The sequence below is a fragment of the Anopheles coustani genome, chromosome 3 (genome assembly GCF_943734705.1).
Source record: "Anopheles coustani chromosome 3, idAnoCousDA_361_x.2, whole genome shotgun sequence".
Classification (NCBI taxonomy): Eukaryota; Metazoa; Arthropoda; class Insecta; order Diptera; family Culicidae; genus Anopheles; species Anopheles coustani.
Genome location: NC_071288.1, coordinates 77,310,748 through 77,451,403, shown reverse-complemented (window position 1 = coordinate 77,451,403; position 140,656 = coordinate 77,310,748). Strand labels below are relative to the sequence as shown.

The window sequence follows — 140,656 nt, the reverse complement described above, 5'->3', positions numbered from 1 at the left end:
AATCCTTTCCTTCCTTCGAAGCGAATCTTCCGATTGCACCCAATTACGTTTGATTTACAGCTCACCGTTTTCTTTCACTTTCCGGTGCGCAATTATACACCGTCGGCAGCAAATCGCCGAAATCGAAAGCAATTTATTATCGGACATACACGCCCAGGGACTCACGCCGTGCCCGGGAGACGTGCAACCGTCGCCACCGGCGTTCGTTTATCGTTTATATCGTTCGTGTTGCTTAATCTTCCCGGTTAATTCCCCAGCAGCATCTTCCAGACGTAGCAAACGAGTGTTGTGTTGTGTCGTGCTAGGCCAGGCCTCGAGTTTCGTGTGTACGTGCGTCGGCTTGCGGTCCGGTTGCAGTGCAGCGTGCCGCGGAGAAGTGCAAGTGCAGTGTCGATGAGGTGCCGCCAGCTCAATTTGCGCCGCACGGTAGCATTGGGCTGAGGAGAGGACCAAGACGAACGAAACGCCAGAGCCAACCACCGCCAAGGGTTTGCATCGAGAACCTAACCCCCCCGCAGGGCTCAGCATCCGCCGGCTGTCGTAAGCTTTGAGACGAAGCGTGTTGAAAAGAACAAGAAAAAGCGAGGGGTGAAGTAAGGCGAAACACTCCGACGAGAGCGACGATCAACATGGGCGCACGGTACGTGCTGTTCGCGGTGTTGCTGGTGCCGCTGGCGGTGCTGATCGGGGGCGCATACGGTGGCTCCTGCCGGGAGGCCACACTATGTTGCAATGGGCGCGACTCGTCGTGCGTCGTGCAGAAGGCCCCGCTGAACGCGATCATCGAGGACCTGAACGATAAGCCGTGCTACTGTGATCACGCCTGCCTGAAGCTGGGCGACTGCTGCGACGACTTCAAGTCCCACTGCGGAGGTAAGTGTGTTGGGCGATTATCCGATTTACCCTGTTTTATGGTGCCGTTTACGGCGTGACGGAAATATCCCCCGCGGATGGCCCGATTGCTAGGTGATAGATGCTCACGGTCCAAACGATACCGATTAGTCGTCTGAACGTTGCGTTAGCGGGTGTGAACAGGTTTTACACACATTTGAAAGGTCGTTCCACTACAAATTACAATGTATTATGTAAAAGCGAGATAACATTTTTCCTTTTGATGCTTCGCGTTTTTCCCTTCGTTTTTGTTTCAATTGATTGATGTTTATTGTACTACTTTGTTCATTACATAAAATTTTGATAAATTTAAATTCATCTTAAATATTTGGGTTCATAATTGTTTAAAGCTTTTGAGATAAAGAAATTGAAATTAAATATAAATTTTCTGATGATTATATGCAGAGGTTATTCTTCTTCTTCTTCTTCGTCGAGGATTTACACCAGTAGGGCTATTGAATCCAGCTTCCTGGGCGTTCGCAAGCTAATCTGGTGACATAGACCTCTATTAATGTTAAAGGACCGGCTGCTAAGGCCATATATATGCAGAGGTTCTATAAGGAAATATTGTTATCATAACGTAACATTTCTTTTTGGTGGTTTATTCGATTTTTAGTTTTGATTCGCATTAAAAATTGATTTTGTATCGAAATTAAATTGTTTGCTTTTCGATATGTTTGGGCCTCATTTAATGGAACCATTAGAATATTTAAAAGAGATTCAATACGGACATTAGAAAACTCTTCTACAACTAAATTAATTGTGGGCAATTTAGTTGCGGTTTTGTAAAGCCAACTTGATTCGAAATCAAATAATTTTACACTAGAATTAATTTGGAATCTTGCTCGAATGCGTTTGAGTTGTCTTTTTGACCGCCCTTTTAACACACAATAATGAAAAGGAGCATCAAAACTTCAAAGGCCCTAAAAGATAGTCAACAAATATACTAAAAATAATAAATATACTTCAAAAATACCATGTATTAAAGCATTCTTCGGGTGGTCAACTTGGTTCACAGAGTCGAACAGAGAAATCCCATATTTTCGTTTTTGGTTTAAATTTTATGTAGGTTTAAATTGTAAGAAAAGCCTTGTTTTTTCATTTTCAGCCGTTTTTGAGATATTAGAATCGAAAATTGTGTTGCGATGTTTGGATTCTAGTGTTAAATTTGTCACTTTCACGAGCAATTTTTTTACATTCTGAATGGATAAATGGAATGGATAGGTAAATTATAACAAAACTCTTATGTTTGAAAAGTGTCGTACTACTTATAGCGCAACACTATATAAAGATTTGAACCTGTCACAAATGCCGTTGGGCTGTTGTTTAACTTGGCAGAACAATCATCTAAATTGTCTGAATAATTTCCTTTGAAGTGTCATAAGAACATTTTTAATAAAATAATTGTACTGTAGTTAAAATAAATCTGGTATTTAAGCTCACCTTCACTTAAATGAGCGTGTTATTTATTAACCCGATTAAAACACTGGAAGAAAGGAACTGCAGTTAATACGTCGGTCCATTAAAACAAAACAAATGAAGAGCGTTTGGGTTTCATCAATCACACTAATGCCACGATTAATCAACGAGTGCATTCGCCGCTTTCTTCGAAACTGCATCCCAGGGACCCATCCCTTCCAGCTGTAACAGCATCGCACACATTCCTCGGGTCCTTAAATTTCCACACGATCCCCATTTCCCATCGGACTGCCCGGTGTCAAGCAAATATAAATTACCCACCGTGGCATTAGATCTCTGCGCCAAAATGATAAATAAACGCATCGAGCAGAAAATGGGCGGTGGCGAGCGCGAACTTAACGGAGCGTACGACGGGCGAATCGATCGATTTGTCCGCTTTCCATTAATCCATTCCCATCGACCCTTCCCGACCACGGTTGAGTGGAAAAAGTAATTGGAAAGTTGGAGAGCAGGGCAGCTTAAAATTACTTTTGCAAAACATTGGGCACTGGAAAAGGATTAGATGCGTGGAATCGTTTTTCTTCCCCGGTCCAAAAAGCGATCAACCCTTCTTCACGTTTCGCATGAATACCATTTCCGGGGGGATTTTTTGGCGGGCAGATTTGTTTAGTATGGTTTCTTCTTTCTATTTTCATACATTCTTCCATCGTCCACCCACGTTTCCCAAGTTTCCCATCATCGAACAGTGGGTGTTTCTGTGGTGTGGAGTTTCTGAGGGGGAGAAAAGGCAATGATTGCATAATTAATTGCCACGTTGAGCTATGAATCACGCGGGGTTCGGCTACCGCAACGGGACCATCATAAATCAAGCACTCAGCGGAGCGATATACGCGCGGGAAACCATCAGGTCTGCCGCCTCGAGCGACTCCTCTGCTGCTGCAACGTGGTGCAGCATATTATTTTTAGTGCCCATTTTCCGATCCATCAGGGCGTCCAGCACAGAACGGCCCGAAGGGTTTTGGAATCGTTTTTCCACTACGTTTCTCGACCGGTTGCGTGTACGATGCGCTCAGGTCGCAATGTGTGTGTTTTTACGACAGAGCAAATTTAGGCAACTTTTCGATATTTTCCCCCCGGTTTTTAAATGCCATATAGCGCCCTTCAGAATGACACAAAGCATCCATGCTAATGAACGGGCGGATTGTAGCAATTGGGAAATCTATGCACATCCGGCACGATAGTCAATCATTGGTCTTTGGTAGTGGTACTCATGGATGGTGATTGTGAACTATTTTCGTAGGAGCCTTTTTGTCAAAACATTTGATATTCATTAGAATAAAAGTGCTGTAGAGTAATAGTTAAAAGTATCTCAAAAAACGGCTTTGCCATTCATGTGAATACCGAAAAAACCCCTCTGATTTAAATGGTTCGCTCTGTCTGCAATGAATGTGTATGTGCATTCATCTAGGAAAAAAATTGCCTAACAGAGAACCCACGTTCATATGCATATATTGGCCGTCCTACATTATCCCCCATTATTTATGGAAATGTTCACCGTCCCAGGGCACAATTTATTTGCATCTAAAACATCCCGTCATACCTTCACGCCTCCTCGGGACGAAGAGGGCGGGGAGGGGTCTTGCCGTTTCGGGATGCAGTTTCATCAAAACGACAGACGATGACCCGCAAATGGTGACATACAACCGATGGGGCTGGCAAAGTTTTGGGGCGGGTACTCGTGATTTTCCGGGCCGGTATGTCATAGTTTATGAATATGTTGATGCAAAGCCGCCCGAAAAACAAAATCGCACCCGGAGAGAAAGAGAAGGGGGGGGGGGGGGGGGGGAGATGGAATACAAATTCCGTATGAAACCAACGCGAGCAACTGAGAAATAAGGCAAAAGCAACTAACCCAAGCCGTAAAATAACCATTTCCGGTGCTTTCCTAACTAACTTCCCGTCGGATCCCGTCCGTTACCATCAGCATCACCAAACGTCACCGTCGTCATCTTGGGCACGAAATGAAAATTCAGCAAAAAAACAAAAAAAAAACACCGCCTGCGCTTTTCTCCGCAAAACTTTTACATCGCACCGCATCGCCAGGACCAAGACCTGCGAGCGAACGAAACCGAAAACCCTAGAATGCAAATGAAAATGGTAATGGCAAGCCCGGACGCCCAGGTGAAACAAAGGCCCCAACGCCCGCCTTAAGACCTCAGCAGCGATGTTGTCCTTCGGGTTCGACATTTCTACCCGAAAAGGGAACCAGCTAACCCTGCACTGGGGTGTTTTGTTTCCCCGTTGATTTCCCGACCCGTCGCCAAAAGAAAAACCGGACAACTTTTTTCGAGCCACCAGGCAGGAGGTGATGGAAAGGGTTGGAAAATATTCTATTAATGTTGACTTCGTTTTTCATTATGACCAAATTTTCCCCTAGTACCGAGCCATCGCACCGTGAGATTTTTCCGTCTCACTGTCTTCGGCCCAGCTGGTTCGTTGATTGGCGAGAGGAGAAACAACCGGAAGTTTCAATAGATCCAGTTGCTTCAACTGTCAAATTATACAGGCAGATGTTTACGTTTCTGATCCGGGGGGCTCAAGATATTTCAGGGCAGAAAAAGGTAGAGCTTATTTTATTTCGCTTTGCAACAGAAAAAGAGTGAACAACAAATTGTTTGTGTTAACGAGAGATCTTTAAAATGAATTTGGAAATATCGTTAGAACTAAGAAGAAGGATCAGAGAATGAACCAAATGTTCTCTACTTTTTGTTTTATTTTGGCCATATTCAGAACCTTTCTCAAACCACACAACAGAACTTTCTCAGGGTCCTGTACCGTGGAACTATTTTCCTTTTTATTAACAATCTCATTACGCAACCACTCTTTGTTGGCAAATTGGAACCGTCCGTCCATGGCGTACGAAGGACCAGTCTCTTTCATGGAAGTTGTTCCATTGTGCCACTGCGCTGCAAGACATCTGACTTCCGGGCTTTATGTGCGGTCAGTAAGCTACCGGGCGAGGGGACACAAAACTCATTGCATTAGGACGATTGAAAGAAAATGCAAATTTTCAATAATTCATCACAATGACGTACGGTGCACTGAATTCCTCCGCTCGAACTGCATCCCAGGAGGGTGGGCGGAGATGTACGTGCATGCAATGTTGAAGCCTGGGGCTTCCGTCACCCGAGGTACCTCCCGTCCTGCGATTTCTCTTTCATTCACACTGCTGTACACGTGAACGTCACAAGGTTCGGTACAAAGAAGAACGAGCTTCTTGGGATAAGCCCGGTTAACGAACAGTTGATGATTTGACGATGAGCACGTGGTAGATGACGGATGAGCTGCATTCGTGCGCCGGCCAGGAAGCTGACAATTTCCATCACAAGCTGCCGACATTTCCGCCCACCTCGTCCAATGGCGATGGAATGTCCAGCATGCTCGGTGTTTCCCCCTCGGGGCGGGTTCGTCCAACGAACAGCTGTATGACATGCATAATAATAATTCAATATTGTACTAATTCTACTTATGCAAGTCCTCCTCCTCCGGCACTTCACGACTTCGACGATATTCCTCTTCCAGCGGGATGAAGTGCTTTTCACTCGCCAAGTTCGAGAGCAAGCCAGCCGGAAGGACCCGCCGGGCAGGCTCGGAAAACAAATAATGGAACTTCCCGACCACCATCATCGATAGCAATTTGTTAGACAAACAGTTTAACTTGAACTTCATGATAATGAAGGTTGTTTTCAGTCCCGCCAGCCGGCTCGAACTTTATGGAACGAACGGCCTCCAGCGTGTGCCGTTCTTCAGTCCCCCAACGATTTAGAAACGCACAAATCCCCCCAAGTGCTACAACGGACAGTTGAACAATCGTCGCGAGAAAACGCTCCCTGCGCCACCGAACACCGATTTCCGGCCGGATGGAAATGTTTTACATCTAAATTACACTCTGTTCCGGCACGCTGTAAATAATTTACGTTTGGGCGAGAAGAAAAAGACACCGAAAATGCTACATCTCATCCGAAGCCAGTGGCGCATAGGTCAGACCTCGGGGATTTCGGATACAGCTGGGGTGGTGAAAATGTTAAAAACACAATTTCGCTAGTGCTAGGTTACGTACTTCTGCACGTGCCCTACCCAGGTTCTGGTACCGTCTGCCAAAATTACTTAAAATGTTAAAGTATTTTTGTTCGCTCAACTCTCGCAAACTCGCGGGCCAAGAACCGTTTGGCGTAAAGTTCACGCCAACCTGATTTGTAGTCTGCTCTGCTCGGTGGCTTCAATTTTTTCTCGTCGAAACCCTGACGCTAAGTCGCAAAACCCATAAGGCTTCGGGGCAGAACCGCCTAGGAACAGGCTAGGAACAGAAAAGATGCTGAAAGTGTGCGGAAAAACTCTTCAACAAAGCGAACCAAAACCGGCAAACCCGCCTGAACTCGTGGAGAAGCGGCTCATTTGCAATTCTCGTAAGTTGGTGGATTGCTTAATATGCGAATATTGGCTGCAGTCGGCTGCGCCTACGCGTGCCGGCGAACTTTTCTGTCTGGCTCGCTCAGCCAAGCTGGAGTCGATGAGCCGCGCCTGGGTTCGGCGAAGCGGGGAGTACACAGCATTAGAGGCCGCCCCTGGTTGCTCGTCGAGTTCCTCCGGCCATTGAATTATGCATGAGCGTATGGGATGGATGCGCCCTACGCGCGCATCTTGCCAACCGCAAAAGTTTTGAAACAATCCACGGATGAGGAAGATTGGCTGGCACTTAAAAGCAGCGGGCTTCACTTTGTCGAATACAGTTTATCTCATTTCGGGGTTTTGATCCTTTCAGCTCTATATTCTTCGCTCGAACAATACGTTTCTTGTTGTTCTTACTTCAACACAGACGAATAATGAACCGGATATATGCGATACATCCACGAGTTTTATTTCATTTAAGCTTCCTATCGATAACATGTACCAAAACGCTTTAAAGCACTCCAAAATTATCAAACTAATCTCTACCAAACTAAGTATCACGAAAATTAAAAGCTTAAAATCGTTCCCAGAAGAACCCTGCAGGAAATGCAACGGAATCCAGTACATTTACCCTCGAAGTTCTCCCTGCCATGTTTTAGCAACACACTTTTTATCCCTTTAATTAGTCCCATCGGACTGTCGGGAAACATGCCATTGCCCGGCACGTCCACGATGCAAAAAAAGAAAAAGAAAACTCTCGAATGGAGTGCAAAATGGTGTCCCGTGTTTTGTGTCACCCTTTTCCAATGGCACGCCTGCCCCGCAAAAGGATGCAGTACAATGTTGCTTCATCCGGAAATGTGTGTGTGTGTGTGTTTTTGTTTCTTGTCAACCGTTTTTTTTCTTCCCATGTTCGTTCAACTTTTACCAGAACTCGCCGTCAGAACGATGGTACATATATGCAATATTCATTTCAAGTACAGCGTATTCTGTCGGGATCAACGTCGAACGAGGTCAAAATGGGCCTGAAGAGCCGTAGGGCCATGGCATTATACATCTTTTTATATTTTTCTTCCCTCCACGCGGGTGCTCTGGTTCTACGTGTGTGCTAACGAATCGCGGGACTAACATCGTTAGGAGAATTATCATAACGAAGAGGAATGCTAAAGCGAGTGGCGTTGCACTAGCGTCGCTAAGAGCTTTAATTAATGAAAAGGATTTTAATAGAAATTTACGCGGTGTTTTGTTTTTTTAATACCAATGTAATTCCCTTTGGCGTTTAAATTGTTAAAACACAACACAAAAACCGCCATCTGGTTGTAAACTACAACGAACGAATTTGTTGCGTGCAAATAACTTTTAAAACATTTAAAACTTGTTGAACACCACAAACTAACAAAAAAAAATGGAAAGTTGAAGGTATTCCGTAAGCGTAGATTATCGTTTTTAATCTCACAGGCAAAAAAAAACAGAATCATCCTGTTTTCCACGATCAAAGTAAAATGTTTCATAATTTTCCACGTTCAGTTTTTATTCCCATCCTGGATTTCCTCGCAAGTTAAGAAACAGTGAAGCATTTGTTAATCGTTTGGACGAACTTGTTGGTTTCTTGTTTTAAAACATTCAGATATTCATAAATGATTTGTATATTAAAACAAACAAGCAACTGATGACGATCATTGGTTTCTTCAGTACAATACTCGATTTCAACCGAGACTTCAAAAAAGGCTTCAGTTTTTAATAGAATCTAGATGGCATAGACTTAGAAACGTAATAAGAATTATTGTTCTAATATAACCAAATAGACAGTGAAATTCCAGATCGATCCGCACGATGTTTCCATTCCAACATAAGATTCGATGTGCCTTACGTGGGACTGAAGTTTTCCCCCCCGGGACTACTGTCACACGCATGGCAAGATCCTATCACAATGAGGCATTGGTTTGATGTTGCCATAAGCCTTTGAGATGGTTTCTACCATCAGCGGTTTCCAATCGAATGCCACCGCGTACGAAGGCTTTCCGAACGTTTCCAACGTGCTCTACCATCAGAGAACATCAAAGCGTTCCTGCAAGCGAAGGAAATTGTGGTATCTCCGATAAAGGTTGAATTCCTGCAATCGTTATCTGATGGTTCGAGGCAAACGAGCACAATGGATTAAGGCGTCAGCCACATGGTATTAATTTACAACCATAATTTTCTAAGCCGCTTCGCTAGCAATTCCTGGGCGAATGATTGTACTACCACAGTATGGTCGCCTCACCCGTCAAACGTTGGCGATTACTGAGCCTGGTACTGGCCATGGCCTGGTTGGTGGAACAAGAATGAATTCTGTTTTGTAGTAAAGATTGAGTTTATGGTTTTCAGGTGTAAAGAAATGGGAACATTCCTTTTTAACACGGTGTTCCTATCGAAATTGAATCGTAAAGAGCCGCGTCTGACATGCCGCGAATCATTCGTGTCACGCCCGGCTCGAAACGCGACCGAACCACCTGTGCGTGACCACATGCCAAAACGTGACAGTACGGCTGGGGCGTAGACCCGGCCGGTAGACATTCCATCAGATAAAGTGTACCTTCAAACGAGCGTGTAATCTCGTGTCCATCCATCAGAAGACATCCCTTTGCGGGAAGGTTCCAGACAGCGCACCACGGTAAGCGTATTCAAGCGATGGCAGGATTTGTCCGGGCTTCAGTTTTGTAATTCGCAGCGGGTCAATCACCGATTCGCATGCAATGTTGGCGATGTCCCGATCCTCGCCCGGGCGGAGTGACGGCGGGGAATCTCCACGGTGCCATGCTAATCATAATAAAGTGACTAGCCCTTCGGGTGAATGTTTACGGCGAATAAAAGGTAATAATATTTCATGCCTCGTAAAGAAAGGTGCTGAAGCCCCGCATGGCCATAATCAACCTCATCGGCTTACACGGTGTTTGGTAAGTCGGGGTGCTGCGGACAATCCTCCAGAACTCCAAACCCAACGTCCACCCCCCATTCTGGTACCACCACGGTGTGATGCAGATTTTCCCTCGACCATTGGGAGTCACACGATGGACTCCGGGGAGCAATAGTCGGTGGAAGCGAATCGAGCCAGCTGCCATCAGAGAGATAGAGCTGCGTGCTTCGCGAGGCAGCTGTCATAAAAGTTTATATCTGTCATTTCCTGCACTCCACTGAGGTGTGGGCCTGCAGAAGCAATTGCTTTTTGCGAAAACACACACGCACACAACACACAACACACATAAAAATATGATGTCCATCGCATCGGGCATTGCTGGAAAAGATTTTCAATCCCCGGACAAGCTGCACCTTCCTGACGAAGAGCGTAGGATGAGCGTACTAAGTGTCGATTATTGTCCATCACAATCAGCAGTCGGGTCGGATTCTCGAGACTGAATGGACCAACGCGATGTACTGTACCTTTCAGACCGCTCGGGGCTTCCCGCCATTGGAAGACATTTGGAACCGAGAGCTAGTCCAGAAGCGGGCGAGAGTGTTATAGTGCAGCCACTTCCCCATTTCGATAAGTACGTAAATGGTAAAACAACTTCTGGCCCTAGTCCTAGCGCCCTGTACTGTTGTTCTTGGCCAACCTATTATGGGACGTGTTACAGCACACTCTTCCCAACCGCCAACCGGACTAGGAAGCGGCTGTTTACGTACCGGCATGTGGCGAGTAAACAATGGGGGGAAAAGCTTTTGCGCACACAAGCACCACTCGTCGTCGGTCCGGCTTCGGGATGTGCTTCGGAAAACCGTTTAGGGCTCGTGTGTGGTGGAGCAACGAGTGCGAGCTTCCGGAACCGGACCCGTACCCTCCAACAAGTAGTCGGACTCATCGACCCAACGAAGGGGACCCGGGGACTCCACGCATAAGTGAGCCAATTCTTCCTCGCTCGGGACAATGCTCTCACCACAAGACGTATCGGATATTACATAAATAATAAGGCCGGAAAACAATAGCCCTTGGGTTATTCGCCCTTGACAGTGCCCGACGGCGCAATAAGACCGACGAAGGAGATGCACTTGTGTCAAGCCACCCTCAACCACCCCGAAGGACGGTTCCCTTTCCGCCTGCCGGCAGTCAAATGTGTCGAAGCGGGCCCCGGTTCGTCGGAAGTCTCTCGGTGGCAGTGTTTTGCCATCGTGTTTGTCCTGTTTTGTTTCCATTTATAGCCACCCAAGGTATTGGGGCGCTTCCTGGCGCCTCCACCGGTGCTTTCGTAACTCAGCGTTCACGTCCCCTTGTAAGGGAACGCACCATAATAGGCAAACATCGCGGACGACCGGCGACGCCATTACATAAAGTCCTCGAAACAGGGGCCATCGGGTGCGGCGGTCGGGGCAAAGGAAAATTGCAGATTTTTATTGATCGATCCGACTCATAAAAGCCAATGGTGGAATGCTCTTCTTTTGCCTTGGGATGGTTTCGAATTGCGGATCAAATCACAAGTTATTGCCAACCTGCTGCCGTTTGCTGTTTGTGTCTGTCTGTGTCCCCGGGAGCAGTTGGAGTTGATTAATAAAATTGAATATAAATTGAAAAATGTTTTACCATCGCGGTCGTTGCGACCGTAATAACTCTGAACAAACAGTTTGTACGTTTATGTTCTACGCGGTGCCACCAGGATGAGGTAAGCTTTCTTTGCTCCAAATAGAGGTCTCTGTTTTGATGATATGTCCATTGGTAAACAGATGAAATGAATATAGAACCCAACTGTTTGCTTTAGCAAATTTAACCCCAACACACAGTGAAACAGTATTGCGAAACAAAAATGGTTCTACAACCACAAAACCACAGCGCTCTTTTTCCATATGTGAGATTATTCTACGTCGGTTGTGCCGGAAATGAGAAGCAACAATGCCGGAACGAATTTACCAAACCACCAACAGGACATTAAGAGTGAACCCATTCGTCGCAAACATTTTAAACCTTCCTTTTACAAGCTCGCAATCGCACCGTGGTGTATTGTCTTTTTTGTGTATGTGTTTTATATTTACGTCCACCTCATTATCAATTCATTCATGGTCATGTTCTCTTCCGGTTTTCCTTTTTCGTTTCCCCTTTTTCCAAATCTAGTGATCGACTGCATCGTGAGCGAATGGGGCCAGTGGAGCGAGTGCGACACGGCGTGCGGAAACGGGATGATGTCGCGCACCCGCATCATCGAGCAGAAACCGCAAAACGGTGGCAAACACTGTCCGTCGCTGGTGCAGAAGCGCGGTTGCCAGGGACTGAAATGCCACAATCATCACGATCGGAAAGCACTCCGTGGTAAGTACGGTGCCCTCTCCGTTCTCTTTCACATCGTCAAAATGTGGCTGCTGTGGCGGCGGGATGCGAAATTGAAATGACTTTCATACATTCACAGTGAATCCCGAAAGCGATGGTACACGCACAAGTTTTAATTTTGTCCAATAATTCTGACCACAAACTCGAATCCTAACCTTCAAAATTTCAAGAAACATTGAACGGACACATGAAAAATCTCCAAACTAATTAAAATAAATTCAAATTGGTCTATAACGTACGGAAACTGGGCAACATTTTAAAAGCAAAATTACTAAATTTGACTTTATAACAGAATTAGTAAGAAAAGATACAAAAACATAGTCGTTATGACTAAGAAGTACTAATGGTACGCGTGTATGGAGACGTTCATTCGGAAAAATTGAACAATTTGTAATTCACTCTTTATTGTATGCTTTTGATAATGACCACTCGCGATGATAGTTTAGCACAGAATGCCATTCTATCTAGACGAGCTGTCAAACGTCCGTGCTGCCAGGCCGTCCGGTGTGTGTGCTGTCAGTCAGTCCGTGCTGCCAGCTACGCCTGGGCTAACATTGCTGCCGTTGCATATATCTTCTTCTTCTTGGCGTAACGATATCTTGGTCATGCCTGGCCCATTAAGGGGCTTACGAGACTTGTTTCCCTGTTGTACGTGGATAGTCAGTCCTCTCGTACAGAGGAGGGTCCGGTCTCGGTTGGGATTCGAACCCACGCCGTCGAGGTGATGAGCCCGGCGCTCATGGGCCGATTTTCTAACCGACGCTACCGCTCGGCTGTCGCGGACCCCCGTTGCATATATAACATTCATTATTAATGAATGGTCATGTAACATTTTTAGCAATCCCTCGGTGACATTACCGGTCTACGAGAAAACTGATTAAACTTGTAAAAGTAAAGGGAAAGTAAAAAGAAACATTCTGGTTTTGTGGAATAAGCTAGAACACTTACAATATCAAGCTCGAGAAGAAACAATTGTTTAAAACGTCACGGGTCAAACGGTGGAACGTATACGGATGACTAAATGCTTACTTTTCCATTATTTGACGCTCGTAAACTTTTTCCTTGTCATACTTTACCTTGCACATAAAACTTCGACGGGGCTCCGACAATGATAGTTGTACTAACTTTTTCGAGAGTAGCTGTATGCTTTTCCATAGTAAATGAGAGCAGTGTCCTTTGTGTCTGATGAGTTCTATTGCTAACAACAGGCTATGGCTTACAGGCGACGTCAGCAAAGAAAAAACAACACTGGTTCGTTATGTACATTTTTGGCATGCCGAGACATACGTCACTGGAATGGAAATGTATTGCCCCCAAAACGAGACAAAATGGCAAACGTAGGGATGGCCGAAGCACGGCCTCGCTGGGATCAAAGGATCTCTTTTTTTCGTTTTGCGATCGGTTAGCATGATTTACGAACTATTGTGAAGCTCGGTGAACTTGTTTTTGTTTTCGTTTTACAATTCACTTGTGAGTTGCTAGAATTGGCTGCTTTCAACCTATATGGTACTCGCTTCCATTTCATGCGGATATTGTTTCCGAATGTGATCGTTTTTCAACAAGTTTTTTAACTCTTCGCTGAGTGTGCAAAGGGTCAAAGAAACTTTGACGATGACGTTTGCAAGCCCTTGACCGTTCTCTTACCCCATCGCTGCCCATTTTGAGCTTGTTACTTCCACAGGGCTTATTTTTGTGTTACCTTGTCACGTCAGGACGAAGTTCGGTGCTCGGACCGAGTCTCCGAAAGACTCGGCGTTTGTTGGCCAAATTTGAAATTGAACATTTTATCACGCATGACAATCAATAGCTGTCAGACTCGGTGCTCGATGTTACTCCCCATTTTGTTTTCGTGTGTGTGTGTTTTTATCCTCGCTTGCCCTGCTCGTCCTTCACAGCGGGACAAACCTGAGTATATTTTACAGCCCACATGCGTGCGTGCTGTTGGAATTGTGTTCATCTTCGTTCTCGTTTGTTTGTTTGTTTTTTACTCCGAGATGGCTCGGCACGGAAACTGCCAGGTTTCTCCTCTCGCTGTTGGTTGGCCCAATCCAATGATTGATGGCCACGGTCGGTGTCAAAGTTGTTCTGTAGTCGAATACAAGGGACTCCCGCCAGCCGTGTCTGTATATTGCACACGCCGTTCGGATTCGCGAAGCTCGTTTGTAACGGATCGGAATGTTCCGGGAAAGATCCGGGCAAACGTAAGCCCTTACGTGTTTTATTTCGTTTTTTTTTTTCGTCTACTCGTTTTGCTTTTCCCGTAACGCCATTGACGGGACACGAAGGTTCTGCGATGCCGTTGGATTTTGTAAGCCCTTTTTTCCATACGAGAGAATCTCCCCATCTCCCACCACCACAACATAACCACCACCAGCACCGTTTGGATCTCGGTTTTGGGTGAATTAAATTTATCCCACCCAAACAGATAAAACCGACGGACACCGCAGAACTCTGGCCCGGTTGGGCAGTGATTAAAAGCGTGAAGGCCCGATAGGGCGACGACAGCGATTTACATTTTAATAGACTTTCTCGGCGCTGTGTTTACCAGGATAATAAAGCTGTTTGATCAGCGCGATGAAGCTCCGGCACGTGCGCCACGGTCTGCAGCTTAATTCGAAGCCCGTTCAGCAAAGCGAACATTCACCAAATTCCTATCTCCAACATTCGGTGGACGTTGCATACGAGGATAAAGAGTGTAGGAAAATGGGCTTCTTTTTTATTGCATTTCCAGTTTCGTAAATCGTTTTATTATTAATGTTGAAACATCGTTTGATATAGTTTCTTTTGCACGAACTCGTTAGCTATCAGCAAGTGACTGTTTTATTCCTGTGAATTGAAGTGTTTTTAACGATTTAAAATGCATGTAAACGCCTATTAATATCAAGTTCGTAAAAAAATTGATTCACAAACCATCGATGTGAAATTCATATCAAACGTTAATTTGATAATATTTTCCAAATATCCACCAATTTGGTTTTCCAACCGTGAGTAATTAATTTCATTTATTTCTTGTAACTTGAATTGATTTAATTGATGAGAAATGGGTACGTTAACAACTTAATTGGTTTTACTTATCAATTTTCATTTTGTTTTTGCAATCCAATATGTTAGGATAAGCAAATGCAATATGAAATCTATAAAATTTATTTCGAACCATGATTTTCATTTCATTTTATTAAACAAGTTTTTAATCCCTTTGACACGTAAATCGTTGCTTCTATAAGTAAAAGTCTCAATTAGGGCTACCAAATAGTGAAAACTTACAACGGGATCAAACTCGTCCAGTGTTACGCAAGAGAATTAAGCAATTGTGTCAGTTCGCTTACAAATGAAAGGAACTCCTATCTTTAGTTAGTTTAGCAGTTTATCCTTTCTTATTTGTAACATGACAGCCTTCGTAGAGGTGCACCACTGGCGGAAGGGGTTTGTTGCATCAGTTCTCCTTCCGCCCGAGCCACTCACTAAGTCCATATATCCTTGCATACCTGCTGCAATTCCGCGTGCAACGCTGGGTGCATTAGATTAGTGTCCATATTTCAGCGGTGGTCCGCAGTGCACAACATTCGCGGTGTCGTGATTTCGAAGCACGAGGAAACACTATCAATCGGGCGGCAGAAACACTGCACCGTTCGGGACGGGAAAGCGGGCGATGCCTGCAGCTTACCGCAGCCTGATTTATTGGAGCAAAATCGGAAAGGATGCACCGGGCAGGCCTTTCAGCACATCGTCTCGGTCGGGCGGCGTTGCACCATTGCAAACCGGGTCAGTCGGGTTCGCTGGCTTCCCTGTGCACCTTCCAGAGCAGGACGAGCTACGTCCACTGGTCAGACCCAGTCTCCGTCGCGTCGGTTCGGTTGGCTAAAATAATCAAAAACTTTGCCTGAGTGGAGCTTGATTGCAAAGCTGCCACTTTCACGACGCGCTCAGCCCCGACACAAAAACGAGAACCGACCACCAACCACCAATAACTGACGTGAGGGAAACCTCCGAAAGGACGAGGGGAACCGGGACGGGATTAGATTTTCCATCCGCTTTTCCAGCCCGTTTGCTTACCCGTTCTCACGTTGCACGCGCTGATGGTATGTTTTCCCTCCGTTCTCTTCCATTCTCTTCCCCAGAAACTGCCCTCCTCCTGCCGGCCGCCCTCTCCAAGAGCCGCCACGAGAACGACACCAGCGACATCCGGCGAAATCTACGATTGCGCTACAAGAATGCATTCAAGCACAACCGAGGAAATGAGTAAGTAACACCGACCACCGAAGGGAACGGGCGGTCATGCGACAACGGGGCGGGATGCTGCTGGGTGCAGTGACTTATCGATTTGTAACCATTTGCGATACCCTCAGCTTCCGAGCGACGGGCGCATTCGATTACTGGCGTCCAGTTTTTCGCCTGCACTTGAACGCGGGACGATTAATGGAACGACGATTCTGCGAAGGACGTAGATTTCTCTCGAAAGCCACATTACAAACAAAGGCGCCAATTGGTTTGAAAGTGTCGTTCTAGATGAGCTTTACTAAGGCACATCGAATCTTTTCATGAAACAGTGCACAACACTTTGAAATTTAACTCTTCGTTTTCGTGGCTTTGTCTGGTTTGATCGTTTAGTGAAACAATTACATTTAGCAGCATTCTACTTCATCTTTGTTTTTTGTATGCTGTTTTTGTCTTTTCTCCTCTTCAAAATCGCCCATAACGATGAGTTAAACTGCACTTATCATAAAGAATCATATAATGTTTTATGAGTTTGAAATTTAAAGATCTCTATTTAAACTTTTTCACGATCTTTTGATGCTTTGGAAATTAATTTTATTTGCATTAAAATTATTCAATTGAAGAATTGCAGTCAGAGTTCCACAGACAAAATATTTAAAGCGGTTCGGCCGTCAGATTTACCTTGTTTTAAAATTTATATTTCAATTTTAGTTTTGAAAAATATTGTTCTAGAGAATATTTCAAAGATAAAAGCATTCATCGCTCATTTCAAAACATACACAGCCTTCATTGAGTGAGTCTTTGCACCAAAGACCGCTACCCTCATATGATAACTTTTGGTAAAATCTAAAGTACAATTGAAAAAGTTAAAAGAAACGGTTGGACTATCAGAAGTTCTTAGATACTACCGAGAAGTTATGTTCCAAATGAGAAAACTTTTATTGTTATATAACAACTCCAGAGATCGTGGGTGAACTTAAAAATCAAATTGGGTAAATCAAACTTCTAAGAGAGAAAATTCTTTTATTAGACATCCCCAATAAACTGATTGTTGCCTTTTTTTGACAATTAAGCTAAAGGATAATGGCATTGAAAAGAATCTGGATCTAATTTCCTCCAACCTTCGCCCTAGCAGCTCGTGATAGTCGTAGGCAAACAGAAGTAAAAATTAAGTTAACCTTCGAAAATGGGTTGGTTTCATTTTCGGAAGCTTTGCACCGACTCATCGCATTTGGAAGGTCGTCAATTCCTGCCCGTACGTGACCCTCCATGACCCCTTTTTCCTCCCAGCAAGTGCGTATGAGTCGGGTTTCCGGTAGCTGATCGGTAGAATCGAATCTCAAAGTGTGGTGGAGTCACTCCGAAACCGGGTCGGTACCTTATGCGTACACCGGTACCGTTCACCGGGTTGACACCTCGAGTTCGGCCAAGCAACAAGCATCGGAATCGACGCCGTCGTCGTTACGGTCTCGGTCACGTCCGACTCGGCACGTACTCGACATATTTGGGATCTCGGGTTTCAACCCCCGAGATGGCGGGAAAGAAGGTTTTCGATTACGTCGGCGAGTCTTTTCCCGTGTAGTTTGCCGTCAAGCGAATCCGGCGCTCGCTTGGCTGTGATATGATGCCACTTGTTGTGCGACCGTATTTTTTTTCTTCGCCGTATCTAACGGTGACTACCGTTTTCCCGGACGAGCTTCCAAAGCTCAGGAAGGTATGGAGTGTAATATTTTCGCTATCAGTAATCAACCAACGTGTGTGTGTGTGTGGCGGTGGAGCAAAGGTATTGAAATTTCATCTCCCCCTCCCCGGCAGGCTCGAGGGGATGGAGATCCAATTTTCGGGAAAACCGTAATCATCTATGTTGCCACGTCGGCCTACGAAGCTGGCTGTTCCTTTTACTGTCTGTATGTTTTCCTTTTTATCGTTCAAACCGCAGGTACTGCGTCGAGTTCGAGGTAATCAAGGCGACCAAGGCGTGCCATAAGGACAACACCTACCGCGGGCTGGCCGAGGGCGAGCGGGTGATCGTCCGCTGCGACCTGGAGGCCTTGCATGAGGACCGAAGCGCCGAGCCGCTCGCGAGCAACTCGATCCAGGACGAGGACGAACCGGAAACGCCCAAGTATCGCTGCCGGGGCGACGGCCTCACCGGGCGGAACACCCGCTTCACCACGCTCGCCATGCCCGCCTGCCGGGGCAAATGGATGCGCCTCTCGCTGGGCCAGCCGAAGAAGTGCCCCTCGAGCGATGCGCAGTTCATTTTCGTCTAAACGGCTCCAGCTTCCATTTCTTCCAATCTTTCATCGCTCCTTACACCCTCTCTCTCTCCCTCATCTGCACACAAATACCCTCACTCTCTCTCCCTCCATCGGGCGTCTTCCGGGGTTGAGCAGTACGGAGCTTCCGGGAGCTTCGGTCCAGATGACTCTTCAGCAGGCAAACGACTCCCGGGCATATCACCGCGACCGGCTGGAGCGAACCTGGCGCAGCGAAAACAAACGGCTAATGTAATTCTAGGCGTTAGTTATGGTTTACTTTTTCCGTCTCGAACATCCCTCCCAGGCCACGCTCGTCAACCCAACCCAACCCAACCCATCACCATCATCTTTCACTCCCACTTTTTCTTCATTAGTCATGTGTAAGGCGTATAGACGTAGCTAATGTATAACTAACAGACACACACACAAACACACACAATTAAGTAAACACCGCAATCTTCTCTACCAACCCGAACCCAAAACACCACAACCGGGCAGAGGTTAATGACACATTTAAAGAAAACCACAAGAAAAAAAGGGCTACCGAGTATCCTTAAGATTAACACTAACGAATAAAACAAGAAAAAAAAACACACACACACGTAAACACACGCAGATTATTAAAGTTAAGAAAACGAATTCAAACAACAAAAAAAAACGTAACGGGCGGGGGAAGAAGAAAAGCCGTTCGGGAACGGAAACGTGCCAGAGCGTTTTCCGATTGTTCACTTTTATTGTTTGCATTTGTTTTCTCTTGCGAATAGAGCCACTACAGTTTACTCTAATCTTGCGGGGGAGTTTTTCCTCGTTTTTGTTCATTTTGAGTTTTTAGTTTTGAGTTTTTGAAATTCTTCGTCCCGCCCACTCGATGGCGTTCGTTTCGACTAACTAAGAAGTCTTGTAAGAAACCGATCACACGGAACGGCCGGGGCCCGTAAGAGGAGTGGCACCGCCGGTATTGCCGCCGAGCAAGAGCATCTACTTAACTGTAAATAGTATTTTATTAGACTATTTTTATATGCCATTAAGCCGGTTAAATAAGAAACTGAAGTATTTATTAAAAATAGGGAAAAAAACGACAGACAACCGTGTTACATTTATTAGGGAACAAATGTAAAATCCGAAAGTTGGAACTTAAAAAGGTAAAAACCGTTTGGATAAAAAAGGTAAAAAGTGGAAGACGAGGTTCACGGACGGAGTTATGGTTTAAATATTCAAATCAACCATCACGGAGATGCCTTAACGGCCTCGTCGATTAGGTGTCTATGTTGGCCGTTACTACCAACTATCCGCACACGCCCGATTTGTGCCGTCGAACCATCTGTCAAAACTCGGAAACCGTTCGGGGCCATTTGCGAGCCCATTCAATTATGCCAACATGGAAAATGGCTTTCCGCTACGGCCACCCCATTACCTGGTGGTCTGACGAGATGGCCAAATGATTGAGACCGTTAGCGAGGTGCTTCGGATTGTGGGCGGCGGCGTCGGTGAATCCATTTCGGAACCTCGTCCCGCTTCTGACCGCCTTCCCTTCAGATGGAAGGAAAGGTGTGCCATTGATTTCTGGCTTCGGAGGTCGGAGAATTCCGGCCCGGTCTACGCCACATCCGACTCATGCATTTAGACGGCTCGATTATGCTAATTATGCGCCGCGCGTCAAAACGGCGGAAGAAACGGCGACGCAACAACATCGACATCGTATCATCGTACGTCACACCTGCGTCGGATAAGGAGCGGCCGGAGCGTTTTGCTCCCACGTCTTCCGGGCTCCCGGTGGCAGTTAATTTATGCCCCGTTCGAGATGAGTCGACCTACTTGACGACCGTTGGCTTTCCGATAGCGCCAAAGACCCATCAATAGTGCAGTGGGTTGACGGTTCGAAATCACGGGCTCGTCCTAATCCGGAGCCGTTCAATAGAATACGAAGGAGATGAGGTTGCCGAGCTGTATAAGTAGGTTCCTTTGCGACACTGTCCACCGTTGCGGATGTAAATTAGGGAAAGTCTTTGATCGAGCTCGGTCGAGAACGTGTTTTAACTAGTGAATTTTATCCTTCTAGAACGTCACAATATTTCCTGAGATGCTCTAAAATAAATTTAATTTGGAGACAAACTGTGCATGGAAAGCGTCAATGAGCTTTCTGAAGATTGTCATTAAGAAAACAAGTCGAGAATATTGCTCCATTTTCAATGACTGCAGCTTTCTTCCTTCAGTTACAATAAACCAATGGATTTTGTTTTCCATCTGCATGTTAGAGAGATCAAATCTTGGTAGGGGTTTTCCAGTCCGCAAAGGTATTACCCTTAAGGTTTTCTAGATTCTTCTTGATATCCTAAAATCCATGCTAAAAGAATAATATTTTGTATAAAATATCTACGTGATTTGCATTGAAAAATATTTCATAATTTGATATATAGCTCTCTATAGTCCATTTATACGAGATAATGTTTACACCATAATTTAAATGAGGATTGATGATTTCAGAAGACGATAATGTAAGTACGGAAGTCAACACCAGCATTTTAAGAAAGCATGTTCTTGCACGCTGTACAAAAAATTGTTCGGCCCACACTCAAAGGATATATTTAATAAGATGAAGACCCGTGCCTAACCTCGGTAATCAGAACTGGTTACATACGTTTCTGAAAGAAGGACTTGTGGTCAGCATATGCCTCGCGAAATGAACGTTGAGGTCTATTATAAACTTCACCCAACTACAGCAATCATTGACCTGTACTTGGAGGGAAATATATTAAAGCTGCATTTTAAAGACCTGTTGTGCGTTTCGAAAGCGTGTGGAGGCTCCAATGACAACAAATGATTCCTTGATAAATTGTTAGTATCGTTAAAGGCTATGAGAAATATCTCCCAGCGGAATAAACAAGAAATATCAAAAACATAATCGTAGAAAATTGCTTAAATCCTTACATCACTACATGGTGCAAACATGATCACGCATACGGTAGGTCAATCAAAACAAACAAATATACTTTTTTTATCATATTTTTAAATGAACTGAGGTGTTTTTCAACCAGTTTCCATTACTGAACGTAACAAAATAAAAATCAAATAAAGCTAAGGTTAACTGATGGAAAATCCATTGTTCATACAGTGTGTTTCAAAACGACAACAAATCCAAAAAAGCGCGTTTGTAACATTACCCTTAGCTATCGCTGCTAAAACCATGAATGTGGTGTGATAAAAACAGAAACGTGGATCAGATGATTTATAAAATACAATGCTTTAATTGATAAACCAGCTAAACACAATGAATGTGAGTGCTGATTAAAAATGGTAACCGAATCCCACGTCACTCTTTATATTTATTCGATAAAGTTCACTTTGAAACAAACTGTTGTAATATAAAACCTAGCTATGAAAAACAACTTATATGCTCCCGAACATAAATCCCTAGGAAAATAAACTTGCACCTGTACAGATTCAACTTGCTCATTTTTGTGTTCCCAAAACGGTTAAGTTTCACCTGTTGCTCGCACACACACCTTTAACAGCTTCCCTGGTCGGCGCTGCAATTGATTGTTTACCTCACAGTAGGACAAAGTTTCCCTATATAACACCACAAGAACCCAACATCGTCCCTCGGGTGTGGGTGTGTGTGTTTGAATGAGTGTTTATTTTGCAACAGGCATAATCGTTCAAGTTTCGCAAACGGCTGCGATCGTCTCCGCCGGTTCGTTCGGTGGCGTTTTTCCGGCCTCTGGCAGCCAAAGAAATGACCAACTCTTCCCCTGAAAAAGGGCGAGCAGAACAAGTTTGCAGTTTTGTCAAAATAGATCACTTGGGTAACGCCCGCCGACGGGTGGTGGGGGTCAGTGGGGAGTGAATTTGTTTTAGTGTTTAATTAACAAACTGCAGTGGGGCGAACTTTTCCTCCAGCCGGCGCAATGTTCCCTTCGAATGGGAAAAGTTTTCCGTTTCCAGATTTGCTGCCCGATGGGAGGGAAAGGAATCTTGCAGCGACACTTCACGGTGGTCGAACGGGAACTTCTTCGGCGCAGGGTGCATCTTCTCGGCGAGGTTCAAGTGACTGTGTCCTCCAACCCCGGGGAAGATAGAGCTTCCCGGAGTACTCTCTCTTTCTACCTCACTAGATGCCATTAAGTACACCGATGGGAATGAAATTAAAATATGAAATATACGCCCAATTCACCCCGGTAGCTCACCGCGCCACCGAAAACAACCCACCCCAACACGGGGCCAAGTTCGAGCACCTCATAATGTATGAGCCCACTCTGGGAACGCCGCGGCACGCCACGTTTCGCGTTCCGAGGCATCCATTCCTTTAAACTGGGCCTTGCGACCGGGAGAGGGTGATGCCTATTTGCTCTGCCCGGCTCAACATAACCATCTTTTATTTACGTTTTCACCAAAGCAAATATCCTCCGCAATGAAATTCCTTTCATCGGCGCTTCAGCCTCCCGTCCGTCCGCCCGCGTGCTCTTTACAATCGGAACCGGGAAGCTGCTCGTTCCGTGGGAAGTTCGAGCGGTAACGGGGGGAGAATTTACGGATGCCTCTGCCAACGATACACACCAGAAACTGCCCCTTTTCTTCCTCGCCGGTAGCTTTACTTCCCCCCCCCCCCCCTCCCCCCCCCCACTGGATGCTCATTTCAAAGGAAAGGCCTTCAGTTTTGCGCCACACACAACGCACACAAAGAAGGGGAGGCATGATTATTTCTCGTGTGATTTTTCCGCGGAAAAACCCGCCCGATTACAAAACGTCATGCGCACCGGTGGAGCAGTTTCCATTCTGGTGAAAAGCGCCAGCTACCGCGGTTTCGGAATTCATCATCGCGTCGGGAAACTCGGAGCGCGGATTTGCAGCGATTATGGCAGCATTATTGTATGCGTGTGTGTGTGTATGGCATTGTGCCGTATGAAGTGGTTCAGTTTTTGTTCACCATTCAAAGGAAGGGTCTAGTTACGTAAGGTTAACTGGTAAATGGTAAAAGTTAGCAAGAACTGACAATTAAAAATGAATAAATACTAGGTTGGTCAATAAGTTTTGAAAACGGAAATGAAAATACAGCTTTTTTGGAAGTTATCATTTTCATTGCTCAGTATAGTCTCCCAGAAAATGAATCCCTTTGGTACAACGATCTCCCAACTTTGTTATGCCATCACAGAAATAGTTTTTTGGCAGACCCGCAAAATACTTCACTAATTTGCTGAGTTTTGCGATGATCTTTTGAGCTGTGTGAGCAGGCGCCTTGTCTTGATGAAAATGATTTTTTTTGCAAATCTAGTATTTTTTCACGAACTATTTCATTTCGCTAAAAAGTTACACGATGGACACGACCGGTTCCGATTTGCTTTCGACTAGAATTTTTATGTCAAAGTGACGATTTGTTTAATTTTTGCTCTGTCTGTTTGCAACAGACTTTGTTCATTACTCTAAGTTGAACAGTACGCTAAATTTAAACATCAACATGATCAAAAAACTGCAAGACTCATTTGGTAGAACTGTGCGTTAACGTTAACGTAAAACGCCCTGCCGGAGTCTATTTTGACAGTAAAATCCGGGTTGTAAAAGTCCTCGTCTAATAAAGGTATTATACGGCTTAAACTCCAAACTCCATCGATGAATGGTTGCAAATGAAGGAGAATACTTCTTTAGTTCTTTCATCAACTTTTCATGGATTTCAGTTGCCGCTTTCCAAAGGTTAATTCCAAAACAAAGAATTTAATCACAGAACGATACTCAGGTTTTTCGATTATTGCACATGGCTCCAACACGTCAACTTCATAAAGCTTGTATACAAGAATGAATTGATGGATCGAAAAGACATTTGAAGCTAGTTTATATGAAAGATGAAATATTAAAATAGCATAGGAATTTTGGATTTTCTGCTGCTCCAAGGCTGTCGCTTTAAAAACTTTTTGACTAATCTAGTTTTATTCCTTAGAACAATTTTGAACTGATTTTTAAACACTAGACTTTTCACAAGTGGAAGGAACATTGTCACAAAAATTATACTCCAGAAAATGTGGAGTATTAAGCAGCTTTTCATTCATAAGAAAACAAAACGTGGTATTTTCTTCTTGGCACCAAAGGAGGTTGAGTAAATTAATTCCAGGAAATGCGAAAGATTAGAAGGCGAAGCCTCCCGTTGAGTCTGTTTTCCAAGAAAGAGAATGTCGCACAAAAATATCATTCGAATCACAGAGCGCACACTTGTTGGCGTGGGTTCATTTGCTTCTGTGTTCGTTTTGGGGGCGTTGATTTTCCTCCCTCGTTTTTCGAACCATCCAGAATCGCCAGACAAAGAAACGATCAAAATTCAATAGACGTTTGTTTTGGTGCCTTCCACGAGCGCCTCGTGGAGATGCCATTCCATGACCATCGGAATCCTATTAGCGGCCATCCAGTCGTTGCCGGGCGATACCTTTAAAGGATCGAATATTTCTTCCCAGGCCCGCTTTATTTATCAACACGTTCCATCTTTCACCCGGCTTGTCGAGCATTTTTCGTAGCAGACGGTCCGCCCGGATCCGTACTTTGTTTTTACTTTACACTTTCTTCCGTCGCTCGGTGTGAAAAATTATCTCCACTCACTCGCGTCACCCGGCCGCCCCGGGTCGGCACGGAGCGCGGTCGCTCTTTACGCTCCATCAAACTCCACTTACTTTCATCACCGACGGCCGGTTCGAGCGTCGACGCGTGCTATCGAATTTCATTTGATTTTATAGAACCGATACAAGGAAACGGCGGCGGGAAATGGGTCGGATAGCGGACGGTTTTTAAGCGGAAAACTCCTCCCCGAAAAACGCGACCACAAACGACCGGCGGATTCCTGCCGCAGGATGTTAATGTCGTCTGTAACTGGCATGTGAAGGTTTTACGGCCCCACCGCAGGGAAACCAAGCGAGCGGTGCGAATTTTGTTCTTCGTTTTAAAACCGCAAGCAACAACGTCGGCGGGACGTTGCGAATAAAAGTTTGTAATAAAAGTTACGAATGGCGCACCAAGACGCTGCCGGCGTCGAAGGAGTGTAGTACAAAGCAGAAACAAAACGAAAAGGAAAAACAACTTTCAACAAGACGAAAAAGCCAATAAATCTAAAATCAATTTAATACCACCACAATGCGCCACAGCGTTTGGCAGTTGAGCTGCCTTTTGCTTCCTCAATTTTGTTCTTTTTGTCACAACGGCCACGAATACGACACCCCGTATGGTCCAGAAAGCGGCTAAATATAAAAACCTTCGAAAATGGAAAAAATAAAAATTCGCATCCAGGGTACTTCATAAAGCAAAATCACTCGCAGTTAAAGGATCTTAAATTTTCTTTTCGAAGATATTACGGAAAGATGGGGCAATAAACACCTCCAATCAAGAACAATTTATTTCTTGCAGCCTACTGACTCAAATTACTTAGCGTTTTCACCAAAGACAATTAACAGACAGGTCGGGTCAAAGCTGTTTTTTGCTCCGCCATTGTTGTGACAGTTGGTTAAAAAAGTGTTTACAAAAATTTCCAGCATACTTGTGGGAGATCTCCGGTAAAATCTTCGCGAAATAGGTAGTTGGTAATTCTAGATCACAGTATCCATGGTCTTGCGGATAGAAACTGCTCTTCTGTGTGAAATCATGGGATATAGATCCTTTTGCTCGCTGTGATTGCCGAAATTAAGTGTGTTGGTCTGCCTTATACCCAGTCTTCCTCCAGAACATATTTCGAACGCCTCAACTCTTTCTTCTTTTGATGAAACATACCAAATTTGCAGGTTTAGCTCACTTTCTTCGCTGTTCGTGAGAAGTAAACAAAATTTTAACCCACTGTCAAAAATTTTCCCACGGTTTTCGGTTCGTTACATGGTATGCTGCGACCTGTCTGTTGATTGACTTTGGTTTTCACAGTTTAGTTCTACATCTAGATTAAAAAGTTGCAATTTAAATCAAAACTATTCTTAAAATTTGATAGCAGAGCAAAAATGATCATTTTCAACAACGAATAATATTCGTATCTGAGACAGTTGTAAGAACTCTTGTAGCTGACATTAAAATACGAGACATTGTAATAATGAGTAAATCAATAAGAAGCAAAATATGAAAAATTATGTTGATTTGGACGGTGCGCCATTTATCATGTTTTGAAAACAACTCGCATGGGAACAGGAGTAGTACTGAGGCCGTTTTATTTTTTAGTGACGAATGTCGCCCTTGAGGCGCAAAATCTCTTAAATAAATGAAAAATTAAAAATGAGACTGTTTTATATATCATCTCCTTTTCAGTAATATATCTTTTGGATACATTTTCACAAGTAGATTTGTGTCATAACTTATTGAGACATCAATCCACGAAATTCATGTTCTATCGACGACAAACGTCAGGGAACCAATTTCTTTAAATTGTTAAAGTCTGCACATGCTCCAGTCTCCGCTATATCTTGTTTGTCACGTCATGCGTTGAAAGATAGATGGCTGTTCTCTGGTAAAAAAAGGTAAGAAGATGGTGAATGCGTTGAAAGAAAACACAAAATGAGTCATATGATCTCAACAACTGTCATGTTTAATCTACCATGGAGTTCCAAGCAAATGGAATGGAAACGAATGGAAACTTATTTTTTAGTACAAGAAGAAATGTACAACTTATGAGAGATGGAGCGGGTTTTGGTGATTTTTGAGTTATTCATTAATAGTTGCTAATTGCGAGTGATGTTCTTACACCAATAAATAAATAAATAAATTTAAGGAATTCATGACTATACAATGATATTCACCACAAGAACACACAACGATTCGCATCTAATCAAGTGGAAGGCTGGACATATCCGCATAATTATTTGGTCAATAAATCTGAAGTGGAAAAGCATGTCAAGGATGCATCGCCAACCACCTTTTATCTACATCATCACTCGCACTCGTAGACGGAACAGCATCCGAGACATAAAAATGCATTTTTAATCCATGCTTCTTTCCCAGCCGAACCGTTTCCTTTAATTACAGACCATCGCTGGGTGGGTGTGTGAGCAATACTATAATTCCCGATAAGTCATAAAACGAAAAAGGAAACGTCTGTCTGAGTGCATCCAACCCGAGGTGCCCTCCTCTCGACCCACGCCGGGATAACCGAAATCTCGCTGCCATCAAACCAAGTGCGGCTCAGAGAATCGCAAGAGATCGTGTGAGAAAACGACGATTCCAAGGATGTTGCGACTTCATCGACAACTGTTTCTCAAATGCAGAAGGTAAAAGCAAGCGCAACGTAAAAAAACACAAGGAACGTTGCTGACTTCCTCACCGGAGGAAGATGCGCCGGGAACGATAAATTATTATTAAGAAAAACAGATTCCAACCTGCGGAATGGAGGAACCGACAACTGCCAAGGTTGTTTTTTCTTACCCTCTTTTGTCTTACATTCCGCACAACCTTCGGAAACCTGTCCGGCCCTCGTCATCGATCCGGCGGCTCCGGGGCAAGATTCTCTGACCGAAGGCAAAAAGGAACCACTCACAGCATCCGTGGTAAAACAAAACAAAATCGACCAGGAGGAACGCAAAAAAACAACCGACCACAGACACCCCCGTGGCTCGGGGAAGAGAATTTGTGTTCGTCGGAATGCCAGCGAAGTGGATTTGTTTGCTCGATTCGTGGAAAAATGTAAACGGCTTAGAGGGTGCACCAACAACGAAACGAGCAAGTAAAACATGAGCAGTGAAACATAAAAGCATCCCTTCATCCAGGTAAACCTCCCGAACAAGGGCTGCATCGTCCACTGACCACCTGATCGACCTCTGCTGCTGCCCGCGCAACAGCTTGCATTCGGTGGAAATCCGATCAATGCGTCCAGAAAACATGCACATGGCCTTGGGACGATTACCAGCAAAACCCAGATGAGCACTTTATTTTTTTATCTATCGACCGCTATTTAATTTCGTTAGCCTCCCGTACCATGTATCTGTAAATTAACATGAACCAATGGAAGACGATCGATTTTTAATACGCTTAAAAAAGAATTATATTTTAAACAGGTGACAAACAAATTGGAATTCAGCGGAGTACTTTCAACCCACGACGAATATTTCAGTTGTGGTTCATTCGCTTAACACTAGAATACATTGATTTGGAATTTTGCCCGAATGCTTTTTAGGGGTCATTTTGACCTTTATTTTTAAACGCTTTTTAAAGATCGATGAGAGTCGAAGTTTAATCCTTTTCAACTTTAATTTTTTCATAGTGTGTCATGTAAATTCCAAAAATAATGCGGCATAATGCTTGCATATTACGCCACCTTTAAAAAATATTTTCATATTTTTAAGATAACAAATGACGCCACAAATTGACCTTGAAGATGTGGATGTTAAAATTTTCTACAGTTTATTTTTTTGTCTTGTGCTTTTTGTTATTCCGTATACGAGCATTTTGGAGCGTTATACGGGATACGTTACTATGAGAATTGGCGTTGAAATTGAACGTTGAATTGTAATTGAAAAAATATGATTTTATTTTTGAAATGTTCATCAACATACTATCGCTCTAGCGCACACTTTTGTTCTGCATTTATTTTACCGATTTCGAATAAATAAAAGCTGAAAAAACTCAATTTTGACCGTTTTTGGTTTACTCTGTGGTAGCTTGAAAATGATAGAGAAATGCATCAAAAAACCAAAAACATCAAAAGACAGTCAACAAATATACTAAAAAGTAACAGTTTACGGATTTGAAAAACCTTCAAAAATAGTGAAGTTATAGCATTTTACAAACAGGGGTCAAAATTATCGCTTAAAAGCATTCAAGGGATAGTCAAGTTCGAGATATTAAAATCGAAAATTGTGTTGGGGTCAAAATGACCCCAATTTGGATTCTAGTGTTAAGTAGGGATGGGTAAATTTGACAAAAGACCGGATTCGCTTCCGAATGACTCCACCAGTTTCGGAAGCGGCTACGTAAGGCTAATCCGATGTTGGAGCCGTTCGGAGCCGTCGGAGCCATCCTTAGCCTTCCGGAGCCTTCCGGTGCCTTCCGGAGCCGCTGGTTTATAGATGCTCGGAAGCGGTTCCGGACGGTGGGTGCGGTTCCGGGAACCCACCACTAGTATTAAGGCGAAAAGTAGCACAACATGATGAAGAAAATTATGCACTTCACATGGCGCTGGTTCGGTCATTCGACGTCCGGCAGCATCCGGAAAAGCGCACTCGAATCACGTCAGCCTTCCGAACGCTCGAGGTAAAGCGCAAGTAATTCATAATGCGATGAGGCATTAGCATAATTAGAATTGAGTGCTGTTGAGGAGCTTTACGGCTCGTTCTTTCCGATGGCGCGGGAGAACCGATGGGTTGTAGTTTTGATTACAAATGATTTCCATTTTTCGCACGCGATGCTTTCCTTCTCCACATAAATCAGTGTATTCATAAGTTATTCATAGAAATTAAAATGCATTCTAACGAAGAACATGCAAACATTGAAATGATCGAGGTAAAAATGGATTTTGAAATGTGAGCACTGGAGGAAAAATTCGTTTAGACTAAAACACTTCTAAAAAATCCAATAAATAATAAATATTATGCCAGTTGGGTTTGCCCTTTTTCACTCGCTTTCCTCCGAATGTTACCATCGCTAATCCCGTGCAAAAGGGAAATTTCAAACTAGGCCTCCCATCAACTCACTTGTTTCGCGCAAAATGTGTCCTGGCGAAGAATCAACGTTTCGTATATACGACGGAAAAAAAATGTGCGGAAAAACAGTGCGATTTAAATGGTAAATTATTCACCCCCAGCTGACGAATGGCATCGCGCACGCGAAAGCATTCGACGATTCGCGTCCGGAAATCTTCAGCCTTTACTCCGCACGATGGACATCCGGTGCAGGACACCGCCACCGGTGATGACGCGTCCTGGACGAAGGCGGACATTTTTCCACACCGCCGGTGATAATTCTCCGGCTTTCGGAAAGCTCTAAGCTGGGTCCGGGTTCCGAAAAGCTCATTATTGATTCTACATTACCATCCCGGGAACGCCGTCCGCCTATTGGCACTGATTGAACATTATTCATGAGGCTTTCCTTTCGGTGCCAGGATCTTTGCTTCTTGCCCGTTTCGTGTCCGAGATTTTGGGGGGGCGGGGGGGGTGTCAAATCGAACGGCGACGAATAGAATTCATAATGCTCGGCCGAGGCCGTCCACCGTCGTGAGTCGTGATTAATTTTAAATTACAATATCTTAACGTTCCCCGGCAGTGATGCTTCCCATCACAGGGATCAGTGGGGAAAACGAAAATTTGAACATAAGTAGAATGAATAATGCTTCCAGCGGGGGTCGCTTCGGGGATGGGGCAATGTTTAGCGGAAGTATGCAAACTATGCAAACGTAGCGCGTGCGATGTAAGCCCCCTGATGTTTGCGATTGAGCAGGGCAAGGAATTTGCTTTCGAAATGTTTCCCCATGCGCAATCTCCTCCGCGAAATGAAAATTCCATTCAGTTTATTCTAGTACAGGCTGATAAACGTGGGAAAATTGTTGTCCGTCTGTTACGTAGGGCAAGTATTTGAGGAATCTCTTTGGACTTCGTTGTTTGTGGGCTGTGAAATGAATGAGTGTAACAAGGTAATCAAATTTATGATGGAAAAAAGAGAATGTATGCATTTCGGAATTACTAGGAATCTGCCAAAAAAAAACTGTGGTATAATTTCAGATTACTACCAAAACCCCTTGCGGGAAGAAATTTATCACGCTGCTAATGGCATGGAATATGCACTGGAAGCTTCTAACCATAATGAACCAAGCGAAAACCGTACGAAGAACCCCGAAGGACCGGTGGCCTAGAGGGCGGTTCGCAAATTACTTTATTACTGTACGACAATCCACCGCCCCGGACATCACGAATGCCTCTGGTTGAGCCACGGGGACCATCAAGGAACATGGTCGTACAACCGCAGCGCCACAAAAGATACAAAAAATACGAACTATTCCGGCTTGGCGTTTTTGTAGGCCGACATTTTCCCGTGAAACCTGTCAGACGCACTGCGGGAAAAGATAAAGCGTTTCCCAGTGTCCCAGTGTGACAGAGTGTGACACGCACGGGCTTCTGCTCCCGGGGCCGCAGATGGACGCAGCCAGCCGGGCACCATATCTAATTTTCACCTAATTAATTATATCATCACAATGACGATGTGATGTTTGTTGTCGGTTTGGGGCGGGGTGGAGGGTACACCGGAAGGACCATATGCCCGGGGGTCGACCACAAACCATTTCCGGACCGGGATGAATCATTGAGATGGGGCCTCGTCCTCGCCAACGCCAACCCCGGCGAGACGGAAACTAATTCGAGTGCGTCCTCGGAAGCATTTCCAGAAGGAAATTTTATTTCTTTTTCTCGATTCTTTTTTTTTTCTTTTGCTTTTCCCGAAACGGTGAAACTGACAGTGATGGACGATTGCCATCGAAGCGTATTGAGGCGAACGCATATTTGCCCGGAGCGCATTTCAGTCGGCGGCGGGAAAATGATAAAGCTGGAAGGAAAACGATGGCGAATGGAAGCAAAGACAGCTCATAACTCTGGGAGAACGATGCGATTGTGGTGAAAATCTACCCACAAAAAAAAAACGACCGCCGAAGAGGAGAAGAACTATCTTCGCGATAGCGATCTCGTGCCGGTGGTTTTCTGGTGGAGTGTAATTTATTCATTTCCATTTCTTCGATGCTTTGCTTCGGTCGACTTGATTTCGGTTTTATTTAAATTGCTCAATTTTAACGAAGTGCTTCGCTATGATGTTTTTTTTTCTTCCATGAAGAATGGTTCTCAATTTTTAGTTAACCTCATCATAAGTACTTTTTATTGAAAAGTGAAATAATCATCACAAACTTTGATTTGCTCACAGAACCAGGGATGACGAGGATTAATCATCTATGTCAGGGGTCGGCGAAGTCCAGCTCGCCAACTGATTTTATCCGGCACTAGAAAATTTTTGTGCTTTATTCAAAAAACCCATCTCAATTTTTATCGGATTTGATCACGATATTAGATTTGTTTTTTACCCAAAAATGAAGAAAATATGAAAATATATAAAATTATTGAACGAAGTATTCAACAACAGGAGACTTTTCCTAATATACTTTTTGTTAGACTTTTTCTACCGTACTTGCATTATTGATAGTTCCAAAAATGTTTTTGTTTCGAGACTCGCGAGTCCAAAATCCACAGTGATCAGCAATCACTCGTTTATTTTATATCTTAAATAGCAACATTTCAGGAATAAAATGTTCTTGCGAAATAAAATGATGCTCGAAATATTGATAACTTCTCACAGCTGATTTAATTTAATCACTGAGAGTGCGTCAGTTAAAGCAAGAAATTTTTAAAAATTTTAAAAAGAGAATACATTTCATATTTCAATTGAAGCAATTTATTAACAGTACAACAAACAAAGTTCAAATGTTTGAAACTTTGTACAATAGTACCTTTAGTACTACTTTGAAAACAATAAAAAATCGTTTAAAGTATTCAGTCCGCGCTTTCGGTTTCTTTTTAACCATCTGGTCCTTTTAAGAAAATGTATGTCGACCCCTGATCTATGTAACAGGATTCTAAATCGAAGTTTACAGAAAAAGGATTCAGTTCCATGCATCGAGTACGATACTTATAATAATCGTCCAACTTGGCATCACTTTCGATGATGAAGTTGCTTAAAGGGTTGATACAATATGATACGATAACAAAAACTATCACATGAACAATGACAGTTAAATATAGCTCAAGTACTAGTAAAATGTAGGTCAAATTTGCAACAACGCTTAAGCCAATTTTTTTTAAGCGTTTCAATATAGACAAAATCCCTGATACAGTTTGTAGTTAACATCATATAGTTAATAATAAGCATATAATTATAGAAACACATGTTGAAATGAAGTCAGGTTTTGGTATGACACTGGGCTTCCTTATCAGTTTAATACAGTTCAATTTGGTTTAAAATTCGTTGAGTGTTTTCTATTTGAAGAAATTTTTTGCCAAGCCTACATGGTCGTTAAAAAGAACCGCGGAAAATATATGAAATATAAAAGCCTTCACCAAAGTCATGCCACTCAAATGTAATCTGAAGAGAAACACATGAATGCATATCCCCGTTTGTAATTCAAACGAAAGAAAAATAAACCAAACGTCCCTCTATGTTTCTACCACGTAATGCACCATAGAAACATCTGGAAGAAATAACAAATGTTTGTTAAGGATTTCTTTTCCGTTTCTGTCCACCGTCTTTTTCCTATCATATGCAGCGACACGGAACAGTGCAAAATATTGCGGAAAGAACAGGGATACGTTTTCCGTCCAGGAAAAGCCACGAGGCAGTTTCCATCGTGGCAGCGGCAGGAAAATTAAACAGCAGTGGAGCAAACAAAGGCGGGACATAAAAATAATTGCAACCATGTGCAGCGGAAAGGCGTACACCGAAGGAGCGGATGAGGTTTCCGTGCAAATTGATGCCACAGTGGTGGTCTTTGGTTTTTCTTATGTTTCCCGAGCCTTAGTGGGACGATTTTCTCTTCATTGCAAGGTGCGCTAGCAGCTATCAGGAACGAATTTCCTATAAATATGCTTAATTTTTCTTTCATAACATAAAATAAACTTCTAAATACTAGCAATCTTTTATATAATTTAATATTTATAACACCAGAAATCAGTTTAAGGGCCGTTTTTTTCCTCGCTTGCTATTGAACTGATTGTCTCGAGCTGACGCATCACAATTTATTCAAGATTTGCCAATATTTCGTCATCACTGTTGAGATCGTTTGCAAAACACGACCAAAACCTTTAGCAGTCCAGGACAGACGAACGATTCCCTTCGCTCCATCCCAGCAGGACATGAATCAAGTGTCACCATCGAGCTGGTCTGGGCATTTATCACTCTCGGTCGCATCCCGTTTCGACCGCAGTCCCGGGACGACAATATTCCGGTCTGGTGTGGATGTTCCGGTGGCGCAATTCCTCACATATGTGTCACATTGCCGAATAAAGTAACGCACGGCGCGTGAACCGAATGAGCAGTAAGGTGTAGGAAACAACGTCCCAAACGCCACGTGCGCTTCGATAGTAAATTTCTCGATGCCCAAAGTTAAACCCGACCGCGTCCAAAAGACCCAGGGAAGAATAAGCAGAAGCAAACGGCTCTTCCCAAATGCAGGGACAGAATTAGCGAATGTGTAAGACATATTTACCGGCTATTTCTTCGCCCCTTGCCGTCAACGTACCATGAATCACCTCCAGGAAATCCTTTTGCGATGCGTGTTTGTCCCATAACGAGCTGCCAGCAGCGGAGTGACGTCCACCAGGACAGCAGATTGCCCATGGGTTATTTTTACAACGAATCAAGCTCCAGCTCATTTGACATAGCGCACACCAGATCGGCGCACCGTGGCGTAGCATGTTGGGTTTATTATTAGTTCTGGCACGTCGACTCGGGGACTCTTGGATACCGAGGATGTGATTGATTCTCGCTACTGCAAGCCACATCCCGCACGGAACAGGGAACACATCATAATAAGCACGCTCACGCCACAACCTTTCGCCTTGCTTCCTGCGCATCCAAGCAACTTCCGGCGTGGTGCGATGGTGTCATCAGTGCACGGTAAGCGAACGATTGTTGAGCGTCTCTGAAGCGCACGAAGCGTCTTAGACGGTAAGGTTCCAAGCGGGCGACATCAGTTGGCCTCATTCACACGAGCGTCTTCAATTGTGATGCGGTCTCGAGTTGTGGTGCATTTATCTGCGTTTTCATTAATTTTACTCAACCACGCACACGAACGATAAACAACCGTACGAAGGAAAGCGACATTCGTGCGTGGCGTCTATTTGTCAGCTCTCAGTGATTAATACAAACAGACGGAACGGGTTCTGTTTGTATTCGGTGAGTTAGTACTGTTCGAGAGCATTAGCATGTGAGACTAAAAAATAACAATGTGTTAAAGTGATAAACATTCAGAAAAAATTGAGAAAAGCGTTTACTGACGAGTAGAAAACTTAATTTTGCTTTAAATCAAAACAGAAAACAACACAGTAGAAGTCGAAGTAAAAAACAACAGGTAGTAGAAAACTCAACTTTGCTTATTTATACTTTAAATCCAAACAAAAAACAACACCGTAGAAGTCGAAATAAAAAACAACAGGCAGTAGAAAACTCAACTTTGCTTATTTATGCTTTACATCCAAACAGAAAATAACACAGTAGAAGTCGAAATAAAAAAACAACAAGCAGTAGAAAACTCAACTTTGCTTATTTATTAATTTTTATAGTCATTGATTTTAATTAAGTTTGTGAATGATCGATTTTATCATAATGTACATCCTTGTGTGTTTTGTTTCAAGTGTGATAAATTTATAGGCTGAATTGACTCAACTTTAAAGTTTTGGCTTTAATACTGTTTGCTACCGTTCTTTCTGTTTAATTTATACGTTTACTCACGGAAGGCCCTTTAAAATTTTTTTATTTGCAGCTTGTGCCTCCTGTACCAGCCAGCATTATCGACCAATTAGCCTTCGTTACTTTTTTGTATGCTTTATCGATGAATGATAGCTGGTTCTGTGGTTACGTTCGAATTTACATTACCCATAGGATGTCAGAAAATCATTTTTAAATTATGTATACGAAGCAGAGAATGTGAAATGGAGGCAATCGGAGCTTGGTAAAAAACAGTGTATACATACTGAACCCCTTTTCCATTAAACCCGCATTAATTTTTATGATTTTTTCCAATTAAAACAGCATAACAACGCCCTTCGGAGCAACAAGTTGCGGCGCACGTGCTGCCCGGACTTTCAACAGTCAATCTGACGGCGGAGGGCAAAAAACACTTAGCGTAGGCGAGAACCAGAACGAAAACCAATGCTCGCTGCCCCTTTCGGTTTGCCATTAACGCTTATGAATGTTTAATTTTTCCTTGATTTACAAGATCGTCGCCACCCGCGTACGATTTCGGCCAGCCGGGGAACCTCCTGTGGGTTTCTATTAACTCGTTCTTTTTATCCTGGTGTTGTACCATTTTGTGTTTTAAATCGCCGGACCATGCGGTGTGGGTGTGTGGTCAGTTGTTTGGTAAAAGTTTTCCCACCTAAAACTGCCCAAGTGTGACCGATTTCCCCGAGTGGCGATTTTCTCCACAAAAAAAGCTTTTTCTCTTTATTTTAGAATATCGTCCTTTCCGGCGGTAGAACGTGTTGAATATAATGCCAGACATTATGGACACACCCGTACCGCCTCTTTAATAGAACCTAACTGGAGCCCTTTTCCTTTTTCTCATCTCCGTTCGGAAGCCTACTTAATGGAGCCACGGGCCGTTTCGAAAGAAAAACAAAAATAAATATTAGGTGGCAAAGTGGGAGCGATTCCGAATGGTTTAAGACTCGCAAACGGCCCGCCGGGGTGTAGTTTGTTAAAAGCTCGTCGTCACTCACCCGAGACAAGCATTAGCCGCGTTGCGAACTTGTTGACTTGGAAAACTGGGAGGGTCTGGTGATCGGGTCCAAATTGAATATTATCCGTCAACGGTTGGCAGAACGGGATTTTCCTTCCATCGCCGGCCGGAAGATAACACCCACCGTAATCCCGCCGCTCTTCTCATCATTATCATCACCATCATCGCGCACCGCTCATTAGAGCTCCCGCAGGAGTAATTAGGGCTCCCGGTCTTAATCTTAACTGATTTGCATAATTTGTTACAAAATGGATTAATGCTTGCCATGGGCAAGCGAAGTCTGACACTGTTCTAACTGTCAGCACGTCTTAGTCTGTTTTTCTGCTGATCTGCTTATAACATGATTACCAGAAACTTTGTCAACATCACTCGTGGGATGTTCAACATTTTTGGTTGTTGACAACAATTACAGAATATTCTACTCACATATTTTTAGTAGGGAATAATTTTATGTTTTAAGCAGGACTCTTCAGTCCTTGTTAAATTTAGTTAGATTCCAAGTTGGTTCTTCTTTAAGAACATTGAATCATGGATAAAGCTGAATTTAAGCTTTCTTTTTCGTTAGCTCACATTTATAATTCACCCACCAAAACTACAACGCTCCCAAATGAAGTGTCAATAAATCAATTATCATGTTATGCTCGTCATTAAACATCATACTATTGGGATTTTTCCTACCAAAGTACAAAACCCCTTCAGTGACCATCGATCAACCACATTAATGGTAAGATAAAATAACGCATCACTGCGCATCAATCATGTCGGCTCGCACATAAACATTCAATAAATAAAATGTACAATCTCCAACATCATTCGACACACCACAGCAACCCCCTGCAGCATCGCATATTCGATGAAATTGAGCATACAACCCAACAACACAATAACATAACCGAAATTGCAACTGCACCGCAATCGATACAGGGGCCGCGTTTACAAACAGAAAACTGCAAATTGCACAACCGCAGCACCGGACGCTGCAGGTACCACGGCGTGCAAACATTCGCACCACGTTTTATGGAAAACAATTCGAATATTTTTCGTCTCGAGTGTTCGCCTTCCGCCTCGCGGAAACGGGGGTCCTTGATCCCGGGGCGGGGGAAAAAAAACACCGATGATGATGATTGGTGATAATTAATTTTACCTCCATGTGTTCCTGCAAAGGAAGCGCCAAAAGCGCGTGGAGGCGGGTGGAAATTCATTTTCATTTTAAATTATGTGGTTGATCAAACAGACGATGAATTTATTTTCAATTTATGGTTTGTTTCCTCGGTGCTATTGTTGGGTTTTTTTTGTGGTAAATCCAATGCAATCAGGTGCGTTTGGAAATTATTTTAAATTCGCCTTTGTTTTGTTGGCAGGAGAAAAGGGTCCAAATTTGCATCCATCCTGTATCGGCCGGCGTTTGCTTGATTAGCGAGTCCCGTTGAAGCTAAATGAACCGTGATTTAAATGTGCCGTCGATAAAGCTTATCCACATGGAGGAAAAACTGGAATTGCGAGTGGGAAACTTTTTCACTCGAAACCGACAAAGGGCTCGAGAGGCTGTGATAAACTCCTACCGAAAAACTGGCCTCTCGAAAACGAACAAAGGATCGAAGTATATCGGAACGGAATGATGCAGCCGGCTGGTGGGTTTGTGTGTGAGATAAATTTTCTTACCGGAATCCGGCTGATATCCGAGCGGAAACTTTTCGCTCAGAAACTAATCCAAGTAGGTTAGTCATTCTTTCGTTTTTGTTTAGTTTGTTCCTGTCCGCATGAGAGTCACTCAACAATGCAGCTCAAGCAGCGCGCGGTGCATTTTTCCTCTCCCCCTCCCGGTTGCGACCCCACTGGCATCGTTTCGAGCAGTTCCGGTACGAGAAGAAAATTTATTAAAAAGTTTTGCTAGTTTGATATTGAGAAACTACCGTCTCCGTGCCGGTGCGCAAGTGAGTTCAAAAGAGTTGAAGAGCTGTCAGTTGATGCTATTCATCCTTGTCGAAATTGGAATCTTGTGCGAGAAGAATGTTCTACCGCATCCAAGAGACTGCTTTTCTGATAGAGGTGGTTAGGATTGTGGCAGTAGAGTGCAAATTCCGAGTCGATAGATCAATGCTACAAGGATGGAATAACTTTCAACAATGTGTTTTGAATCTTGCAAGGAAAATTGATCCCTATTTAGAAAAAAAAAACATGATACATCCTCAGGAGCCCTCAAAAAAGGTAAAAACTTACTACCCACAAGAAACAGATTTCTCTGCAACTGATCCAATCCGAGTGCAATACATTTGTATACTAAGATAAGCTTTAACACTTCAAACAAACAAAAAGGTTTTCTCAGGATTCAAATATTTATTTTAAATGTTATGCATGCATTAGGTCTGAAAAAGTCGACAATCCAATTCTAGTTTCGCTTCTTTCTGAGAACGTCAGTTAGAGTAAACTCTTGATATCATTGTTTTTCTTTGATTTATATAGTTTTCGTTAGCTAAGACCAATTGCATCAATTACCCCAACCAAGTGTGACGTAAAAAATAATTTACATTATTGAAAACAAAAGAAAAAGAAACTTTAAAAATGGATTTAAGAAACCTAATCAAAAATCTTTCTTATATCTAGAGAAGAAATACAACTTTAAAATATGAAAACTGCAGCCTTCTAAAGCGTGTGTCTTCTGGAAAAACAATGCAAGAAAGAAATATTTTTTTATGCAATCGAAACGCATGTATTTTTCAAATACCTTTTCATATTGTTATTTTAAAATTCTTTTAATAAATATATGAATTAATAAATAAATTAATAAACTACTTACAATAATGTAGTGAAAAAGAAAGCACAGCAGTTTCATGATCCCACAGTACAAAATCTCATCATGGTTTTTACAAAGGATATCCCGTTCAATTGTTATATAAATGTAGCAAACCTCCCTTCGTAAGCTCTTGGTCGCCTTTTGAGCCTGCAAACTTACCCGACAATGCTCGTTTAACACGATTTACCTTTACTCCAGCAAGCCAGCAGGAAATCTCATAATGTGTCGACCATGTTCCTTAGAAATCTCTCCCGTTGATCCCGGTGCAAAAGTGGTGCGATTTTTCACACGCCAACACTCGCGGCTTTACGTCCTTACAAATCCGTTCGGACCCGGTTCTTGCACATCTACACACACACAAATAACTCCCACCAACCACCACGGTACGGCTCGGACGGGGGATTTGTGATGCCGTACGCTTATCGACACCGGAGCTCTATCCAATATCCGTTCCTCGTTGAACGTTCGTCGTGGTTTTCTCGGGAAACTTCCCAACTGCTCCTCTTGCTCGGACTCGACAAAGAAAACAAAAAACTAACCCTTTCTAGTAAAGTCTGAAAATGGAAAACTACCAAATCCGGCCCTCGTGTGCTGTACTAAGGAACATACGCCTACACGTCTACTTAAGGACCTTACAGGCGCCAGGAAGAAACGCCTCCGGGTAGGATTTCACAGGAAAGTTTGCACAAATAAGTGTCGGGACTTGCGCCTTACGCTTGGAGTGTTGGAAAAACAGGTTCCATTGCGAGAATCCATGTTTCGGTAGAGGGAACAAGTAAAGCCGCTTCTTTTTCGAAAAATCCACACCTTTGGAAGTGACGAAATATTTCGCTAGTCAAAGCCTACATTTTCGTGCATTAAAGCAGTCTGAGCGAACCGTCTCTCCCCACGTTCTTTCCCTGAGGAAGAAGGCAAAAGTTCGTCTTCAACACACGACCTTCAGCGGGTTCGACCCCGACGCGGCGCGCTACTAAACCAACCGAATTATCTTCCAATTATGTTACAGATTTTCTCTGTTCTTGCTGCTTCCCAAGACCAACACAACGATCCTTATCGTAATCTTTCCTATTTCATTTCCGCACTTAATGGCAAGCACGCTCGAAACGAGCCCCGAGGTTGAGCGCGCCGCGATGATTATTAATTTGTTTTTCCCCCGGCAGCCCGCAGCTTTCGCCGGCCAGCATTTACCGTTCGCCGGAGCGAATCTATCTAAATATTTCCTTAATCTTCTGCTCATTACCATTATTGATGGTTCGGCCGGCTCGAAAGGGCCCGCTTCGGAATCGGGACGATCGATTCGCAATCTTTCGCCGCTAAGAGCTTGGAAATGGAGTTCACGAGACTCAAGATGTGGAAGGGTGCTTCCGGTGCGAAAGCTTAACAGCTTCCTTGCGAGTGGTAAATCCTCGAGGCAGACGAAACGGGGTCAAACGTGGTTCTCCGCATTGACAACATCATCAGCTCGAGGGTTAATGAACTGAAACTGGCCCGTGATATATTGAAGCACGGTGGCGCCAGTTAATGGCAAAGGTGAACATAAATTTTCCTCCGAAAATTAGCACGCACAACAGAGGAACAGAAATAGCGATGGAAAACATTGGGCACTTCCACGGTTGAAGTTCTTACAGGCTAGTAAATAATATAAACAGCCCTATGCGGAATAAAAATAATCCAGTTTGAACTCGCTAAGCGTCGCTTTTAAGGTTCTCTTTGTGTTTCAATTTTTCAACCACCTTCGCGTTTCGGTCTTTACGAAATCTGGAGACATTTTTCTTCCGACCAGGACTTCCCCTACCGAAACGTCATTAAATTGAGAAACGTCCGCAAGGTTCCGCAATCAACCTGATCGTCGAGCGGCAGCACCAGCAGACTCATTAAGACGCTCCACCGGTGGACCGTACCGAATGTGACGGTTTTAATTAACGGAAAAGCTTCGACCGCCCTCCTTCCAGTGCAAAGTTTTCCATCGTCGCGTGCCACTGCTACTTACTGTGGCTTCGGTCCGAGCGGGGACACTAATGATGCTGGACGCTGACCAAAAAAAAAAGAAACAGAACGAAACGGAAACTTATCCGAGCACTTTTCGTAGGGGACAATTCGGCGAAGAAAAATACATGCCACCAGCCATCAGACCAGCGCTGGAACGTCCTGCGACAATTCTCAATCATTGCCCTGCCCACCGAAGCACCTCCTCGATCGTTCGCTCAGTTCGCATTCTTTCACTTCCCTGCATGATACGAGAACTGTTCTGCCGAAGCAACAGAAGAACCGACCACGGGTACGTTATTTCTTTTCATGAATATGTAATTCGATAAGGATCTGCAACGTGTGGACTCGTGCATGGGAGAAGGAAAGTCAGAAAATAGGAAAAGCCGAGCCATTTCCCTTAGCTGCTTCGTGCGCGTAAGTGGAAGCAATTTCTCGTACATGTTTTATTTTCAAACTGTAATTGTGTTTTCATTTGCGTACCGGTGTAAATTTTCAATCGACTAGAAAGAATCATTTTGGTCGTCCGTTGTGAAATGGAAGCACTAGATACTTGTAGGGGAAGGCGAGGTAATATATACAAGGGGTAAAGTGTATCTGCACAACTTTAAGCTGTAGTTTTAAGCAGAAATATCAAACTTCAAAGTTGTTAAGTTAAGAAAATTGTTCATTCACTTATTTCCTGTCTAAACAATTCTAGACAATCTTGAAAATACAAAACATACAAAAAAAGTTAATACTATTTGAGAATGAATTTTTTTACGATTTCACAGTAATATTTAAAGGTATTGAAATAAGAAGTAACAATGTTTATATAAAACGTTCAACTTGTATTGTAAGCAATAAGTGTAACATAATCAAACTAGAGTAAAATGCAACTGTCAATGAGATAAAACCACTAAACACACTTGAGATACCGACTAGAAATAATCAATTGAATATTTCGTAACTCTAAATAAATCACTTGAGTTATGAAAATTCATATATTTTTTTTACTTGGAGATAAACACAAACTTATTGAATTTCTTGAGAAGGTTAAAGTGCACTTTGGAGATATCGATCCTTCAACCATTAAAGACGTAAGCTTTAGGTACGATTTTCTGCTTATCCTTGCTAGGAGTTTTTTGTTGTAAGATATTGTTTTAGTTGAGGATTTTTTTCAAGAAATATTGTATTTTCTATTGGAGAGTTCATTTTACCCCGTCTCCTCCTATTGGCCATGCTAGAAGATGACGTACCTTCATCGTCTTCTGTTTCGAACGTGGAGCAGACAAGCACAAATGTCATGGGTGTTCGTAATTTAATACCATTTCGATTCCACCCGAAAATGCTGCTTGAACGTTTTCCGCAGAAGAGAAATACGTACCTCATTTAATGCTAATCGCCCGCGCAAGCTACCTTCGAGTGGAGGAGTTTCGTTCACTCCAGAGTACCATCTTCCAGTGAGGTCCTTCAATTGGTGGGTAGCTCATTTGAGCTACGTGCCAGCCACTCGAGGGTGGTGTTAGTCAAATAAATCTCTTGCTCCCACAAAGCGTTTCCCACACGTACGTCCTGGACGCAAATAGGACTTCATAAACTAACTTTCCGGCGGGGTCGGGCCGAACACTTCCCCCGTACCGTTACTCCCGGACCGACACTGATTCCGGCAATTTATTGATTGGATAAAGTTATCTGTAACACAAGATGATTATTGTCGACTGCCGTTGGCTGCGCTTTTCCGGCACGTAAGTCAACGGGATGCGACAGTAAATACCGTACGTGAGCTGGCACTTTGATAAACATCGGAAGTTACAGCAAAGCGCCGTCCGTTTTTTTACTTTTTTTTGAGGAGGAGAACCACAAAATCGTACACGAACGTACACTTGTCGCAAATATTCTGGGCGACCTCCCTCGCTGCTGGAGGCCCTCCAAAGGGGGTTGTTCGTTTTTTGACAGCCGACTTTACTTTGACAGCCGCTTTCCGACAAGGATTGCACTGATGTTGTTAAAATGCCCGAGTGAATTGGAATTTCCCACCCCTGCATTTTCTTCCCTTTGAACACAAATCAGCTGAAGAACACGGTTCCTTTGTGGCGGGGCCGGGTCGACGAAAAGCAACATCTAAGAATGTTTCTGTCAAACTGGAAAAGGCAATCACAAACGTTCAGATAACGAACCGAATCATTTCCTGGGAAATGTACTTTGAGTGTGATTGTATGTAAAATAACGCTTTAGATATTACAACAAGCCTTTACTTATGCTTGGTTTCCGATGAATATGTAATACTTTCTCCAGCCAGTGGGGATTAAAACAAAGCAATTTGGTAGGCAATTTTCACGGAAACCCCGTTGCTCAGCGACCTTTTCTATTTGCGGCATAAATTCGCTTTCAAATTTAACTCCATTAAAGTATGAATTGTATTGTTCGCTGGGAAATTATTACTTTGTTCGTGCCCTGCTTTTCCCCAACTTTATGGGTTTAATTGGCCTTCATCGCCACTTTCCGCGTTCACCTGGAGCTTTCCACCCCCTCTAGATCGTGGAGTGCTTTTAGAATCGCTAGAAATCCCAAAAAATTAATCAAATCTCATCCCGATCCGATAAAGCGATCCGTTCACCTAAATGCGTCCTTGTTTCCCAAAATCCAGCTCCGGCGTTTTCGCTCCACCACAGCCTATACTGACGAACATTGACGTGAATAATTAATACACCGCAGTTTCGGCTGTTCGACGGCCCACGGGCTTTTGCCATCGCCGTTAAATGGGGTCCTTTTGTCCCGAAACCCGACCCAAAACCACCGACGTACCGACGGAGAGATGCCGATGCGAAGAGCGGAAAAATAAAAGTTTCTTCCCCATTTAACGCGAAACGATCAATACAGGTGTCAATTTAGTGCTCGATTAAACTTTTCAACAACTCGTAACAGGAACCGGAACAGATGCCGCCGCACGGGTTGGGGGTAAATGTTTGCTAATCTCTGGGTCCTTTCGAACCATGCTGCAGCATTTTCCGCGTTTCATTCTGTTTTTGATTTTCGTTCCATTAAGCTTACGCCGCTGCAATTTTCAAAACGATTTCCCTTTGAACTGGTCCCTCGCGGTTGGGTTTGACGAACTGGCGGTGACGTTTTAGTGACGTTAAACGCACCTATTTGAATAGCTTTTACTGGTTTTCATATGAAAATCGAACGTTCTCAGCTGGCTGATAATTAAAACTATTCCCAGGACAAGCAAATATTAAATAATGGCTTTGCATATTCCAGTTCGTATCGAACTATAATCTTTCCAAGAAATCAATGTAATTAGTAAATTCTCGCAACAGGGATTATTGATTTCTGTAACCCTGAATTTCAGCGAAACCTATTTCAGCTCATCACCAATAGATTGATTGAAGGTGCATCAACAAAACAACCCAAATGACACGATGAAATTCAATATTTACGTCTCAATTTTCCCATTGATTTCTGAAATTTTCCGATTACCGTTGCAACATGTAAAATGTTTCATCGTGTTTATTTACTTCTAAATTCAGCGCTGTCATTCGCAGTGGTTGATAATTAAAATTATTCCCAGGACAAGCAAATATTAAATAATGAGAACGGTTTTACATATTCCAGTTCGTATCGAACTATAATCTTTCCAAGAAATCAATGTAATTAGTAAATTCATGCAACAGGGTTTATTAATTTCTGTAACCCTGAATTTCAGTGAAATCTATTTCAGTTCAGCACCAGTTGATTGTTTGAAGGTGCATCAACAAAACAACCCAAAATAACACGATGAAGTTCAATATTTACGTTTCGATTTTCCCATTCATTTCCGAAATCTTGCAATAGCCTTTGCAATATGTAAATGTTTTATTGTGTTTATTATATGATATGCGCAATATGCGCAAAACAGTGGAGAGATCCATTTTCCTGTTCCACAAATGGGTGTTTTCCTTTGAGTTTCCCCACGTTTTGTTTGCCACTCCTCACTAACTTTTTCTATATTTACACTACCATTGAACCCTCCAGGAACAAACAGAAATTTGCATTTACAATGTTTAGTTGCAAATTTCATTGCAGGTAAATAGTTTGACCGAAAACCCATAAAGATAAAGTGCAGTTAGCAGATGAACAGCAATGCACCTTTCGCTGCTTCCACCGCAATGGGGTACAACCACCGGAATCCTAAAGTATTCGAAACATTTGCGTAAAGTTCGATCGCAATCTACTTTCAACCGAGCAACATTCCATCTCATAAAAGCTTATTTTAATATCCCACCTGCCGTAAGCGTTGGCGTGCTGCAACCGAACCGGTGGTGGAAGCAAGCAAAACTCTAACCGGACGAAATCCACAACGTCACAACGTCGGGCAGTACCTGGGGCACCTGCATTTTTGGGTAAATTGCATCCCCGAATGAACGAATTCAACCCCGGCGATGCAGGAGTCAGCCGGCATCAGCATCCACAGCCTTCAACTGGATACACACAAGCAGTCCGAGTGTAGGTTGTGTCTAGCGCGAACATCTTTTCGTGCACGGACGACGGTGCAAAAAACTAGCAAAAGCTAGCCGAAAGCATTTTTCCCAACCCGACTTGTAGAAAATGAAGACGGAAAAAAAAGCATACGCCAATAACCGTTAAACCGGGAAAGCGTCTATCCGGGACGATGCTCCATTTCAGCGGGCATTTCTCGTCCGCGTGCGAAGGGCGAAACCGGGACTGCACCAAATAAAGATACGCCGGAACGATGAAGCCGAACCGGTGCAATTTATAAACCTATCTGCTTGCTCGGCGCTTCACTTTGCCGGTGAAACGGTGCAATATTGCCCCCATCACGCTGTCTGGGTGGCGTTGCAACCTCAACCTCAACTAACCCCCTCACCGGTGAATTCATGACGAGAAAAAAACAAACACACACACACACATAGTGTTCCTAAGCAAGCTACTACTGGCTCGCATTCTTGCATTCTGGCTGCTGTGTTTGCAACCCGCCTCAGGGGGGACGGTGGAAAAGGGCTTCTGCAACCATTTTGCACCGATTGCCGCTGAAGGTTGAAGCTTTCAATTACCTTCCGAAACCCTTTCTGCGCTATATAATTGAGCAATTAGACCAGACTACGGGGAGCATCTGGTCGAAAGTTTCGCCCGTAGTAGCATTATCGCTCTGCGGCAAAAGCCATCCCATTATGCGCAACGAACCATTCAATCGTGGCGGGGGTGACCAGCGGGGCGAGGGATGTGTGGTTTAACCCTGTCCCGCACGGGGGTTGATGGTGAGCGACGAAAATTTCTGTGATTAAATTCATGTTTCATGAAATGTTTGGGATTGATGGCGGAAACAACATTAATTTTGACGCTCGAGGATTATTGAAATTTAAACGTAGTGGTTCAACAAACTGCCGCTTCCTGTTACTAACTCCTCCTGTTACTAACTAAGATTGAAGGATTTGCCAGGATTACAAAATAAAACTCTCAACTACCAGTCCCATATGAGACGCCTGAAAGTTTGCAATTTCGATGTAAAGCAGAGGTGTCAAACATGTGACCCGCGGTTCACATGCGGCACCTTTGAAACAATACATGGAAAGTTTTTAGTTTTTAGTATTGGCTTTCGTTTGAATGACATTTTTTTTGTGAACGTGGTTTCTCGAACTTGGAATTTCATTCTAGCAAGAAGACTAAACCACCGTAAACTTTAAACAATTACTATAAAAAAGTCATACTCCCCATTGGTCTACATCATTCCGACATATATGATGGATATGAGCAATGGTTAACAAACAAATCTGTTGAACTACAAGAGGTTTCACTATAAAATTACAGATGTGTAGCAGTGTTACAGATATGTAGCAGTATTAAAAACATAGGTACGGCGTTAACTGTTATAATCAGCAACGTGTCAACAACCTGAATTGCAGAGATCAAGAGAATGTTGTTGGAATTTCTCAAACTTGACCATTAACTGAGTTTAATTGCGGTAAGACGAACAGAACAGATATATTTTTTTAAATTATTGGTATTCGATCTGTGTTCCATACAAAAAACTGATTGTTAGTTATCCGTGATTTTATTTTTTTCATTTTGTATAAAAAGTTACTCAGGATAAAAAGCTATTTCCCACAAATCGATAGAACGTTTGTTTCTGATTTAATTAAATTTTGGAATAATTTGGAATAAGTTTTTTATAAGTGCAACAGCATTGATGAACTGCAAATCATTTTCAAATTTGTTTGCGCATATTTTGCAATTAAACACTATTGTGCTTTTTGGTAGAGGGTTAAGATAATTAATAGAAATGAATAGAAAATTGATAAGAAGTATTATAATGCACCAAAAATGTAATAGTGTAAATTATAATTGTTAAATTAAAAGCACAAAAAAAAAGAACCTATTTTCAACGAATCCATGAATCCAATGTTACGTTTTGGACCGCAAACATATTTTGCGAGGAAATGCGGCCAGCGAGGTCAACTGAGTTTGACACCACTGATGTAAAGAATACTTACGCCTAAAGCTATGCATCACAACTAGATGTTTTTGCCAAGCGTTTAATCTATTCGAATTATGATCATAATTCGCGTTTTTCATAAAACACTCTTTAAAGTCACTCTAAACAAACGTTAAAGTTTATTAGTAAAATGTATCTTACGTATTAGAAAACGAAATGCGCACCTGCTTTCCTGAACAACCTGTTTCAACACTCATTCCGTGTGTTTGCTACTACCGATTAAAATAAGCAATATGGCATCCCGCTTGAGAGCCCCCCTTTTCGTGGGGGAAAATGTGTGCTTAGCTGCACGCGAGTTCGAATCGAAAACAGACAAAATTGCACTACAATACAAAACGTTACCCATCGTCATTCGTTCAGGCTATCACTTTCAACTCGCTGCTGCTGCTCGCTTTCAGTCTTAACTGGGTTAATTTGTACTGTGGTTGTACCGGTGCCCTCTTGCGCGCCGGTTGATGGTTCGTTCCTTTCTGGCACATCGATTCCAGTGCTTTGCGCCGTGGCACCCGTTGTGTCGGTAGTTTGTTCCTTCACCGTTATTTGACTCGTGCTGCTAGTGTCCGTACTATCGATGCTTGTTGTTTTGCTAGGCTCGTCCGCCGGTTTAGGGATCGGGCCCAACGCAATCTTCTCGCCAGAGTGAGTCGTTTCCTCCGTGCGTGGCAAATCGACCACTTCCAGCAGCGGTTCTTGGGTGGACTCTTCCTGCGAGATGGTGTCGCAACACTGACGACTAGCGCACTGCGCCACCGTTCGACACTGGATGAGGCAGCCGGCCTTGCTGGCATCGCCGAGCGTTCGGTTGACCTCGGCGGCTTTGAATTCGGGCTGTATCGTCACCTGGTTGATGCCCTGCTCATGGAAGAACTCGATCACATCGTTGTGTATTTTGAGGTAGACCTGAAAGAGGAAAGGATTAACAGTTAGTACATTCTGTTCGTGCGTCGCTTTCCTCATTCACCCCGAACCTTTGGACTATCGAAGATGATGTGTACCGTCGAGACGTACTGGTTACCGCTTAGCTGCCAAATGTGAAGATCGTGTACACTGACGATGTCCTTAAAGCCGTCCAGCAGCGTTTTCTTGAAGATTTCAATGTCGATCGTGTCCGGGATGGTTTGGAGTAGAATCATACCGGATTCTTTCACTGTAACAAGGGCGAACGAGATGTATTAGAACGTGCACAGTGGAAACAGTTTCGGTGCTCGTATTAACTCACTGTAAGGATAGCTCAGCGTCAGCAAGATTATGCAGGACAAGATCGACAACGCCGGATCGACGAATTTGGCAGTTTCCTCCGTTGTGCAGTAAACGATAAGTGAACAAATGATCACGATGACGGTACCTGAAAGGATGGAGGTGTTTTAAAAATGTATCTCTGATTGATTCTCGATTTTCAAGCTGTCACTTACTGCAGATATCACGCATCAGTTCGCGAACACTCTGGCGCTTTGTTTTGCTACGCAACTGAGACGGCGTCACCTGCCTTCTCGAGCCGGACAGTCTTCGGTCGCCCTTCCGAACACCATCGCCGCTGATCGAGTGGTCCAGGATCACATTACCGCTCGACGTGATGTACAGGAAGCTGCCCTGATGGTACGTATAGCCACCGATCAGCAGGTAGCACATCCCGTTCAATATCAGCCCCATCGCTCCCAGTATCAGTATTTGCACCGGAAAGTGCATCGCGTCCTGATGGTGGATGTGGGACAGCGTCTGCAGGGCCTCGATTACGGCCGAAAAGCAGAACGACGCCATAAAGATGCACACCACCAGCATCGTGAGGATGTCGATGCGCGTCCAGCCGAACGTGTTCTTCAGTGTACTTTCGCGCGCCTGCCGTGCCTTCACTTTCACCTTGTCCTTGATCTCCAGCGCCGTTTCCTCCGGGTTGGTGGCGACGGCATCGCTTCCTTCCGGTGAGTCACGCGACGCGGGCACTTCCGCAAACTGTCCACTTGCCGTGTCACTATCCCTCGTCAGCTGCTGGGAGACTGACCGTGCGTCCGGCTTCAACCGGCATCCATCGCGCTCGGTCGGTATGGCACTTTTCTGTGGATGGAGAGTCAACAAAAAAATTAGGAACACAATTTTAAGCAAAAACCCATTAACAAACGGGCACGTCTTACACATTATGCTGCGGGGAGGTAATTTGCAAACGGGAAGCCGGTCCATCATCGCACACAATGGGCAATTAATTGGTTTGCCAACACCAGACAACCGCACTAAGCGTGGGTCTATCGCGTCTACAACCATCATTACATAAACCCCTTGGCTCGGGAACTCTAGGGATGTGGTAGCAATCAGCCGATGTGTATCGATTTGATAACCTATTCAACAACTCGTTATCGTGAGCGATCACCAACCTTGGCTCATTATTACCGAACCCGCCATAAGTGCTTTTGGCACATTGTTGTCCGGCAGCAAGATGGCCTTTCATCAGGCCTGGCAACAGAGCAAGTTAGTTTAATGGTACTTGATTGGAAAATGGTTCGTTGAATAAGATCACCGACTATTTATTCATGTCCATTTGTTCGAACGCGTTCAAATTGCATATTACTTTGTGCAATAGATTAATCTATGCTTCTTCCTGGAGCTTTTCAAGGGTGTTCAAAGCGTTGTTTTCATATTGAACCACTACTTCATTAGTTTATTTTTCTCATTCGTCTGTGCTAAACATTCGACTATCTGAATTTATTTTCCAATTCCAAAACATTTCTAGTAATGACGCTAAATCCAGAAGCCCAATTCAATATTTTCCAACACTGTGACTAATTTTCATTTTTCAAGTTTTACAAATTTACGTTTTTCAATTCGAGTATATAAGCTGGAAAATCTTTGAAAAATGTTGTGGACTTCACTTAAAACGGTAGTTTTCTCTCATTTTTGTTGGCGGGTCGCGTTGTTTAAACTAAATATAAATAGTTCAAAACGGAATAGATGCATTGTATCTTAGCAACGTTGTTTACGTAACAAACCGGAAACCAGCATCGTTGTATGTATTCTTTGTGAGAGCGCAATATGCTATTTAAATACCATGCACATTGTCCAAAAACATACATCTTAATGTTTTAATATCCTATTGTTCCACACGGTGGGAAAACCGACAAGTTCCATTGGTCTACAAACATGAGTGCGTGCAGCAGCGTTAGCAACCGAAAACCAGAAACATTTCCCAGTGCGCATATGCCCAGATAAACCACCTCTATGTTCATTCACGTGGGCATTAACTGGGCGGGAAATTACCTCTGACAATCGTAGCCGGCCTCAGGCACGCTGCGCTTAATTATGATTCGACAAACGCAAACAAATGCCACACAAGCAAACTGGCGGCGATGACTGCAAAATGCACATTCACAGCACCGCACGGTTGCATCCGAGAGTGGTTCGGACGAAAGCGAAAGTCAGCCTCCATGACAATCTGCCTGATATGTGGCAACGGGCCTCTAGTGCGTCGGCCCGATAAACGTTTGTTTTTCCTTTTATTTATGTGTTTTAATTTTCGGTTTCAAGTGCGCGGCTGTGCAAACTCCGATTAGCTCGGCCGAGATCGAGATACAGTATCGAAACGTCGATCGAAATGCCAACGAGTTTGTGGGTTTGCCTGGAAGACGTGTTTAGGGGTTGAACCTCATCAATTATTCCGCTCATGGCTGGGGAGGGATTAGCATGTGCGGCCACAATTTATGTTACACACGCGCCCTTGCGTTCACACCATCAGATCGGTCATTTTTAATCATCCTGTTTATGAGCTGTCTTCTCGTTGGTAGTGCCGATAATGGCAACCCGGTTTTAAGCACGATGACATTTGCATGGCAGGCTCATGTGGAAGTATAAATCCTACGGATTTAAATTTACAACTTTAATTTACCGATTCTTACCTTGATTGTTAATATGCATCCCGTCAGGGCAATGATGTTGCAGAGCATGTGATAGGAAGCGACTAGCAGCACCATCGAGTGCGAGACGTGGCTGAGGAACAGCTGCACCGCAAAGTACAGCGACGACCAGGCCAACACGATATACAGCTGAACCGGCTGCATCCGGTAGATCCACTCCTTCATCGGCATGCTGGGGCCGAGGGTGGTTCCAGCTTAAGACACGAAACGCAAGCCGCCGAACACCTTCTCCTATAATCCAGCTCCCTTTCGGAAATTTTTCATTTGCTCTGCGAAAAGAATCAACGAAGAGCAGCAATGAGATATTTTGCATGAATTTATAATGAAAAAATAAGTTAAAAGAGTATATTATATTTCCCACTGCAGGCAGTCAAGTATTTCAAATTTCCCGAAATCCAACCTAAAAGAACGAACAAAGTCCAAAAAGTTAATACCGCAATAAATCAGAATGATTTTTCGTAAGAAAAATGCCCACACTCTGTTCCAATCGAAGGGATTCGCCACAGGGGTGCCCTTCACGGGTTGTATTTTAATTACGTTTGCATTCCTTCTCCAAACGCTGACCTGAGTTCTTTGTGCCGAATTCTTTAGGGTTATTTGTGAGTATCACATATCCTCCCGAACGTGTGGAGCATTCAGGGTGAGCGTGAAAAGTGGCAAAATATATAAGTGCATCATGCAACAGTTCTCAGCAAGGGTGCCCCAAGGGTCTACAATAAAAATGAAATTTAAAGTTTTTAACGAAGCAAAAATTGTGAAGAAAATAAAGTTATTTGATTTGTGAATGTTTTAAGTTGTGCTTATCAACTGTGACAGTAGTAAATCATAGACATAGCAAACACATCGTTGAGTTTATTGATGTTCAATTATATTATAGAAACACCAAACAAACAATGTTTTTTTTCGCAACTCAATCTGTAGAACACCTCAAACAAACAACTCACTTTGCCTTGACTAAAGTGAAGTGTTTTTGTTTTTGCTACCGATCGTTTACTCCAGCAAAAAACAAAAATCCGCTTCAACGTCAGCAGTTTTCAGCAAGTTCTGTTGCTGCATGGAAAAAAATTATAGCAACACAATCAATATCTACTTTTCGCATGAAATTACAGACTTATCCTCCTCAGTAAAAAATTATCGTCCATCATTTTTTTTTTCTTTCTGCTCAAACTCGAACGGATAAAGTTCGTTATCGTTTTGATTATCGGCTCTAAATGGCTGTCGAGCGATCGTTAGCGATCATAAAGCGTGGCTGTAACAATAACTCAATTGGATAAGTGGACTTCCCTCTTCACGAGGGATCATTTGAATATATCCCGGGGGGGAAGGGAGGGTTGGTTATGGCTGGAAGGTGATGAAACTATCGGGAAAATGTTGGTGGCACGTTTGAGAATCGTGCACGACATGCTCGCTCGTGTGCAACGAACGTTGCTAATGCGAAAGGAAGGTTTTTGAAACTCGACAAAAAAACTTTTCAGCAACTGTCTTTGTAATCTGTTTCTATATCAAACTATTTCATGTTCATTATATGTATGATACAACATACAAACTAACTTAATGTTTTGCCAAATAACAACACCATTTCTGAAAGAAGAATATGAGAGAAAAATATGACCCTCGGAAATGTCCTGAGAACCAAATTGTCAGTAAGAGCATGTTTGCTTTAACAACACGACAACGTCCGTAATATTTTAATAAATAAATAAATAAATAAATAAATAAATAAAATAAATAAAATATGACCCTTAGAGAACTAAATTTTCTTCCAGTTCAATGCAACGGAAAATAAAACTAACACGATAAAACACTATCGATGGCATTTCAGGAAGGTAAAAAAATTTAGATCATCGACATTTGCATAATTAAAATCCCTCCAGCCAACCCACTTGTGGCGAGTTCAGGTGAACTGTCGCTACGAAAATAAATTTGTCCCTTCACGGTTCACCTGGTTTCCAAAACGGATCCTTGCAGCCTGCAGGATAATCCTGCTTCCAAGAACCACGTTTGCGAACCAAAGGTGCGAGGTACTTCGTATTTTTCATATTTCTACAGCTTTATTTGCAACGCTCCGCTGCAAATTGTTGCCAAGGGTGGCAGTGTAATCACCCGCCCACATGTGCCAGAAAAACGAACGAGCAAACACCGGCCGTTTATCAGGTTGTTTGCCCCCCCTGTCGACCACCGACGCCGTGGACAACGACAGGCGAGGTGTATTAATTTATGGTTTGAAGCCTAAATTCGACGATGAGCGCTTATCTTGCACGAGGCCCTTCTGGTAGTCCACGAGGCCAATGCCTCAATCCAGAAGAAACCCGCCCATAGACAAACTACTTGGTACCGTGCGCTATGTTTGTCCCGGCTTAGCTGCAATCACAAATGCAAACGATGTCAAGGAGGAAGCGCTCGCCCGGATGATGAGGCTGAGCACGCAACGGCGTATCCATGAGATGTGTCTTTTCGTAACGCTTTTCGAGCCGTCAGGCCAAATTAACTTTCAAAGGTTTTTATTGGGCACATCAGGGATTGTTCCATTTCTTTTTATTATTTTTTTTTTTTTTTTGCACATAACGCCTTCCCGGAGGAGAGTGACTCTCACGTTCATTTGGAAGATTAAAGCATGGAGCGCCTGTTATGACTCGGTGTTCTGACGTATTTATGTGATAACGCTGATCCACGATGGGAGTAAATTGTACCAATAAAGTCAGGTTGAACATTGTTGTGGTGTCTCTCGTCAGCTTCTCTGTCGGCGATAATGATAAAGAGGACAAGACATCGAAAGAGGGAAAAGAAGTAGAGGGATATTATGGGAATAAATCAACCAACAAAAGCAGGATGAGCATAGAAAAGAAGAAATTTAGTAGACGATCTCCATGATCTTCCAAACTGCTGAAGACTATTTTCATAAATCAATATTTTCATTTATTCCCGTGTATAGAAACTGTTTATAGAGTGTGAAATAGGGCACTTTTAGATTGTTTCCTTTTTTTATATATTCTGCAAAGGAAAATACACACGTGGACGGTCGGTGTCCATTCGATCACGGAGCGCTCCAAAAGGTACATTTTACCCTTTAAACGTCCAGCAGATGTTTCCCAATCGCTCCGACAGGGCGAACAACATGCTCGAAAAAAAGTAGAGCCGATCGTCAATTGAAATTCTGTGATCGTTCAAATACTCCCACGTGTGCGCCAATAAAATGCAGTTCACGTTTTTTGATAGAAGTTGGCACGAAAACAAACAAAAACAACATGTTCGTTCGCAACCTTGTCCCACACTGTGCGAGCCGGTTGCATCAACTCGACCCTAATCGAACCGAACCGTGAGCAACGATCTTGCTGCTATTGTCGTGTAGGTAAATCGATCGCAAAGGGTTTGCAGAAAAAAGTGTACTGCTCATCTTTGCAGAAAACGTATGTACTGCAATGGTTGTAGATTTTTCAAACGTTTGTTATGTGCTCCCGATTTCATCTGATTGATTTAATCTGCATGGCCAAAGGGTAACCCTGTATTGACGTTTTGCTAATCGCCAGCACGAGAAGCAACGCAAATGGTTCGTTTGTGTAAAACGTTCACTTTTAGGTAAAAAAAAAGGAAAAACAAACCAGCTGAGTCAATTTGCGAGCAACCGCATGCGGGCATCCATTTTATGAGATTCAAATTTGTGCGCAAACAAATCGAGCAGTTCCACGCTTTCCGCGCCGGTACGGTACATTTGAAGTGGTAAAATCCTCCAGTTAGCACCCGTTCTATTTACAAAGATGCTCGATCGGGAAAGCCTTGCGGGATTGAGATGACAAAGAGGTGATTTTCATTTTTGTTTTCTTTTGATTGCTATGAATAACCACTGTGTATGGTATTTGCATGTAGTAGTATAACTCGCTACAAAATTAGAAAAATCAACAGAAATTCGCCAATTCGCGCAGACGCTTAATTAACTGTTAAATCGTACTATCATAGTTTAATTTATCAAAAATAACAATATGAATAATGCACTCTTTCAAGAATAATGTCGTCACGAACTTTATGAGTATTTAACGAAAAAACTACAATTGACGTTTAAGCAGGTTTTTATGTGTTTTATTCAACTCAACACATATGCCCTCCGATACATTCAACACAGAAAACGCACCCAAAGCGTACATAAAAAAATGACTATCTTAGCATATCTTAGTTTTTTTTCATTTACAGAAAGACGAACAATAGTCAATGAAATTATCAACAACAAACAAATAAAAAAATAATGATGGAAAAACACATTCTCTTTTAAAAAATCGCAATCAAATAGGATATGGATGTAGCAAATCATTTAAATTTTAAATTTGATAAACCATACAGGTTTTAAAACTAAACCGAATAACATGATCGGTTCAAATAAATTTAATTTAATTTCAAATAATTGATTTGAAAGCATTAAAAATTGAAAGCAAACCATGTAATGGGTCTAATGGTCTTCTTCTGATGCAGGTTTGTTATTTGCTAAGTGAAACTTCTTTCAATAACCCTTTTTGATTGATCCATTCTTCATATCCATTTCTTTCTGAATAACTTAGTGAAGCATCTCTTTGTCGCCGTGTCGGTATTTGAAACAATCGTATACATTTCTTCCGTCGTGCGTACAAAAGTCTTGCGCAAATCGCGCACCCACGACGAATTCATAAGTTCCTCGCACAAGGCCGTCCACATCAGAAAGCGTTGGTAACGGGGGGTGGTAAGCGTCTTCACCAATCACTTTCGCTGTCATTCGATCAAACCGGTGAAGTGTCCGCCGGAAAGCGCACACACCACGTCAATCGGGTTAATCGAAGCTGCCGTTACCCGGGGTGGTGACATAAATTCCTTCAAGGTTGCGCTGCGACCGCGAAATGGCGCTTCGGTGCATCTCCCGCAGCAACACACACCCTGTTCCGATTTTGGAAGCTCCAACTGGCGATGTCAATGACTTCGCCATATAGAAAAACGCGATCGTCAAGGGTTGCGCCGTGATCGATGACGAGCTAATCCAACGCTGCGGCGCCAAAAGTCAACGCAAATGCGTTAAGAAACGTTACGCGACTTCGGCGCTCTTTCCTTTCGTCGAGGATCATCCGAAAGGAAATTTGTATGCGACAAGAAGACGAGGTCAAGGTGAATAACTTTTGTGTAAGGGGCACGTTTCTTACTTCATATTTGTTTTTCGTTTATCTTTCTCGCCCACAGTGGAAGTCATAACTGGCAATGGAGTCGTTTAAACCAATCGAACGTATCAATATTTAAATCCCACCGGATCCGATGACGATCGTTCCGAAAGATTTGAATAAAATTTGGGAACCGAACCGTCTCGTAAATTATTTGATCGTTAGGTCGGGACCAACTGTCTTTTCTTCTTTCTTATTCCCACAATTCCAGCACCCACGAAACATTTGATATTGTCGGCTCACTTTTAAGAGCTCGTTTAAATCAGATTTGTGGGATTAAATCTCGACAATCGAGTAAGGTGATTTATAAATCCTGAAAAATAACATACCGTTGTCGTTTGATTGACAGAAATTTTATTTATTCGGCTGTGTGACACCTCCTACAAGAAGTGAGTAGGTTTTTGTATGTTCAATAAAAACAAGTATTCGCTATTTCATTGGTAAATTGCAAGTGTGAAACCCAACAAGCGGACGGTCAAACCACGTCGTTGCCAACGAGCATTTGTTGCATGGATCCGTGCAGAATTTGCATAAAATAAAATTAGATTTAAATCACATGCTGACCGGATGTTGACCATTTTGTTAGAATAAAAATGTTACTGAACTGAGTAACGCGCAATTAATAGCTTATTAACATTTTGTTTGAATAAAAATAGTCATTGCTGAATTTTTGCATGTTTTTATAATAAATTTACTTTTGAGGCTGCCTCTTTTATGAATGTTATCTTTTCCGGTTGACATTATGCGATTGGTATGGTAACCGTAGGTTTGTAGACAAATTATCTGTATCTTTTGTAGATTAGCAATCCGCAAAAGTCTTGCCGTTTTGATGGAAGCCAATCAATTCCTAAACCCTTCAAAATATTTTTCATTTGAGTTACGGTCTCAACAAAATTAATTTGATCATCAACATATCTATTTTATATTGCATTATACTGCCCCTAATACCCTCTATTACCTCCCGGAAATCACATCTATTTTACCCCCTAAACCAATTTCCATCAACCCTCTCACTCCCACAGGGTAACCATGATTGCGAAACGAATGTTGCTAACCGCGTAGACGGATCGATTCTGTCTGCAAAAATACTCACTTGTACCAACTCGTTGTCCAGTCTGTTAAGCACTGGTACAGTTTTCCACCACCAGCTGCGGTGGAGTTATCGGTGGTTTGTTGATAACGAATCGTTTTATGACTATTTCAGCCTCCGATATGCTGGGTCGAATAGGTTGAAGGGAGTCTCCAATTCAATAAACAAAAATCTTATAACGAAAACACTAGAGCACAGCCGTCAGTTTAGATGAAGCATGTCCACGGATGTTGTTTTTTCCCACGATCGGAACCCAAGTAGTAATGTGGTTCTATTGTGGTTTTCAATTGGAGCTGCGTCGAGCCATTATCATTTGAATGCAAAAATTATTACTTTACTGTTCACTGAAGGTTTTACTAAAGGTGTCACTACACGAGGTCCCATACGAACACTGGATGTTAAATCGAGCTAAGTTTCAGCAACTAGCGAAAGCGTTTTAATTTTGATTCACAAAACAAACTATTTCACCCACGACTTTTTCGAAACGACACACATTAACACACAGCTGGGGAGAGGATGAAAAATATCGTCCCCCTTGTTTTTGGATGCTCACAATGCTGGTCAACGAACTGGGAGAAGGTTCTAAAAATACTAAACCACCATGAAGTACACAACCGGAAAGCAATCGGAATGGGACACACGGCCGCTTGTGGATGTGTGCGCTGTTGTTAGCAAGCGTGTTTACGGCAGACGATCGGTCGCGCACGCCACGGAACGGATCATCCGCTTTCGGCACTTGTTGAACGCGAACTGAACGCCTGCGAGGCGTGCGATATCGCACGGAACCACGGATTCGTGCTTCCGACGGTGGCGACCGCGTGCTAAACACTTGTGGGACCGTGTAAAAGGCGCACACAAACACACATGGCGGCGTCCTAGCCGCGGATTGTTGGGGACCGCACACATGTGTTTCGAATCTATTTTTTTTTTTTTTGCAGTGCGATTAGGTTACCAATGCCGGTTTGCGATCTCTATCACCCTAATACCAAAATGGGCAAAATGTTATAGAAAACATCGTGCATCGCAAGCATGACACTAAACGTGTACAAAATGAGATAATAATTATACAAAATTAAAATGATGCTATGTATTATTTAGTTTTTACGTATCCTCAGAGGAATAAAGATAAGATCACTTTCGGGGCAAATTGCAATGGATATAAGATGTGCACTTGAAAATAGTTTGCACAGCATTGATGAAAATAAAACTTTAATAACAGACGACACTATCATAATTTACTTTGAAATATTAAATTAAATTTAGTACTGTTTTAAACATTACTACAAATCGAAAAAATATTGCTGGTTCTTATCTCCGTTTATTCCTAGAAACTAATCAATGGTGTTGGGTGTGCCCATGGCGCAGCGGTAGCGCGAGAAAACACCACGCCACAGGTGTGGGATCGAATCTCACGTCCGGCATCCTCCGGTATTACGAACGGCTGACCACCGATCTATAATTACCGTCTTTTCGGTCACAAAAACCCTCTTCAAAGAGAGGCCTTGTCCCACTAGGGGATGTCGTGTCACATAAAAAAACAATGGTCATGAAATAATGAGTCATCGAAGAAAATTAATGTTTTATGGAAAGAAAGAAAAATTATTTATCAAAGACCATATTTTTAAAGAATATCACTTTCCTCAGGTTTTTGCTATAGTTTCCTGCAAAAATTTCAAAGAAATCCACCATCAATAAAGTAGGACATTGTGCTGTGAATCTTGATTATGAGTTTTTACTTGGTTTTCAAATTTAAAAATGAATTTATGAAACATACATTCAAAAGTGTAAATGTATCAATTCTGTTGGAAATTAAATTCAAATCGCCCGGGCTTGTAAAAGTTTAATTAATCATTTACCTTTTCGATAGCAATACCTTTCATAACACTAACCCTCGCCAATCGTACTAATGTGAAATGGAAAACAACCGCCGAAACGCGTGGCCGGCGAACCAATTCAAATGGTTATCAAGCCGCGCACGAACGTTAGTGTTTGTACACACTAACAATGGGCGCGTGGAACGGAGCGATAACGGAACGTGCATCTTGCAGTCATTCACAATGAAACAGCTGATCCGCACACAATGGTATAGACTAGTGTGTTGGAGCACCATGATGCCGGTGTTGTTTAGTCCCACCGTATAGCACAACAACTTAGCATGTGTTTCACACAATCCAATGTGGATGAACAACATAACGGTCAATTTGGATTGGATTCATGTTTTAAATTAATTATTACACACAACCTAACAAGCAGAAGTGGGAACGTGTATGTTCTCTTGGTAACGTTGTGGGACTGTTTTCTATTTCTTCCCTTATCTTGCCCCAGCCACCCGCTGTAACCATTGTCATTCTTCATGACCTCATGACGCTTGTTGCTGTTGTTTATCATCGCGCACGAGTACGACACGGGTGGAAAAAGTGAAACATCCATGTGCTTCTGCAGGAGTCTCGACGCACCGAGATTCCTTCCAGCCGGTCAATGGACTATAAAGGGAGGAAAACATATGCGTCAGGTACGATCATAAGAGCACGTTCCAATCACATGTTGTTGCGGAATGTCGCATAAATGTGTTCGACATAACAAATAATAGAATAGCCACAACAAACATTCACCTTTCTGTGGTCGGTTAGACCTCAGCCTTTACTAGAAAAGATGTGCGGAAGTAGGGAAACGTTGACTATTACGATTTAAACTTGATCTACCAATAAATCTAACCCCGCGTCCACACGGCATAGTATTGTAGCGATTTTGACACTCCGTCGTAGTGTAACCGAGGAGCCACACGTGAAGCTTTTTACACCGAACGAACGTTTTTTCGAGCGGCTGGAGCTTACCGTGTGTCAGCAATGCCTCTCGCTCTAATGATAGATTTCTCTTTCCTTCCTTCGGTTCACGTTCGGTGCTCAGAATTCGAGCGAACGTTCGCTAGCGCACAGAAAAAGTCGAGCGAATTTTTTGGGCATTCTTCCCCTTCCATGTACGGGTAAAAAAAACAGACCAACTGTTATAAATATGGTATACAGCGATTGCCGCAAAAAGCTCGGGCCAAAAAATTCGTTATACGCGTTCGTTCGCTTACGTGTGGCTCCTCGGTAAATGTTGGTCGAGAGGCCTTAGCCACGGCCATAAAAAATAGTTGACACTACGACGGAGTGTCAAAATCGCTACGCTACGATGCCGTGTGGACGCGGCCTAACTGATCTTACCTTGTAAACTAGGAATATTTGTTTGACCCGTTTGGCCTGTGAAAATATTTTTGAAAGCTGTTTAATTATCCCAAAAGCATTCAACAAAACTACACAATTTCAGTCAAAACACCACAGAATAATACACCTCTTCCTTCTAAAGATCACTTGCAACTGCATTGTACTGCAGATGCGTTTTTGTGCAAACAGCCTTCTCTCTTCACCCGTCTTCCATTACATTTCCTTTTATCTATTTTCCTTTCGATTTGTGTGTTTGTGCATTGAATGCATCCGCTCGTTGGTGTGTTGGTGAAAATTTATCGCTTCCAATATCCGCTGTAAAGAATTCTAGCGTCTTCCATTGTCAAACAAGGATAACGGAGAAAACACGATTAGTGAATCATGCGTCCGATGTGGAATTGTTTGGGTGGGTCCTGCGAGAAACCTTATCAGTAGTTCATCATGGTTGGTTCAAACATGCAAGCTTTGGAAGAAAATTTTTCGATGCCTCTAAAAGATAACGCTCATCTTCATTCATCAATCGGGGAATGCGGGAATCATGAACTGGAAAACTGGTTTAAGTGTGCCATGAATGACGTAGACAATGTTGAACACGAAAGAAACTATTTTTAAATCCCAAACCTGTTGTTTATGAATATTGTGCGTCATTTGCGTCAAACGATGACGCGGTTCGAGTAAAATGAATAGTTTTGTGACAAAATCAAATGCCTTTCAAATTTTCCTATGATCCATATACGGGGTTCTTTTCTACCAGGTTGATTATTGGGGCATGTAATATTTACTTTGAAGGAAACGATTTGTTTTATTTCGAAATCCTTTTAACGTTTTATTGAAAGCACCTATAGCATGAATTACCAATACAACAGAAAAGGTTTATTAACGGACATTTTTGAAAAGTGCTGTCACTTTACGATGTTATAACAAACAGCATCCTACTGCCGATGCAGCAAAACGTGCTGTCAAATGCTGGCACTTGTACATTGGGTGGAAAAATATGTTGCGCCGGGCCTGTTTCATAAAATTAAAAATTGTTTAAAACAATACAATTTTGTTTCTTTGGGTACTTTCTGCAAAAAACATTGTAAATTTATCCTTGGTGTCAAACAACTTTGTGTAATTGATATTTCCATTGTTACAGTTACATCTCAATCGGAGGGATTTTGCACCTTACTTTTTTAAAGTCATAAACCATTAAAATATTACCTAGGTTTTAGCACAAAAACATTCCTAGGTACTATGCAATTGTTTAAGAAACCACCAAAACTTCGAACGTTTGCTATTGCACGGCTTCATAAGAAAAGGCCTACAGCATAGCGACGGTAGGCCTTCGACTTAAACATCACAGACGGCCTACATTCCAGGAAAGGAGATGAAAGAGACAGATCTGCTGAAAGAATTTTTTCTTCGCTGTCAAGTGCAGTGCTGTTTGTCAGGACTCTGGAATTTGTTGTTCATTGAGTTGGTGATCGCAAAGTACATGGTATAGCTAACCATGGACCAAAAAGGGTTTTTCTTGGCATGTTTCCTGTGCTGTATATTACAATCATCGTGTTCGTCGTTATCCGGCATTTACGTTGACAACGGGGTCGGTCAAACAGTGCTGGAAGATGCGCTGTCCGTCGAGGAACAGCAGGAGATCGAGAATGAAATTTTGCACCTTCTCGGGCTTCCGGGACCACGGCCCGTCGTACGGCACCTGCATTCGTCCGTGGGGTAAGTGTTTGTTTTGTGTTTGTTTAAACTGCTACCTTTGAACAAAACGTGACTGATTCCGAAACGATCTTCCAGAAAATCTGCGCCTCAATTTTTGCTGAACGTCTACGATCAGTTGCAGCAGGAGGAAAACGAAGTTGCAATGAATAGTGCCTCACGGATACGAAAGGTTCGTAGTACTGGCATGGATATCCTGATCACCGATGCTGACAGAAAAGCTATTGATGAAAGTGATATAATTATGACTTTTTTGAATAAGAGTGAGTTTTATGCAATCATTCATGTTTCTATTTTTCTAATCTATTTCTAACCGTACTAACTATTCGTGCTTACTGTTCGTGTTCGTACCATGAAGAAGCAAGGTCGTATAAGTGTTTAAACCGAATTGATTTGTTTGATATTGCGCATCATTTCCTGTTTCATGAGCGATCGATGTACCTACTTGATAATAGATCATATGTTTGATCATATTTTTACATTGATTACTATCGTCATTCGTTGCGCAACTTGTATGTTCGTAAACATCCGTTTCAGACTAACTGACTCGATTCGATTTCTTGATGCAAACATAACTATTAAGTTGAACATTTTGTACCCATAATGTCGGGGTTTATTGAAAACTTATTTTTTAAAGTGGTGCATGACTTTTAAAGTGCAACATTCTAAGCTGTGTTTAGCATTTTTTAATTAACAATAGTTTTGTTTTACTGTTTTTATAATTAAAACTACTGTTGAATATTAACATCAACTATTTTTCAAACCACAATTAACAAATTTAAATTTATGCTGTATTTTAAGTAATCCCTTAAGAAATAAATAAAAATGAATGTTTTGTTCTAGATCACCACGGCTCTGAAATGAGACACGAAAAAGGAAGGAGACTTTGGTTCGGCATTACCAACATCGAGAACGATGTTAGTGTTCTAATGGCGGAGCTACGTTTGTATCGCAAGCAAATGTTGAACAAATATAGTACGAGCAATACTACTGTTACATTAACGGTGTACGCGATAATCGATGTGGATGGGTAAGGTCTAAAACATACTGATTAAAAATCAAATTATCTTAAATTAAATCCTTACTCTTTCGATATTGTAGCGAGAGCGAGATGACCGAAATCAGTAGCATGGAGCTCATGGGCGACTACGAAGGCTGGCTGGAGATTAATGTGACCGGCGCTGCAGAGCTCTGGCTTAAAAACAAACAGGCCAATCATGGATTTTATGTTGGAGCGTATATCGCTGGTCACAATGGTAGGTTCCGTTAACCCGTTATTCAAGTTGTTGTTAAAATACGATAATATCTGTTTGAACTTTCAGAGCGAGAAGTTAAATTGGATGACATTGGATTTGTAAGTGTACGTGGCAGTGAGGAATATCAACCTTTCCTGGTAGTCTACGCAAACAGTCCACAGGTAAAAGACAACTCCAAAATGTCACTTGCAGAATCAATGTTTTAATGCTTTCCTATATGTTTGTTCTTGTAGCAGATGGTACAACCGACTCTTCATCGTCAACCAACTCGCAATAAGCGTAGTTCGCAGCAACGCAGGCGCAAGACCAAGACCGAACACAGAAATCCGCTGTATCATCCAACATTCGATCAGCACAAGAGTTGCCGTATACAACAACTGTACGTCAGCTTCAAGGACCTGCAGTGGCATGTGAGGATACAACCAAAATTATAAGTACAATCATCTCGCGAAACCGTTTAATTGATCTTGATGTTGTTCTTTGTGTGGTCATAGGAATGGATTATTGCTCCGGAAGGATATGGTGCTTACTACTGCAGCGGTGAATGTAACTTCCCACTTAATGCTCATATGAATGCTACTAATCACGCTATTGTGCAAACGCTGGTACATTTGAATCATCCAACAAAGGTAAAGTGATCTACTCAAAATAGTAAAATCTTTTCACAGATGCTTCAATGATTGTTTTATTCTAAATTTCTTTTTAGGTCCCCAAACCGTGTTGTGCTCCGACCAAACTGATTCCCATTTCCGTTTTATACCACATCGATGAGTCTAATGTGAACTTGAAAAAGTATAAAAATATGGTTGTGAAAAGTTGCGGGTGTCATTGAAAACCAAAAGGCAGAGATCCCTTTTTTCAATTACCGGACAAGCAGAAAATTTGAAAAGCCCTTAGCTTTGCAACCATGAGTGAGCCATGAGATAAGAATCGTTTTCACGGTGGAAGGATTTAGAGCTTTAAGTACGCATAAACACTTTTAAATTTGAAATCCGACGCTTATATCTTAATGTAAATGTATGTGCACAGATCAAGTGGTTGGAGGATTATGCTACAGGATTAATGCCATGATTACAAAAATGTCTTCAGGAACAAACAACGGCAAGCCTATAGTAGTATTGGTCCATACTTAACTGATAAGTAGAGCTCTGCATCTTCTTATCGCTGAAATCATATTCTAAAGAGGAATTGCAAGATAGGCAATTGTTTAACTATGCAGCTAATGCAGTATTATTGGAACCAGGGCTTTATGCAAATCGCATCGTGTATTGTATGAATGTTAGAATCTCATCGTGCTCAAAAGCTTAATTGTATGACAAGGCATTTTTTTTATTTCGGATTTACACAATGGCGCCATCCATGCAGATTTTAAGTAGGGTTTGAGTAGATTAAAAGAGGAAAGTTTACTAAAAAAATATTTTGTCTAGCAGCGCACTCCATACATTACATATCTATATGACATATATTTTATTCCATTTCGGATGCAAATAAACATTGATGTATGTGTGTCGAAAAAACTAACACCGTACCATATGAATTGAGAGATTCAGCCAAATTTACTTCGGAAGCGAATAATTTGTGTCTATAATTATGGTTTAAGTCCGTGCGATGTTCCCGCGCAATTTTTGCTCCCCTGAAATGTCAACGTAATCAAAAAGTAGCTTTAGTCGGCCATGTTGTATGACAAAAATGTCGCGGAAAAATGAATCGATACGCTAGTAAGTTTATGTACTCGACTAAAACTCCTTCTTATCGAACAAAACACGACAATTACATTTTTTACATACGCATAACGATCTTTTCGTCAGATCGTCCAACACAGCGAGCCGGTGCCGCCACGTGTTACCTTGAACCATAGACACCATTCCAGTGGTGGAAAGTCCTAACATTTGATTGTATTCATCTTTTTTCTAAACACCACTCTCGAATCGTCTACCATTCCTGCCGCGATGGAATGATGCCAATTAGTTTGGTTGTTTTCCTCGATCTTGCTTAGAATCAACTACAAGTCGCCAACATGGCTACTTTGCATCTTTCTCGTGAATGGTGAAATGGACTTACTGGCGGGCTTATGTTTATTTCATACCAATCTTCCGGTCATGTTTTTGAGGCAAACGATCAGTTCAATAATGCGTATTCCTCGCTTGAAGGGTATAGTTTGTTCAGTGTTTACCTGATGCACCTTTGTGGCATTATTTGTTAAGGCCCTGCCACCTAATAGCAATCTTTTCGTCAATCTTTGGCACACATTCAAACAAAGTTGTCAACCATATGAAAAAATTGAGGACGTAGCGCTTAACGTGTTTAGATGGCACGGAATGATGATTGTGTGACTCTGTTTTGGGGGGAAAATTAATTAATAATGGATTAATTGCTATTACACCACGTGCATTCCAAATTTTCGTTGTGACAAGCCTTCTATTGATGCGACCTTCGCTTTCCGGATGATGCTGGAATCTTTTGTTGGAATTTCTAGAGCTGGAAGAAAGAAGAAAAACAATGCTAACAAATCATTTTACAAATACGCCATCATCAAAGATAATGATATATTACAATGAGGTTGTTTTGGAAACTAAATCTGAAAAACGAAATTAATTAGAAAAGAAATTACACGAACTTGGACAACAGCAGGTGCCGCAAGTCTTTACTGTGACAGTCGAAGCATTCTGTACGTTTTCTTCTGAGAAATAATACCACTTCCAGGAAATTTAGTAAATCATTTTGCGATTGCGCGGGCGATGTTTATTTGTTTCAAGCGACCATGTCGACCGCGAATAACCGAAAGAGTGCTGTAATTTACAAAATTTTTAATTTATGAAAAAAATGTAGATTTTCGTACTTACTTTAAGAACACTTTCTCGAGCGACGCATTAGTCATGTTGATTGTTTCAATGCCTAGATCTTCCTGACCTGTCTCCATTGTGTTCCAAAGCGCCGGATGCTGATGCGACGATTCGTAAGGCAACGTAATAGAACACACTTCTTTTACTGATTCTCGTACGGTTGACTTGGGTACGTGTCGCAGAACTAGCTGCTAAAAGGGCCCGAATTTGACGCCGATGGAGCATGGAAATCATAGGCGTCAAATTCGGGCCCTTTTAGAGGCTCCAGTGTGTATCCTTTGCCATAGCGTTGTTCCAGGCGCCACTTCTGCAACAGATCCCTTATTATCCCGCCGTTTCATACTCCCGGATAGTGTGTGCACAAAAATTGAAATAAAATCAAACTTTCATGGACAACAAGAAAACATACAACATAATCAAGATCTTGAAAGACATTAATATACAGTTACGTCGGCCGCCAAATGCCACGTGCATCACCGGCAAGTACTATGCGCATACTCACAGCTAGGGACAGTTAGGCAAAGCACAAGTTAGGAATAATCTGTTTAGATTCAGAACTCAAGAGAAGAGGACATGCCTCACCAGCAATAAAGAAAAATGTTTTTAAAACTTAATTCTTTGCCCTCGACTCATAACTATATACAAAGAATTCTGGAAGCCTTGCAATGCGAAGTTTAGATTCATTCCAGATTCTCTTCTTTTTCATACACTTGATTCTTCTCCGTTAGCGACATAGTCGCGCTGCGGACCGGTTTCAACTGCCGTAACTCTTCTCCGTTGAAAGATGCAGTCACGCCGCGTTATCTTCAATTCTAGGTTAAGGTAACCATGAAACACGTTGATACCAAAACCAAAGGGCTTCAAATTGAAGGGTGAAAGTTCTCGCGTCGAAGACGACAACGCCCGCGACCAAGCTACCTTTGCGCATGGCTGCAAAACCTGTTCGTTACATAACTTTTTTATTTATTTAATTTTAGAGACTTTGACCTTCTTGGTCACATTTGACTGGAAAATTCGCTTGAACTTTATATTTTAGAAACACTGGGCGCCGGTGAACATATGGTACAGCAATTCCTTCTTCTTCTTCTTCTTCTTCTTCTTCTTCTTCTTCTACAACGAGAATTTACCCCACTAGGGCTTTTGAATCCAGCTTCCTGAGCTAAGCTGAGTAAGCTAACCTGGAGACATAGACCTATATAATGTTAAGGACCAACTGCTAAGGCCATATGTCCCGATTTTCTGTGATTACTGTCCCTTACTGTCTGTTTCAGTCACAGCTTTCTGCGAATATCCGGTTATAATCCGGTTTCAGTACAACCGTGCACTGATAACCACACAGGCGCGCTGTCAAACTATGACTACGGCGCAACTCGATCGGCCAACATGTGTTTCATATCAAACCTATTATTTAATACGTGTGACCAAGGTGGATCCTAAGAGAGGTGAGCTCCAAAGCCTTGTCGTGGCACCCATATTGAATTTGTTTTCTACCAATAAAAGCACATAACAACGATGCGTTATCAAGTTACCGGAACTATTTTAAACGTTTTGCCTTTGCTGTTAAGTTAATACTTAAGTTAATTCTGAAGACGCGGTATCACCTACGACAATCTGATGACCATCGCGATGCAATCGAGTGCTACTGTTAGTTTGTTTCGATCGATGTGGGTCATCCAACGGCCACATTTTATCTTTCGGAAATTGATGTAAAATAAGATTCTTAGCTCTTCATTACCTCATTTTTTGTTTTATGTTGCACAGCATCCCCTAGTGGGACAAACCCTCCCTCCGAAGAGAGTTTCGGTGACCGAAAGACGCTATATTTGAGTCGTTTTTGGATGCAGAAATTGTTCCTCAACCGGAACGAAACGGTTAATCATCTACTCACCGACATAACATCCCAGGGAATTCAGGAAACGATCGAAAAGTTTTTGCGAATGCAAAAAAAAGATTTGAGCTTCTCCTTTCGATTGTTGACCCAACAATTACCAAAATGGATACAAATATGCGCAAAGCTATCACTCCTCAGGAAAGGTTGATGATAACGTTGCGATATCTGACAACCGGCGAAACATTCACTATTTGTACTTGGATGTTGGACAATTGTATTTATTATTTGATTTTAGGTTTCGCGGCACTCGATAGGTAACATTGTAAAAGATGTGTGCACTTGCATAAATAAGTAGCTTTGCGATTATGTAAAGGTAAGAAATAATGAAAACAAAATCGTATGTTTAGGTTAAAAGTTAACAAAATTAACTGTGTCGGTAGCGTTGGCTTTAAAATGTATGTTCTCGTATGCCGGAAACAAAACTGTAGCTAATTAACTCTAAATCGCTATTTGTGTAGAGTCCTCGAGAAAATTATGTGTGTTTGGAGACTCATCTCCACCTACGACTCGACCGAACGATGCGCCTGCATGAAAAATATTCTGGCAATATGGCATGCCGTTATAAAGTTATTCGCTTGTGAAAGGTGTGTCAGTTTTCAAGAGTCATGTGATTTAGAAAAGTAAAAGGAAATAATCAATTAATTTTTTTTTAAATTTATTCATGATTTCATTCATCATGGGTTTTCGCAACTTCCAAAATGGCCCGTTGGATGTCCATAATGCGACGGCGTTTTCTTTCCGGAAATGTACGAAGCACATTTGCGACGTACTTCGCAAATTCCTCCGGATCTGCACTGTCCGGTGTCGCGCTTTCTGGCGATTCACCGGGTATTTGCATCCGATGGGGGAGGGCTTCACTCTCCCCGTTTCCCTGCACGTCCTGCAATAAAAAAAAAACCATTTGTATATGAAACACACTATTTCAAACGCCACGCAGAACTCCCGTATATGCACTCGATTTGGATATGATTTAATCACACGCGTGGTAAACGTTCGGATCTTGCTGTACTTACCAACTTTTCGTAGCTTCGTCGATTTTCTTGAGTCATTGTTAAAAAAAACGGAATACAACTAAATAGCTTGTACACGTACAACACAATCGAAGCAACTGCTTTGTTTGTTTACATTTTGATCATATGTTTACAATCTGTCTAACTCGGGGTCCACACTGCAGCGCGACGTCCCGTTTCAAAAGTAGCCCAGTTTCGGCAGAACAATCGCGCAAGCCAAGCGCGACAGAGGTAGGAGAGTATGTGGAAATATGTATCACATTGGGGCGGAAACTCGGCTAAAATTTTTTATTGAATTTTGAGGTAATAATGCATGATATTTGTCTAGTTACGTCTTTTATGCACCCTGAGTGAGTTTGGCGCTTCTACATTTGAAATTCACTGAGAAAACAAACTTAAACAAACAACGACGATATTTTGGCCCGCCGTAGGAAGTACATTTCCACATCATCTCCTACTTGTTGAAGAGCAGTTTGTTTACGTTTCGGCACCCGAAAAAACTTTGGTAAAAATATCAATTAAAACGGAATTTGATAACTGAATTACATTTGTGAAGGCTAGAAATAAGTGATAAAACGAAAAATCCGATGTTTCGTGAAGAATATTGATCGTTTTGTTCGCGTTTGTATTTTGGTTTGTTTACGTTTTGTCCAGCTGTCGGCTTGTTTTCGTTTCGAATTGACATTTGACAAGAGCTAGCGCGACATCGCGTTTTTCGCTGTTTCTACACTAGCGCGATTTGTGCGACATTTTTTTTGTATGGAGTTCGGCCGCCTGTCAGGCGACGTCGCGTTTCGTGACGGGACGTCGCGCTGTAGTGTGGACCCCGAGTTAGGGTCAGAGTGAGAGGTTTTGTGACTACACTTGCATCGCTCGATTCTGACAGAAAAATCGGTTTTTGACACTAGGAGCGTATCAGTTTTTTGGTATGGTACGCCTAATGTAGTCACGCGGTAATGTTTTGTTTTGGATGGAAAATTTTGTTTGCGGTGGAAAACAACATAAATTCTGCAACTATCGTCGGTCGCGGTCAGTGTTTCTGCAGGTGCCGGTGAAAGCTTACAAGTGTTGCAACCGAAAATTAATCCAGTTAGTTAACCAGTGCCGGCCACAAACCTTTGCTAGGGCAAGCCCCAACAAGAGAGCAAGTACAAAACAATGGATGCAGACGGCTTAAGATGTTTGCTCAGTGGAGATTATGGGCTGGTGGAGGAAGCGTTGAATAAATTCAACAAACAGGTACCGTACTACTGTCCACCCCCTTCCCAATCGGATTTATGAAACTAAGACTTCATAATACATTCCCACGGGACGCTGATACGCAACCATTGGCGTAATTTTTAATCGTTTCTTTCTCCTCCTCGCGTTCGACCTAGAATTCCCAGGTGTTCAACTTCATGCATTTCACCAGCACGGGCCAATGGGTGCTAATTTGGAACAAGCTATTTGCGTACCTGGCCGATCCGGGAATGCCGCATCGCGTTGGGTGCCTGATGGCGATTAAAGTGCTCAGTCGGGACAAAACGTATCTGAATGAAACGGTGACGGTGGAACAGCTCGACTTGCTGCTCCAGCTGGCCGGTATTGGCACGCTGGACACGTGTGAGGCCACGCAAGAGGTGCAGGTTGAGGCCCTGAAATGTCTCAGTAACATGATATTCCAAAGCACCAAGTGTCAGGAGATGTGTCTGAGCAATGCTTCCACCGAGGGCATCATCAGGCGCGTCAAAATGTACAAGTAAGAACGACGCAATCCGAGGCTTTAGAGGGAATGCTATGATCTTTTATTGTTTTATCGCAGGGAAGCACCATACGGGTATGACATAAAATATTTCGACATGAAGCTACTGTTTCTGCTGACAGCGATCAATTGTGATATTCGAGCCAAAGTGCGAGATCAGTTGCACGGTCTGGTGTATCTCGTCGAGACGTTGGATCTGTTCATGGGTCAAGCGGCAACATTTAAAGAGTTTAGCGTAAGTCCACCACTTTCTCGTTCGTCTTCGTTAATTGACTTAAAATTCCCCCCTTTGCAATAGGATAAAGATTTGGATCTGATCAACGAGGTACTGAAGGTACTCTTCAATCTCACCGTTCGCACATCGGACAACCTCGTTCCGGAGGAGGAAGAAGCGACGCAATTCCACCGGCTCGTCACCGTGCTTCATGATCTGTTCTTCTATCGCACGCTGAACCGCGACAAGATCGTCTCACTGCACTCGAACATCGTCAACCTGCTGACGAGCGTCCCGGTCAGTTGCTACGTCGAGCTGGTGACATCGCTTAGCGCCAAATGCGACAGTCCTCCGGCGCGCGGTGGCGACGACCCGATGGTGATCGTGCCGTTCGAGAGCAAAAACATGTACGTGCTGCACGTGCTGGTGGAGTTTTTACGCAAGAACTTCCAGAAGGCGGAGAAAAAGTCCGACCAGTACGAGCTGCTCTCCCCGATCCTGACCGTGCTGATCAAGGCGATCCGAGCCGATGCAATCAACCGCCGCTACATTCGCTCGGTCGTCCTACCTCCGTTAAGGGATGTACGTGATCGGCCGGAGATTGGGAAGGAGCTACGTAACTACCTGTGCTCGCTGCTGACCAGCCCCTGCACCCAAATTGCCGACCTTTCGGCGGAGCTCCTGTTTGTCCTGTGCAAGGAGAACGTCGGGCGGATGATCAAGTACACGGGGTACGGTAATGCGGCCGGGTTGTTCGCGAACCGCGGGCTTCTCGGTGGCCGAACGGCGAAGGGATGCGAGCAGTATTCATCGGACAGCGAGGACAGCGACACCGAAGAGTACAAACAGCTGCAGCACGCCATCAACCCGGTGCTCGGGTGTTACGAACCACCGAAACCGAACCCGCTGGAGGGAATGTCCGAGGAGCGCAAAGAGTACGAGGCGATGGAGCTGGTGAAGCTGATGGATAAACTGCAGCGTCAGGGTGTGATACAACCGTGCAAAATAGGCGAGGATGGCCGACCGCAGGCCGTGGAACACATTATGGAGCTGCAGGAGGAAATACCGGAACAACAGCGAGACCATAAGCGAAAAACTTGAACAAACCGAAACTAGAAGCAAGCAGCTTCCCTATCCTCCCCCCTCGATAGCTTCCCGCATTCCCGTAGCTCGTCGTAGTTCGAACGTCCGACAGGTGCGCCGATGTGTGGTTTCAAATTGCAGTATTTTCAACTATATTGACGCTGGCGAAGTTGGCTGTGCGCGCGCTTACTCGATTGGCGAAACTAACGGAACGTTAGGAGAGAAAATGAAAAAAAAACCGCTGCCAAATCTTGTTCGCTCCAACACCATTCGTCGCAGCAATCCACGATGCGCGACGGATGTTCATCGTTTGCCAAAGTCTATTTGCAGTTGCTAACATTGAAAATTGGCCACTCCATTTTATTGCAATCGCTTCCTTCGTCATAACCAATCAAAGGATATCATTAAAAGTGACCCAGTTGAGCGATTTCTTGCTCAATATTCCATTCCAAAGCCGGGACAAAACTGGCGATACCGTCAAAATTAAGATTGTCCAATTTTGAATGTTAACGACAATGCGACATCTCCATAGCGATTATTTATATTGTAGTAGGTACAATTCTTTTTCCCTGCTCTGCTGTATAGAACATGTGGATGAGAGAGCCTAGCTGTTGGTATGTCTGTATACTATTTCTGTATGTCCTGCTACCTTTGAATCACTTAACTGATTGGTACTATCTAACTAAGCACCTCCGGGATGGAACTTTCTTAAGCGTTCAAGCATAATCAATGGCACCGTTTCGGAAAACGAACGCTTTCTTATTCAATACACATAACACTCCACATGTACACACCTCGAAAGGGAAGCAAATGTTTGCAAAGTCTGCACATTTGCTGCTAGTTGTTATTTGTTGTTTTAGTTTTTAGTTTAAATTTGCCTCGTGGCCTTCGTTGTTTTATTTAACTTACTTAACTGTAGTCATAGTGTTTTTGTTGTGCTTCGCTGTCCGTTTCGACTTCCCTAAATGTTGTAGTCCTGTGAATGTATATCGACGGAAACAAATATTGGATCTCCAGCCAACTTCAGCCAATAAAATTTAACATGAGAAGAAGCTACAAAACGATATGGGGCGTGTTTGTGTTTCAATCACAATACGATTTTTATTATTTTTATCTCCTAGATTTTCGTTTGTTTGAATTAGTTGTTTTTACATTGGGTTGACAACAACCACCGCAGAATATAACAAATGAACCATTCGCTCGCTCGGTACTAGAAGTTCGCTTCCGAAAGATGTTCGTTAGATTTAATCGCTTCTACTGAATGTACTGTGGTGGCGTAGGTTTCTCGAACTCATCCAACTCGGCATCGTAGTACAGGGCGGCACGGTACGGTCTCAGTTCCCATGGTACCTGTGCGGAGAACAGACGGTTATTGGAGTCTTTCTTTTTGGAATGAAGCTGCTTCTGAATGCCCTTACCTGATCCTCCATGTACGTCAGATTGACGCCCAAATCTTCCAGCGTGGGGACACCCTTCTGCACCTCGTCGGTGTGATACTCACGCTCCACGCGTTCCGTGTGCAGATCACCGATCGGGAACGACGGTGAAAGCATTTCCGTCAGCAGGACCTTCACGCGGAACGTGGGATCGTAGCGCAGATCGTACCGATAGTAACCCCACCATTTCTCATCCTTGCGCATCACCTGATGGAACCAGTCGACCAGCGCCGACAGCTTGTAGCGACGCGGTCCCAGCGCCTGGTATGTCTTACCCTGCGAGTCTGAATCCTTGATGGCGTTAACGATGCCCTGGGCCAGATCGGCGCAGTACACGGGCTGCTTGACCGTGCGCTCACCCTTATACCAGAGTGGCATGGCGCGGAACTGTCGGCGCCAGATGTGCGCGTAGTAGCGCAGGAACCGATCCTCCTGGCCGTAGATGTCCGACGGACGGAACACAATCGCCTCGGGGAACTCTTCCCGCACGGCCTGCTCACCGTAGTACTTGCTCGACAGAAACTTGCTGCCCTCCTTGGTAAAGAACGGCTGCGGGGTCGGCGTTGCGTTCAGGCTAGAAACGTGTACAAACTTCTCCACGCCGGCCTGGCGTGCGATGCGTGCCAACCGTCTGGCGCCATCGACGTGCACGTCTTTGAAGGAGAAATTCTTGGTCTCCCAATCGCGCCCCACCAGATTGATGACGACGTTCGAGTGTTTGACCGCCTTGTAGATCGCTTCCTCGTCACGCAGATCGTACGGGTGGAACAGAACCTGGCCGAGGTCACCGACCAGCTTCAGGCGCAGCGCTTCGTAATGGTCCGCCCGGTAGGGAATGATCACCTGGCTGCCAATTTTGCCCAGCTTATTGCACACGTAGCGGCCCAAGAATCCGGTGCTACCGAACACGGTTGCCACGATGCCGTTGAAGCTGGAACGACCACCGGTACCGCGCTTCATCGCGGCCAAGTTGGTCGTCTTCAGCTTACGCGGCGCATCGGTGCTGTAGTTGGCCTTCAGGCAGACAACCCCCAGCAATCCGGTTTGTTGTTCTGTCGGAGAAACCGAAGAGATTGTAAGAAAACTATCATCCGTCGTGGACCTAAACAAATTACATAACAAACAAACGGATTTGGACGCAAAAGCGGCTCGAATTGCCGGATTTGCTCACACTATCCAACCGTCGGAACGTACTTGCCAGGTGCACCCCGTTCACCAGAATCAGCGATGCCATTTTCAGATCCAAAATCTGATTTTACGGGATCCGACTGGTCACTTCTTTCGTTTCCAAATCGCCTTTTCGTCTATTGTTTTTGAAGAAAAAATAATTTCTCTGCTGTCATTTTGGATGTCAAAATTGACCGAATGACGTTTAGGAACGAATTGAAAGTGATCTAGATAAAAATTTATTTGTAATTTTAAATAAAATAAATTCTCTTCATGATATTTCATTAAAATTCTACACAATTGAACAAACATAATTTCAATTTGTTTAGGTCCTTATAAACGTTTCAAACAGGAAAGATTCCGATTTCGGCTGGTGATGCAACCAAAATATTTACCTTTTTTGACACACGAAAGCCGGCTGTCATCGCCGGACTCGTGCCTCACGAAAATAAATCAAAAGCGCGTTTATTTGTAAATTAGTATTTTGTGTATCCCGCTTACCGCTGCTGTAGAAAATGTTACACAATGTTTTACGATTACACCAGTGTCGAAGAAAGGTGCACATTTTCCCTCACGTTCGGTGCTTGAGACGACGATGGTTTTCAACGGAAAAGCTAGAAACCCCGGAAGTGGATGTACCATTGAGCACCGGGTAATGTGAACAGGACAATCAGCTGTGGGAATTGAAAATTCTAACAGAAGTTATTTGCTTCCCACAGGCGAATTGTTAGGATATCTTCGGGAAAGTATGCCCGATTTGCCGATGGCTGCGCCGTCGTGTCGATAGGAGACACTGCCGTCATGGTGACGGCCGTTGCGAAACAAAAATCACAAAACTCATCCTTCCTGCCGCTGGTGGTAGACTATCGGCAAAAGTCTGCCGCAGCCGGTCGGATACCAACGAACTTTCTGCGCCGAGAGCTTGGTCCATCGGAGAAGGAAATCCTTTCCGCCCGGCTTGTGGACCGCTCGATTAGGCCTCTTTTCCCGGCCGAATTCCGTTACGATACCCAAATCGTGTGCAATATGCTTGCGATCGATGCAAGCAACCCACCGGATGTGCAGGCCATTAATGGTGCATCAGCTGCCCTGGCCCTGAGTGACATTCCGTGGAATGGGCCGGTCGGTGCCGTGCGCGTTGGACTGGTAGATAACGAAGTTATCATCAATCCGACGCGCAAGGAAATGCAACTGAGTGCGCTCGATCTTGTGGTGGCGGCAACCCGGCAGAATTTAGTCGTTATGCTCGAGGGTCGGGGAAACGTTGTGAACGAGAACGAGCTGCGTATGGCAATTAAAAAGGGCACCAAAGAGGCGCAGCTCATCATCAACGGTATCGAACGGTTACAGAAAGCCTTCGGAAAACCTAAACGATCACTCGAACCCTTGCCCACCGTAGACGAGGAGATTCAAGCCGCCGTGCGCACAATGTCTGAGATGCGGTTAAGGGAAATATTTCGTGACTTTTCCCACGACAAGTTCAGCCGGGATCAGGCCGTCAGCAAGACGCGCTCGGACACGATCGACAAAGTGTGGTCGAGTTATTCGAGTGCAGATCCGGGTCTCATCTCGGAAGCTTTCAACAAATTCACCAAACACGTGTTCCGTGAGATGCTGCTCGAAGAAGATCGACGCTGCGATGGGCGAGGGTTGGACGATTTGCGTAACATTAGCTGCTCGGTGAATCTCCACAAACCACTGCACGGATCGGCGTTATTTCAGCGTGGTCAAACGCAGGTCTTCTGTACGGTCGCACTCGATTCGCCCGAAAGTGCCCTCCGGCTCGATCCGGTTGCGTCACTCGACAGTGGGATGAAGTCGAAAAACTTTTTCCTTCACTACGAGTTCCCACCGTACGCGACGGGGGAAACGGGAAAGGTGGGGCCGATCGGACGGCGTGAAATTGGGCACGGCGCGCTGGCGGAGAAAGGTCTCGTACCGATCGTTCCCAACGAGCATCCGTTTACGATACGGCTCACGTCGGAGGTGCTTGAGTCGAACGGATCCAGCTCGATGGCAACCGTGTGTGCCGGTTCGATGGCCCTCATGGACGCCGGTGTGCCCGTGCAGGAAGCAGCCGCCGGTGTGGCGATTGGATTGATAACCAAGTACGAAAACGATGATACCAAACACTTACAAGACTACCGGATACTAACGGACCTCCTCGGTATCGAAGACTACATGGGTGACATGGACATGAAGGTGGCGGGCACTCGACGGGGCATCACGGCCATACAGGCGGACATCAAAGTTCCAGGCATTCCGCTAAAAGTGGTCATGGAAGCGCTTCAAAAATCCATGGAAGCACGATTTAAAATTCTCGATCTGATGGACGCAACGATCGCGTCACCACGGACTGTTCGGAAAGACAGCTGGCCCGTAACGGACCGATTAGTAATCGAGGCTCACCAACGCCCGAAGCTGCTCGGAGCGGGCGGTACTAACGTGCGCCGGTTGTATCTCGAGACGGGCGTACAGTTGACGCAGGAGGACGAAACCAGTTTCAGAATTTTCGCCCCCTCCGAAGCGGCCATGCACGAGGCGAAGGAGTACCTCGAGAATTTGATGAAAACGGAAAAGATACCGGACCTCGAATTTGGGGCCATCTACACTGCCAAGATTGTGGAGCTGCGAGACACCGGAGTGATGGTGACACTCTACCCTTCGATGCCTCCGACGTTACTTCATAATGCTCAACTCGATCAAAGAAAGGTAAGTCATGGTAGGCGATGAGATAACATAAATTAAAGTTTGTTGTACGAATCCATATTTTTAGAAGCAAATCGTTAGGATAAACTAATTTAACTTAGTTTTAATTTTTCAATTTCAACTGAAACTTCTAACACATCTGTTTTAGCACAAAATTGAAACGTTTTAAGCAGCACGACAAGCACACATCTATTAATTTATCATTATGTAAGAATAATGGTTCATGCTATGATCATGCTTTACTCAACCCAAATTTAAGGTGTTAAATCCTCACTCACTTATTCATCATTTGAAAATATTTTTTTAAATCAATTGTTAAATGTGTTTAGGTGTTTCATTCGGTATTTAACCTAACAACTTCAAAACCTAACTCTTTACCTTCATCCCAACTGTAACGATGTTCTTATTACAACGTTGACATGCATGAGTCACAAACTATTCAACATCCAAAGTAGCGGAAACATGTTTAATGCAGCGAAAAAAAACATCATAATAAAAATTTATAAACATTCAAATCATTGGAGGCAACAGTACGCTCTGTAGAAAAACTAAAAAATTAAGCTATTAAATCGTTTCCTTCGATTACACCATCGCTCTTTCACAGATCGCCCATCCCTCTGCCCTCGGTCTGCTGGTCGGTACCGAAATACAGGTGAAATACTTCGGCCGCGACCCGGTGTCCGGTTTCATGCGTCTCTCGCGCAAAGTCCTGCAAGGTCCGCCGACGGCAATGATTCGCAATCTCGATCGACCATCCCGATCGTCTCTTGCGGGCGGTTCGGATCAAGCGACGACGACGACACCCACAAACGGCACTGGTGAGGGAATCAAGGCGTAGCCTTAATCAGTTTTATTTACTGGTGCGTGGTCCACGGTCCGTGATAGAAGAAAATTAAAATAAAACGTGTACATATTGCTATTCTTAAGTTCTAAACGTTAGCCTCTCCTGATTGATGTGCTTTGTTGAACACTATGTTAAAAACGGTTCACTGATATGTTTCCGGTATAATCAACGCAATACCGGCGGAAATAAGGGCAGTTTTGCTCAAACCCGGTGCCACTTCCATCGCGATCGTGCACAACAGCACATCGCGGGAAATATTGTTGTACAACGGTACTGGGAGGACGTCGACCCGGACTGTTTTCGCCGCTGCCGTCGATTCCTTTGGATTGTAGTTTAACTCAAACTGGCCCGTCGTGTTGACGTCGGTCGACGATTGCTGTATGGCCAATTTATTATGCTTCAATGTACCACCATCAATCTGCACCGTTCGAAGAGAAAGCAAATCATTAGAAGAAGCATATAAGTAGACGTAATTAATTAACTCCTTACCAATAGTGGTGCCACCATAACGCCACCATTCTTCGCAACACCACCACTACCGCCTCCGAAAGTGGCACAAAGCATTAGCTCGGTGGTGGAGATGGCCCTCTGTTTCGATCGACAAAGCTTAAGGGCCGTCAGCATGGCCTGCACATTGAAGAGATGATTGAAATCGACCCGTTCGATCGTCTGCCGTTCGAGTAAGTCTCCAAACATCCTCTCGGCGTGGTTCGTCTTCCAGCTGACCGCCCGCAGATACTCGATGACTGTCTTCGGTCCGCTCCAGAGGCGACGCCACTGCACCGGCACCAGATTGTCGCAGATCGTGGCCAGTAAGGCGCGATCCTTTGCGTTCAGCAGACCCGCATCTTTGAGCGCCATTTTCAGTGTTTGAAAGTTAGCGTCGATCGTCGCGTGCAGATTGCGGGCCACCGTCAGCTCCGATACGATGAAAATGGTCCACGGTTCGGTGCTGTCGCGCGATCGTTCGATGAGCGAATCCAGCCGAACGATGGTCGAGGAAGAAGCCGTGGTCGGACCCGATGAGAGCTTATGCCACAGGCCGACAATCGGGCGGAGCCGTTTCTCGAAGTTTTGTACCGTCCCCGAGGAGAAGTACTGGGAGCGTAGGATTTTTAGCGTATTCCGGCAGAAGATGAGATCCCGCGAGGCATTCGTTGACGCGGGAATACCGTACAGTGTGGGACTGTCCGTGTCCGGCAGTTGATCAAACGCTTTCATGTAGTCCTGCAGTACGCGAAAAAAGGGATTAAAAATCAATCTTTATTTATTTACCCCCATTTACCTCTACGTGACTTGAGTTAGGCACGGTTATGTTGAGGAACATTGGTTGCCAACGGCTTGTCATGATCTTCTCGTCGACAAACTCTCGTATGAGACACTCCAGGCGGGTAAAGTCCTGATCGTTGTCTATCCGACCACCGTAGCTCAATTTCTCGCTCAATCCTTGCACCAGTGGCCAGGGAATTCTTTGACTAACACCAGCCGCCGAACTTTCGACGTACTGTATCATATCCATGGCGGAGCGTAGATCCGCATCGGAGAAGTCGTACCTTTTACTCCAACCTTTGAAACAAAAGTTACTTGTGTAAAAGCTAAGGAAGCGTTGTGATATCAATCGTTTTGTGCTTACCTTGTGGGATGTATGATCTTCTCTCCTGCACGATCGAATGCAAGAGGAACAAGCCGACGTACAGCTTGATCGTTTTGTAGTCCCTCTTCTTGGCACCGATCGCGTCCGAGTGTTGCTCCAGCAGAAGCTTCAGCTTGTGCTTCAAACCCGTCGGCGGTTCGTACAGCACCTTGAGGCACTTCTTTAGAAACACCTCCCCGATGTGCTGGTCCGTCTCGGTGGTCAACCACAGCCGAAACCCTTCGGCCAAGTTGATTGTCTTGAGCGCATCGTCCAGCGTTCCCACCAGGAAGTTCGGCACCGTGTGAACGTTCTTGATGCAGATCCAGCTGCCCGTGTTGGCCGCATCCTTCACGAGCTTCAGGGCTTCCATCTCCTGTCCCTTGCCGATGGCGAACTCGCCGTACTTGGCCAACCCTATGCCGGGTGTTTGGCGTGCGTGCTCGCGGATTTCCTCCGACGGATCCATCCCGGATGCGGTGACCAGCAGGAGTGGTTCCGTGGGGGACGATTCCTCTGCGAGACACCGGATCGAGGGGCGCGTACTGTAGAGCGTTTTGATACCGAGCATGTTGCGCACCGATCGGTGGATCGTTTTGATGAGTAGATCCGGCCGGAGGACTTGCGCTATTAGAATCTGTTGGAACTCGCTCAACGATACCGGGGTGACGGCTTCATCCGCTTCGATGTACTTGCGCCAGGCTGTTTCGTTCGCCAGATCTAGCCGACGGTAGAGGTCTGGGAGGAGTGACTGCAGGGCGAGCACTTTCCCGCTCAACTCCGGCCTTATCCAGGCGGGGCAGTGCCCTTCCCCACCGGTCACTTCGACGTTGGTGAAGTTGTGTACGAACGATTCCCATTCCCTTTCGGGAGCAAGCTCCGGGAATGCTTGCTTGCACACGTTAAGCCCTAGAATGATCTGGTCATCCTTCGGAATGCTACGGCTCAGTAGGGAGTAGACGCGCCGTACCAGAATCCTGTACAGCTCCTCCTGGCCCGTGTGCTTATCGTTGTCGATGACGGAGAGGAAAATCGTCACGTACTTTCCTACGTTGATGGCGTAGAACCGACGGATGCCCATGTACAACCGGGCCGCCATGCCACTCAATTCCGTCCGCTGGGTGTAGTGTTGCATGATCGTGTCACGGACTTGCGTGAACTCTTCCAGCGCCTGCTCGATGGCCCCCGTACTGCTCTTGATGCTGTTGAGTGTGTTCAGCAATGGCTCGTTTTTAAGCAGATCCCCCTGGGCCGACGAAAGCTCCTGCAGCAGTTTGTCCTGTAGGTTCAGCTTCTCCTTCATCAGTTTTCCCTCTTCCTGCAGCAGCTCCGTGCGCTTGCGCTCGATCTCCGGTTGCTGGGCGTTTACCCATTTCGACGTTAGGACGTCCGTCAGTCCGGCCGTGGTGGTGGTGAACCGAAGCGACATCAGCTGCGCCCGCAGTTCCGCCCCGAGCTCCAACCCCTCGTTCTGCGTGACCAGTATCAGCTTGAAGTCGTCGTGCAGGTCGATCGCTTTATTGCCCACCTGCAGCAATCGCTTGTTGAACCGACTCTGAACGGCCGTGCAGAAGAGCGTCAAAAGTGGTGGCTCAATGACGTTAACGTTTTTAACGAGCAATATCTTCCCGAACCGAACGGCTAGCTCGAGACTGTAGCCGAACCGTTCCGCTCCCTGGCTCGTCACCTCGTAGGTGCGCCCAAGATAGGACAAATAGTTCGCTAGCCACCGCTGCCCGTACTCGGACGGATCGACCAGCAGCGGGACGGGGGTCGAGGCGTAGGGCAGCGAGAGGTACTTCACGAGCATACTCGCATTCTCCCGATATTGCTGGTCCGCCGTGAGTCCCATGCTTTCCCAAATGATCTTGTCCTGGTTGGAGACCAGCTCCTGGTCCATGTCGAACGCGGTGGTGTTTGTCAGCTGAGCCACCTTCGCCATGCAGGACCTGAACGAAAAGGCACGGTACATAAAGGAACAACCGGTATTTTATGGTACTAACTATATCCGAGTTATAATCATCCGATCGTAAAATTTAGTTTGTTTTTAATATGTAAACCCTTACAGGGATATTTTGTTTTAAAGCACTAGTTTTGTTCATGAAATTGTTAATTTTAAATCATTCATACACACTATTGAAATATTTAATAAACTTATTATTACTTTTTTAGCTTTTAAGCGTTTTTACATTGAGACACATTTAATAATGTACATTCAAGGGTTTAATTATAAATCGTTTTCGCAGTTTCTCCACCACGTTGTATTTTTTTTTGTTTTTTGATTTCATAGGCTTTGACCACGTTGTATTCAGTTTCACGTAGCTGTTGCCGTTAAAAAGTAATCTTGATCCTGTCTTTCCCGGGAGGACCAGTACTATTATTTGAACATTGACATTCGCAACTATTGCGCTATAGAAACGAAATGCATGAGGTTCAGCAAACTTCTTAAATCGGTCACTGATTAAATGGACTGCAAAAGAAACAGTCTCTTAAATGTCAACTACAAACCTTCGCTCCTCGAGACTCAGCTGCGAGAGGTGTACTATGTTGAGGGCGGTCAGAAAGCATCTTCCATCCAGATGTTTGATCGCATGGTTCAACTCGTCCAATTCCTTGCTCCAACTCGTGTACTCGGTATTTAGGCTCTGAACCAGTATTTCTGCGGTGTGGAGAGTGTTTCTGGAAGGGAGACGAAAAAAAAGAAGTTTATTGGACAACATTTTGATCGCATCGGAGCAAACTCAGATGAAAATGTCTATGGATCGATTACATCGATAAAGTTCTGTTCAATACGAGCGTGTGAGCATTGAATAAAATGGTTACATCGTTTGAAAAAGTTCGTCTTGGCGTTTTTGAGGGGTGTTGTAGAGTTGGTTTCGTTGGTTTTGTCTACTCCCATAGCTAAAATGCATTCTACTTACAACAGATTGAATATAACTGAAATATCACATTTAAATGTTTCTTGTCCGTCCGATAATACCGATAATCATCGGTCTCCTGATAACTAATCTTATTTAGCATGGATTAAAAATACTCCAAACTTGCAGGCGGAATTTACATTCTAAAGTCGATGCCTAGATCCAAAGTGTTGGTTTAAAATCGATCATCTTGTTAAACAGAATGTAGAGAAATCGATCGTAATGCTCACTTTGCTTCATCCAGTTTTATCTCCAACATGGCCGCCTCCTGCGTGTACACGTTCAGCTGCTCGGACAAACTCCGCACCGTGTCGTTCACGTTGTCCAGCCCGCTGGAAAGTGATTGCATTTCGGCCTCCGCCTGGTCAAGGTTTTCCTTCAGCTGGTTCTGCTCGCGCTCGAGAGGTTTGATGCTCTGCATCACCTTGGCGTACTTGACGTTCGCGATGACCCACGCGGCGAGTGGGGCGGCGGCCGCCGATGCTCGCTTGGCATTCCGCTGCTCGTACGAGTCTGCCTTCGCCTGCAGCAGCTTCTCGACGGCGGCACAGTTTTCCGGCCCAATGCGGGACGGATCGAGCGACCGGATGTCCTCTTTTACGCCCCGCTTAGCCAGGAACGTCTTCATGCTGTTCCACGACGTATCGCGAATGCCCATCAGTCGGAGCACGCCCTCGAGGATGTCGCGTACGATTTCCGGCGGGGCGCGCAGTGACCGGATCTCCGAGAGGGCTTCCGTTTTGATCTGACCGACGGCGGCACTGGCCTCGCGCAGTGTCGGTTCCACCAGGCTCAGCTCCTCCTCGATGGCGCGCTTGCGTTCGATCAGCTTCTCGCTGCTTTCCTGCGTCTGGCGCTGCAATTCGAGCAGTTCCGTTTTCTTATCGTTCGCCGAATGCATCGTGTTGGAAATCATCTCCAGCGATTGGTTGGCCAGTTTGCGCTTCTCGGCCAGCGCCTGCTGCTTTTCCTGCGCCTCGATCTTTAGCTTCTCGACTACGCGGTGCGTTTCTGAAAGTTTATCCACACCGATCTGGATCTTAGCCTTGTACTGCTCCTTGCCGATCTTCTCTTGCGCGTACAGGTGAAAGTATGCCCGCATCAACAATACCCGGCGCAGCGGACAGTGACTCCACTCGGTTAGACCTACAGCAATGAGATCGTTGAAGTACGCCGGAAGGGGTACCTGTTCAACGCTCTTCAGTTCGCCCGTTCCAGCGCTTCCATCTATACCGTGCAAATATCGACGGAGATCCTCCACCCGGGACACGCACTCCGGCAGCATCCAAATCATCTCCGTCTTTTGATACAACGCCGGGTATCTCTCGAACAGCGTGCGCACCGTCGGCGAACCGGACTCCAGCACCACCACGAGGTGAAAGTTCATCCGAAGCCGCTGCAGGAAGTACGCCGCCAGCGACATCTGGTACGACTCCAGCGCAGCCTGGGCTTTGAGCGGTGCGGCAATGTTTTCCAGATCATCACCGAAAAAGTCCACCAGATCACCACCGGCCAGGATGGCTTCGCATGTCTTCATCGCGTCCGGAAGGTATCCGGTGACGGAATGGTGCAACACGAACGCCACCGGTTCGTTCTCGAGGGCGGCGTTCTGCAGTACCAGTTTGAGATCGTTGTTGAACTCCGCCATCGAGTAGTGGCGGGATAGTTGTGGGAATGCCACCCGGACACTTAGCAACGTGCAGGCTGTGTAGAGAGCTTGTAACCGACCGGAACCAGCCCGCCCGGTGAGTACTAGATTGGCGTAAGGACGTGACAGGGCACGACAGATGGCGGCTACCGTTTCACAGAAGGCATCGCCCATTGGGAGATCGATGATGACACTCTCCGAGGCTGAAAATAGGGAAAATATTTGTGACTACATCCACTCAAAAACCACATCAATCCTTACACTTACTGCAAATAGACACACTATGGCCGACTGCTTGACGCCACTCGTCGGCCGACACCAGCTGCAGCTCCCCACGGCGTTGGGCGCCTTCCTTCGGGACAAACAGCTCGCTTGTTGGTAGCTGCTCCAGCATACGAAACTCTTCGCGTAAAATTTCATCGAACCGATGACGCTCCTCCAGGGACACCAACCGATCGCGGAAGATTCTTTGGCACTCGTGCTGCAGCGCTTTGCCAAAGTTTTCCTCCGGGTAGAACAGCAGTCCCGAGATCCACTGTTCGATCAGCTTCGGTGTGAAGCGGTAGTGCGTTGCCTCGGCGTGTTGGAATTGTGCGTTTATCGTCAGGTACACGTTGATGATCGATCGGACCAGCTCGTGTAGTTTCACCCGTACCGTACCCTTGGCCAGCAGATTGTACACCGGCAACAGGATGCTGCGCACGATGCTCTCCATGTCCTGCTCGCTCGGATAACCAAACCGAACCAGACGGCTGATCGACAGGAACCGGGGTGAGAGTACCGTTTTGCCAAGGTCCGTAATCGACGCACAGACCTGCACTCCGCTGACCGAAATCCACTCGACACCGTCCGAGTAGAAGCCATGCCGGTGGATGAGCTGGAGCAGCAACTCGACCACCTCACACGTGCCCCAGCAATCCACCGGGCAGAGATCGATGTTCTTGAGGTACAGGACGATGCGGGAAAAGTTTGGCCGATACTCCTTACCCTTGACGGTCGTTACGATGAGCGAGTTTTGCTTCAGAGTGTAGAGAATGTTGGCCGTCGTTAGCTGGGCACTGCAGTTGATCGTTACCAGCTGGTAGCCGCTAAACTCGCCGACGATCGTCTGCAGCAGGAGACTTTTGCCGTTGCCACTCGGACCGACCAGAAGCGCCACCTGGCGTTCCTTGGAGGCTATGATACGCCTCAGTAGATCACCGTTTAGCTTCATTAGTGGCGTTTTGACGAGCACGTTCACGTACGTACCATTCTCGATCGCCGCCCCCATGATATCGTCCGTGCTGTACAGTTCGATCATGTCCCGGAAGCTGTTGTAATAGTGGAACTCCGCCACCGATCCATCGGTAATGGCAATATCTGCCCAGGCATACACCTGATTCGAGAGAGAGTTTTTGGCCGCCATTCCGAGAACACCGCCTAGGCCGCACAGTAGATCGGTACAAAATTGATCGGCGTTCTTGACATCCTCGATGGCTACCAGGGCGGATTGGGCAAGGCTTACCAGCGAGTACCCGGTGGGTAGTTCCTTGTGCCCATCGATCCAATCGATGGCACGGTACAGGTGTTGATCGAAGTACGCCTTAAGGGCGTGTTGATCCCCCTGTTGTCGGGAGATCCAACCGGACACGATCAGCTGGTAGGGGAGATCCTCCGCGTTCAGATTGATGATGCCCATGCGCGAGATCGTTGCCGGTGAAGCCGTCGAGAGATCGTGCGTTTCGAAGATAAAGTTTACATTGCTTCCGAACTGAATGCGCCAACCGGAGGGAAGCGTAAGCAATCGGTTATCGTCCAGCACCGAGTTGAGGGCTTCGATCCACTCCGGGTCGACGTCTCCGTCACAGATGATCCACGAGGTAACGTTGCGCTGCTCGGCGTTCACTGCGATGGCCATCGAGGTGAGCACCCCGTCAGACCATTGTCGCGTGTCCGGATCAAGCTTCCCGAGCAGCTGAACTCGGTTCATCGATTTCGGTGATATGGTGTGCATGCGTATGGTGTGTCCCTGAGCCACCAGGGCCTCCTTTAGCAGTCCTATGATGGTGGTCTTACCGGACTGTGGTGGACCGATCACAACCACACCCATACGCTTCTGGAGTTGGGCGTGCAGTTCCAGGCACTTTTCAATCTGTCGTTCATGCTGCTGCTGACCGAGTAGAGAAAAGGCGTCGGCCAGCTTCTCCCGAAGCTCGGTGTCGCTGCCGCTCACAATGGGAATATCCGGAAAGACGTTCGCCAGCAGCACATCGAATCGCTTGGCGTCGGAAATCGTCAACCGGCACATCAGGTTCGAGCGGATCACGTTCACCACAACACCGGCCTCCTGTTCGTACGAGCGACTCCCTTCGGTACCGTTCAGGGCACCACCACAGGCCAACAGAACCGCCTTCAGCTCCCTCAAACCCCAGTCGTAGTGGCGCTGTCGGGAGAGAATCCTCTGGGCCAACTCGAACAACTCCACAATCTGGGCTCCTATACGTTCCGCGTTGACAAACCCCTCCACGAACAGGGTAACGCACGCGATCTGCTGAGGACGTGGTGCTTGCATCGCAATCGGACGGAACAGTGCCTGCAGGTTCAGCGGTAGCTGCTGTCGACCACCGTACTCCTCGCCAGCCGGATTCAGCGTCACAAACACACAACAATGCTGATCGAGTGGGATCGTTTCGCCGTTCATCGTCACCTCCGTGCGCTTGTCCTTGAGGGCCCGCTGAAGCGGTTGGATTAGCATCGAGATCGACGAAAGTGTTGCCTCCTGCAGTCGGTTGAACTCATCGAAACAACCCCACGCACCGCACCGAGCCAATCCGGAAAGGATGAGAGCCATCGCAGCCGTGTCGATGTTTTCATCGCAGTTAAACACCAGCACCAAGCGGCCGAGCATTGCACCGAGCGATTTGACGCACTCCGTCTTACCGGTGCCGGCTGGACCGAACGGGTTCCCTCCCAAACCGAGCTGCATGGCCTGCGTTAGGGTGAGGTAGCAATTGTGCGCCAGCGAGGTGTACACGAGCTTGTTGTAGTTGCCCAAAAATTCGTACGAATAGCGAAACTCGGCGTGAACCATCCGCACAGTGACGTTGGCTTTGGGGTCGGCATAAAACTTCAACTGCTGCAGCCAGTACCAGTCGGTGGCGTTGGTTACGTTGTGCGAGAGAAGGTAGTCCACCGTCGTCTGTTGGTACACCAGGTCAATCAGCAACGAGCGCAGCTTCACACTTGTCAGATGATTCTGACTTTGTTGCAATAGCGTCGAGTACTTGGAGATTTCATTTTGCACGTGCTGTTTGAGGTTTGCCAGCTGCATACCAATGATGGCCTTTTCGGCGCGCTTGGTAAAGTGAATCGCATTGGCAAGGCAAATCACCTGCATCGGAAAGCGCTCGATCGTGGCGAGATCGAATGAGTCCGCCCCTTGAACACACTGCCCGATGGAGTGCTGAAGTGTCTGCTTAATCCGTTCGACGAGCGTGCTGAGCCAGTCCTCCACTGGAGTCCCGGGGACCGTAATCGGTTCTAACAGTGACACCTCGTCACCCTCTTCGCTGGCAAATCCGACCACTCGCTCACATGCGTCCCCTTCTAACAGCAACCGATACACACCCGGGAACAATTTCCGGATGTGCTTCTGAATAATGCTCTCCTTGGACGACTGCCCGAGCAGCTCCAGCAAATCGTCGTCGGAAAGGAAGTAGAACCGCGAGAATGCATTCCGCTTCGATTTGATGTACGTACTGAGTGCATTCTGGCAGCGTGTGATTTGCCCCTGCAGTGTCTCGATGATCGACAAGATGTTATTGATCCGATTGAGGGACACAACGCGCGGATCATCTGCCACCTCCTTCATGATGTAGCGAAAGTTCTTGTCGATGCTGCGAAACACCGCTTCCTCCTTCTTCAGCGTACCGACACCGAAGATTGGCTCGAGGTAGATCCACCGCTTCTGTATCTGACCGAGGTGCGTTACAATGTAGTCGAGATTGTTCAGCTTTTCCTCCCAAATGTCCGCCTGGTCGGAGAACGACTCGAAAGACGCGGAGTTTTTCGCCGACTGCAGCAGAAACTGATTGTCGCCAATTTTGTTGAGCGTCTCGACGTAATCCTTGATCAGCTTCATCGGTGCACCCTTCGAGTCGATGTAGTCGGTTAGCTTCAGCATCGCCGTGACGCTCCACTGTTCCAGCTCGACGATCGCCTGCCGGATGACGTGCTCGGAAGCGGCACTTCGAACGATCGTTTGAATTTCACCTGCCTGTTCCTGCAGCCGCTCACTCGCGCCGAGTACATCGCCCAGGCAAAGATCGTGCAGCGATCTCGAATCGATGGCCAATATCATGCACAACTTTGCCCAGTGCTTCTCGATCAGTGCGTCCGACTGGAGCGTGGTGAGAACCGGTAGCGCTCCCTTGTACCGATCGATCGTGCCACTTATCCTCGCGCTTGCTACGCTGACCTGCGGCTGGTTGGAGTGCGCCTTTTCCCAGCGTCCAATGAAATCAGTCAGGATGTGCGGCCGACGTCGGTAGATTGTCCACTCCTCGTTCGCTACCGTGTCGTAATCGTTGAGGAACTCATTGAATATATCCCAATTTTTCCCCTGGTCCGTGATATCACGCTCCAGGTTGGTGAATATCTCGTCGAACTCCTTCGGTACGGATATATTAAACTTTTCCGTCTGTTTACTGAAAGAACGCGAAAAGAAAAGGTTTCACCTTTTGCACAACAACGAAAGTTACCGTCACTTACTTGAGGGTTTCTCGCTTGTTCAGGATCTGTTTCCATTGCGATTGCCGGTCGCGGAACAGAGACATATCCGCATTTTCATTGGTCTACAATATTATGCAATAGTTTATAGTCATGAGTTTTTAGAAAACCGGAACACCTGCAACATACCTCCAAATCTTTTATGGTCGACTCCCAACGAATGGAGAACTTTTCAGCCTCGTCATTCAACTCATTGATTTGTCGTAGGATGTTCTCTTTGATTATATCGAGCCGTCCCTGTAGCAACGTTTGGTGATTGTCGATAAGTGGCTGAAGCTGGTTCCACTGCAGCAAGATGCCACCGAGCGCGGACACACGCTCCTTGCACCAACCGGCCAAGCACGTGTCCTTACCCTGCAGCGACTTCATCAGCTCACTCATCTTGGGCAGATCGTGGATGATCTTCTCATACTTTGCGCTCGACTCCGCAATCCCCAGCTCATCCTGGGGAATGTTCTGCAGCACATTGAATGAGTACGCCAGGTACTCCTGGATCTCAGCAATACTGTCGAGAATGGACGTACGGAGACTCCCGGCCAACGCCTCCCAGTACCGCCGACTAAGCGCCTCGATGTCGCTACACAGCGGAGCGTAGTTTATCAGCAGACAGTCGATCTCCTTCTCGCGCTCCTGAACCCGGGCCAGCTGTTGGCTGAAGCGTTTGCACGCACGAAAGTTGTTATCCCAGTGCTGCCAGCTTGTGCAGTGTATCGTGCACAGTTGCTCCAGGTCGACCATCCCGAGCGCCACAAACGGTAGCCAACTGTCGCGGAACTCGAGCAGCTGCCGGAACACGATCTCCGACTTTTCATAGATCACGCCAAAGTGCTGATAGTTCCGATCGATCATTGTCTTGAAGAGGGTGGTGCTCTGGTCGGAGAGCCCCTTGAAGTTGACCGGTTTCTCGATGAAGCGGCGCACCTGTGAGTAATACCGGGACTTGATCTCTTCTAGTGTGGGGCGAAACTGAATGCGCTGCTGGCGGAAGATGAGATCGACGTGAATTTCAGGCAACTTTTGATGGACATCCAGTAGCCCGGAAATGTACTGATACTCGAGCACTTTGTACAGCTGGTGGTCCCAGTGAAACTTGAACGGGTTCAGATTCCCATACCCCTGGCGCTCCATACTGACAACTATTTCTCGCAAACCCCGTATCTCCTCCTTCCACACACCCGCCTGGCGTATCAAATCGGTCTCCATGAGCTTCAGTATGGCCTTCCGGGCCTGCTCGTGGTATCCGGCGAGCAGATTATTGTCTTTCAGCAGCCGCTTTACGGCATCCTGTAATGCCTCGATGTACCGCTCGACGGAATCCTCCTCGCTCCACGACACCGATTCACTCTTGACCAGCTTCGAAAACTCCATGGCGTTCTTCAGCATGATCGGACGAACGCAGGGCACCATGACGCCCCCGATGGTGTTGTGGAATGTGGCCACTTGCTGCAGGCGCCTAGCGTGTGCTACAAACCGCATCGAGTGTGACACGTTGCGCAGGATCTCGGGCGTATGCTTCAAGCCGAGGTTCTGCAACTGGCGTGCCTCGTCGATGAAGGTGACCAGTTTCGGCCCGAACGTTACCTTCATAAGCTGATTGTCCGACTTATCGAACACCACGACGGGTTGGTTTTCGCGAAGACTGCAAAAGAAAGTATTTACTATGATTAATGATGCCCATCCATCATTCATCACACACCGGGGGGAGACCGTACCTTAAAACTCCATCACGGATGGCCATCATGGAGTTTTCGGTCCACGTTTCAAAGTTGCCCCGTACGAGCGCCTGCATTTCCTCCTTGAACTCAACTATTCTTTTCAGCACTTCCGCATGGCCTTCCCGATCCCGGCACAAGCTGGCGACGATGGTCTCGAGTTGACCGAGCTCGTCCTCGACCACCCGGTAGCAGCGTGTCTCCGCCACAATCGGGGTCACGTCACTCTCGGTGAAATTAGTCCCGGACAGGAGCTCGCGAAGCTCCCTCAGCATGGTATCGACATTGCGGAAAATTTGATTCCTCTCCGGGGCGAGCGTTTCCAGCACGAGCGGACGGGTGAGTAATTCCCGATAGCGGTTGAAAACCATCACCGCATGCCGGGGATTGCCACCGGTTTCGAGGATCTTCTGCTGCAGCACAAACGCCGCACGCTCGTCGATCTTTGCGAGTGCGTGTTCCATTTTGGCTTTCGCCATTTCCCATCGTTTATTTCCCAGCGGCGTTAGGTCGTAAATGTTCATACCTGGGAAAAGGAGGGACGATAATTCGCTTCCATCGCTATCATTTTAAACTGTCTCTTACCATGAAAGGGTAATGCCACTTCGTTCACCAAAGGAAAATATTGTTCACTCTCGAAGAATAATGCGTACAGTAAATCTTTCACGTGTCTTATTTCTAGGATCTGCAAGTACAACAATATATAAATTTGAAAACGGACACACCTAATGATAAACGCCATTCTTACCTCCTTGTACCGTGTTTGAAATTTGCTCAAAAGCTTCGACCGGTACGGTTCCCCCATCCACGGATGGGGCTCGTAGTTGGGCCAGAATAGGCGCGTTAGTGAGTCGAACGTTTGAATCCACGAATCGAGCGTTTCTTTCACGTGCCCAATAGCGTCATCCTGAGCCACCGTTCCAATGTCCCACATGTCCACCTCCGTAAGGTGTTCTGTACAAGATGCGACCACACGGACGGCTTAAAAATAGTAGGGAATGCTTAATTACATCGCCTTTTTTTTTTTGGTACTACTGTGACTTACAAATCATGTCGAAAATGCTACACATCCGGTTCTGGGGGTAATGGTTGGGCAAGCGCCATATTTCATCCAACACCGTCTGGCACACGTCGATCATTTCGTCCAGCTTGTTCAGGCTCATTGTTTCGTTTTCACTGCAACGGAAAGGCGTATCATTGTAGGAAGCACTGTGAGTTCTTCTCTGTCTTCGTTACCCAAACTGTTGGCTGATCTTTTCCAACATCGTCGCGAACGAGCGTGCCGTTTCGCGATCCGCTTTGGTCGGCAGGGATTTCGTCTTGTGCAACCAGAAACCGACCTCATCCTGCAGTGACAGAATGCCCGACTCGGTAAGCCCCAGCGATAGACCCAGGCTAGAGTGTAGGTTCTGCAGCAGGCCCCGTATTTCCGCCGGGTACTCGGACTTTTTCAATATGTATGGCGAAAAGACGCGCTGCAGCGTGTTGTAGATGGACTTTGCCAAACCGCCCTCGAGCGTCAGGAGCCCTATTTTGGCTGGGCCCGTGTGCCCACTGAAGTCCAGGTTCGGTATCTTGTAGAACAGCAGCCCATACTGGTCCTCGAGCGGGACGACGTTCTGCAGCAACACCTCGCCGTCTACCGAAACGGCCGCCAGTACGGTCACGTCGTCGTTCTGGAGGAACTCCTTTATGACGTCACCGTTTTCCAGCACTGTCACGTCGAAGAACTCAACTGGAAACGCAATGGAACCGCAGTTTTCTCGTTATCCCGCAACACCTGAGGCCAGGAAAACACTTACCACAAGCATTGTAGATAAATTTGTACCGGTTGGACATCGTTTGAACAGGTTTCGATGATTAATTTCAAGGAAACTGGAACACTTTCATCGGCCGCTTGCCGTCCGTGAGTCCTGCTCGCAAGGACCGCATAAAAACTCGCTGTGTTTTCCTAACCTTGTTCCCATGGTTACGGTGACGACGGTATCGACGACGATGACGCAAACGGTTTCTCCGGGAAGCGACCGTTTGCCGGTGCCAGGGAGGTGCGACCGACGGGAACTTGTTTACATCCTTTTTGAAGGTTGTCCGGTGTTCCGGTTCGGCAGTGCAACAGGTTGGCGTGCATCGTAACCCATGGTAACCGGTGTTTAATTTCATTCATCGCTTTTTTATTTAGTCTCGATGATTGTTCCTTGATAAATGATCGATTAAAGTGGAAACTTCAGGGGTGTACAATCAAAATTTTATTTCATTTGTATGAAAGCAAGCAAAACTATTTTACAAAAAAAAACAACTCTACAGTTATTTCACGAACAAATCTACAAGAGTTAGATACGATGGTGCGTCCGAGGGTGCAGATATCACATGGGTGTATGTTTTAGTGTGCAATTAATAGATGTTTTAAAACACTCAACGTGCCGATGATGACAAGTAAAACCGATGCTGGTGTAACGGTAATGCTCGAACCTGAAAGATAAAACGGATAGTTTGAGATAGAAACGTGTTAATGATGTGTTCTATTCTATTTTTTTAACTTACTGGCTTTGAAGCAAACATTTTCCTTTTCTATGTGACCGGGCAGGCAGACGCATGCATTCATGAAGCACTCCATTGTTTGCTCGTGCGGTCCGACGTGGAACTGGTAGCAGTTTTGGTCGTTGTTGCAGCTATCGCCATGAGCTGAAAGACCGACGAGGTTGATTAGTCGAATGACTGTTACATTCTAGTTCGGCAGGGGAACAAGGAAAACAAGCGCGAATTGTAATTATTATCCGTTCCACTTACCTATCTTGCGCTCACAAACGTTCCGTATCTTCTGCTGTCCACTCGTGGCGTCGCTGGCGTGCACCGGAAACTGGAAGTGATTGCTATCGCACACGCACCGCTGCTGATAGCAGATCGAGCCGACCCCCAGCGTGGCAATGCACTGGTTCGAGTCGGTGCAAGGTTGTTCAAGTTCGGCCTCGGCCAGGCAGCTACTGTTGGTCGAGTCGGCCACGAATCCCGTGCCGCAGATACACTGGCCGCTGTGGCAGAGCGCATCTCCAATCGTGCCGTTCGCGCACTCCTCGTTCGATTCGCAAGGCTTCGAAAGGTTAGCGACCGCTAGCCGGCGCGGAAAGAATAATCGTTAATGTGCCATCATCTCCGTTGTCATCGGCTGACCGATTGGTCTACTCACCTATTATCGAGTGACAGCTGCCCTCGTAGGTGACGAAGTGCTCCTGGCACCGGCAAACCTGTTCCGTGCGATCGCATTCGGCGAAGTGATCACGGTGGGAGCACTGCCCGCTCTCCTCACACTCCCCGCCCAGCGGGATCGATTCTGCAACGAGAGCGAGAGGAAAGCGATCGAGCCGGCGCGTTTCGCATGATCCAGCAAGAAAGTGAGGTTAGGCAGAAGGTGAGGTGTCCGGGGAGCGGACAGGAGGACACACTTACCATGGACACACTTCTTCTCCACCCGGCTCGGGAGAAACCCGTCCTTGCAGACGCACCGGTGCGTCTGCTCGTGGCAGAACGAATTGGCGACCTGACACGGACATTGGCCACCGATCTGGTTCGACACTCGGTTGACCTTGAAAAAAAAAATGGAAGGGCGTACGGAAGGGACAGTGATAATCCTACGGCACGTGTGTGCGATCAAGTTTAACTTACCAGCGGCTTGCACTCGGTGGCATTGTTGTCCCGCTGGAGGTCAGTGCACCGGCAGTGCTCCTCTACGCACGTGGAGTTGACCGTGGCACTGCGAAACGCCTCGCAGTCGTGATCACTTTCGCACATCAGATCGATAATACCTGCGGTGTTGCAATTACTCGTGGTGTGATTGATCGGAACATCTGGACCACCGTTGTGTCATTTACTTACCGCTCGATCTGCTGCAATCCAGCGCAACGATCAGGACGAAAATCACAAACCGAAACATGGCGCCCACGATGATTCTGTGTGCGATTTCTCCGAGCAGATGGAATAGAATGACGCTTTTAGGGGCTTGGGGCTGACTAGCGAAAGCTTTTATTCTTTTCTTTTATAATGTTCTTGCCATAATTTAACGGCTAAACGGCAACACTCTTCGTTTCATCGATTAACTGGAGAAATGTCAATTTGAGCAGTCGGCATAAATTGTCCAATATTCAGTTATCATTTTCAATCAATTATATTTCATTTCTGATTCATGCCGTGAGGATTCTGACTTTTTACTAAAAGGTTTTTTTACTTTTGTTAATAATTGCTACGCCTTTTAGAAAATCGGTCCCGAGGCTCACAACCTCGACGGCGTGGGTTTGAATCCCAACCGAGACCGGACCCTCCCCTGTACGAGAGGGCTGACTATCCGCATTCACATAGGGAAAAAGTCTAGTAAGCCCTTAACGGGTAGGTATGAGATGTCTTGTAAGCCCTTAATGGGTAGGCAAGAGGTCGTTACGCCAAGAAGGTGAAGAATAATTGTTCCATTTTTTTAAATGAGGAATTAAATAATGAGGTTTTATATAGGTAAGAAATGCTATTAGTGAAGAAGTTGTTTGTACTTGGTTGGTCTTGCAGTATTCAAATTTTGATTTATAAATAAATTACGGCTTGGCAAATATTATTCTACTATCAAACTACCTAACCGGCTGAAAATGTAGTGACATGTCGGAAGAAAATCATGTTTGTCATGAGGTCATCACGATTGCTGAGACCTAAACAACGGTACCTGTCCTTTTTCTCGGCGCGATAATTTATACAACTATAAGCTTTATCTGCAAGGCTGTCGGGCTAAAATGTATGAATTTTTATCTTTCTCTGAATATATTTTACTCATGGCAACAAATGAAAAATAATTTAGATGAAGTCACCAACCGCAGCGTATTCCCAAGACAGACGCGAGCGCAATACGCTGGGATATCTTCTATCTCCTAGTTATACGGCCGTAATACCATAATATATAAATCTTCTTTATCCTATGGATTCTGCTTGTTGCAGGTAAGGCGGTTAGGGTAATGTAAGAATGGACGGACAGGAGCTAATAATGAATTACAATAAAAATAACATGCTGTAAGCGAGCTCAACCAGCACACGCCCTGGAGAACCCGTCTGCATCTTCCACCCTGGGTGCTTTGTGCGCGAAACACGTTTGCTTTTATTTCCGTATTCCCACGAGGTCCCGCAGCCCTATAAAGGGTTGCACCGAACGTGGGCTCAGATCAGTGCGTTTGCATCTTCATCGTCGACGAATGTGTTCCAAGTGCTCGAACCGACTAACGATATGCTTCGTTCTGTCTGATAAGTGATCTTGTTACTGGTGTTTTTTTTGTGAAGTTGTGATTGTTACCCGGAGTTTGTGAAAAAAAAAATTGTGTGAATTTTGCGCTCACAGTTTTGTGCTATCGATTGAAAAATGCAACATACGTTGAACATCTCGACGGCCGAGACTCCGATGGAGACGGGACCGCCGGAGGAGGGCAAGCTGAATGTTTCCGAGTTTTATCGCGGTGCGACCGTGCTTATCACCGGTGGAACCGGGTTCATCGGGAAAGTGTTGGTGGAAAAGCTACTACGGTGCTTCAAAGTGAAGAAAATTATTCTTCTCATCCGTCCGAAGGGCAACATTGGTCCGTCGGAACGTCTCCAGCAGATGCTGGACGGCCCGGTCAGTCTTTAGAACTTCTGTGCTGTGTGGAAGATCATAAAGAGTGTTCTAACGCTTTCGACGTTTTGCAGATATTCAACACGCTACGCAATAGCAAGGCCAACGCTCAGCATCTTTTCAGGAAGGTCGTCGCAATGGAGGCCTCCTTCGAGCAAACAGACATCGTGGACGATATCAATAGAACTAAAATTTGCAATGAAGTTCAGGTATGTGGGGAATTGTATCAGGTGTAGTGTTTGAAATTGTTCGGAGTTTTCGTCCAAAGACCAAAGAACCAAAGAACGAATGACTAAAGAACACTGATATCAGTTCAGTCAGAATAATTTGTCGGGTCACTTTTCCTCGTTCTGATCCAAAATGAATAGTGGTATAACGTAATCCATTTGCGATCTTTGCGGTTTTGGCTGTCCGACCTAAAATACAGTTTACAGAAAACGTTCAGCAACAAACCCAACATAAACTACACCACAAAAGTCAGCACACAGCAGGCCAAATATATTAAGAAACGCCATTTACGTTGTGAAGAACAATTAGTTAATACAAGTAAAATGAAGGATTCTTCTTTGCACTGTTCTCTACATATTGACGCATATTATCATAGATTAAAAATACTCAGAATTCCCGTCACAGTTGGGGCACTTATGTAGTGCTCAGCCTCCAAATCCTCTTAATCATGCGCCTCACCTGGTTCGTTATTGTGGTAAAACGACCAATTCTTCGTAAATTTTCAACCTAACATTTATCTAACAAAGCAAACGGCATTTGTTTCTGTTTTAACCTGCTGTGTACTGACTTTTGTGGTGTAGTATATTTTGCACTACTGTATAAATGAAGGAATTACCTTAAACCCGGTTAAAGTCCTGTAAAACGAAAAACGGACAATTTCCACTACTACATCTGGTTCATGTTACCTACATGATCGCCCGAGCAACCGTTGATAATATTTATCATTTCTTGTTCCGCGAAGATCGTCTTCCACGTGATGGCGTCCATCCGGTTCGATGAAGTCCTGGACGATGCGATCGCCATGAACGTTACGTCCGCCCAGCGACTCTACGCACTGTCAAACGCAATGACTCAATTACGCGCGGTCGTCCACGTGTCGACGTTCTACTCCAACTGTAACCGGGAGCACATTGAGGAGCGCATCTACGACGACATCCCATTCGGTGGACTCGATCACATCACGCTGATGCTGAAGAAGCTGGACACGCGAGAAAAAGAGCGTATGACGCAGCTTGTCCTGGGCGAGATGCCGAACTCGTACGTGTTCAGCAAGAAGTGCGCCGAGGCGATGATCGGGCGCGACTTCCGGCACCTACCGATCGGTATCTTTCGGCCGCCGATCGTGATCTCGAGCTACCGCGAGCCGGAACCGGGTTGGATCGACTGCTTCCACGGTGCCACCGGGCTTTGCGTGCCGGTTGTTGTCGGCAAACCCATGTGGTATTACGGCAAGCCCGAGGTTAAGCCGTTCATGACACCGGTCGACTACACCGTGGCCGGCATGATCGTGGCCGCCTGTGACATTGGTCAACGTCAGTGCAGCATTTTGCCATTGGAGAAGCCGGTTCCGGTGTACAACTACACGTTCGAGAAGAATGCGTTTCCCTATGCTAACTTGGTGGAACTAGTTAGCTCCGGGCTCCCGAATCCAGTTGATCGATGGTTAGCGTAAGTAGTGCTTTATCAAAACCTCTTCGTTGGCTACCAGTTTCATCCTTTTCCGTTATTCAAACAGAGGAATCAAGTGCCGAATAAGCCCGTGGAAAGTATTCCCCAAGATTTTGCTATGGCTAATGACGCTCCAGGCTCGGATAGCTGATGAGGTGTTGGCTTGGTTTGGAAAGCGAGGAAGGTAAGCGATCACTAGCAGCGCTCACCCAATTTGGGAAGGTTCTCTCCTAACCACTTTTTAATTGCTGCCCATTTTGTAGCAACGTTAAAATCGTCTCGGCAATCTCTACCCTTGCCAATGCGGTCGAATTCTTCCGCTGTCGCATGTGGACGATGGATAACGGCAACGTGAAACGCATGATATCGCTACTTTCGAGTGACGACGCGAAACGGCTCGACATAGACGCAGATCGAATCGATTGGCGGGACTACTACAAGTCCTTCGCCAAAGGAATCGCAATGGAGCTGATGCGAAAGGCACGTAGTAGACAGCAACGGGCCAAAAGAATTTAAACTTCTGACTGTTCTAATCTATACTTCCGGAAGTATGTTTAAGGATGAAATTTTAAAGTATTTTTGTTAGTTGTGCCTGCCTGGTTCTTGACTCATATTTATTTATGATTATTTTTCTCAATACAAATAAAAATGAAACAAACTTATTAAGTTGACTCATTAGGTTTGTGAAATCCAATATATTGAATATGAACATAAACAATTCTTTTCATCTAATTTTAATTCAAACTAATATGATTTGTAGTATGTGTTTTATAGAGAAATCTTCAAAACTAGAATTTACAACAATCATAGAAAAGTATAAGTAGTCATAAAAAATGGCATTCAAATTTTTTCAGTCAAATCATGGAGCCTTTTTTTGCAGCACCAATTTAAAAAAAAATAATAATCCCAACTGATTATACTGGAATGAATTTTATTTCGCACACCATCAATAAAATAACAAAATTTTGATGGTTTTTTTAGCCATGGTCATTTTATAAATAGAAAAAATTTCACATTATTGATGAATATTGATAACGTCAATTGTAGACTCAAGTACAGCCCAACACCGGTTTAACGGTTTTGAGTTTTTCAATCTCGTCCTCTTTTTTGCTTTCGTTCGATGTACGCGTAAAATCCACTAACATAATTCCTAAAGTAATCTTCCCAATCCAAAAGATCGACATCGAACTCTAGCAGCTTTTCTTCCTCCTTTAAAAGAAGCGAGCGCATCCGCTTCACATTATCGTTCCGTGCCGTCCAGCTATTGGACAGGAAATGCGTGCAAGCCGTATGCAGCCGTTGCAAGGATGAAATTGCCTTAACATGACTGTGAAGAAAAGTTATAGATGTGAAAGGAAACTTTAAAATCGAAAAAATAATCTCCAAATTATAAATCGTTACCGTTTAGGCTTCCTAATGAGGCAGCGCAGAAAATCGGCCAGATATGCCTGCAAGTAGAGCAACCAAAAGGTGATACGGGACAAAATAGGTCGTCGCGTTAGACGAACTCTAATCGTGCTGAAAAGTGGAATCGATGAAACACTTAAATAACTTTAATTTAAAACGTTCTAATCCGAACTCCAAACAAACCTTAAGGCACGTTCTATGGCCGTAGGTAATCCGGATCCAACATAGGCGATAAATTGCTTCCAGTTTAACGGATTTTCGAAGGCAAAGTTATAGACGGGAAGGCAGGGCACTGTTCGATTAAACGATTCCAACTTCTTGCGCTCGTCGTGCCGGGCTCGGATGTCGCATGCGGCTGTAATCATTGCAGCGATACAGTAGTCGGCCGGAGCTATCGTGGAAAGACTTGCTGGATTGCCCTGATACCAGACGAGCCGTTGCTGTAGGATCGCTACAGAGAGGCCGGTCGTGGCCTGTATGCCGTCCACCCAACCAGGCGCAGGTTCTTGGTAGCTGGAATTCACTACTGGAGGACGGAAGATTCCCATCGGTAGGTCCGCGAACTGCTGCTGAACCATCACTTCAGCGCACTTCTTGCTGAAGACATACGCGTTGGGCAGCTGACCGAGGATGGTCGGGGTTAGGGCATCCCTCTCGGACTCCGTCAGTGCATCGAGAATGCGTCGAATGTTATGAAGCCCGCCGAATGGAATATCGTCGTAGATTTGTTCTTCAATGTGAGAACGGTCACAGTTGCTGTAAAACGTCGAAACGTGCACGATCGATCGAAGATTTCGCGCATTGCGGATGAAACTGTACAGCTTCTCCGCAGTGGTAACATTGTTCTCGAGACTGTTTTGCAGATTATTGGTTAAATTTACATCGCCTATAACGTGAAAAACAATCTGCAAAATTGTGAATAGTAGAATTAATAATCGTTTGGGGATTACAAAAATACATTCAGATTTAGCTAACCTGTGTGTCAGTTAATAGTTCAGTCTTTTGAGGTTCCCTAACGATCTCTTCCGACGTGAAGTCAACATCGATAGATTCCAGCTTGGCAAAAAGAGCATCAGGATGAATTACCGTCCTCCGTATGGTATTGAAAATCTAGAAAATTTTGAATTTAAAAACTCTGTGACCTTTGGCAAACAGCGCAAGTTGAACACACTTCAAATTGTGGAAAGTTTCTGTTTCGAATACTTTCCCACTCGAACCAGAGATTCACGAAAAAAATTTACAAATGGAAACCTTTAGTTTTACGACATGATTAAGGCTATCCACTGCATATCACCATACTAACCGGATCATTTATTATTTGCTTGAGCCGTTCGGAAGGTTTAACATTTCTCCGTTCACGTAGCAAAAGATAGATTTTCTTCACCTCAAAGCTTCGCAACAGCTTCTCCACCAACACTTTTCCCATAAAGCCGGAACCACCGGTGATCAGCACTACTGCATTGCGATAGAAGTCGCATACGGATAATTTAGGAGTCGAATCTGCCATGGTCAGTCTAACACACTGTTTCGTATCACAATGGTACTGGATCCGAAGTCTTCGACCAACTCATGGATATCGCACACTAAGCTTAAAGGCTTAAATGCTACCCTTGTTGACCGTACTCAGGGTCGTAGAACTTTAGCTTCATTAGAGCGGTAAAAGTGCATACCTAATTATACCGTGTGCTAGTTATTTCATTGTCAAATATGATCTTTTTTTACTTGCTTGTTTTTGTAACAGCTATCCAGTGCAGTATTTTTTTTTATGCAACACGTACAGGTTGACCGTCATAACATTCCTCTATTTTTAGCATTCAATATACCGTTACGATGCACTGTTGAGAAGGAACAACTGTTGGGCATCAAATGAACTATTGTTCATTATTTTTAGCTCTATAACACACTCATTTTACTAATCTTCTCTTTTCAATATTTTGAAAACGGGTGGCTATTTTCGCAAACAAAATGAAAATTCTGAATAGTAAAAACTAATTTGAGCATTGTTTTCTTTTTCAATTATTTTAATATTTTACTTCCGACAAAAACTAAGACTCAATGCACGCATCTCTTCAATGAAAAACGGATCATGATTGGAGTTGAATAATAGTAAAACATGTACGACCGATTGAATTGTGCATTAGCTTTGTAATAACACATTTAGTTCTTTTCTTAAATAACCACCCGTTTAACTTCCCTTATGGGTTAAGAATAGTACCGGAGTTTTATTAGCATCGAGGGTTTATTTGATAACATCACACAACGTTTGAAGTGATGAACGTCTGTAACATCGAATCTTATGAATGGGTGGAATTTGTTTTAGGAACCTTCACTCGATAATTGTGCATCGGAAACAAATATGGTGGTCTCTTTGGTGCGTACTTGAAGGTGCATTGGTAGTGCATAGACTTCCTGTTTCAGTCGGATTGAAATAACACGAACTTGTTTAAACTTTCATTTAATTACCACTTTACCCTTCCAACATTAAAGTTTGAATGTAAGGCTATTAAAAAAGATTGACTTACATTTATTCTTACTATTTTAACTGAAAAAATCTAAAAGTATTCTATTTTTAGAAACCTGATGTTAAAAATGCATGGTGAAAGGTCCACGGATTAGCATTTAGAATATCAGTGCTAAGTAAAACTAAGAGTCAACTTTATAGTGCACAACACAACAAAGAACATTGAAATTGAAATTTACTCGATTCGTCTGTATCTACCAACGTGTGCATGTCTTATCACATAAAATAGCACCGGTTAAGTTTTCTTAAATTCGCGGATTTGTACACCACTCACACGAACGTTATCGGGTTAGATATCTATTGCACAATTTCCTTTGATAACGAGAACACCTTGTGCGGCAAACCAAAGATACCACGATCGTGCTTTCGAAGTGACTAATCCATCAAACAATTTCCGATCGTACCGGATTCACCTCTGCGCTCTCTTCTGACAACGGTGTACGAGCTAACACGCGATGTTGATAAGATAACGGCTGTCAGGTGCAGTTTAAGGTCATTTTCTTTCCCCTCGGCATAGTTCGAGCCAACGGTATGGCTTAAGTGTAAAATTTCTCGAATCAATATTCATGAAGTCTAAGACATTTAAAATTTAAACTTTTTTGAAATTCCAATCATCTGAAAACGTTGGTTTATCGGTCGGCGCCTGAATGTATGCTACTTGTTACAGGTGGCATTAATCTTGTCCAGGGATCGTCAACCTACCCTATTTAAAGATCAAATATCTTGATTTAGTCTTTTATGAAGTTTTCAAAAACAGAACGAGCTGAATGAGACGCTTGATTTTCTCGATTTTAAATGTGCTGTATAGCTCGGAAACAGCGTCACTCGTTGCCAACGTATATCGTGTGAAGTTACTCAAGAAGAAAAGAAGAAATGTACCAATGGTAATTAAAGCTACGATCAACTGTGTTTTAAAACTCGTTTGCGCTGAAAAACCGTGCGCTAAGTAGCCCTTTGCGAGGCGGAAGGTGTTGTAATGTGCATGATGAATACCTCACAACCCTCGAATGAGCTGTCTTCAGTTAATAACGGTTTCATGAGATGCACTTACTACTCCTATTAGCAACGATCCTCTTTTTCGCAGCCCGACCTCAGCGGTCCGTCAGCTGATCTTTAACAACGTGCTAATTTCTCTTGGTGTGTGCGTGCGTGTGTGCGTGTGTGGCACGGCTTGATGTGCGTCATACGCAACGGAGCTCCAACATCAGCTTTGCCGCGGATGACCCGACCCGACCGCCGATATCGCAGGCCGTTTTGGTGGAAAACCCCGCCGAAAAGCGTAAGTCTAAGCTAACAAAAAAGTAAAAAGTAAAAATAAAAATAAAAAGATTGGTACTGGGAGCGGCAGCCCGTCGGTCGGTGTGCACCCCAAAATCGCAACATTCGCACCCAGCGGGCTTGCATAACGACGAAATGTTGGATGAAGAAAACCGAAATCCTCAAATATCGGACCGAAGATATGCGTTTAGTTATTTTTTTTTTTGGTTGGTGTGCGAGGATCGACTCGTAGAGTGATTTGGCTTTACAGGAGGAGCTCGGACGAGGCTATAAACCGTCGGAAATCGGTGACCCGTCATAAGGCCACGCGTCGTGAAATCAGTGTCAGTGTTTCTCCTTCGAGATATACCAGGGTTGTCTATGTGAGAGGATCCTGTTAGCATAACCCTTTGATTTTTGGCACATTCCAAACATTTTCAGGAACATCCTTAAAGCTGCAGATGATTTGAGACCACACTTCTCCCTCTCTTCTTGTAACCCTCCACACGGGTTTCCCGACTCCAAAATGGCATGGCAATGACAAACGGCCAAATAAGCGACTCGGGTTACATCGGCTCGGCCCCCAACTCGGACAGACATTTTCACATTCACTCCCCTTTGTGGGTCAGCGGCTCCGATCGGCTGATCGCTGAATGGGAAAATTAATTTCATCTCTTCACCCTCCCTCTGTATCTCGTCCCCTTCCTTTCAACCCCCTTCCAAACCTCTTCAACAAAGAAAACGGGTGCCTTTGGGCTCCTTCTTGTGGAGATATAACTTTTGTTTCGGTGGCGTTGTTGTTCCACGAGCGAAAGGAATTTGCAGCTTGCGAATTGTGTAATTTGTATATTATTTGCTCGGTGTGACATCCACCAATCGGTTGGCGGCTTATCGCTCTCCCATACCTCCCCTCCATCCATCCATCCCTCCCTTTTAGAGTGCGTGGAATTATTCGGCGCAGGTTATGTAGCCGGTCGATCGTTTCGCCATTTTAAGTGCGTTTCTGTACATTCATACATTTATGACATTGAAACGAGACAGATGGTCAATAAGATGCCCGATAACAGCCAGTGTTGGGAGAGTGCGGTTGTTTTGATTTTGCATACATATTTTTCAAAGCCGTAACCAAACGGCCGAAGGAACGCAAGGCCGTCAATGAGCCGTTCCTAAAATATCGACTCCAAATAATGGACCGCTTTAAAACATGGGTGCGGCTCTATTTTTAAAAAGCAACGTCAGCATACGAATATGGGTTTTAAATATGTTTCTTTCCCGGGGTCGGCGTATTAAGTTACTGATGAAGTAAAAAATAAAACATTAAAATACATAATTTTAGAACATGATGGAATGGCGCGTTGGGTGTTCGACCTGTTGTATGGCTTTTTAAATTTTATTTAAATTCTAAATTTTCCTTTTTCACCATTATTCAAAGCGCAAATTTAACGGTTTAGGAGGAAGGAACATTTTCATGCGCTATTGCCATCGCTCATTTTCGTGTCTTCACGAGTAACGCCCGTTTGGCATTTTGTGTGAGCGTGTGAAAAAATGAAGCATCAAAGTTGTAGTACCGCGACACTAAAACACGTCACACAATGGGCTGCACACAAATACACCGCGCGTGGACACTGACCGCCGCAATCGACCGACAGCCGGCAGTATCCGGCGTCAATTGACACACACGTGTGACATTTCCGGTAGTCTAGAATCGGGTCCGGAGCGCCAGCGCACGCGCCCTGCCCGGAGATGCGTTTACTACCTTTACCAGAGGACATATCAGCGCCCGTCCGTTCCTCGTCCACCGGCTGGCGACACGCTGACGTTTTTATCGTTACGTCATTTCTGTTCGCACAAACGACTTTGCGAAAAAAAATGTAGACTCAAATGTCAATGGTAAGTAGAACAACTGAAGAAAAGTCCTATCGTGTGGTAGAATGTTATCTTAAACTTTTCCTGTGAGCGGTGAGTAGTACCACCGTGCCAAAATGCATCTGATTGGAGCCGCTCGGATGGTACGATTTTTGGAGATGCTTGTATAAGCAACGGCCAAACGTAGGACCAACTAACGCGAGAGCCTTTCCTGGTGGTGATCCAGCTTCGTGTGACAGCGCCTTCGTCAATCGGACACTGAACCCGTTGGGGGCTAACGAAAAAAAAACATTGAAAAACGAAAAACCTAGAGCGACAGATGAACCGCTGGGAAAAAGAGAGTGAGAGTTTTAGCCAAAACGGCAGGTCAAAAGGGTACGCCGTTGGTGGGGGAGGGGGAGGCGGCGAATATTACGTAAATTCTAATGCCTCACATTGGCGCGCCACAACATTCGCGGTCGCGGTTCAGCTGCTCCAAAAATCTGGCCAAAAACACATACCGATAACCGCGAGGAAGGGGGGGTGAGGATGGAGCGAGCAAGTGCCGTAACCAAGCCGAAGTGACCGCACTGACCCGAATCTTCCGTGGCTTCCCTCCGTCTCGGCCGTTTGGGGCGCCTTCTGCCGGTTGCTTCATTCATGCGCCCAATTTGCTGCATCTGGGCTGCGGGGTTTGGGGCCGATAAAAACGAGAAAAAGAAGGCAACATTAAACAACTCCCTCCCGCATCTTTTCTGCTCACTTCATTGAGATTGAACGGTGTCACAGTTTTCTTACAGATCGTACGATACCACCAGGATCATACCAAAACGGATACTAGGTTGGATTAAAAAATAAGCTAGACTAATGATTCAAGTAAAGTTAAACAAATAAAATTTAAAACCTTATTTTCGTGATTTTTTGGAAGCATACTTTAAAAAAAATATAGCGGAACATTAAAAAGAAACAAGAATATCTTTAACGAACAAGGTAAAATTCGAAAGAACATGAAAATAAAAAAAAATGAGTTCAGTTTCGGTACGCGATATAAAAACCGAACAAATTGATTACTTACTATCATTTAATCAAATTTATCAAATACATGCAACCACCATCAACATGACATAGATATTTCTGCTTTTGATGACAAAAAAAATTTAACATTTGAAATGTTCCAAAAATGTATCCACAATATAATCTTACCCTAATAAAACCCAAATTTCCATATTCCTACACAATGAATAAAAGGATCACGGTCTAGAATGGTCATAAACTGTAGTAAAATGTTCCCTTTTTGTATATAAAATCTCTGATAAGCGTTACAGAAGATACTTAAAAATTGGCTTTCGATAAATTAAATTTTAATAATATAATTTTTTGGTTAACTGTTAATTTAAATTCCCTCAAATAATCCATTCGAATTAAAAATATATTTTATTTCTCAAACATTATCTGCTTGATCTGCTTGATATTTTTCTTCCCAAGTGTGTTCCTAATTGTTATCAAACAAAAATGAACCATCATTGTCGGAGAATAGTAGCAATCTGGGAAATAGTCAATGAAGCGAATTTCCAATTAGAAGGCTTACTAACTATTAAAAGGAATAAAAGGAATCACCGGAGTGAAACGCTGATCGGCTTTTAGTATATTAATATTCTTAATCCTTAATTCCCCATTCTCGAAGGATATTACGTGTGCACACGCGTCCTTTCCGCTTTGCTTGCCAACTGATTTTTTATTAGACGTTTGGATTTAGCTGTGTTTGCGTGTGTGTGTGTGGTTTCCTCTCAAGGTTTTTCCTATTTATTTTTTGGTCCATTGTTTATGGTATGCTTTCGTTCCGTTTCATTTCTTCCCTACCTGCCTGTCTTTCTCTCTCACTCTTTTTCTCTCTGTTAGTTTTTTGTGTGTTGGGGTCGCGTGATTTCGCACCCTTCAAGGCCCCATCCCCCACCCTTTGCTCTCGTCGACCCCCGCCGGTCGACGGTGGTCGATGTAACGGCGAAGATGAGGCCTCCAAAACCGCTCTCGGGCGAGTGAGAGCCGAAAGCGCCAAACAACTGGGGCCGGTTACATAATCGGTGAGCCTGCAGGGCCTGGTACGCACCCCCGGCCTGCAAACATCCCGCTGGTTCCCGGTGGTGAAGGCGTGTGACATCGTGGGCCCGCGAGGGCGAGCGTGCGAGCGAGAGGCTGTGGGACTTTTTCCCCCAACAATCCGTCCTGCTCCGGTGCCCTGTTTCTTTTTTTGGGTTTGTCTTGTGCGTGCCGGGGATCCTTCACTCCTTTCCAAAGCTTGCTCGCTCGCTCGTTTGTTTTATTCGGGTCTCCCTCTAGCAACACAACGGTCACAGCATCTCCGGGGAGGGCATTATGTTTTGGAAATTATACTTTTACGAACATCACCGTGGGCCTCCCGGACGGTGGAGTGTAAATAGGTATTTCGTAATACATCCCGAAGCCCACATTTAGCTCCAAGCAGGCCGCGTAGTTCACGTCCACCTCCGATGACGAACGGGCTGGACCAAAGTCTCGGTCCGAGGTCCGAACGATATATGTCAGAAGATCGCGCGCGCGAGATACTTTCTCCCGAGCCGGACCTAAAGGTGCGATCGTCGTCGTGCGTGCATCCGTTCGAACGCGTTCACCGACAAGGTCCAGCAACGTAGTCAACAATTCCCTTTCGTTCTCGGTGGTAGTGTTGATCAGTCAGTCAGTGTCGGCGACTCCATTCACTTTCTCTCGCCCGAACGGGTTTTTCCCGAAAAAGTTGTTCTGCGCGTAGCGTTGTAGCCGGTTGGCGGACATTCCAGGCATAGCTCTCCGACCGTCCTAATGCGACGCAACGTAGACAGGTGTCCGGATTCTGGATGAAATGGGGCTCAGAATTTCTCGGAAGATCGAAGGATAAACAACGCCACTGCCGAGAGTTACTGTCGTTGGGTCAGTTAATCTCCACTTTATTTGATTAACCAATTCACACTGTCGCTTGTCGAAGGGCTATAATGCATTCTGTAGGCGAAAAGGGCGAAAGGAAGCGGTGGCAAGCGCGTCCAGACGAGACACCGGAACTCGTCAATTCGTTGTTTCGAAACGCTCAGCGTCGTTTGCTCAACCACACTTGCCCTTCCTCCGGACTCATAATTCAGCGCGTTTATGCGCATGGTAAGTTCGTCGGCCCTTTCGGGACCGGCAAACCCAGGATTGAAGGGCCACGGTGTTCTGTTTTCGTGCCCCCCCCCCCCCCCCCCCCCCCCTTCCCCTCTCGCTACCGGTGGGCTTATTTATTCGATCTCTCCCGCCCTATCCGTCCTCCCGTCAATCGTATCCATCCCACGTCAACAGCTAAACGAGCGTTAAACGACACGAATGTCCGGCCGCCTCTGGGTGGAACTGGGTGCGGCGCGGATGATCCCCAACTAGAGCAACAGCAAGCTCCGCTCGGTCCGGACGGCTTAACCTTCAGCCAGCATTAAGACGCCGTCGTGTTATCGGCCGCCATTATGCTGCAACACGCGATCGACGATATCACATCCGTCGTGGACGTCATGGTGTGGCGGTATTATGTAGGGCAAAGCTGTGGAGGAATCCAAGATCCAGGGGGAGGGGCTCGGGAACAAGCGGATCAAGGAGTGCGGCTCCCGGATTTGTGACGGACGCGTGACAGCACGCGACGAGTTGGTGTTACGGCGGTGTTGGTAAAGGAATCCAATTTCCTGGCTCACCGACTAAATCTGGAGGACGTGACTCTTGGAGTCGAAGAATTTTGGATCGTGACATCAAAGGCGTTGGAGTTTAATCATTTTAAATTAAATTAATTTTACTCCACGGATTCAAATCGACCGTTAATACTAACAATGTTATTAAATGTCAACAGCAGTTACTTTAGCCCTTACAATAGTCTGCCTTATGATTGCATTGACACCGATTTGTTTTGGTTTGAATTGTTTCAACCATTCTGCCTCCAGATGAGCTGATCCGAACCCGGACAGAAGCCACTAACTTCGACTCCTCAACCCTTACTTAAGCCCCCGCTTTCGAAAGGAACAACAATGCGCATCGGGATATTTGAATCCGCGGCGCCCCGGGAGACCAAGAACCTGCACCCGCTTGGGCGAAAGTAGGACGAATTCCGTGTGTCGCAGCGCGCGGAGAAAGAGAAAGAATGGTGAAAGTTTTTTTCCTATGTCCACCTTCCTAAACCATCCTTCACCACTAGCCCCGCGCTCGGCGCTTCATGGACATCTCGGTGGCAGCAACAGAGACAACATCCCTGCACGTCTCTCGCTTTCGCTGCGTTACGCACTGCACTTTCTCTTTCTTTCGTGCCATCCCTTTCTTCCAGCGTCTCTCGCTCTCATCGGTGCGCTCTCTCAGCGCTCTCTCTTCGTACCTGCCTCGATGCATCTCGCACACACGTGCGTTGGAGATAGTAAGAAAACAACAGTAAAACATATTTTCTATGCTCTATGGCAGGGGTTGCCAAGTTCCTGTTTGTTGGAGAAGTCAAGAAGTCAAGGTGTGCAACAAGCTGAAACATTTTGTGGATTTTTAGAATCAAAACATATTTTGCGTTTTGTAAATCACCGTTTATTGTCATCATTTTTTTTATTATTCAATTTTCTAAAGCAGGTATTGTTTGATTGATTAAAGTGGGAATTTTTGCGTAAATTAATGTTACATTACAGTTTGGCCCCGGTTTTCGTCAGCCTCGGTTTTCGTCGTTTGACAAATCGTTCGAAGCTGGTTTATAGTAGCGTGTTTAGAGGCCGGTAGGCTAACGGCCACCAACGGCTTCACGTACGAAGCTCACGGAACAAAAGATTGATAAGCGCGGAAGAGCTTCACATACGAAGCTTACAGAGCGGAAGAATGATAAATGCGGAGGGCTTCACATACGAAGCATAAAGGGACGGAAGGGAATGAACGCGGAAGGCTTCACGCACGAAGCTTACAGGAACAATCAGAAGTATATCAATTACGGAAGGCTTTACATACGAAGCTTGTAGGCACAACACAATGGCAAAGCCAACAATTATAAGAGACGAACGGGAGATGTATGTATGACAGAAGTAACATAAACAAGTAGTACAGGTTTTCTGCTTCAGACTACTTTGCGCAATCAAAATTATCTTCTAATTGAAACACTGAATGAATTATTGTAAACCTACACGGCATGGAAATCAAAGAAGTAAAACGGAATATAAAACGGTTGATGGCCATTGATTTGATGATAAAACACACAAACTTTGTTATAGTTTGAAGAACACCTTCATATCAACCACTGAAAATTCAGACGAGAAGAATGTACACATCCAACGTTTGTTATGTGTCAGTCAGGAGTAGGTATTACAAAATTAAGAACTGTAGTCCGCTAGCCTCGGTTTTCGTCGCTGTTAAAGTCTGGTTTGGTGATGAAAACCGAGGCCAGACTGTATTTATAAACATAAAATCCATTATTATTTGTCTTCAGTTGCAGAATTGCCTTGCTAAAACCTATTTCTTAAGGTAGAATCCAAATAACATGCATAGCGCAGATACTTCATGTGATGTTTGGCACTTCTTATTCAAACGAAGTGCGAAAAGAATAACAACCCATCGAAAATTGATACAAAAGTGTTGTCTATACCGAAAAAATGGAAAAAGCTAAGGGAGACGATAGCTTTGTTCTACTTATGTTTTACTTATAAATTTTACAAATTATTCAGAAATTGGTGTAGAATAATGAAGAATAGCGATCACCTAAGTTGTTTTGTCGAATTTAACAAAATAGTGAACTGTTTTCCTTTGTGTACGTGGATAGTCAGTCCTCTCGTCCGGTCCGAGGGGAGGGTCCGGTCTCGGTTGGGATTCGAACCTACGCCGTCGAGGTGGTCATGGGCCAATTCTCTAACCGGCACTACCGCTCGGCTGTCGCGTACCACCTTATGAATCCCTCTACATCTAATAACAGAGTAAGGATTAGAAAAGTACGATCAAAGTTTGTTCATACCATCAACTACGGCTAACAAAATATGTTCATGTCCACATTTAAAAGAATATTTGGCATTAGAAAGCAGCTATGCCATCTCGATGTTCCAATTACTTCTTGTTTTCGAATAGAGCGTACCGACATGAACAGCTCAAGATTTGGCTTTTGAATTGGCGAACCCTGGTCCATGGTAGACTTTCATGCACAATTGATCCCTGTCTCTTTCTTTTGGATAGACACTTTACCTCGCTCTCCTTCCGTCGGGCACACATACATACGTCCAACCCTTCTCTTTGGCAGGTACCCACATAAGATGTACCGCTGCGACAACTTGAGACGTCGCGTACCGATCCCGTGCTGCGCGGGTGCTTCTGCGCATCCTGCGTCTCTTGGGAGTGCTGTTCGGAAAATCTAACACACCGAGCGAGAGAGCAGACAGGGGTACACGCCGGTCTACCGGGGCCCTAGATAACAGCCGTCCCTGCCTGCGGGTGTACAAGGGAGCGACAATGCCCGCCGGGGGTAGGTGCCAAAGCAGGATGCAACCACTTTATATTACTAACAACCTGGTACGCCCGCGGCCTAGGGGTGGCGGTAGGCTCCGGCATTTTTCTAACGGGTGATTGCCGCTAGACGCACGACAGAGAGAAGATATTCGATCGGCCGGATCGGTGTTCAGCTGGAGTACACCGGAGTGGGATAGAGCGATAGTAAGGGAGCGAAAGAGACCGCGCGGACCAGCCGCGAGTAGTCCGACACCACGGCCAAGCTGTCGGGATGACGGGACTGCGGCCGCTCTGCGGGCCAGTCCGCGAGTTCAGTGATGTTTTGGATGTTGCGTGCACACATTGGTCGGTCGGTTAGTTGTTCAGTGCTCGCGTACAACGCAGTCGGAATCGAAGCCACCCTCAAGCAGTAACAACAGTCAGACGGTCCCCCGCCGGCTTTGAAGGTGGTCATCAGCAGCCGTGCCAGCGTGGTTTGGTGTGTTCCGTCTCGTGGTAGTGTGTTCACCCAATCCCTCCCCTCACCAAAAATTTGGCAAGAGGAAGAAGGATCGTGAGTGCGTTGGACGAGTCATTCGCGTGCGTGTCGTTCGTGCAGCGCGTAATGAGTGCAAGGGTACTGGGAAGGATTAACCACCATCACCACCACCACCACCACCACCAGCAGCAGCAGGAGGAGCAGCACCAGCAGGCGCAGGAGCACCAGGAGCACAAGGATCTAAGGCAGCACACTAGGGGCGCAGTACCGCACGCGTCAACGCAAGATATCCCAGAGTCGGCAGCAAACGCTCGGCTGGTGGGGCCATCGTGTGGTGCTCGAACGGCCATCCCATCTTCCCTCTGATAGTGCCAACACACAAGCCAGACACGTACGTACCAAGAGACCGTATACCAGCGAGGAGAAATCGAAGTCCTCGCCGGAGCCGCTAGTCATCGCGTGTATCCGCAGTGGCACTGCATTCCTCGGTGTGTCGGTGATGTGTGTACTTAGCGGGATGGGGTGTCATTTAGGACGTGGAGTTCCACTAGGCTCCTCAAGAACCGTCAGCCGAAAATCCTGAACCAAGGAAGAGCCTCTTCAGCTATTCGGAACCTTTTTCCCCGGATGTGCAAAGATTTCACCAAGGGATGAATTGATGATGTGCGGTTGTGTGTGAGTGTGAGTAAAGAGGAAGGACCCGAAGGGAGGAGTGTAAATGGAAGCGCCGCCAGGCCTGCCGCCACCCTTAAGTGGCGATTAAGGCGGGCGGCTGTGTGGCGCGGGGGCTGTCGCAGTCGGTCTCGCCACCTTCAGGCCGACCGTCGCCATAATGTGTCATAATGGCAGTATTCTGTGATTTCGCGAGCGTCGAGTACCCTCCACCTTCAGGATATGTCACCGGGGAAGGCTGTGCGTTCGTGGACGGTTCGGTTCCGTTTCCCTTTTACCGAGTACCGCACGGGAGTATAAAAGAAAATAAAACCCCGTCACTTCGCCTCTTCGATAATATCAAATCCCTCACCCCCTGCGGGGTCTGCAACCGCCCGTCGCACATCTCACAACGCAAACAACGACGGCCACACGGTTTCGTGACGTTTTCCGGTGTGTGTTTGCAGCGAGCGTGTGCCGAGTGTGCGCAAAACGGAAAGGCAAACGATGCAAAAGGAACAAAAGCAAACAGTAAACCAGCTATCATCGCCACCCCGCAGCACGTGGTAGCAGGGTGCGAGGGTGGCAAGGGTTTGGTCAATTTCCTTTCCCTTTCCGTGTGGCGGTGGCGGTTGTTTCCATGATGGCCCTTTTTTGTTTTTTTCGGCGGTCTTGTATAGTTTCCCGTCCACTGGGACATTTGCAGTGCAGTAATGAAACGTGCTCTGGAGACCGCGTGCGTTTGCGCGCCCCCTATTGTGTATGTGTGTTTGTGTATGTGCGCCCGTTAATATGTGTGTGTAATTCCTTCTGTCAAGCAGTGTCGTCGGTGTGCTTTTAACTTTTCCTATCACCGAGACAACCGCGAAAAACCGCCTCCAAAGAGAACCTCTCGAATGGATGGAAGGAAGTTGCCAAATACGCGAATTATCTGATGTTGTCGAGCGAGTCTTATCCATCAATGGCGTTGTTCCCCTCCCCGGTGACATAATTCACTTGATTCTTGATTCTCCTTTATCACCCGGGCGAAAGGGAGGTGGTGGTGGTGGTGGTGGTGGCGGTGGTTATGGTGCTGGTATCAGTCATCATCCTAATCGGTGATACTAGGCGTGGTGATTGACGACTGTGTAGTCATCTACCCGGTGGTGAACTTCTTCGGCCAAGTTGCTCGCATTGCTTATTGCTCAACTTTCCCCCATCGCAAAGCGGTTCCTCCGCCGGGTTCACCTACCTTCCCACGCACCGATCCTTCCCCATTGCTAGGGGGAGGCATACACGTGCACGTGGTTTTTTTTTCGTACTGAGAGCGATGGATGACAGCAAGCTCCATTTGACGGATTTAGAGTCGCGGACAACCTCGGACAATCAGCTCGGTTACGTATGTCTGCGTGAAAATAAATATTTATAGTGAGAGAGAGAGAGAGGTGGGGTAGCACACCACACGAGAACGGAAACGCTGTAAATTGATTAATATTTAAAGTGCAAATCGTGCCCCCCTGTTTGACGTTGTGAGGCACGCATCTACGTCTAACGCCGTTGGATCCAAGAAGGCCGAGCGAATGGACTATTGAACGACACGGACGAATTCTGCATAGTGTATGGCAAGGACACTGGCGTTTGTTTACATGTCATTGCACTGCGGTTGAACTACGTGCGACTGATGAGGTAATTGAGGCGAGTTCTCAATCCCCATTCAGAACTGTCACCGTTGTGGGTCTTCCGCCCACTGTACATGGCTTTCTGATAAGCTCGAGGGTGTGTTGTACTTACTAGGGCACGAGGGTGGACATCTAAGTACACGCACCTCTGTGTGTTATAACCCTGCTTGAGTACCGTTTGGAGAATGTGCAGTGAGTTTTCCCCCTAGCGCCATTCGCGGAAACATTCACGCGGAGGACAACTGCATGAGCTGTAGTGCAATCAAACAAAGGGACGAAATCAGGCGAATGGTAGACAATATAGATTTACTGTCTGCGACGACATCATCCACTTGACATGGCGTCGTTGATTAAACTCAACTTTCTTCTCTTCTTTCTCCCACCGGCGTGCCATTCCTATCCTTTACAGAAGTTCTTCCAGAAGTTCCCGCGCAGCGAAGTGCTGGAGAGGTGTAATATTTCGGACAGTGGCTGTGAATCCGGGTGCTGTTCGGATGCCGCGGATAAGTTGCCAATAGCACCGAAATTCAGTGTGTGCGTGTGTGTGCGTGTGTGCGTTTGTAGATCGCGATATCGATGATCGTAGGATAATACACAGTGCATTCCCGGTGTGTGACACCAGTGCAAGTCAGGTGTGGATCGTGGCGTGGTGATCGGTTTAGTTGTTTGACCGTCTGTTTGTTAGTTCGTTTGTTCGTTCGTGTGTAAGACGCAGCCAAGGTTAGTGAAGGTTCCCACAAGGTGTGTTCCGAGAGAAGAAGAAAACAGAAGAGAAGTGTAAAGGGCGTTCCATCATCGTCCGATCGACCGAATCAAGGCCGGCCTGCTTCCAGGAGTCGAGGTATCGTTACGCATTCGATTCAAAATATTGCCAGCATCATGAGTGACAGCTGTGGGTCGAAGGTGATCGAGTTCTACCAGGACTCGGTCGTGATGATCACGGGCGCCAGCGGTTTCCTCGGGAAGGTGCTGCTGGAGAAGCTGCTCCGATGTCTGGAGGCACGCAAGATATACGTCCTGATACGCCGGAAGCGGGACTACAGTGCGCAGATGCGGTTAGAGCAGATCCTAAAGTCGGTGGTAAGTGTTGTGCACTGCTCCGTTTATCATGTGGACGTTGGACTCGCGGAATGGAAGGCAATTGGAACAAAACCTGTGACATACATTCTACTAAACATGCCTACGATGACCAACCGGTTGTGATTTAATCAAGACCTTGGATAGACGATAGACGCGTTCAAGATTCATTCTGTTCCGCACTACTTCCTCGTGGAGCATCTGCCTTAGCGGGAAGTGGTACTTATCTTTCCTATCCCGTTCCGTAGTTGTTACTGTGCCGAGCACACTCTCCCTCGTTTACGGTACATCTAGAAAAGCAGGTCTTACGTTTCACAGTCCACAGCGTCACGGCTGCTCTTGAGTTCTTCCTTCCGGAGTTTGTTTGATTTAATAAGTACGCTACACCGCTCGGCCGACCACTTCGTGGCGTCGCAATGCAGCTGGTTGCATATCTATCACGCCGTGTTTTGCTTCTTCTTCCACCGCTAAATAATCATTCGTCCATCTCCTTGCCCCACCCCCGTGCCCGTACAGTTATTCGACCGCGTTCGCAGCGAAACCAAGGCGGCCAAGGGGCTGTTCGATAAGATCGAGGCCGTGGAGGTAAACTTCGAGCGGGACGATCTCGGTCTGGAGCCGGCGCTGCGTGACCGGCTGCGGAGCGAAGTGGAGGTGGCGTTCAACCTGCTCGCCTCGGTCAACTTCAACGAGGCGCTCGACCAGGCCCTGGAGACGAACGTCGAGTGTACGCGGCGCGTGCTAAATCTGCTCAGCGGTGCCCGGCGCATCAAGTCCGTCATCCACGTGTCGACGTTCTACTCGAACTGCAACCGGACGATAATCGAGGAGAAGATCTACGACGACATCGGCTTCGGCGGGTACGACAACATCAAGAACACGTTCGCCAAGCTGCAGGACGACCACAAGCAGTTCCTGTCGCCGGTCGTGCTCGGCACGTTCCCGAACTCGTACACATTCAGCAAAAAGTGCGCCGAGGTGGTCGTGCGCGACAAGTTCGGCCACCTGCCGGTGGGGATCTTTCGGCCACCGATAGGTAAGTGTCCTTTAAGGGAATGTCCCCTGAACCAGGTCGAATTGTAGCCAGGGACCATTTTGGCGACTGAGATCATTTACAAATAATCTCCCTATTTGTGACCTGACTCTGGGATACTCAGGATTGTCACCCAGAATTGATTCCTGGAAAGTCACAATTATCATCCAGCTGTCATATCAAGTAGAACCTAATTTCTCTCCGCCTTTTTGGTTCCACAACATAATTGGTAACCGATGAGTAATTGACAATAGTCAGATCTTTTAAAAACGTTGACGAATTGGTCGAAACAGGAAAACCTTTACCTTAAGTACTTAAAATTAAAATTAATGTGCCTAAGAGAGTATGTCGAAAAGAATACGAGGTTCTTCGTATACAAGAAATTCAAAATTTCAACATCATAACAGGGTTTGAAAAGCAGATGAGGTATAACTCATGTAGTTGGATACTATCGGGTGTGGAATGGTTTAGGAACCGCTGCAACAAATGTTCTTTACAGCTTATCACAAAGATGCAGAATCGTAATGTTAGGTATTCTATTTTTGTGAGATAACTTAACTTAGGCACGTGACCATCGTAGATAATTGAATTTTTGATAGCCTAGCAAGACCTGATACGGATAAAACGAGCTATAATTCATTATCGTTGTATCGTCTTAGCGTGGCTGAATTACGTAAGGTCTGATAAGATTCCTTAGAAACTCTATCGAGCAGCTCTAGCTCGGTGAGGAGCTCGCTTAGGCGGAATCCCCGGGCACTACATAAAACGTGAACAGCTAATCCCCTAACCGGTGATGTGTGTCTTTCTTCCTCCGCCAAACAGTGACCTCCAGCTACCGGGAACCCGTACCTGGATGGATCGATAACTTCAACGGGCCAAGCGGCATGGTGGTGCCGCTGTCCCAGGGCCTGTACAGTGCCGCCCTGCTGGATCCGAAGAAGAAGCCGTTCATCGTACCGGTCGATTTCTGCGTCAACGCACTGCTGATGTGTGCCTACGACGTCAGCAAATCGAGCGTCGTCACCAAAACCATTCCCGTCTACAACTACACCGACGACAGCAACCTCTGGACCTGGGGCCAGGTGATCAATGGGTTCTTCAGCGGTCTCGGCCCGATCCGAAAACTAGTGGCGTAAGTAATCCCCTCGTCCCCCCCTACCCATGCTTGGACCTAACGAACTAACGAAATTCCACCGTTTCCATTTTTCTGCTTCCATCCAACAGAAAATACTTTACCGGCACAATCACGGTCAATCCGATCCGGTACGCAATCTGCAAACGGATCATGATGTTCCAGGCGTTCTGTCTGGACCTGGTCCGCACGTTCACCGGAAAGGAAAAGATGTAAGTGTGAGCTGCCCGATTTGTCTTTCGCCGTTTGCCCTACCCGAAACTCAGCCACTCCAACGCGGCTTAGCTAAGTGTGCGGCTAGTGGCTTGCTCCTGACACGGTTTTATTTCCGAGCCCCGTTACGGATTGAAGGTTACGGAGTCGCCGGGCGGGAAACCGCGCCTGGTGAAGGTGAAAGAAAAACAAACCAGCCCGAACCGGTCGCTTTCCCGTAGTCCCGCGGAGTGCCTTTACCATTGAGCCATCTCCCGGAGAGACTCTTCGCTGGGAGCGGGCTATCATCCGTCAGCTGAGATTTGCAAGAGTCACCGGGACTTCTCCGGGCGGTAACGGGAACGATGACTCCCGCTCGCTTCGGAGCCTTTTCTTTCGTTTCATTCGGTTGATTCGAAAGCTACGGGGGAACGGGGGGGATGGTTTCTGCGGAGGATACGAAACAGCATGTGGATAACTGGCACGCCGTCACCGCCCCGCAAGCGTTCCTCCCATCGGAACCCCCTTGCTATTCGCCTTGCGGGCCATAAACGGGGCCGCAAGGCGCAAGCACACTGCAAAGGTTTCGCGAAGAAAATTCCGCGCGAGAGTTTGTTGCTCCGGTTTGGCTTCGATGGCGCTGCTGTGCATAACTTGTGGCCCCACGATCCTCTGCGCACGTTCCGCGTCGACCGTTTCGATGGGTTTATTTTGTTGTTGTGGCGTTGTGCTGTGTTTAATCAATGGCGAAAAACATAAAAAAGCGCCGGAAACTAGGTTAAACCGCGGCGACGACGAGGCCGCGCTGGATGAAATGGGAAGATGCAGCTGGAAAAGAAATAGGACAGTACAACTTTTCATTTTTATTCGCTAGTGGTGGTAATAATGAAGCGCGCGAATTTTGAAACCAAAAAAAAAACATAAGGCATGCAAATTCCTACCCATCCAACGCGTCAAAGAGGCTTTGGCTCAACCTTAACTGTTTGATAATTATAATCATAATCAAAAACCCCGGCAAAGCAAATCGATAAAGAAGCGAACCGAATCGGGTCTGTGTTGAGCCGGCTTTGGGGTGATGATCAGCTGAACGCTTTCACCCTGAAGTAGTGGTAGTTCGATCACCCACCAAGAGGGCGATGACTCATTGGGATTGATTTAATAGTGGAAACCCAGGCGAGGTTGTGTGGAGATGGGTTAGTTCATGACGACGAAGTGCTACAAATCAGAGGTTAGAGGCGTCTCTCTGGACGTGATCAGCCGACGCGATCATAAACAATGAGCCAGCGCCGAAGGGGAAAGTGATCGGTTTACTCACTGCGGCGTTTTTCCGAGGAAAAAAGATTACTTTGGGTTGTGGTCGCAAACAAACTTGGGTTGGACTCTTGCCTCGTCAGATTTGGGTGGAGATAAATTGTCTCTTTTGAACGCTGAATTGCAGAATAGCTGGCAGAACAACCGAATAGAAGGGAGATTTTCATGAAGACAAACAAAACTGGAAATCCTTTATTGCTTGAAACGGTACATCGCTTTCTATGTTTCGTTTGATCAACGTCGCTTTTGATAGACGTGAGTGTTTGGCAAATTATTGCAAACGGTATATCAACATCTGCAGCGCGGAATCACGATCCGTGGATCAATTATGGCAATCAAATCAACGAATGATAGGTATGAATCCGGTCGAAAACGGCGCTTGAGCTATTCCCATATCTTTCCTCTCGATCTCAGTTCAAATTTCTCCATTTTGGTTCTCAGATATGTATAAGAAAAGGAGCTCATTGCTTTGGTTATCTTTTATTTATGTTGGGGGAAACAACAAGGAATGAATAAATTAACCGCAACTCTAGACTAGGGCTCTTGGGGATTTATCCTTTGCTTACACCTAACAATATTGTCCTTCTTCAAGCTGATGAATAAGAAAAACTCACAAGGGAAAACACGAAGTCCTACTGCTTTCATGTGAAATTCTGAAGGAGTTCACCGGTAACCGGTGTAGGTTGATAAGTTATTTAATAGTAATAGCAACACAGGGGTGCTTTTAACCTGTGCTGTGTCATAGGTACATATGTTTATGCTCGTGTTTATTTGGATAAATATACCAAAGGGTTCTTGTGAAGGGGATGTCCGATTTGTGGATAAAAAAAATAAAACTTCAAATGCCACAGGGGCTGATACACCTCCGTCCCATTCGGTTGTATTCGGTTTGATTATTAATCGATCTCGATCGATCACAGTTTGAAGGAAATTACCCTCGTCAAACTTTTCCACAGAGGGACCGAAACCAGGTTCATCGTGTCTGGTCGGGAGTTCGCCCCCGAATCTGTGGTAGAACTCATGTTATTTGCAGTGCGCAACCCGGCCAGAGCTGACCTTGTGTGTGATTCGCCCCGGTCCCTGGTCGGATGACAGCATCGTCGTCCGTGCAAGTTCGTAATCCAACCGGGCAGCCTCTAGCCCCGCGGACATATTGCAGACTTGCCGCCGGACGGGATGGTGCGTCGAGGGGGAAGAAACTAATCAAGCCCGGGAGTAAGTGTGTACGCCTGCCGCTTGTTAACGGTACCGCCGGGCCCGCGGATCGGTGTTGGGTAAGAGTCCGTAGTAATGAGTAAATTGGTTCTTATGCGCGCGGGGACCGTACGAAAATAAACGCTACCCGCGGAGACCGTTACGGCGGGCGGCAGGCCGAGTTTGTGCAATTAGTTGGAGTGGATGGCGAGTGGAGTGGCGAAATCGCACGCGAAAGATATATCATCACGCGCCCGCAGCATCGTACGCCACCATCGTCGTCTCGGATGCAGCATAAGAACGCACGCCTCGGCAGCAGCCTCGAGCCGAAGCAATCTCCTGCACCTGTTGCGACGGTGTCCCTGCGGTGCTTCAAACCCACCGTTTGTTGTTTTTTTTTCTGTCTAAACGGACATGCCACGGTCAACGGGTTGTCGGAAAGGGTACTGAACCGCTCCGTGCGAATCCGTACATGGCGCAATCGCACCGGTCCACACATGGTCCACAGGGCATAACTGCAAGGGTCTGCGTTGCGATTTGCTTAGATTTTGCCACCAGCTAGTGGACGGCCATGTCACCGAATTCGGACACGGACCCCGACGGCGATCGAGTGGTGCGGAGGGCTTATGACCATTCGGATCGATTGCACCATTGAGAGTGATCTGCGTCTAAGCGCCGTTCCCTGTGACCTCTGCGAGAATGCACCCTTGCTGTATTAACTTGTTTTTACCTTCGCCTTATTGCCAAAGCCTTCGCAACAGCAGATCGGTTTTTTTTTTTGGAAAGGGTATATGTTTCTAACGACTCGGAAGCAGTTAGACCAGTTTGTTGGAGCGTAGAACTCTTGTGTCGGTTCTTGCACATTAAACCACTTTGTTGCACCAATTGCATCAGACTTATGTCTACTAGATTTCTAAATGGTCTTACTCCAGCACAGATCCTGAGACTGATGGAAAGATAGAAAATTGATCTTTATGACTATCGATTGGAGCTTGGAAGCTGAACTCGAACATTGATGTTTAATTACATAATTGAGTGCAAATTATCGTCAATTCGGTTAACCAACCGATTGTTCTATCTCGTCTGATAATCTGGTCTGGTTTCAAGTCGTACGGATTTTTTTCTAGTTTTACTCTCTAGAGTTCATGATCATCTCAATCAAATTCTCTTCCATCAAACATGCGTTAAAAAAACTTGCAAATGAACGCACGTCCTAGCTGGATCAAGACCTTTCGCATCCTTTTTTCTACCTTATTTTGCGGATGAAAAAAGTATTTGTGTAATCGAAAATTTAATCGCTATATTTGTATTCGAAGAGTTTGTTGTAGAAAGTTTCAAACAACAAAAACTGGAGCTGATCATCAATCAGGCATGACTCGAACAAAATATGAAATGTTGTACTATTTAACTACTTTGTGTTATAAGAATTGATGATTCCAACTTTAGTAGTTCTTGTTGTTTTGAGAAGATCTTTGAACCTTTACATTTTAAAAACATTGTATACCAATTTGGAGGCGAATGTCTCCTGCATTCAAAGTTAATGTTGAGTTGCTAAAAAAAATTCAGTCAAGCTGCTGTTCCTTAAATGAGTTTAAGTTTTTTACAAGATAATAAGAAGATTTCCTATAGCATCTAAACAGTTCATGATCGCTATATAAATTGCATAAATTACAAACAACAACGATAGAATTGAAATTGCGCTAAAACATCAGACAACTAGCCAAATATTTTCGACGTGCGATTTTCTCTGACAAGGGAGTCTTTTCTTCTTCTCTTGTTTAAGCTCTTTTGAAGACAATTAACTAATCCATCGTAAGAAATAATGTTAAAGCTATGGGTTACCTGAGCTGATTGATAATGATCTAACGAGTTACCAAAGCTGAAAGCAACAAACAGAACAAAAGCAACAATCACGATTTACTAATATTTATTTGTTTTGCCGCTCGATATATCGATTTCATGTATACGAAACCTTCACCTTTTCGATAAACTGTAAACAAAAAAATCCTTCCCAACATAACGAAGCATAAATTTAGAAGCAAAAGAAAAGCAAAAGATGTGTCTGGACCATTTAGGCTTCCCACAACCGATTCCGTTCGATTGACATATCGATCATACGATCGTCGCCTAAACCAGTTCCACGCAGACGGGAAAGGCCTTTACCTTAAGGAAAACGAAAAGAAATGAAGGATTAAAGCCCGTCCGTAACAGCGAAACCCAACAATGAGTGACCCCTTTTTCTTCTTTCTAATGCCGCGCGGGGGACGTCGTGGGTCATTTTTACCTCGCCGGGTATTCGAGTGGGCGGGACAGGCGTATCTCCGAATTTTATGTAACCTCACGTGACCCAAAATTCGCTTTCGACCACGGGTGTGGGTGGGGAGAGCGAGGGGGGGGGGGCTGGGGGAGGCCTTCATCTACCCTCTCCGAGCACCCGCATCGATTGATCCATTGTGACGATGCTGGACATCGATGCCGTTCGGAGAAGAAGTATGAAATGGAGAAGAAAATGAAAGAGGATAATAATAATCCGGTTTTGCAAACACGCCTGGTGTGATGATGCTAATTTTTGGGAGCACGAAACCTCGCGACATACCGATTACATAGCCGCCATCGCAGCCGCCTCGGCCACAGTTATGTCAGCTCGTAGGTCAGCCGAGCGACGAGTCCGTGCCAGATTCCTTTCCGTGATGTTCCAATTTATCGCCGGACCGACTGACCGGTGCGTCCTCAATGGAAGGATGTCGATGTCGACGTTACCTTCGATTACGAGACGATGGCGTCCTCGTGAAGCATCCTAACGATCGTTTGTTTGCCGTATGCGCGTCGCGACACAGATTCCTCGCTCGGTTTTGCCCGGCGATGCGTACTTAACCTTCGATGGTGTACAAACACTATGGCATGGCGCTTTAGCGTGCGCAAACAAACGGGCAAAGTGCTTCCCCTGGCGCCAATCCGGGGCACGCTTTCGAACGGATGTCGCGAAGTTTTTTCATGGACATTGGTCCGTTTTTGTTGTTCTCGTTTTCGGCACGCTTTCCAGAATGCAACGATTGTTCTCCAAGATGGTGACGCTGAGCGAGGTGTTGCGCTTCTTCTGCCTGAACGACTGGAAGATGACGAACGCCAACATCCGCCGGATCAGCGACGAGATGTCACCGCTCGAGGCGGAACTGTTTCCGCTCGACATCAGGAAGATCGACTGGACCGAGTACTACCGGAACTTCGTGCCGGGCGTGATCAAGTACGCCGTCCAGCCGCGCACCCCGCGCAGCAGCCCGAGCATCACCGAGCGCAAGCTGAAGGAGTCGAAGCTGCGGGAAACGAAAAAGCTCAACAGCGGCCTGTTCTACCTGCTGTGGAGCTCCGTGTTTATCATAGCGCTGAAAATATTCAAAAACCTCTTCAACAAGGTGTGAAGAACCCCTTTCCAACTCAGTACGCTTCCAATTTATTTAGGTTGAATTTAAGGACGGAAAATGGGACACGAACACACACACACACGCGTACACACACAAACAACACATCAAAACACACGTGCGCACTGCAGGATTGGGATAAGCAGAACCCATCGGCGTACGCAACAAGCAGCAACAGCAGCAGCAACAGCAGCAGTAGTAGCAGCATCAGCAGCATCAACTATTGATCTAGAATTAATGAAACATACACAACTCACATTCAAACATGGAAACGGAAAACATCAACAACACAAACAAAAATCATTAAAATAAAGTATAACAAGTTAAACAAAGAAAAAAAAATGAAACCAAGAACAACAACAACAACAACAACAACAACAACAACTTTGCCACTAGCTACGTAGAGCTAAGATACCTGAAAAGTTCAGTGACAGATTTTTTTTCCACAAATGATAACGATTAAATTAATTAATAAATAAATAAACATTTTGTAGGCTTTTTTGTACTTGTCGATTGTTGTTATTCGCCGTTGAAGCCGTGTTCTATCACAATGTGCTAAAGAAGGAAGAAAAAGGTTTGTCATTTTTCCATTTGATCATTGATCACGTCCTTATTTTGTTCGATTCAGATGTGAATTAATCGTAATAAAGAACAACGATTGTGACTGATGTAAATGTTCAATGTTGATCTCGTAAAAGATGGGTTTTATTATTTTCTTTTTATCTAGGAAGTAGGTTTTAAAAAGTTACAAGAAAAATTTCAGTTAATATACAATGAATAGTAGTAGTATATGGTTTATTTTTGAATTAATATGTTGGTGATTTACATCATTTTTAATACAGTTGTACCGGGTTCACTTGTTGTTTTCCACGTTGAATTTGAATACTTTTTGGCATTGCCATTTTGAAAATGATAACCATTGAACTCCGTAACGCGGGAAAAAATTTGGAAAAAAACCCTCAGACAAAAGAAAAAAAAAATTATAATATTTACATTACTTAACCTAAATCTTAACCTAGTCTAACTTATTTACTTATCTCTTATGCAGAACAAGTTGATTTATAAAGTACATGCTACTCATTTCACACTTGTTATAATAGTTGCAGTTCAGATTTTCTAGGAAGTCACTTATCATAGGTGAATTAGTTCTTTCATGTAATGACCGTGTGCTGTACCATGGTGGCAGATTGAGAATTATTTTGAGAATCTTGTTCTGTTTTTTTTTGTAGTTTCTTAATGAACGTTCGTGCGCAATTATTCCAAACTGGAAAAGCGTAACTAATAATGGGACGAAAGCATGTTTTGTAAAGCAGTATTTTGTTTTTCTGATTTAGTTTCGAACTCCTGTTTATAAAGGGATAAAGTACTTTTATCAGTTTATCTATCCTATTTATAGTTCAATATACAATGAATCTTATCATCTATTTGCAAGGAAAAGCAATTGCAAATTATCATCAAGAAATCGAAGGTTTTGTGGCAACTTACATAATCGACGATTGAGCCAAGATTTGTTTTAATGATTCAGTAAATCACTATTTTGATCAACTAGCGGTTCAGTTGCGTAAACTAAATATTGAATTATTAAAACTTTTCGCATTTCAAACTGGTTTTAAATTGGATTTAACTCAGTTCAAACTGTATTCAAAATACAGCCGTTGGACTACCCCTGAATGTAGGCTTTACAGCAATGCACAAGGCAAGTTTGAATTGAAAAAATAGTTCACGGCTCACCATTTCAACCAATGCCAGGAATAGTTTTGTTATATCAATTTATGAATAAAATATAATCCAACACTAATAAATTTTCTAGAGCCAGATTGTTGCAAAGCAAACAGCTCCACAGCATTGTCCTTGCTATTGACAAAACTTGTTTATAACGACATCGTATCAAGCAACCCGTTGCCATGATGATGGTTTCTGTTTGTTTGCTCGAGTTAAAAATCGTAGTAAGACAGTTCTATTGCTAGGAGTGTTCATTCAGATCCCTTCGAACGTTGGGTGCGTGAAAATGTCGAACAGACCGACGCGTCTGCTGGAAAAGTACGACCTTCTGCTGGATCAGTTGGATTTTGAGCACATCCGGCAGTGCAACGATGGTCGGCAGGTGGAAAACATTCTCAAAGTGTTGCGCTCGGGCGAGGAAGGATATTTTCCGCAGCTGACCGCGTTCGCCGAGGAACGGCTGCGGGTGTTACGGCCCGATAGTAAACTCTTGCGTAAGGAGGTGCCTCTTGCTACACGCCATACCATGCCGGAGGAACAATGGAACTCACTGTGTAGTCAGTTGAACCGCTGGGAAGACGAAATGAAAACGCTTAGCAGCGAAATTCGCTCCGTTGAGCTTCCGGACGACGACGGCACGTTACCTCCGGTGCGAAAAATTATTCCCGACGCCGATCAACAGCCGGCCAAACAACGCAATGCCTCAGAGAAACCTCCCGCCGAGAGGATTCGCTCGTGTGATTATGCGCGCTGGGACCAGTACGATCCGGAGACGGAATTGTTGAAAATGGATCTTGACGAGGAGCGCCATCGGGAATTAGTCCGTGCGAATAATCGTAAAAATGTCGAACCTCCAAAAATCGTGGAACTGCCGCCTGAAGTGAAACTGTCGGAGCAAGAAAAACAGGTACTGGCGGAAAACCTTCGGCTCAAAGGGAATGATTTCTTCCGCGCGAAAGAGTTCAAAGAGGCCATCCGGGAGTATAGCAGCAGTTTGGAGCTGTTGCCGACTGCCACATGCTTCAACAATCGGGCCATGGCAAGTGAGTACCCTTTGTCGAATTTCGACTAATGGTAAGCTAGGGCAAATATAAACTCATCCGAATATTACAGATATAAAACTGCATCGTTACAAGGAAGCCATTGCGGACTGCGATCAATGCTTACTACGTGAACCGGAAAACGTTAAAGCATTATTGAGGAAAGGTCAAGCTTTAAAGTCAAATAACAATCCGCGAGAGGTAAAACTCTTAACTGTTTCTGTTTGTAGTGTTAGATATAACCCCAATTTGTCATCTTTTTAGGCCTACAAGGTATACTGCGAGGTGTTACGTCTCGAACCATCGAACTCTATTGCCCTCAGCAGTATGGCCGAGCTCAGGCGACAACTACCGGATCTTCCACCACCAAACGCTTTCCGAATGACGATCGAGGAAGTGAGCAATAGTCCGGTGGAACCAAAGGAAGATGAAATCGACTTTAGTGCCTTGGTGAAACCGAAGAAAATTATCAAGGATAGGCTCCCGACGGCGATCAAGCAGCTGAAAAAAGATACGGCTAGTGTTATACGCCAGGGCGCTCAGGAACAGGCAGTACGTAGTAAGCAACCGATAACGTTACAAAGAGATAAGAATCACGCCCAACGTACACCTTTGATAGAGGAACTGTAATTTATAACAAAGAAAATATATAATTTACACTTCATTGAAAAAATAGCCAAGTATACTCTTGAACTTCTTAACACTGTCGCTTCGCTATCCTCATTCGCTGCAACGCGGCGGCAACTCCTTTCACAAAGTAGCGAAAGTAGTCCTTCCAGTCGAGCGTTTCGACATCGAACGGTAGCAGCCGCTTCTCTTCGGGTGAAACACGATCCCATAACCTCCGAATGTTGCCATTTTCCACCGTCCACGAATGGCACCGGAAATAGCTGGTCGAATCGTCCAGGTTCACCAATCGTTTGATGTTGGTGTAGTGTCTGTTGAGGAAGATATCGAAAGGTGACGGGATTTGTCAACTAGGAGAGGGATTCTTGTATATCTGCTGGTGAAATTAGCTAGCCTTACATTTGTTTCTTTCCGGTAAACATTCTAACGAGATCTGCTATCGTCGCCTGGAGGAGCAAGTAGCAGATGAACAGTTTCCTCATGAACATCGAAGATGTAATGTGGATGGTGTAGCGGCTTAATTGAGTGTCAGAGAAGTAGAGTTAATATTCATTCAACTGCGTAAAAGGCAATTCTTACCCAAAAATACGGCCGACCCACGAGTCTATGCCGCGGGCTAGCAGCGCACCAGCGTCCCGATTTCGTATCAAATTGTCCCGGAAGGCGTAGTTGTATACCGGTACGAGCTCACCATGGAGTAGTCCTTCTGTTCTGGTGCTGTGTGCAATTAGAAACGAAAGTTGATCGGTCAGAGAATAGCGGAGCATTTTGAGGAAACGTTCCCAGGCTGATACCAACCGTTGGGCGTTATTCCAACCGACCGCCAACAACGCGTTGACGCAATAGTCCACAGGAACCATGTGCACGGTGGCATCGTCCGCACCATAGCACCAGAACACCTGCCCCCGAATGGCACATACCACCAGCCCAGCCGGACCATTGAAGTTGTTCACCCAACCGGGCGACGGTTCCCGGTACGCCGAGGACACGATCGGTGGCCTAAACACGGCAATTGGTAGATGGGCAAACTGCTCGTGGATCATCACCTCGGCACAGCGCTTGCTGAACGTGTAGCTGTTCGGCATCGGTCCGAGAATAAGTGGCTTCAGTGCGTCCTTTTCCGCCGCCGACAAATGCTCGAACAGGCGCAGGATGTTTTCGAACCCACCGAACGGCAGGTCACCGTAGATCCGCTCCTCTATATGGCTCCGGTGGCAGTTGGAAAAGAACGTCGACACATGCACGATCGACTGGAGCGCCGGAAATTGTTCCACCATCAGCAGCAGCTTGCGCGACGATACCACGTTCGTGTCGAGTGCCGTATCGATGTCTTCGTTGAACTTGACCGACGCCATGACGTTGAAAACTATCTGCGGGAGTCGTAACCATGGTAAGCGATTGCTGCTTGAATGCATCCCGAGTACCTCGTGGCAGTTCGATTGATGCAAATTACCTCCACTTCTGCCGCAAGTACACGCTGGCTTTCGGCACTGATGACTTTGTCCGACTGGAAGTTCACCTCGATCGGGATCACCTTCGAGAGGAGTGGTTTCCCGCCTCCCGGAGATGCCTTCAGGTTGTCGAAAACCTGTACATAAAAAAGAGATACCAATGAAGCGTTATTGCGAACCATCCGCCAAAGCTTGAAAATCGGCGGAGTCTTAAGAACTTTTAATTGATTATTCCTTCTTGAGCTTTCTTATTCTCCCTTTTATTTGCCGTTTATTTGAATGGCTCTCTTGAATAAGATGAAATCATTCTGGGAACCCCCAATTAAACACTCATTTGGCAAACTTCAGGAAATAATGGAGAACATTTAGAACTCATTTGGTGGTATTAAGAAGGATAACTAAGGAGGAAATATTAAAAATTGATCTTTGAAGTAGGGAAAGTAGAATTTTACGTTGGCCTGAGCTCTATTGCCTCTATCGATTAAGTTAGTTATTAGGATAAGAGTATCAACAGATAGGGAAACTAAATACTGACCACATCCTCGAACACATCCTCCAGCCGTTGGGTGACGGTTCTATTGCGCTTCGGTCGCACCAACAGGAACACTTTATTCACTTCGAAACAGCGCAGTAACTTCTCCAGTAGCACTTTTCCAATGAAGCCCGTTCCTCCGGTTATTAGTACCGTTTTGTTTCGATAATACTTCCTTATGGCACCCTCTGCACCAGGTACACATCCCAAATCTCCCATTTTTATGCTCACAACTCAAACGATTACTTTTCCTTCGCAATTCGCAGACACACGTGGAACACTTTACAGAACACAAATGCAGCGTAACAATTCAAAATTCGTTCCGACCTGTTCTTCCCGCTGGTGCACGATCGACAATGAAAGTGTTCCCGGTCTTGTGCCGGTCTTATATCGTAATCCACCGGCTCTTCAAAAACCACGCATTACTCCAAGTGTATTTAGAGAGCACCGTTTTTTTAGGTTCCCCAAACTTTGTTTTGAAGCTGAAGTGGTCGAGAAGTTTTGCATACACCTTCGGAAGGGGTGATCATCTGATTCGAACTTTGTTCGCCGATCTGAAGATCCTTCTCGAGGATGGATTCGACCGCGTCACACCGGTCGTATCACCACCACAACCACTTACCCGGCACATGTAATGAATGGGTATTATGCTTAGGAACTGGACCCTGATGAGAATCCGATTCGTAAGTGGAACACATTAGGTTTATCAATGACGCATGTGGATCTCGTCCAGCTAACAACACTATCAGCACCATAAGGAAATTCCAATCAAAAGAAAACCATCGGCCATACTTCAGCAACTGATCTTCGACAACAACAACAGCCAGCAAACCTGAGTTCAAGTGTTTACATCCCCCCAAAAAATAGCGCTAGGCAACGTACCAGCAAACATCGTACCAGTCACATACTTTTTGACTGAAGTCAGCTAAGGTTTGGGAAATGTCTTATTTTTTGCGCCAAGACACATGCCTCAGAGTCAGGGAAGCGTTTCGCAGACCGTGTGGTGTCACCGATTCTTCTTCTGGTTCGCTTCGTGCACTTCACCTTGAAGAAGTGCTCGAGCTGACGCACTCTCTCGCTTACTACCTGCTTTGTTTGCGCTGCCGGGGAGATTCCTAAGTGTCGCGTGGATTGTAAGGCAAACTGCTAGAACAATTAACCAACAGGTGGTATTCACCGGGGAATTTTAGGTATTAATGTATTCGATAGGACAAGTAGGTTATTAAAAGGTACGAGTAACATTTTATTTTCACAACGAAAACAGAGTATTTTTTCACATTGGTTTCGTACTGGCTACGACTATGCGCTACATCTCTACGCTCTATGGTTTATGGACGATCAGATCCCAGGTGTCCTTGAGGCGCAACCCGAGAACATCGTCCGCAGATAGTGCCGTCGTACCGTAGCTGAGTACACTGTAGCGTCGGAAGAAGTACAGCACTCCGGCGAACCAGGTGGCAAGGATGGCGCGGAATATGGTGAGTACAAGCTTCGAGCGGCTACCGGAAGCTCTGATAGCCTGCTGACAGTGGTCGACTACGAAACAGAGGAGAAGTATCTTGAACATCAGCGCCGGTAGGTAGTTGTACAGGAACAGCGTGCGCTCCATGAAGAAGAACGGTAGGTAGTGGATCAGGTATCCGGCCAGAAAGATCTCGCCTCCGAGCCGGAAGCGATTCCACGCTGCCGGATCCAGATCGAAGAGCTGGCGTCGTCGGCGAATGAGGTAGAACACGAGGAATCCTACGTATAGCACGATTCCGAAGGTGGCCGAGTACCAGATGACGAGGTTTCCGAGCAGATGGATCTGAGCGTTCGAGTTACCATCGATCCAGTACGCGATACCCTTGTCCATAAGGGGCCACTCGTGCGGTTCCGAGGAGTACATGTGACTTTCGAGCTTGTCGTTGTGCAGGAGCATCTTCATCTGCAGCTCGTAGAACTTGTTCCAGAAGGAGAGGGTCGTCGGTTCGGTTGGAATCATCTCCGTCGTGAGGAGTTTGTTCAAAACCTCCTTTTTGTCCTTGTGCTCGGTGTACCGGTGTTCCTCCACGTTCCAGATGGTGTCGATCGTGTACTGACGTCGGTCAGCGACCACCTCGAACTGGTTGAAGCCCCAATCGGGCAGCTGTTCGCCGGAGTACTTCAAGGCCGCGCTCGTGTTGACGTGCACCAGTCGCACCTGGGACGTGATCGCATGCCACTTGTTCTTCGACTCCTTGCCGTTCAACAACTCCACCCTCCACAGCAGGTTCCCCGGCATCGAGATGTTGTAATCAATGTAGCAGGACACTTCCTGGCACAGGGGCGACATCGGAGACGCCACGTCGTGAGAGTTCAGCGCCCGGCTAGTGACACCGTGCACGAGCTGCACAACATCTCCATGCTCGATGTAGTCAGGCTCGTCGTCCACCATGAGATTGTCCTTTTCCGGACGCTTCACTATCCACCAGTTGTTGACATCCTTAAACCCGTAGCAGGTCACCTGCTGCTGATGGCTCGAGCCACGGTCGTCGCTGTACTTGATCGGGTACACGGCTGTATGGGAATGCAACCAACACACTCGACCGTGGGTATGCTTCAGCGTAATCTGTGAGCCGTGTTGAATGCGCAACGGTTGACCCTTGGTGATCGAGGCCAAACCTCCCTCCAGCGAAGCCTGGAAAGCGCTCGTCATCACGTTATCATGTGGACCCGCTTTGTACAGCATCGCAAAGTGTACGTAGAAACACCCGAGGTAGACGGCCAGCGAGGCGACCAGAACGAGGGCAATCTGGACGACAGCCTTCCCGATGATGTAGACGTTCGACTTGCGCCGATCCGGCAGCTCCAGCCACACGTGCCGTCCCACAATGTACAACGCCACCAGGTAGCTGTAGAATCCGATAAACTTCACGCAGATGGCCGCCGTCAGAGAGCAGCCCGTAAGCGATCCGAGGACCCACCAGCGTACAGAGAATGGTCGTGCCTGGACAAACTTCAGCACCGACAGAATACCGAACGCGGCGAAGAACAACAACATCGACTCCATCAGGACGAATCGGGAGTGCGTCAACAGGGCATTATCTGGAAATGGAAAGGTAGGGAATTTATTTATTTTGGTCTCAAGCAATTTGAGATGTTTTGCATACCGAGAATAATGAGCAGTCCTCCCAGAATGCTGACTCCTCGGCCAAGTTTCACCTGTCGCAGGATGGAGTAAACGATCGGTGCCAGCAAGCTTCCACAGAGAGCCGGCACAAACCGAAGGGCAAAGATTGGGACGGACTGGAAAAGAAGTTGTAGAGATTAATATTGACTTAAACAAAACAAACACAAGTTACCAAACTCGTTAATCATTACCAATTAATTGGAAAATTAATTTAGATCTCATGCTAGTTTTAAATATTCAAATTAAATAGGGAAAAGTGAGGCAAGTTGCCCCGGTGGAGTCAACACCGGCACTTTTTTAGCTGAATTATGCCATTCAAAACACAATGAAATAATAGATTGTATTCATTGCCATTCCTAATGTTTCTCATGTGAATTTTTGAATTTTTACATTTAGAATGGACCGAGGATATAGAAGATTGCTATAACATGTGTTAAAATGTTGTTGCAAATTAAATAGAATTACTTTTGTTGCTTAGCGAATACTGAACAGAATTGGATTCGTAATCCTTGCAAGCTTATTGTGGAAACAAAACTAATCAGGGGCAATACGCATCGACTTATTAGGCTTAGGTTTGAAGATACAAACTTAGGCTTGGGCTTAGGAAGATCTACTAACTTATTTGTAATGTCCTAGCTAAATTAACTCATGGTTCCGCTACTAACAAATTATTAATTTTTCATATTTCATATTGAAATATATGAAGTAAAAGTCATTGCAGCAAAACACATTCAACTCAATATATTCTCATTGCAGATGTTTAAAAAATATCTCATCACGATTAATAGCTCGGATCAAATAATTACTAACGGGCGTGAGGAACGTCCTCCCTACCTGGGCCGTTTGGCTCCACAATTTAAAATGAAGCGTGGAAAAGAGTACTATTCAAAGTCTTCATTTATATGACAATTTCAGAGTTTCGATGTCAATTACTTTTTTGGGAGGATGACAGAAGTTAGAGAGTCATTCTGTGAAAATTGGGAATATTGAAAAGTCGGCGAGAAGTTAACGTTTTCAGAGAGTCAATTTGCCTCACATTACCATTACTTGACAACAAATAGAAAACATTCAAAGTTACCAAATTTGTTTAAATAAATCCCAATAAAAGCTTACGCGTCGATAAAGAGGATGCCATTTTTGGTAAAAACCATCATTATTACATTGACCCAATCTATTCATTGCCAAAATATTTGTCAGAATGGTTGGCACTGACATTTGACAAATATTAATGACACACAGTTAGGCTGTACTTTCATTCGGCATCAGACAGTCCACTGCATCAGTTCCCCACTCGTCTTTCGCTAAATCATGCAAGGTGAGCGAGTTTTGCTAAACCCTTCTGTAAACAGTACCCACGTAATGCACACGACAGCGAAGACGGGCAGCGTCTTCACTTTCATCTTCAGCGAAATAATCAAACGCAACGGGCGGAACCCCCTCTCCGCAGTGAAGGTTGCGGTTGAACTTGTCAGACTTGCTGAGCTTCTGAAACCAGTTTTCTATTCAAATCTCATCGGCCACGCCATTGAGTTCGGGGTAATAAATCGGCCGGACGAAAACTGGTTCCCTGGTGGACGGTTGGCAAATGGTGGCTTCTCTTTTTCGGTTTACGTACCTCATCGTAGGCGCTACCGATTTTCGGAAACTCGAAACTGCCACTATAACCGACGGCTCCGGCCGCGCCCGCGATAAGGAGCTTTCCCAGCGGGGGATGCTGGTCGAAGTAGAACGTGTTCTTGAGGTAGAGCGATACAAACTTGCCAAAGTGGATTTCGTCGAAGCTGCAACGAAACAACGGGGAAAGAGATAAAAATGCCACACATCCGGGAGAAAAGCACTGAAGCTTGGAGGTTCAGTTCACACCACACTACTTACACAACTCCCCTCGGGTGTGTTATGCGATAGAATCGCGTCAGAAACGATAGCAGGAAAAGACCCACGGTGGCTGCATTGAACTGCACTCGTATTGTGACGTTGAAGCGATCGTCGACGACGTCACCGTTGGTGACTTCCTCAATCGCCTCGGTGAAACCTTTCAACTTTTTGTCCACACCATGCCCAGACTTCAACGGGGCGGGTTCGTCGCTTGATTGATGTCTTTCGTTTTCGTCAAGCGCAGCGCTCTGTTTACTGTCCTCTTCGGTGACTTTCTGTTGCTTTTTCTGCGGTTTGCGATTCCGCACCGTCGTCCCGTCCAAAGAATCACCAATTACCTCCATCTCGAGCGGATAAAATCACCAACGCGATGACCAATGCCACGACATTTACACACAGCTTTACGCAATCGACGCCACGGTCTGTTTTCGTAGCAGAAGCAGCACCCCGTCCCTGTGGGCTACCACGCAACAACAACAGGTACAAAATGGAGCTCTGCTTGGTCGTGAAGTGAGCAGTAAACTGACTATTGGGAACAGAAACAGGGCGCTACGGAACCACCCTCGGGGGGATTTTCGGAAAGCTCGTGAAGGTAAATGTCAAAACGAGCAGTTTCAGAGGGGATTGATACACGGAGGGAAATATTTTCACGTTTTCGTGAGCTTTTTGGTTTTGTGTTGCAAAGCTTTTTTCTCGCAAGGCGCAAAGTAAGAAATTTTATAGTTTTAATTATGATGAATTTGTGTTAAAGACTTAGATTTATTTACACGTTGTCGAACACATGCTGATATCTTTTTATAGGATTAAATTTCTTGCTCCAACTGCTTTTCTCTATCTCGTTCGTAATTTTCAGAATTTTTCATATTTTTTCTTGTACAGAATAAAGTGAATTAATATATTTGAATTGATTACAATGAAACATTTATCATAAAAAATAAAAAAAAAAAATATTCAAGAGCTTCGTTAGACTTGGTTTTAAGTTTTGGTTGTCGTTACTTGATTAAAGTATGTAATAACAGTTGAGCTATGGAAAAACGACTGTTGTTTTAAATATCAAACGTTTTTATGGTTATTAATAATGAACCCTTTGCCACAGGCTTCATCAAGTTTTTTTGATAATATTTTAACATATTCGGTTGTCAATTTCAACAAAATCTGCATTATATGATATCACTTACCTATGATGTATTAAAATAACAATAATTTTAGTTGTATTATTTGTACAATTGAAATAAGGTTTGTCTCTGTTATTTTGTTTTGAGAGCATTTTGAGTACCATGCACCCTTAAGGGTTCAAACATTAGATGGGGTGGATTTTTCTTCTCATCTCGCGTGAGAATTACCAACACTCACGCAGCTACAGGTGATGGCACACCTTTTGCCACCAACACAGACGCAACAGCCTACGGCCCTTTATGGCGGTGTGCGTAGTATAGAAAGTTGCTGGGTACGATCAGCAGCGCGATCGAGTCGAAAAGGTTCCTCAGTTTCGTTTGTATTTCGCTCGCGCACGGACCTTTTTCCCCGAGGAGGTCGTATCGGTTGTCGGCCGTGCCGTGCTTAGATTTATTGTTCACTTCCCCGCCAGGAAAGTGCGGTGCTTTTGTAATATCAGGACTGAAACCGAGAAAGATACAAAAGGTTAAAGAAAATTTTCGTCTTGTGGTTGGAGATGAAAATACATACGAGAACATCATCTCACGACGATTGAGTGATTTCGCATCGTCTCGCAAAAGTGTCAAGCAAGTGTATGTCATTGTTACTCTCCCCCCAAGGGTGCTGTTCGCTGTTTCTGGTGCTAACTTTTTCTACCCTCCGCAAACGTGCAAACATCCTCCATTTCGGGAAAACTTTCTCGTGCATTGAAATCTAGTGATTATTGATCGTGCGCTGTGTGTGCGCTTTTTGATCGCCTGTCAACCCCTTTTGCGGAAAAATCGTCAAATTTTTGTCGCGAAACGATCGCGCTGTGTGTGAGTGTGAGCGGGAGAGACTAGACTCGCGCCGCGGGCCCGAGAGTGAACGAGAAAGAGAACCACCAGTCGCCAAAGAGGAGCGTTGTGGTTGTGTGTTGGTTGTTTTTGTTTTGCTGCCCGTTTTCCATTCCCTTCGGGCGCAACCCCCGCCACCGCGCGTGGAAAAGGGGTGGGTGAAAATAATCCATCAGAAGAATGTGAAATTTGTGAAAGGAATTTCCCTCGCGCCACGACAATGTTGTCCACCGCGAGATGATTAGTGAGGTGTTGTTGAGGTGCTGTTTAGGCATTCGCTAGTATATTTTTTTGCCTCTCGAAGTGTGTTTTAAAGTGTTCGTAACTCCGTAAGCGACGGTGGCAAGTTTGTGCTCGTGTGCTGCCCCAAACAGCAGGAAGCATTGTGATGAATCTTTCCACCCGCGAACAATAGGTATGGCAAAAAAAATGGTAGCTTGTGTATGTGTGTTTGGTTGTGGTTTCCTTATTGCTTCCTTTCATTCCTTGTCCAGCTCCTTCGGACAGTTTCAGTTTCAGCGACCTCCAATCGGCTCCAATCGGCGCCTAACCTTTACATTTGTGTCACTGTATGCGTGCGTATGCCAAAGGTCCAACGCAATCGCGAAATAAAAAAAGAAGCGAAAAAATGAATGGATAAATGCAAATCTCTCAAGGCGCTCGCCTCGAAGGGCCCCAAGAAGTCTGGCCGCGAAGCGTGCGGAGGGGGCGTCGAGGGGAGCGTTACGTTCAAGCTAAGACCCCTCGGTTCTCCCTCCCAACCATCGGTTTGTTCTTTCGCACCACGATCGATGGCACGAGACACACGAACGGCGGTATTTGTTTTTTGCTGATTTAAGGAAATGCCGACTCCGAGCGTCGGTTCTACGGTCTGGCTAAAGTTTAATAATTTTCATTATCTAACGACGCTGCTCGGTCGAGCGCACACTTCGCATGGTACTCCTCGGGTCCACGCCGTTCCATCCATTATGTCACGCCAAAATGCCACCCGATGCACACGAACGCCATGGGCAGACATTTCTGCCCCGCGGTGCACTTTGAAGGTGCGTGAATAAAAAAAGAGTTGCATGGGAGATGCGGCGGGAAACCCCCTTTACTAGCGCGGGATTTGATTATTTTCCAGCAAACTTGTTGTTTTTTTGTGTTTTGGTTAGTCAATGAGCAGACGAGAATGTGTTGGATCATCTTTGTTCGGTGCATAGTTTGTGGTGCTTTGTAGCAAATTGACAATCAGGAAGGGAATTTATAATCTTCCTACATAATAACAAGTATCTGTCTACGATGAATATCGTTATTAAAATGTTGATGTTTGGGTAAAAATGTAAATTCTATACCTCATCGGGTAAACAGGAAAACGATTATATCAATCAAGTAGATAGAAATCTATATTTAACAAGTTCTGTACTTGTTCGACCCTAAGTAAATTGTAGAGCAAAATATAAACACAAAAAACATCTTTCTTTGTTAGATTTTTTCGATTAAATTTTTACTAAAGATTGTTCCAAATTTTTACAGTTTGTTAAATCTCGTCGAGTTAAATCTCGGCATCAACAATTCGATCAATACAATTTTCGACATCATAACGAAACAAAATTCTGCTCTATTCTCCATAGAATAAACAAACAGAAACAGTATTAAGTTGAAAAAGTAAAAAATTCAACAAAAGTATCAAAAAGAATTTGTAACTAAACTTTGCAAATCAAAATATCAAAATTAAAATGAAAAAGATTAAATTTTGCAATAATTGGATTAAAACATTGAAAGTCCATTTAAAAGCATTACATTAAGGAAGAAAAGATAAAAAACAGATTCGTCACTTGAAATGGCTTAAGTCTACCTTTCATATACCGTTAGAAAATGGAAAATATTTCACTAGTTTTTTATAGAGAATCAAAAATACCGAATAAGAGTGTCACCCATATGTGGGTGACGTGGGATTAAACATTTTAAAACTCGAAACAGAGTCAAAGAATAAGTGCTAACTTTTTATTATTTCAAACTCATCAAACCAAACTTCATAATTCGTTCTGGGATGATGATGGTGAGATCAAAAGCCCACCTCTAGAGGGGGAAGATCATACCGACCTCAATACGGTTCCTACGCGATGCATACGTAGCTGTATTTACCCGTCAAAGTGCCACGGGCAGCGTCTCATCGTGGCGTCAAATCTGCTGCAAGCCAGCCCAACTCAGGTGACTGTTTTGTTGCTTAACTGGGGCACGTCTCATCACCAGGCGATGAAGAAGCCGGAATAAACCGTGCCAAAGTAATCAAGTCGTGTCTTTTTATTTGGCGATTTGCCATGGATGTGTTTTGAAGGAAAAGAGGGATGAAGCTAAATTCAAGTTGGAGGTAATTTGGCCAACAATATTCCTCCCTCGAAAACCACGTTTATATTCACGATCGTGTTGAATATTTGTTCCAAACCACAACGGAAAAAACCCTCTCTTTAACGGCTTTGCCTGATGTAATCTTCCTCCGACGAAGGTATTTCGAACCGCTTCAATCCGGCGTTCCCTCGAGCGATCCGCCCTTCTCGGCACAAGGCACAGTTTGTCACCTACAATTAGGCCCGGTTGCATCAGAAACCTTTGCGGGCCGTTCGGTTGGAATTGTTTCGTAGGACCACCATCTTTAACACGGACTGTCTTCGGCGGGGGCAAGGGTGCAGAAACAAAATAAAAGTGGGCCACAGTGGGAGGGCAATTGAAATTGTAATCATTTGCTAATACGATCCACCTCGAGCGGGCGCCCGGAGGAGTATGCTGCTGCGTTCGCTGCCTTTTTCTCCCTCTAGAGCATAAGAAATCACCCATCCATCGAAACCGCCGCTCCTCAAAACGGATTGTCTTTCCCGTTTTGATTGGATTCTCTGTGATGGGTTGTTTTTTTCATTTCCTTCTTCTCTCGATTCCCCGTTCGCTGCCATCATCATCTTCAACTACAACCTTCGGAAAACAGGTTGTCCACCGCCAGCAACATGCTCCTCAGGAATGCTACCCGAATGCCGACGCTGACGACATCCACGGTGGATGATGTTCCGCCGTGTTGCTTGAATAGATTACTGCTGCTGCTTCGGAGGCGGCTTATCTGTTTTTCCTCGCCGCTGCCAGATCGTGCCCGAGGGGAAAAACTTGTATCTATGGCCCG

General features: G+C 45.1%; 12 protein-coding genes across 13 annotated transcripts; 6 read left to right on the top strand and 6 right to left on the bottom strand.

Annotated features, from left to right (window-relative positions):
* Positions 1-629: 629 nt before the first annotated feature.
* LOC131258958 (somatomedin-B and thrombospondin type-1 domain-containing protein) lies at positions 630-18,540 on the top strand. The gene is made up of 4 exons (XM_058260363.1): positions 630-873; positions 11,840-12,034; positions 16,171-16,291; positions 18,207-18,540. The coding sequence occupies exons 1-4, from the start codon at positions 630-632 to the stop codon at positions 18,538-18,540; spliced, it is 894 nt and encodes a 297-aa protein (XP_058116346.1).
* Positions 18,541-48,555: 30,015 nt separating this feature from the next.
* LOC131267061 (proton-coupled zinc antiporter SLC30A1) lies at positions 48,556-52,277 on the bottom strand. The gene is made up of 5 exons (XM_058269818.1): positions 52,089-52,277; positions 49,620-50,259; positions 49,427-49,552; positions 49,176-49,354; positions 48,556-49,107 (listed from the first exon to the last, which is right to left on the bottom strand). The coding sequence occupies exons 1-5, from the start codon at positions 52,275-52,277 to the stop codon at positions 48,556-48,558; spliced, it is 1,686 nt and encodes a 561-aa protein (XP_058125801.1).
* A 10,750-nt stretch (positions 52,278-63,027) lies between these two features.
* Positions 63,028-66,063, top strand: LOC131271793 (protein 60A-like). 2 transcript variants are annotated; one of them, XM_058273332.1, is made up of 8 exons: positions 63,028-63,286; positions 63,362-63,546; positions 64,127-64,313; positions 64,385-64,539; positions 64,606-64,700; positions 64,776-64,949; positions 65,034-65,168; positions 65,246-66,063. In XM_058273332.1, the coding sequence occupies exons 1-8, from the start codon at positions 63,066-63,068 to the stop codon at positions 65,369-65,371; spliced, it is 1,278 nt and encodes a 425-aa protein (XP_058129315.1). In that variant the 5' UTR covers positions 63,028-63,065; the 3' UTR covers positions 65,372-66,063. The 2 variants fall into 2 exon arrangements, with proteins under 2 accessions (XP_058129315.1, XP_058129314.1); XM_058273331.1 differs by having other exon boundaries at positions 64,773-64,949.
* A 5,184-nt stretch (positions 66,064-71,247) lies between these two features.
* LOC131272441 (synembryn) lies at positions 71,248-74,385 on the top strand. The gene is made up of 4 exons (XM_058274169.1): positions 71,248-71,522; positions 71,660-72,021; positions 72,085-72,259; positions 72,323-74,385. The coding sequence occupies exons 1-4, from the start codon at positions 71,442-71,444 to the stop codon at positions 73,337-73,339; spliced, it is 1,635 nt and encodes a 544-aa protein (XP_058130152.1). The 5' UTR covers positions 71,248-71,441; the 3' UTR covers positions 73,340-74,385.
* A 2-nt stretch (positions 74,386-74,387) lies between these two features.
* Positions 74,388-76,067, bottom strand: LOC131272443 (NADH dehydrogenase [ubiquinone] 1 alpha subcomplex subunit 9, mitochondrial). Its single transcript, XM_058274170.1, has 3 exons — positions 75,952-76,067; positions 74,740-75,809; positions 74,388-74,671 (listed from the first exon to the last, which is right to left on the bottom strand). Exons 1-3 carry the CDS (start codon positions 75,989-75,991, stop codon positions 74,576-74,578), a joined length of 1,206 nt encoding a protein of 401 aa, XP_058130153.1. The 5' UTR covers positions 75,992-76,067; the 3' UTR covers positions 74,388-74,575.
* Positions 76,068-76,415: 348 nt separating this feature from the next.
* Positions 76,416-79,851, top strand: LOC131261544 (polyribonucleotide nucleotidyltransferase 1, mitochondrial). The gene is made up of 3 exons (XM_058263607.1): positions 76,416-76,576; positions 76,644-78,636; positions 79,238-79,851. The coding sequence occupies exons 1-3, from the start codon at positions 76,440-76,442 to the stop codon at positions 79,469-79,471; spliced, it is 2,364 nt and encodes a 787-aa protein (XP_058119590.1). The 5' UTR covers positions 76,416-76,439; the 3' UTR covers positions 79,472-79,851.
* Positions 79,244-93,994, bottom strand: LOC131261543 (cytoplasmic dynein 2 heavy chain 1). The gene is made up of 15 exons (XM_058263606.1): positions 93,958-93,994; positions 93,392-93,890; positions 93,201-93,331; positions 92,904-93,136; positions 92,741-92,840; positions 92,156-92,681; positions 90,573-92,082; positions 90,426-90,508; positions 85,944-90,361; positions 84,259-85,879; positions 83,619-83,789; positions 81,111-83,059; positions 80,763-81,043; positions 79,967-80,704; positions 79,244-79,895 (listed from the first exon to the last, which is right to left on the bottom strand). The coding sequence occupies exons 1-15, from the start codon at positions 93,992-93,994 to the stop codon at positions 79,620-79,622; spliced, it is 12,573 nt and encodes a 4,190-aa protein (XP_058119589.1). The 3' UTR covers positions 79,244-79,619.
* A 384-nt stretch (positions 93,995-94,378) lies between these two features.
* Positions 94,379-96,148, bottom strand: LOC131272789 (tenascin). Its single transcript, XM_058274644.1, has 7 exons — positions 96,026-96,148; positions 95,816-95,955; positions 95,600-95,735; positions 95,340-95,483; positions 94,943-95,263; positions 94,697-94,837; positions 94,379-94,624 (listed from the first exon to the last, which is right to left on the bottom strand). Exons 1-7 carry the CDS (start codon positions 96,081-96,083, stop codon positions 94,536-94,538), a joined length of 1,029 nt encoding a protein of 342 aa, XP_058130627.1. The 5' UTR covers positions 96,084-96,148; the 3' UTR covers positions 94,379-94,535.
* A 1,390-nt stretch (positions 96,149-97,538) lies between these two features.
* Positions 97,539-125,578, top strand: LOC131267051 (uncharacterized). Its single transcript, XM_058269807.1, has 11 exons — positions 97,539-97,790; positions 97,862-97,996; positions 98,758-99,464; positions 99,532-99,648; positions 99,728-99,944; positions 115,133-115,197; positions 116,634-116,838; positions 117,352-117,871; positions 118,691-119,000; positions 119,093-119,212; positions 124,741-125,578. The coding sequence occupies exons 1-11, from the start codon at positions 97,539-97,541 to the stop codon at positions 125,114-125,116; spliced, it is 3,024 nt and encodes a 1,007-aa protein (XP_058125790.1). The 3' UTR covers positions 125,117-125,578.
* A 1,546-nt stretch (positions 125,579-127,124) lies between these two features.
* LOC131267041 (sperm-associated antigen 1) lies at positions 127,125-128,508 on the top strand. The gene is made up of 3 exons (XM_058269795.1): positions 127,125-127,881; positions 127,952-128,079; positions 128,143-128,508. Exons 1-3 carry the CDS (start codon positions 127,125-127,127, stop codon positions 128,506-128,508), a joined length of 1,251 nt encoding a protein of 416 aa, XP_058125778.1.
* A 67-nt stretch (positions 128,509-128,575) lies between these two features.
* On the bottom strand, positions 128,576-130,707 carry LOC131267034 (fatty acyl-CoA reductase wat-like). The gene is made up of 6 exons (XM_058269783.1): positions 130,492-130,707; positions 129,959-130,093; positions 129,304-129,875; positions 129,085-129,222; positions 128,905-129,021; positions 128,576-128,816 (listed from the first exon to the last, which is right to left on the bottom strand). The coding sequence occupies exons 1-6, from the start codon at positions 130,705-130,707 to the stop codon at positions 128,576-128,578; spliced, it is 1,419 nt and encodes a 472-aa protein (XP_058125766.1).
* A 1,102-nt stretch (positions 130,708-131,809) lies between these two features.
* On the bottom strand, positions 131,810-135,858 carry LOC131258791 (protein O-mannosyltransferase 1). The gene is made up of 4 exons (XM_058260170.1): positions 135,515-135,858; positions 135,255-135,420; positions 133,620-133,755; positions 131,810-133,554 (listed from the first exon to the last, which is right to left on the bottom strand). Exons 1-4 carry the CDS (start codon positions 135,856-135,858, stop codon positions 131,810-131,812), a joined length of 2,391 nt encoding a protein of 796 aa, XP_058116153.1.
* Between the last annotated feature and the right edge of the window lie 4,798 nt (positions 135,859-140,656).

Excerpts from the sequence above, each read along its gene's own strand:
- LOC131258958 (XM_058260363.1), top strand. The coding sequence starts at position 630 with ATGGGCGCACGGTACGTGCTGTTCGCGGTGTTGCTGGTGCCGCTGGCG. Across the intron at positions 874-11,839 it reads CTTCAAGTCCCACTGCGGAG|TGATCGACTGCATCGTGAGC; the intron begins GTAAGTGTGTTG and ends TTCCAAATCTAG. Across the intron at positions 16,292-18,206 it reads AAGCACAACCGAGGAAATGA|GTACTGCGTCGAGTTCGAGG; the intron begins GTAAGTAACACC and ends TTCAAACCGCAG.
- LOC131267061 (XM_058269818.1), bottom strand. The coding sequence starts at position 52,277 with ATGCCGATGAAGGAGTGGATCTACCGGATGCAGCCGGTTCAGCTGTAT. Across the intron at positions 49,553-49,619 it reads ACTGATGCGTGATATCTGCA|GTACCGTCATCGTGATCATT; the intron begins GTAAGTGACAGC and ends CCATCCTTTCAG. Across the intron at positions 49,108-49,175 it reads TCATCTTCGATAGTCCAAAG|GTCTACCTCAAAATACACAA; the intron begins GTTCGGGGTGAA and ends TTCCTCTTTCAG.
- LOC131271793 (XM_058273331.1), top strand. The coding sequence starts at position 63,066 with ATGGACCAAAAAGGGTTTTTCTTGGCATGTTTCCTGTGCTGTATATTA. Across the intron at positions 64,701-64,772 it reads TCTACGCAAACAGTCCACAG|CAGATGGTACAACCGACTCT; the intron begins GTAAAAGACAAC and ends TTGTTCTTGTAG. Across the intron at positions 65,169-65,245 it reads ATTTGAATCATCCAACAAAG|GTCCCCAAACCGTGTTGTGC; the intron begins GTAAAGTGATCT and ends ATTTCTTTTTAG.
- LOC131272441 (XM_058274169.1), top strand. The coding sequence starts at position 71,442 with ATGGATGCAGACGGCTTAAGATGTTTGCTCAGTGGAGATTATGGGCTG. Across the intron at positions 71,523-71,659 it reads TGAATAAATTCAACAAACAG|AATTCCCAGGTGTTCAACTT; the intron begins GTACCGTACTAC and ends CGTTCGACCTAG. Across the intron at positions 72,022-72,084 it reads AGGCGCGTCAAAATGTACAA|GGAAGCACCATACGGGTATG; the intron begins GTAAGAACGACG and ends GTTTTATCGCAG.
- LOC131272443 (XM_058274170.1), bottom strand. The coding sequence starts at position 75,991 with ATGGCATCGCTGATTCTGGTGAACGGGGTGCACCTGGCAA. Across the intron at positions 75,810-75,951 it reads GAACGGGGTGCACCTGGCAA|AACAACAAACCGGATTGCTG; the intron begins GTACGTTCCGAC and ends TTTCTCCGACAG. Across the intron at positions 74,672-74,739 it reads TGACGTACATGGAGGATCAG|GTACCATGGGAACTGAGACC; the intron begins GTAAGGGCATTC and ends TTCTCCGCACAG.
- LOC131261544 (XM_058263607.1), top strand. The coding sequence starts at position 76,440 with ATGTTACACAATGTTTTACGATTACACCAGTGTCGAAGAAAGGTGCAC. Across the intron at positions 76,577-76,643 it reads GATGTACCATTGAGCACCGG|GCGAATTGTTAGGATATCTT; the intron begins GTAATGTGAACA and ends TGCTTCCCACAG. Across the intron at positions 78,637-79,237 it reads CTCAACTCGATCAAAGAAAG|ATCGCCCATCCCTCTGCCCT; the intron begins GTAAGTCATGGT and ends GCTCTTTCACAG.
- LOC131261543 (XM_058263606.1), bottom strand. The coding sequence starts at position 93,994 with ATGTCCAACCGGTACAAATTTATCTACAATGCTTGTG. Across the intron at positions 92,083-92,155 it reads ATCCGTGATGGAGTTTTAAG|TCTTCGCGAAAACCAACCCG; the intron begins GTACGGTCTCCC and ends TTTCTTTTGCAG. Across the intron at positions 81,044-81,110 it reads AAGATCATACATCCCACAAG|GTTGGAGTAAAAGGTACGAC; the intron begins GTAAGCACAAAA and ends TTTGTTTCAAAG.
- LOC131272789 (XM_058274644.1), bottom strand. The coding sequence starts at position 96,083 with ATGTTTCGGTTTGTGATTTTCGTCCTGATCGTTGCGCTGGATTGCAGC. Across the intron at positions 95,484-95,599 it reads GGAGAAGAAGTGTGTCCATG|AATCGATCCCGCTGGGCGGG; the intron begins GTAAGTGTGTCC and ends CTCTCGTTGCAG. Across the intron at positions 95,264-95,339 it reads CAGCTGTCACTCGATAATAG|CGGTCGCTAACCTTTCGAAG; the intron begins GTGAGTAGACCA and ends CGCGCCGGCTAG.
- LOC131267051 (XM_058269807.1), top strand. The coding sequence starts at position 97,539 with ATGCAACATACGTTGAACATCTCGACGGCCGAGACTCCGATGGAGACG. Across the intron at positions 116,839-117,351 it reads AGCAGATCCTAAAGTCGGTG|TTATTCGACCGCGTTCGCAG; the intron begins GTAAGTGTTGTG and ends GTGCCCGTACAG. Across the intron at positions 119,001-119,092 it reads CCGATCCGAAAACTAGTGGC|AAAATACTTTACCGGCACAA; the intron begins GTAAGTAATCCC and ends TCCATCCAACAG.
- LOC131267041 (XM_058269795.1), top strand. The coding sequence starts at position 127,125 with ATGTCGAACAGACCGACGCGTCTGCTGGAAAAGTACGACCTTCTGCTG. Across the intron at positions 127,882-127,951 it reads CAACAATCGGGCCATGGCAA|ATATAAAACTGCATCGTTAC; the intron begins GTGAGTACCCTT and ends CGAATATTACAG. Across the intron at positions 128,080-128,142 it reads CAAATAACAATCCGCGAGAG|GCCTACAAGGTATACTGCGA; the intron begins GTAAAACTCTTA and ends TCATCTTTTTAG.
- LOC131267034 (XM_058269783.1), bottom strand. The coding sequence starts at position 130,707 with ATGGGAGATTTGGGATGTGTACCTGGTGCAGAGGGTGCCATAAGGAAG. Across the intron at positions 130,094-130,491 it reads AGGATGTGTTCGAGGATGTG|GTTTTCGACAACCTGAAGGC; the intron begins GTCAGTATTTAG and ends TTTTATGTACAG. Across the intron at positions 129,223-129,303 it reads GGTTGGAATAACGCCCAACG|CACCAGAACAGAAGGACTAC; the intron begins GTTGGTATCAGC and ends AATTGCACACAG.
- LOC131258791 (XM_058260170.1), bottom strand. The coding sequence starts at position 135,858 with ATGGAGGTAATTGGTGATTCTTTGGACGGGACGACGGTGCGGAATCGC. Across the intron at positions 135,421-135,514 it reads ACACACCCGAGGGGAGTTGT|CTTCGACGAAATCCACTTTG; the intron begins GTAAGTAGTGTG and ends GTTTCGTTGCAG. Across the intron at positions 133,756-135,254 it reads TCGGTAGCGCCTACGATGAG|TCCGTCCCAATCTTTGCCCT; the intron begins GTACGTAAACCG and ends CTTCTTTTCCAG.